Genomic DNA, 143,656 nt, shown 5'->3' with positions numbered 1-143,656 from the left:
TTAAGTATGCACACATGAGTTAGTTTTGAGAGAGAGAGAGAGAGAGAGAGAGAGAGAGAGAGAGAGAGTGTGTGTGTGTGTGTGTCCATGTCTTATTTTTAACTATCCCATCTCTCTCTCTCTCTCTCTCTCTCTCTCTCTCTCTCTCCTTTTCATACAGATATAAATTTTTTAAAAAAATTAGATATACCACTTGATATATTTTAATAGTTGAACATGCATATGCAATATGTACATACTCTAAAAACATCCACAAATGCACATATACCGTAATAAAAGATTTTTTTAAAAAAATTAAACTTACAAAATGTGATAATAATTTTAATGGTTCAAAATCAAGAAATGTATGTGTGTATCATTCTTTCATTTACACACACACACACACACACACACACACAGAGCATAGAAAAAATAAGAAAAAGCAAAAGAAAAACATGTATGTGTGTGTATCATTCATTCATTTACACACACACACACACACACACACACACACACACACACACACACACACAAATGCAATGCATACACATATATAAATATGCATATACTTCACAAATATGAGGTGAAGAAATATGAGACAAGAAAAAGGAGACAAAATAAAAATGATAAGAAAGAGAACACATGTTTTCAATACCATACAAATAGACACACATGTATTACACACACACATTATTTATAATTATTAATATATTAATATTATTGATTATATATTAATAATTAACTATAAATATATTAATTAACGGTTGATAATTAATATAATTTTAATCTATATTTATTAATATATTATTTTTAAAATAATAATATTTATATGAGCGCATGTATAATGATACAAAAATATAATTGATTAGATATTAATAATTAATTATTAATAAAAATATATATAGTTATACTTTGATTAATGTATTATACACATATTTATGCATATATGTTATTAGTTATTAATTATGAGAGAGAGAGAGAGAGAGAGAGAGAGAGAGAGAGAGAGAGAGAGAGAGAGAGAGAGAGAGAGAGGAGGAGGAGGAGGAGGAGGAGGAGGAATAATTGTCAATATAGTTTATGGCTTGTCAAATTTATGTAATATTGTAGGCTTAGTGTTTGAGGATAATATGTATGCCATGATAGGCTTGATGTGAATAGAAATCACTATTAAATATGCTTATATTTGAGAAATAGTCATAAAGATTCTTTAGAGATATACTTTGGCTTGATCTTGTTAATGCTTGTCTTCCTCTTTCTATATATCAATGAGTGCTACATCCTTATATATTGTATATTTATGCATTCAACATTGTATCAGTCTAAGTTGTCAAAGCTTTCAAAATTAACATTATGTTCCTTATATCAACCTTCTATGAACTCTCTTCCCAAATGAAACATGCTTTCGAACATTAGTGGGAATCTAGGCATGGAGCATCTACTAAGTATATTACCATATGACATCCATAAATTTTTGGTGTGGATTGTCCATAGCTCCTCTTTTTCTTTTGATATCTACCCATCTTCTTTTAATATCCAAAATCACTTAGACATTTGGACATCATTGTAAAAAAATGCATGTGAACAATCATCAATTATTATAAAACAATATTGAGAATAAATATCTATCATAATATGAGTATATTAAACTTAGAAACATATATGTGTGAAGTGTAATAGAAAGAGGAATTATATTAATGATAATAAGGTATATATTAGTCTCATAGCATTGCTTGTAAAAGTGGATCAATGCAAATAGTTTGGTCTTCCTATGCTTGCCTAGTAATTAGGCATGGTTGTGCATGCTGGCAATATATAGCTATGCCAATTCAAGTGATGAGCATCATATCCATGCATTTTTTGATCATAGACGTGGATGTATATACATTTTTGGATCATAGACACATAACATTTGTTGTCAAATCCATTTTGCATGGGATCTTTGATATCACGGTGAGCATCAACGTAGCTTGACTAAGGATCCATATTGGAATATGAGCATGAGATTATCGTGCTATTCAGCTTTAGAGTGAGGATTTTTCTTGATGATCCTAGGTTAGACTTACCTAATACTTTAAGGAAACAAGATGACCATGTATAGAGTTCCTTGGAATAGCTAAGTAGATTAATTGATGTAGATAAACATTTCGGTTGATGAGTAGGATTTTATAATTTTTATACCTTGTCTTATAATTGAGATAGAAACTACATGCCCACAATGATCATCATACCACCCCTTTTAATACTTTCAGTATGGACTATATGTTTCTCAATCAATCAACAAATGCAAGATAGATGACCGCATCAATATTACTTAAGCTCTTAACCAACCAATTTTTTGCCCTTAAGCAACAAGACACTCCACACACCTAGAGACTATCTTGAGGTACAAGCTTTAGCTAGCTATTATTCTTTGACATGGTATTATTGCATCATCTTATCCCAAAGCATTTACTTTCATTGCACCTAAAGGCAATGTTTTTGTTGTTCCTAAAGGTGTATTTAGTGCCATACATTCATTCTAGTGATGGAATTCAAAATAATGCAAATAAATGTGCCTTTGATGCTTCTATGTCATTGCATTGGATGTATTTTAGTGTGTCATTGACATTCTTCTTATGATGATAATGGTATGTACAGTTGGGCTAACTCACTCTAGACTTGGAGGGATAGGCTAGCTTGCAACAAGGCATTAGGGGAGTTTTGAGGTCTCGAAAATGCCTTTTAGGATGTGGAGAGAGAGTGCTCTAGACCAATAAGAGCAAAGCCTTCGTAACGAAACTTCTATTTAAAAAAAATTAAAAAATCATTTTACAAAAACATATAAATATAATAATATTATGAATTTGTATTTTTATTATCTATTTTTAGTCTCTTATATTCGTGATTATGACATCTTTTGCATTAATGGCATAGTCTCGGCTACTTTTATTTAATGATGTTTCTAGATTAATGATAATGACTGACATAATCGAAATTCAAATTAGTGAAAAGCATGGCGCTCAGTTTTTTCCCTCCTTTCTTTTATTCCTCTATTGTTTTTCCCTCCGTTATGGTAGCCTAGTCCTCTCTCTCTCTCTCTGTGCATGTCTCTCTCTCTTCTACCATGGATACAGAAATTCGACCTTCAACAAGGCGTCCAAGCTCCCAAATCACATGCTTCATAAGCTTGTTAGCATTCATTAGTTTTAATATCTTGAGTGTTCCTCCCCTTTTACCAGACATGACAAGGGGCTAGAGGGGGAATCAACCTAAGGTTAAAAAAACAAACTTCAATGAAAAAAAACTTATTTGATAGTCGCCATTGTCCACTATCATGCCCACTATCCTGCTCCAATTTGCAACCACCAAATGAGCACTCCATCTCCTCTCTAGTAGTGTTACCTAGTCTCTAGCACCACAAACAAATCCACCCCCTCCCCTTATAGTCCAAACATGTATGACAATGAGAAGGAGAGGTGCTTGAGCCTTTAAATTTAATGATGAGTGAGAGGTAGGGTACTCCATGCCAGCTATATAAAGCCTTAATTCATTGAAAGTTAGCATTGTTGTTTCTAAAGGTCGGGATGCTACTAGAGAGAGAGAGAGAGAGAGAGAGAGAGAGAGAGAGAGAGAGAGAGAGAGAGAGAGAGAGAGAGAGAGAGAGAGAGAGAGAGAGAGAGAGAGAGAGAGAGAGAGAGAGAGAGAGAGAGAGAGAGAGAGAGAAGTTATATTAACGTCTTCTAAAGACCAAAACTGGCCTATGAGACAAACTGTGATACAATTGATGAGGTCCAGCTATCCAAAATAAAAGTGCTGAATGAAAAGCTAAAAATTGGAAATTGAAAATACGGTGCTGTGAGTGTGATAAGTGTCGTGTATGTGTATGTGCGTATGTAGCTTTGGTACTCCAGATAATGGCTACAAAAGGGGAACAAATGTCGGCTGTGATAGGGGAAAAACTGTCGGCTGTGATAAAGTGGTGTGATGTGTATATGTAACAGATGCAGGGAGATATACTATCCTGGGATGTAGTAGCAGTCGTCGAAGTCGCTAATAGCAGGTGATCCCTCCTGGATGCAGGATGTGGTACATCGGCGGTGGAGAAAGAGCAAACTGGAGATCTGAGATCCAATGTGTCGAGTGTCGTCGGATCTCAGTCTGCTGTCGATGTAGATCAAGAATCCTCCGGATCTCCTGTCGGTGTGGCTGTGGGGTCCGAAACCCACGGATCCTCGTGCGGCGTCGGGTATGCTGGTCCTCAGCCTGCTGTAGTGTGAGCCCGGAGGTCTGGCTGGAGGCTGGTACAGTAGCTCTCACTCTGTCTGTCTGAAAGAACTGTGTAATAGTCGTCTGGGTGGGCCCCTCTCTGACTGGGACCCACTGTGTGCTCTGTTCTCTGATGTGACATGCCTCTCCCAAAAAATGGCCAAATGATCTCTGATCCATATCAGTCATACATCCTTGAAGTGAGCTGCTCAATGTGTATCTAGATCTCAACTCTGAGTATGCCGGACATCTGATAACAAAATGCTCCTCACTCTCCACCTCTGATCTGCAAAGGGGGCATATCCTCTCCTCCCGCGGGATGCCACTGGCTCTGCCACTCTCAATCATAAGCTGATGTGATGATACCCTGAGCTGTCCAATAAGAATTCTCAATCGATGTGGCATATAGATCTGCATATATCTCGGAATCTCTATGAATCCCTGCTCTGATATCCTCAAGAACTGTGTATAATAATGTGCCATCTTCGATGGCAGTGCCTGTGCAGGGCTGACCCATGTCCTCTGTATATAAATATGCCATATCTCCTGTCTGATGACTCTGTTCCTCTCAGAGAGAGAGAGGGTGTAAGTGGGAGCCTAAGTATCATATAGAAGAGGTGGGGGTCTATCAATGTCCAGCCCATGTCTGTCAAACCAAGCTCTAGTCTGTGCATACCATGATGTGGTATCCCCCGCTCGAGCCATCTCTTGAGATGTCATATATGCTCTATATGCAATGCGATCTCTGTCCATATCCTGAAATCTGTGTAGGAAGCAGACTGTCTGAAATAATGCATCGACTAGCATGGGCGGTGTGGCAAGCTCTGCTCGCACAATGTCATGTGGGACTGAGGCCTTGCTGCGAATCAATCTAGATATCATGATCATCTGAGGTCTCTCCATCAATGTCCATACATAATCGGCAAGGCCTGGCCCCCATATAGCTGCTCCATACATCAGTGCTGGAGTGACTAGAGTATCAAAGAGCCATCCCTTGGTGCGGGGCTCCTGGAAATGTGCCTGATGACACTGTCGCTCCATAAGAGCCAATGCTGAGTATCCTCTAGTGAGGCGGTCACGAGCTGCCTGTGTCATCGAGAAAGTCCCTGAAGCTGCTGTAAAGGTGACTCCCAAATATACATATGATCCAGTGACCTCAATACTCCCTCCTGCTGCCATGAAAATACTCTGTCTGCGTATCTGAGCTGATGTATGGAATATAAGAACCTTGGTTTTACCAAGGTTCACTGTCATGCCTCTCTGTATGCAAAAATCATCCAATGCTAATAAATGCTGCTGTAATCCCTGAGCTGAGTCTGAGACCAACACAATGTCATCTGCATATAGTAAGATATGAACTGTGGCTCCACTGAGATCTATACCTCCACCGGCTCGCTGTTGAATAAACTCTGCTATCTCATCAATGTATAGCCCAAATAGAGTCGGTGAGAGTGGGCATCCTTGCTTCACACCAATGGTGCTCACAAGGGGATCTGATATACCTCCCGGACATCTGACTCTGCCAGTAACCCGCTCATATAGTGCATAAATACCCCACATCATGTCATCATCCACCCCCAGATCAAGTAGGAGAGAATAGCCATAATCTCTTGTCAAGAGGTCATGGAACCAAGATTGTTCAAAAAGGGTTGTAGAAAAGGAGTTTGTAAGGAGTTGCAGTATAGTGAGAGGGAACTACTATGGCACCCAACATACAAAGCATATTGTTACAACCATGATGTACATTCTACCCACATCTCAAGTTTTCCAAGTTCCTTTTGGTACATCCAAATTTCTTATATTGAAAATATTGTTGATATATAAAAAAAGACATATATCTTGATAGATAGAGAAGGAAAGTGCTTGAAATATTCATAGCAAAAAGGGACTATTTAGATTCCTAAAGTAGGAAAATATTCTTGCAAGGTAATAAGCAAAACTCATATGATAAATGGTTGTTATCCAACGTATCATCTATACAAAGATTTGTAAGAGAATGAAGTTCACCTACTAGTATGCCCCTATCAATTAGGAATAAGAAATGTGACTCCCATGAAAAGTAGATTATACCTTGACAAATGGACTATGCTTAAACATGTACTTGCTAGGTTTATTGACATTTTGGGATACCCAAGGGTATTTTTTGAATTGCATTTTCATCTTGAAGTTATGTTATTCTTTTTAAGGAAAAAAGTTTCTTTAATTAGCTTAAATATATGTTGTTTACCCTAATTTTGGTTGAAATTAGAGAAATTCCTAAGGGGGAGAGTTTACTCATTCTGAGGCTTATTGAATGAGGGATTAAGGCATGAGTGGATCACCTCCATGATTGCACCATGGAAATAGATGTCAGCAAGGTTAAGGAACTTGAAAGGGTACTAGTCGATACATTGGCTAAAGACCAGGTGGTGTGAAGGCCATCGTAGAACATTGATTTGCTCTTATGGCAATTTGCGGGTTAGGAAGGATGTAGACACCCCATGTTGGGCCTACGATGGAGATGGAGATGAAAAACCTCTATGACCTAATGTTCATGGACGTTGGAAGACCCTTTTAGATAAAGGGTTGATTATTGATTGTGTCCATCAGATTTGGACATGGGTATCTAGGTGCTTTGGAGACGGATCCCAATGTAGGGGACGAAATGCCAGATTGGAATTGCACCTTAGAGAAAGTGCAGATAAATATGTTATTTTTTGTATCTTTTAAATGCTATTTGGTCTTGTCTTTGTGTTTGTGCATAAATTATGTGGATGAAACCCATGCTAATAGGCCTAATTAAGGAAGCTATCTTTAGATGTCAAATATAAATATGTTAATTAAATAAGTAAATATGTCTCGGTGAGTTGAGTGTTTTCCTTCAAGGCACTAGAATTAGGATAATCTAGGAAAGAGCTAAATGATGACCTTCCTAGATAATTTTAGATCCTAGCCTTATGTTGTTTTAGGGGACTAGAGTGAGACTATGCCTTATGGGTAGAGGGGTTGACATGCTATACTCCCCATTTTTTCTCACTCTCTATGAACCAAGTGTGATATGAGTCCGCTTCAGTTCAAGTGTTTTGTGCAAATCATGATGCTCGAAGACCGACACTAAAAGAATTGCTAGGAGACTTTAGCTATTTTGTGGACTGGATTTAGATTGATCCTTGTGGAATAACCAGAACCTTCCCCTATGAGGTGGATTGAAGTGAGTCTAGGCAACAAACTCCATGGTATTCCAAGGAGTCCTAGATGGTGTCATTTAGAAGTATATCTCAATGGACCACCAAAATTTGTGCCATTGAGGGCTCTTCAGTTAGGCACATCATGGCGGTCCCATCCATAGCATACCATGAGCCTATATAATGGCATTGGACACATAATTGAACACAAAGCATCTATAGTAACCTATGTGTTCAAGAAATCATTGAACTCCTCTAACATGGTCTAGTGGTGGCAATTCCATGATGACTCAAATATTTGGCATGTTACTTTGCAATCCCATCTTTGACACAACATGCCCTAGAATTATGCCATACTTGACTCAAAACTAGCAGTTCAATGGATTTAGAGATAGTTGATATCAAATAGACCATTGGAAAGTTTCTCTAAGTACTCAACCCATGAGGAAGTGATGTAGAGGTCATCAATAAGCACTTAGAGATACTTGCAAAGCATATTCTTAAAATTTCTACACATGAGGCACTACAAGGTCACATATGCATTCATCAATTTGAAGGGCACGTGAAAATTATGCAAACACCCTCCATTCAATGGTAAAGGTAGTTTCTTGCCAATCATTAGGGTGCACTTCTACTTGATTATATCTTGAAAAACCATAAAAAAATCTATAAGAATCCTTGCTAGCCATGTGCTCTTGATCATGTGTTCAATGTAAGGTGATGGATAGTGGCCTTTCTTAATGGCTGCATTCACCTTCTTGTAGTTAGCATATAATACTTGGGCCTTCCCATTTTTCTTGAGTATTACCATTATGGGAGATATCCAATTTGAATGCTTTATTTCATAAATTAACCCTATCTTGGGAAGCTTGTCTAGTTCTTCTTGAATAAGATCTGCATATCTAGGGTTCATTGGGTACGTTCTTTGTTTGGTGGGTTTGATATTCAGATATGTTGGAATAGTTTAGGGTGGGCATGTGTAGTGCCACTCCCTTAAGATCACTGTAACTCCATGCAAACACATCTTGAAATTTCTTAAAAAGTGTGATGAGTTTTTCTTTACTATTCTCTTTTGCAAGATCAACTTTGTGGGTCCCTCAATCGGTTCATTGGACTTTTCTTCCCATTTTTCTCCCAACAAAACAAATGTGCACCCCTTTTTGAATGGGGTGAAAATTTTTGGGTGATCATGTGACTTTTATTATTATTAGTATTTCTACATTAGAATTCGTGCCATCATCCGACTTTGAATTTTTATTTTTATCCTACACTTTGTCAATCTCGAGTACTTCAGGAGCTAGGATGATGTATGAGGATTGAAATCTTAATTACTTGTGATCAAGCATCTCCAACTATTGTAATCATTATAGCTTTGACTTCAGTCTACTACTAGCCATTCCTACATCTTTGAGGAGTCCATCTATCTCCTGGGATTTAGGATGAATTGCAATTTGTTCTATGGTTCAAGACGACAAAAATTGAGGCGAGCATTTAGGATTTGAGCTATGAGAAATCTAAAAGCTTTAACAAGAATGGTGGTATGCTATCCTAGAAATTGATGATATTGCAGACTTGGCATTTTGCTATGCTGAAAGCTATGAAAGAGTAGATGAACTTCATTGCTCTAGGCCTTATGCATCATATATAGTGTAATTATGATCTATAACACCATGACTGGTACAACTTTCCAAGGATCCCCAATGTCAATGGCACTAAGTGTGAAAAGTTGTACTTGTTTTAACCTCAAGATCGTTGATCCTCATTCTAAAAGTTCCTCAACCACTTTACTAACTACCCTGATAGTACCTTCATCACCATTTGTAATAACCTTTGCCTCTTGGTCAAGCTACTGGAGCAAATCTCAAACCCCTATCAATATGGATAGCCCCACTTATAGATCTTCTTCAAGATCGTTGTTGCTGGCATAGATAGAGTAGCCATGATTTGCTACACCTACATGTTGCACTCTTTCCATCCTATTGCATCACACTACTAGAAGACACAGTGGATAGTCGGTTCACTCTTCGTACCTACCCCTTCTACCTAGAATCCTCCATCAAGCTAGAAGATGGAGAAAGGACTATATGCTTAGCAAGGGATGTCTCAGCCATATCTTGCAACCACTCTTTGAGGAATGAAGCTTATATTTGTATATTAATATAAAACTAAAAGACCAAACAAAGGAGATGAAAGAGTGTGAATGGAAAAAAAGTGATTGTGAGATGTGATGTAGAAGCTATGGAGTGTAACAAGATTGAGAGAGACAAGCACACAAGGGAGCGTAGTGGGTACAATGAATGGTAACCTTATTCATTGATATTTTCACTCATATATGATTGTACAATATGTACTTATACAAGGTGTGTGGCTTGGAAATTGGCCATTGAACTTTAGCCCTATAGTTACAAATAAAATGCTAATCAATGTACTCACAAATAAAACATCAATCAAGGGGTGCCTAGCCTGTTGCTAACCGTTGGTCTTTACCTCAACACTTACAAATAAGACACAATTAATGTACTTACAAAGAATATTTTATTATTTAGAAGTGACTAGAATAACAAGCTCATGATAGCTCTTTAGGCCAGCCACATTCACTACAAGACTAGGATAGGATAGATACAATTTCAATTGATCAATGACATAGTTGTCATTATGTTTCTTAAGTGTCTAATCCCTAGCTTACAAATAGGATAATGGGAATGGTGCAAGGGAAATTAGGCTTTGAAAGATCATCTAAAAGAACTCAAATAGATCTTAGAGACTTGGCTATTGGCCGTACATACTCTAATATGCAAAAAGTCATATAAAAAGGCTTGGTTTAATAAGCATGTTAGACAAAAGGACTTGAAAAAGGTAACTATGTGTTGTTTTACTCACTTAAAGGACACACATAGATGGCAAAGTTCTTGGGATTGGGAACCTTTTATGTCTACTCTATTAGCAAAACAAGTGTTATGCTTGCACATAGCAGTGGGACTCTTCTCTCTTACTTTACTCCCTTCTTTGGATGTAGTTGAGAAGAAGACAAAGAAATGGAAAACAGGACTAGATGCTTCACTCTTGTATGCTATTAATATCTTTTCTAACTCTCAAATGGATATGAAGGCTTCAAGAACACCACATGGTATGCTTGATGGGAAAAGAATAAGAGGAGAAGAAGAATGGAAGCAAGAGAAGTTTCACTTTTTTAGTCCCTCACTCACATAAAACACACAAAGAGTTTGTCCCTTATAAGAAATAGCTTTGGTGGAGGTAAGAAAAATAGAAGAGAAATCTTTGAGCTCAAAATGGCATGCACAAGATTGAGACATCCTACATGGTATTGATGTTGTCATGTGAATAGAAGAAAATCAATGGTGAGATGTGATGTAGAAGGTATGGAGTGTAACAAGATTGGGAGAGAGAAGCAAACACGAGAGTTTAATAGGTACAATGAATGGCATCCTTATTCATTGATATTTTCACTCATATATGACTGTACAATGTTTACTTATGCAAGGGGTGCCTAGTCAGTGATTGGCCATTGGCCTTTACCCAAACAATTACAAATAAAACACCAATCAATGTGCTCACAAATAAAACACCAATCAAGGGGTGCCTACCCTGCTATTATCCATTGGAATTTACCTCAACACTTACAAATAACACACCAATCAGTGTACTCACAAAGACTACTTTAGTCTCTAGAAGTGACTAGAATAACAAGTTCATGATAGCTCTTTATGCCAATCGCATTCACTACAAGACTAGGATAGGATAGATACAATTTGAATTGATCAATGTCGTAGTTGCCATTATGTTTCTTGGGTGTCTAACCCCTAGCTTAAAAATAGGATTATGGGAATATTGGAAGGGAAATTAAGCTTTGCAAAATCATCTGAAAGAACTCAAACATCTCTTAGAGACTTGCCTATTGGCCATGCATACTCTAATATGAAAAAGATCATATAAAAAGGATTGGTTTGATAAGCATGTCAAACAAAAGGACTTGACAAAGGTAACTATGTGTTGCTTTACTCAAACAACACACATAGATGGCAAAGTTCTTGGGATTGTGACCCTTCTATGTCTACTCTATTACTAGAACAAGTGTTCTGCTTGCACATAACAGTGGGACTCTTCACTCTTACTTTACTCGTTTCTCTGAATGTCGTTGAGAAGAAGACAAAGAAATGGAAATTGGACTAGATTCTTCACTCTTTTATGTTATTAATCTATTTTTTGACTCTCAAATGGATATGAAGGCTTCAAGAACACCATATAGTATGCTTGATGGGAAAATAAGAAGAGGAGAAGAAGAATGGAAGCAAGAGAAGTTTCACTTTTTTAGTCCCTCGCTCACATAACACACACATAGAGTTTGTCTATAACAAGAAATAACTTTGGTGGAGGCAAGAAAAATTGAAGAGAAATATTTGAGCTCCAAATGGCACACACAAGGTTGAGACATCCTATTAATTCTATAAACTCTATACATATGATTTTTGAGGTGTAGCCCCAACCCTTGGTTACCCTCTCAAGTCTATGACCTCTCTTTTACATGCATATAGCTCTTTTGATTGATAAATTTGCATGCACATATTCGCCATTTCTTGTTGATATTATTTGCATACATGATTAAATATAAAAAGCAATAATGAAAGATATCAAAATTTCTAATCCAAGGTCTCAGTTCTAATAATATAGATTTAAATATGCTAAAATGCTCATTAGTTGCTTGAAATAAATTTCTTGCTACTTGTACACTTCCATGCTTTAGTTTTTTAAATTTATTATTTCTCAAAAAATATACACTCCTCATCAAATACTCTTTTTAACTTTAGTTGGCCTTGGTTTCTTTTCTCAATGTATTGACTCAAATTTGTGTCTCCTTTGATTGCTTTGACTTTTGAAGTTTCTCAAAAATTTTGTACCATTCTATAGCCTCCTCTATTTAGGGCTCATAATCACCTCTCTCTTTAAATAAGTGTCAGTTCTTTGGTATGTTGGTCTGAGGTAGTTGGTGGCAACAAGCACCAAAGACTTCAACACCAAGGATATAAAAGATGAAGATATAATGGTTTGGACAAGAGCCTTGAGAGTAAAGATGTGGATGTTGATGGTTTGGGGTGTGTCTTTGAGGTATATTTGAAAGAAAACCATGTACTCTTTAGAAGCTTAGTGCCTTAACTACAAGTGTTGGTGGTGTGTTTTTTAATGCAATGTCCACAACTTTAGCATAGAAAATAATGAGAACCACCACTATGAATCATGTTGTCTATTTATTTGTAGAAAAGACCATAGAACTTTGAGCCACAAAAGAATTTGTGTAAAATTGCTATTAACATATTTGGATGGTGATGTATATGAATAGACTTTGTATCACTAGAGCACTTTTCCCCCTCTTTAGGAGTTTTTCCTCCCACCTTGTATCAATGCCTAATATTCACTTTAGGATTTTTCTTTCCTCCAGCCTTGTATATACACTTATTCACTTTAGGGTATACCTAGTCTTGTAAATATTCTCTATTGATATTGAGTTGATATCTCTCAATAAACTTTAGTTGGGCTCTCTTAAGCTTCTTCTTCTCCAAGTTGTATATATACATTCCTACAACCCTAAATCCAACAAGTGGTATCGGAGCAGGATTTAACCTCTTCAATAGAGTTGTCAGCATCCTCTACTTGATTTTCTTAGATTGGGATGAGCCCACAAGTGCTCAATGTTATTGGATTGATCAGCCCACAAGTGCTCAATGTTATTGGATCTTTTATGTGGGTGTGTTTTGGCCTCATTTGCACTACTATTAATATTGCACAGGCTATTTCATCCTTTTGTGCAAAATTTTCAACAGTAGTCACAATTATGTAGGCAAAAACCCTCATAGTCCCTTTTGTAGTGTGCTACACAACACATGTTGGTTTTGTGCATATTTTCCTCTAATAGGAAGCTTCTGAATCAAATAGCGTTAATGACCATGGCTAGCAACAATGATGTTTTTCTTATATTGGCTATTGAGGGCAAGTTGGATGGAACTATCCATTGTGGGCTTATTTGATACATCATGTATTGGTTGCAAAGGGGCTCTGGAATTTTGTGCATGGAATTGAAAAATGACTTGGTGGTGTTTCGGAAGCTATAAGTGCAACTATTGAGAATGTTAGGTTGTTCTAGTTTTTCTCTAGTTAATGCAAGAGTACCACCGCCATTGACTTGTAGATATGAAAAAGGCTCATGTTGTCATTAATTGACTATTAAACATATTATGATCCCCCATGTTCCCTCATGTAAGATAGCTAAAAATACTTCGGATGTACTTACATGTTTGTACTAAGGAAGAAGTGAGGCTTATGTTGCTTATCTACATAAGCAATTGGAGAGTGAACATATGGAAACAAAGATCAAAGATCTTGAGGAGCAATAGATTGTTTCTGCAGATGGGATTTTGCTAGACAATTCTCATTTGTGCAGACTATTCTCTATGGTCTTTTTGATTCTTATCAAAGTTTTACATTTGGCCTTATTTGATGATAACAGACAATCTGAATGCTTTGTCATTTGATGAGTTGACTTTTGCTACAAGAAGAAAAATCTCAGTAAAACAAGTCCATTCTACATGTTACGGATTGAGCTCTTATTGATAGTTAGAAAGGTAAAAGAAAAGCTATATTTTCTACTAGTAAGTAAAAATATACAAATATTATTCAAACAAAGAAAGTTGATAAAGATGGGAAGAATAGTAATAATAAAATCTATTGCAAGTATTCTAAGGTAAAAGATCATGTCATGAAGGATTCTCCTAAATTGACTACAAAAGAGGCTAAGAAGAAAGATGCTAGTATGGCTATTGTAGATGCCTCTCCTTCTAAGTCAGAATCTACAAATGCTATGTAGGATCAAAGTGGTCATTTAGCATGCAATGCAATTATGACTCTTCTTTACATTATTCTTGCATGTCTATTGCAGATTCAAATGTATGGTACTTTGACAATGGTGACACTAAGCATATTATTTTTGTACACAATCTTTTCACTTCTCTCTTGAATCTACCCCTGAGGGTAGTGAAGCATATCTTTCATTACTTGAGTGGTACATCTTGGGTGATTTTATCCCAAGGGAAGGTTATTAACACCAAATTACATGATTTTTGGATTTTGATTGGGATGGTTACTGCAACATATATTTCCATAAGTGGTTTTTGCTTCATGTTGGCAACTTAAGTATATTATGCTTGTGCAAGAAGCATCCCATTGTGGTCCCTTCTATTGGAAGAAAAGTAGAAGGGAACCTTCATAGCTACTATTGAGTGTGTTTAACTCAGATGCCTTTTGGTTGATTTGGGTATCGGACAATCATCTACCACCACCATCTTCATTGACAATAGGAGCACATTGGCAGTTGCATAGAATCCAATATTCCATGCATGTACTAAGTACATTGAGGTGCACTATCATTGTATTACTAAGCTTCAAAGTCTTTGTAGGAGAGATCAATGTGGCCTATGTGCCAACACATGACAACTTGGCAAATATTTTCACAAAGGCTTTGCCTAGTGAGATGTTCCAAGCTTTCCACAAAGATTTTTGAGCTTTCCTTTGTGGATTGATTTAGTCCATCAGGCTTGTCACTTCCCTATACATGAGTACTAGTTCTTGTTTATCACATCACTCCTAGGGGGATTTATTATGAGATTTAGGTAGTGTGCATAAACACACTTAGGATTGCCGTGGTATCTTTTTCCCTCTTTAGGAGGTTTTTGTCCCTTGTCTTGTATATATGCATACTCACATTAGGGCATACTTAGTCTTGTAAATCTTACCTATTGATACTTCTCAATAGACTTTGAGTTGTGCTCTCTCAAGCTTCTTCTTCTCTAAGCTATGTATGTGCATTTATGCAACCCTAAATCTAACAAGTACGCCCCTTAATAAATATTTGCCAATGGAGAGATCCACCTGATTGATGTATTTGTGTATACTTGTTACAAAAGTAAAGGAGAGTTGTTTTATTTGTAAAAAAAAAACACACATTCTAAAAAGGATATTGATTCACATGAACAAGAATAATTCAGAAGATCATGTCAATAGATTGTAAAGATACTTGCTTTTAAGGCTAAGGCATCAAGGATTTGATTGTTTTTTAAAATTAGAAATGAGAAATAGATGTGACCATCCAATTTGGTACTATAAAGGTTTGGCTATCCTGGAAAGGTCATTCTAAAGTTGTTCTCTTGTGTTCTTGGGTCTTATTGTATCTAGCCATCACCCGATACTATTTTTTGAGACTAGATTGTATTTTTAGTGATTTTTCTAGCACTCTTAGGGTTGTTTTCTATAACTAGCTAATTTGTGTCTATCTAACATATTTAGTTCAAGACTAGAATTTAGAAAATAGAAGAAAATTTGTGATGGAAAAATATTACTTCTTAATCTATCTAGACCTTGTTATCTTTATTAGGCCAACCATTGTTTTGTGGAATTACTACTACCTTGGGTGTCAAGAATCGCGTAGTGGGGGGACTTGTTTGAGCTGCTGTGCCAAACACACACTGTATACACAAGAGAAAGCTCACTCAAGAACACAAGAAGGGAGATGGAGGCCAAAATGTTTTCTTGCTAATTTCTTCTTCTTCTTTCACACTCTATACAATGTACACAAAGTATAGATAAGATACAACATAAAGGAAATTGGCCTACTAAGTTAAACAGTGCATAATGGACTACACTAATCGATTGGCGCTATATCTTTTGCTAGTTGTAGGTAGGTGTAACAAAATAAATATAATAAGTGATAAGTCAGTGGTCATGTGAGTATCATAATGACCACCAACGTGCTAAGTGTAGATGTGCGGACCCATTTAGCCAGGTGATCCATCATCAATGTCTGCACGTGTTGGGCTTGCCATCTCAACACTCCCCCTCAAGCTCAACTCTATCTTTGGAACTCCAATTAAGCTTCGAAACTTTTGAGGCTTCTCTGCACCCAATGCCTTTGTGAAAATGTTAGCTATCTAATCATGTGTGGTGACATATACCAAATCAATCTCTCCTACAAGTACCTTCTCTCTCACAAAGTGATAGTGCACCTTAATGTGCTTTGTCTTAGCATGGAACATTGGATTCCTACCTAGCTGTATACTGCTCATGTTGTCACAAGGAATGACAACTGGACCATCTCCCCGCACATCCAAATCACCTAATAACTTTTGCATCCATACCACCTCACATGCTGCCATAGCAGTACCTCTATACTCAACCTCCGTACTCGATAAAGAAACTGTAGGTTGCTTTTTATGCTCCATGTAATTATTGCACTACTAAGGGAAAACATGAATCCACTAGTAGATCTTCTGTCTGACATGCTACCGACTCAATATGCATTTGTGTATCCAAAGACCTATACATCCTTACCTACCTCATAAAAAAGTCCATAATGTAAAGTGGACTTCACATATCTCAATACGTCTAACTGCATCCAGATGAGACTTTCTAGGCATCTGCAAAAACTGCCTGACAAGGCCAACAACATAGCTCAAGTTTGGCCTTGTGATAGTCATGTAAATCAAACTCCCTACTATTCTCCTGAACATAGTTGGGTCTTCTATCTCATCCCCAACGTCGGCACTCAACTTCACATTTTTCTCCAATGCTACTGAAAGAGGCTTACACGTTGTCATACTATACTTGGATAAGATATCCAAGCCATACTGCCTTTGGGGATAGCCATATACCATCATCACATCTGATCACCTCAATACCAGGAAAGTATCTCAGCTCACCCAAATCCTTCATCTCAAACTTCTTCTTCAAGAAGTCCTTAACTTTAGCAATCCCATTGTCAGTGTCACTTGTAATAATCAAGTCATCCACATAAATGACTATGATGACCAAACCTGCATCTCCTCTTCTCACATAAAGTGAGTGATCAACATCAAAAATACAAAATTCAATATTGACAATATACTCTCCAATCTTGTCAAACCATGCTCTAGGTGCTTGCTTCAACCCATAGAGCACCTTCTTTAACCTATACACATATGTGGGATGCTCTAAATCCTCATAACCTATTGGCTACTCCATATACACTTCTTCTTGCAATTCACTATGTAAGAAGGAATTCTTAGCATCCATTTGCTGCAAATTCCAACCTTTGGTTGCTGCCAAGGCAATCACACATCTAACAGTTTCCTACCAAGGCAATCACACATCTAATAGTTGCCTACCAAGGCAATCACACATCTAACAGTTGCCATCCTAGCAATTGGATTGAATGTCTCTTCATAATCTATGCTATACATTTGAGCATAGCCTTTTGCAACCAGCCTAGCCTTATACCTAGTAACAGAACAATTTGCATTATGCTTGAATTTGTAAACCCACTTACAACCAATAGCTTTCTTACCCTTAGGCAAGGGTATCAAATCCCAAGTCTTATTGGCTTCTAATGCAATAATCTCACCATCCATTGCTGCATCCCAATGAGCATAACCAACAACATCCTCAAAACAAGTAGGCTTAACATCCTCAACTAGTTTCACCATATACGCATAATGGTGAGCTACATAACCTTCAAAACCAAAATTTTTAATAGGGTATCTGACCCTACTAGACCTGTGTACCACTAGATCACTCAATGGATCCTTTACATTACTATGAGCTCTCTGTACACCTGGTGTCCTGACTGAAGGAATACCAAGCTCATCATCCAAACTCTCTGAACCACTAGAATCTTCATCAAATCTCAAATGACTAGTAGATGCATCATTACCATCAAGCAGCAAAGAAAGTGCTAGATGGTAATGATGCATCTACTAGTCTCCCAGACCAAGGGCTCATTGTAGGTGTAGTACCAAATGATGTTTCTGGTCCACTAAGACTCTTTGATTCTTGCTTTTCTTTTTGCACATAGCTATCATGATCATTATCATCATCTAATACATCACCAACAGGTGCATACCAACTGTTCATCTCATCAAAAATAACATCCATACTCACTCTAAACTCACCTATGATAGGGTTATAGCAACGATACCCTTTCTGCTCTAAAGAGTATCTAATAAAAATACATTTTCAGCCTTTGGATCAAGCTTCTTCTGTAGCTCATCTGGCATATGAACATATGCAATGCAATCAAATAGTTCAAGTGTGATACATTGGGCTTCTTGCCAGTAAAAAATTCTTCAAAAGTCATCTCATGAACTGCAGGCTGTGGGGGTTTTGTTCATAATATAGACAACAATATGGACAACTTTAGACCAAAAATGTTTTGCATATTCTTTTCAGCCATTAATGCCTGTGCAACTTCTGCAATATGTCTATTTTTCTTTCTACAACCCCATTTTGCTGTGGGGTATACCTGCAAGTAAATTGCCTCTTTATCCCATGAGTCCTCAAGAAGCCAATAAACTCATTAGAGAGGTACTCTCCCCCTCCATCTGATCTCAAGCACTTCACTTTCAAGCATGTTTATGTTTCAATAGCCGCCTTGAAAGATTTGAAGTGCTCAAAAACATCACTCTTTTCCTTCATGAAATATACCCATAGCTTCCTTGAATAGTCATCAATAAATGTGACAAAGTATTTGCTACCACCAAGAGATACATTCTGTATAGGCCCCCAAAACATCTGTATGTACTACATCAAGTATTTTTCTACTCACTTCTCTATCATGCGAGAACGGTTGTCTTGCTTGCTTACCAAACTGGCATACTTCACAGACTTTATGAAATTCTACAACTCTAAAGGAAGGCAACCTTGTAACCAACCCTATTGACTGCATTAATTTCAGTCTTTGCACATTTGCATGTCCAATACGTTTATGCCATATTTCAATGTTTGCAACCACTCCTTTTCCTTCATTTTTCTAAAGATTGTACTTCATATAAATTACTTCATAATTCACACAATTGTCTTAATATTGAGATGTGTAATGGGAACATTATATCATTCTTCTAACTAAAAACTGAGGTTTCCTTATCTCAAGAGAAACTTGTCTTCATTGTAGCACCATTTATCCATGTTATAGCTTCCTTTGGATAGTCTTTCTATTATACAAGATGTTCTCTTAAGATTCCCATCCTTAGAGGCTTCTCCCTAGTGTCAAGGATTTTCTCTAGTTGCATTTCAAGAATTCCTTGTGCAAGCATCACTATTTATTAATAATCTAGGATATGATCAAGATTAGACAATTAGGGCATTACATCAATTATTTCATAGGTTCCACAATAACTTGGGCTAAGATTTTCATAGTGTTCCAAGGATAATGGGCTCTTTTTGGGTCTTACCTTCATGAAAAATATCTCTCCTTTTTGAAAGGTGTGTATTGAGAATTTGAGAGTGGCTTTAATGTTGTGGAAAATTGCTAGAGCTTGTTTCCTTTCTTCAAGAATAGTCTTAGAGCCTTCTATTCTAAGAGTGGGCTCCAAAAATTCAATGGAGTTTGATATTCTTAACAATAAAGAGATTAAAATGGGGACATCTTAATTCTATTGGTAAGTGGAATTGTAGGCAGATTCCATGAGAGGTAGGTACTCCATGCAACTTCTCTCAAATCTCTACCACAATAGCTATAAGATATATTTGATGATGTCATTCACCCTCTTAGTTTGGACATTATTTTGTGAATGATAAGTGCCAGTGAATCAATTTTAGATGAGAGCCTTATATTCTAAGAGTGGGTTCCAAAAATTCAATGGAATTTAACATTCTTGATAATAAAAAGCTTAATGTGGGGACATCTTGATTGTCTATCAATAAGTGGAATTCTAGGTAGATTCCATGAGAGGTAGGTACTCAATGCACTTTCTCAATTATCTACCACAATAGCTCTAGGATATCTTTGATGATGTGGTTCACCCTCTTAGTTTGGCCATCAGTTTTGCAATGATAACTGGTAGTGAAGCAAGGTTTCGATGGCTTGAAACCAGCAAGTCCAGAATTTTGAGGTAAAATTAGAGTCTCTATCATTGATTATTCTTTTTTGCAATCGGTGTACTTGAATATTTACTTCATAAAGGTTCAAGAAATGTTAGAGGATTTGTAGATAGTCTTAATTGTAATCAAATGAGAGACTTTGGTTGATTTTCCTACAATGATCCACTACCATGATAGAATCATATCCATCAACAGTTTGGGTGATTTGAATATAAAGTCCATGTGTATGAACTCCCACTTCATTTATGAAATATCAAGAGGTCAAAGCTCTCCTAGAACCTTGATTTTGTCTACATTTAATCTTTCATAAGTTAGGCATGAGGATACATACTGTAATATCTCCCTTCATTCTTAGGTAACAATAGCTCTTATGAAGAGCATTGAGAGTCATTTCATATCTAGGGTGTCTAACTAGAGATATCATGTGCTTCCCATAAGATCTTATCCATAATATCTTGACTCTTTGGAATGAAAATGTGATTTTGGCAGTAGAGGTGTCCACTAATTATATGATAGTCCTTTATCTTGGCTCACTCCTTGTTTACGTTAAGATCTTGTGGTGCTTTCTTGATGACCAACTCATAGTTGTTGTCATGGTGATGAATAGCTTGTGTACAAGCTTTAGGAGAGGATTCTCTAGAGTGGACATAGATCTAAATTTACACTTTAACTGTGTTGCTAAGGAACACTTTTTGACTCAAGGCATTTGCTATAGCATTATCCCTTTGAATTCTATATTTGAATCTCAAATTCAAACTCTTGCAATGTCTCAATCCATCTTCTTAGTCTCATGTTTAGATCTACAAGGGTGAATATACACTTAATACTTTTGTGGTCTATTACTAGAGTTTACTTTCTTTTCAAGAGACAATGCCTTCATAGCTTCAAGGCATGGATTATTGCAAATAGCTCTAGGTCATGGGTGACATAGTTGGATTCACAGGGCTTCAACTTTCTTGAAGTAAAAGTTACATGTGTTTCTTCTTACACTAAGGCTCCTCTAATTTCAAGTCCATTTTCATCAATTATTACTTTAAATTCTCAATTGAGGATAGGGAACTTCACTATTTGAGTCATCATCACAGATTCCTTAAGTTTATTGAAGCTTTGTTGGTGCTCTATCCATATGATTTAGGTGTTCTTCTTCAAGAGATTAGTTAGGATTGCTACAATAACATAATAATCCTTGATGAAGATTTGATACAATCCCATTATTTTTAAAAATCCACAAACTTTCCTTAAATTAATGGAAACTAGCTAATCTAGAATGTCCTTGACCTTCATAAGGTTGATTAATATTCCTTTAGCAAAGATAATGTATCCCAAGTATTTGATGTGGTCCATATAGAATAACCACATGCTCATTTTGGCATAGAGTTGGTTTTGCACAAGGGTGTGGATCACAACCTTCCTTTACATCTCATTATCCTTTAGGGTTTTGGAATATATCATTATATCATCAAACGATATTAGCACAAAGTTGTCTCGATAGTGGCAAAATGTATCTTGCATCAATTGGTTAAATGTTGCTGGGACATCGATCCATCCAATTGGCATCCCCAAGAACTCATCATGACTGTAGCAAGTGCTTATGGCCATCTTTTGAATATCTTACTCATTGATTTGAGTTTGATAAAATTTTCATCTTCATTCTATCTCAAAGAACACTTTGGCCCCACAAAACTAGTCTAGGAGTTTGTCGATTCTATATGTATGATACTTGTTCTTATAGTTGCCTAGTTTAGTCATTGGAAGCCATTACAGAGCCTAGGACCCATCCTTCTTCTTTCAGAAAAAGACAAGCACACCCTAAGGTGATTTACTTAGGTAAATGAATCCTTGTTCAATTACTTGTCTCAACTATTCCTTGAGTTTGATAGCTTTAAGGTATCAACATTATAAAGGCTTTTTCAATATAGGTTGCAATCCAACTATTGATTCTAACTTCTTTGTTAGGAGATAGGTGTGTTAACTTTGTAGGAAATACATGGTCAAAGTCATTGATCCAAAAAGGTAATGCGCCTTCCTTGGGCTCTTTGGATTTGTTCAACCTAAGTAAAGTAGTTTTCCTTTCCCTAACCTCTTCTAGAGTTAGCTAGCTAGACCCTTGTCCTACTTGCTTTTCCTTGTCTCTTCACAATGTTGTTTTCTAGGTCATGGAAGATAACTTCCCCTTTGGTCCATTATATCTAGCTTGCATTTTGTTTAAGCCAAATTAGAAAAGTCTAAGGCACATGTCTTCCTTCGTGTAGTAAGACTCATGTGATTGTAAGTCCACTTAGTTGGTTCAAGTCGGGGAGTTTCACTACAAAAACTCATTGCATTTATTGAAGCTTCATCAGTGCTCTTCTATCCATATGATTTGGATGTTCTTCTTGAGGAGATTAGTTACGGTCTCTCCTATTAGTCCTAGAATCCATGAACTTCCCAAACTAACTTGGGAATTAATTGATCTAGAATGTCCTTGATCTTAGCATGGTCGATTGTATATTTCTTAGTAGGGTCAATTGTATATTTCTTCAATAGAGAAAATGTATCCCAAGTATTTGATCTGATTAGTGCAAAATACACACATACTCTTTTTGGCATAGAGTTGGTTTTGGCAAAGGGTCTAGAGCACAATCTTCAAATGGATGCCATTATCCCTTAGGAATTTGGAATATCTTAGTATGTCATCAAAGAATACTATGTGAAGTCATCTAGGTAGGAGGTAATAATGTCCTACATTAATTGGTTAAATGTTGCTAGGGTATCAACCAATCCCAATGGCATGACCAAGAAATCATAATGAGCATAGCAAGTGCTAAAGACCATTCTTAGAATGTCTTCCTCCTTGATTCCAATTTGATAATAGTCTAATATTAGGTCTATCTTAGAGAAAACTTTAGCCCCCATGCAATTGATTTATGAATGGACAAATTTTGGATCTAGGATACTTGTAACTAGGAAAATATAACTTGAAAAGGTCCCTTTAGATTATAATTTAATTCACTCTCTAACCAAAAATAATTTGAGCTAGACCAATGAAAGGGAAGTTGGTATGCACATTTTATCCACTTGCATTTCCACTTCTTGCCTAGAAAGGTGGTTTATAAAAAAAATTTGAGTGATTTTGGAATAAAAAAGCATTTAATATTCGATTAAAAATAGGTGATTCCTTTCTAGAATAGCTCTAGCTTGACATGTGGAAAGGTGGTTAGATGGCATTTTAAATTCAAATTTGAATATTTCCTTAGGGGAATCAATTTTGATTAAAAAGTATGAAAACTTGCAAAGCTAAAAGGCTTAAATTTATTACCATACACCGCATTTACCCATGCCTCTTAGCGATATTGTTACATCCCTTTCTTGTTCAATTTGAAAATCTTGCTACAAGTGATAAGGGAACGACCTACCTCCCCTTCATGTCTACTACCCTACTTTTAGGACAATGCACCACTTGTGAAATGCCATCTATTTCTTGCTATGATAAGATGAGATTATGCTTTTCTATCACTCTTTTATAAAAAAAAAGCCATAGTAGTTTGGAAATAAAGCTAGATTTCCCTGCATCATTGCATCTTAGCCACCCTACCATGGTCCAAGTTTAGAAAAAGTAATCCTTTCCTAATCTCTTCCTTGTGAGGCCCTTTCAAAGTCTGTATTTCCCCTAATGTCTTGAAAATTACTTGTTTTAGTCCTTTGAAGTCAATATAGAGACTAAGGGATCTATTGTTCTTCTTCTAGAAAATAGGAGCTGCTCCCCAAGTTGAATTACTTGGGTAGATGAATCCTTGTTTAATCCATTGCCTCAACTATTTCTTGAGTTTTGATAACTTTAGGTACCAACACCTTGTAAGGTCATTTGGGTATAGATTTTTCTGCAAGGATTAATTACGTCTCAAGATCAACTTCTCTCTTAGGAGGTAGGTATGTGAGCTCTTCAAGAAATACACTATCAGCTTTGTTTATTGAGCAAGGTAAAGCAACTTTCTTATGTTTTTTGGCTTTGTTCAATGTGAGTAAACTAGTTGTTCTTTCCTTAAGCCCTTTTAGAGTTAGATGTGCTTTGGCTAGATGGACCCCTGTCCTTCCAACTTTTCCTTGTTTTGTTACAATGTTGCCTTCAAGGTCTTGCAAGGTACGTTGATCTATGGCAGTAGGATCTAAGACTTGCTCTATTTAAGCTAATTTGTGGCCAAAACTCCCTATTTTGCCACAATGGGTAACTAAGCTAGCTACACACATGTTTTGGAGCAACCATACCTTCTTTATTTAAAGAGCAATTAGTCCTTTTGAGTAGGCATATCCTTCTATTAATATACACAATGAGAGTGCAAGAAACCATAAGGAAATTTCATTCCTTCTTAGTCCTAGAAACAAAACCAAAAAAAATCATGCTTACATGAAATAATTGGACTTTGAAAAACTCTGTCCTTTAAGAGTTTCCCCTCTGCTTAAATGGCACAAGATATCTCTTATGTAGAAAACTTGCATTCTAACTCTAAGTAGACTATACTTAGAGCTAGAATACCTCTAGTTAAATGGCACAAGATACCTCTTACATAGACAACTTGTGTTCTAGCTCTAAGTAGACTATACTCCCTCAATTCACTCGCATGAATGGAAGAAAGAAAATAAGGCTTAATATTTGTAGTAGACTCACTAAACCTATCTTTCTTGTTGTAATCTATATGTTGAAATGAGATTGATGATCTCAAGATCAAGATATGCCACCTCAAGTTCTGAAACCATTGATTTGATTGCATGCTAACCTCTGATGATGCCAACCAAGAAACAAAAGAAGAGAAGAATCATCAAGGAGTGTATACATATAGTAAGTCTTCAAGCTCGTAATTGAGAAACCAATGAATCAAGTAGCCACTACAAGTAGATACATAATTGAGATAAAAAACAAATCTCAAAGCTCAACAAGAGGATAACCATACATGTACACCAATGGAAAGCATCCATATATCCATGTAAGATCCCTAGGTAGCATGTAGGCATAAAATACATAAGCACTCAAGTTGTATGCTTGTTGTGCACAAGGTATTAAAGTAATAAAGCATCAAATGGTGGAGCTATATGAGCTCTAACAAATCTAAAACCCTTTTCCAAGTATCAGTGCATTATCTAGGCATTGCAATCTTGCCCCATAAGCATCAATAAAGCAATAAATGATCAAATGGTTGCTATCCAAAACAGTGAACATCAATTCTTCAACAACTTTGAAGCAATGCTTGAGCTATACCTCTTCAAAGAATGTTCAAGACAATGTCCAAGATTTTGCAAAAGATACCTAGTAGGTTGCCAATGGTATGAACAATAGCCAAAGCATGAGGTGTATGAGGTTGAGTTAGGAGTAGATCAACCATGAAATATGCACAAAAATATAGGTTGTTGGGGGTGTTGATGGTAATGCTAGCCTCAATGAGGCAGTTGTCAAGGCTTGATATATAGGCTCAAACAAGCTAAGAAGAAATTGAAGCTCACTTGATCTCAAATGGATTGAAATGGGGCTGCTATGGTGAAGCTCTCTTCGCGAGATGAACTGAATCTTGATGGACCTCCTTAAATGCTTACTCTAATATTGGTTGAAAGGTGGAAAGGGTGTGCAAGAATGAGAGTACAAGTGGAAGCAAGAAGTAAGAGCTATGGAGGTTGGAGCAAGTAGAGAGAGCAAGACTAGATATGGGAACTCCAACAAATCACAATGTGTGACCTACCTTCACTTATGCTATTGTAAAGAATAAAGAATAAATTGAAAGTGATGGGTAGACACCACCTACAGTTTATAGGCGTGTGGGCACTAAATCTAGAGTAAATGTGGGTAGCTAGGCACCTCTAGTGTACATGTGTACATGCACCAAGTACAAAGTAAATGTGGGCAACTAGGCACAAGCAGTCTGTAACCCCCAACATTCCTCCTATGTAAACACACAGTCTCTCTTACTCTCTCAAGACAATGGGAATGAATGTAGAAGATGGAAGCTAGAGCTCAAAGATTGTACAAGTGATAAATGAGAGATTCTACTTGCTTTACATATCCTATACATAGGGTTTCTCGAGTGGGTTGCCTCAACTCTTGGTCTTTCAATCGTGGCATACATTTTTACTTGAGAAACAAACTTGCTTGTGGACTTACAAGATTGCAAGTCTTATATGTATGCTCTATTGATACATGGAAAGATTTAAAAGAAATACAAATCCATGAATTTAAGAGATCCTTTAATTTTCATGAGAGTGAGCCCATCTCTCAAATTTTTAACAAAAAGGTGTATTTGTGGAGAATTATGATGAAATTTATAGATATATATCCTTTCTTGCTTATGTCAAGCTATCATTTTTTGCATGTGAAAATAATCAACTAATCTCCAAAACTTCAAAGGAATTCTGTGAAGTTGGAGCATTCATATATAGTAGATAGTTTCTGCAAATGTATGTTACCATTGCTATGTTGATCCCAAGAAATAGTTGATTTACCTTTCTTGTCGAGCATGAGCATAGCTTGAGGTTCTACTTATGTTTGCTATCTTATCTTGAATTTTATTGGGGTGATTGATTTCCATTTTATTGAGATTCACACACACACACACAACCATTTTTCTTCCATGTGTGTCGACCTGTTTTCTCTATGCAATATCTTGTACCTCATGTATGAATTTCTCGAGGCCTTTGATGCTAGAATTCACATATCTCTTAAGGGATTCAATCTACGAGGGACAAAGTGATATGCAACACATCAATGGCAATAAGGGAACCTATCAATGGAGTCATGAGGGGAAGGAGAGATAGGCCCCAACATGTACATTGTAAAGACAAAAATCTTGTTTGTGTGTGTATGTATAGCATGCACACACACGCACACACACACACATGCGCACACGCACATGCACACAAGTGCACATGCACGCATGCATGCGCGTGCACACACACACACACACACACACACACACACACACACACACACACACACACACACACACACACACACACACACACACACACACACACACACACACACACACACACACACACACACACACACACACACACACACACACACACACACACACACACACACACACACACACACACACACACACACACACACACACACACACACACACACACACACACACACACACACACACACACACACACACACACACACAGAGGCTTTTTGTGTGTGCATTTGTGCACCTTTACAAGTCTGTGTGGTACACATACCATCACAATGCATACATTTATTCACAAAACAATGCATCTTCAATTCGGCGCCTTAGAATTTATGTCACTATTTTATTACACCATCTGTATTATGGCTTGATTAGTGCTTGCATGAGCACTATGGATGATTCTCATACTACGTAAGGTTTCTTACTAGTTAACAAACAACATTTTCAAATGCTTGATGAGATGGACTAAGGTTTGTATCAATTTTCAATCTCATATGCAATGTGTAACAAGAGACTATGATAATTGTATGGTAAATGTACTACATGGGACTAAATAGTCAAGATGTATACAAACCAACTTGATATTGGAACGTCTACACCAAGCAACTAAACATTGAAATTTTCACTCATTGGAGACAAAATGGCCCAAGCAAATACACTAAGGCTACCTGAAAACAATGCAACAAAGCTTTATAAATGGCAACTTCAAGCTCAATGCAAACTTATGGAAGATATGGATTTTCCATCCAGAGGTTTATTTAAGGAGCTATACTATTCAAGCCTCTATAAAAGGAGCCAAAGAAGGTTGATAATAATTGAATAGTTTCACAGAATGACGTGGAGATGCTTTGTTTGCAACACTTCATAAATGCATTTTCTGCTCCTATATATACTATTCAAGAAGCTCCATTGAAGTCCAAAATGCTTTTGAGCCATGTTCACTAAATTATTTATAATTTTGCTACATTTTCCCTTGACAATCCTCTCATCAAAGAGAGCTAGGCAAAATGAAATCTCCAAGATGGTCCAAGATGAGGCTACTTTACAATGTTTTACATAGATTTTTGGGATGACTTGCAAGACATACTATTATGCCAATTGCTTTGATGTTTGTTGCTTACAAAATTGTTATGGAAAAGAGTGCTAAGAGGTTGAAGCGAATTCATTTTGTTCTAGATTTGGCTCAATATACCTTTATTCCCATAAGAGAGATCAATGATGACCTTGCAATCAATATTTTTAAATTGAATATACTAAGGTCACAACTCAATATGCATTGTCATTATAAAATGATTAGGGAAATGATTTTGATTTAGTGCGTTGGGATATCATTTTTCAAATGGGCACCAAATTGGACTTTGGACCAAACTTGTGAAATGTCACACATTGACTCTATCAAGATGACAATGCAGATTATATTCTTGGTTCTAGTTTGATAAATCTTGAACTTTAATTAAATCAACTAGGCAAGGCTATCACTTATTGATTGCTGTCATATATTGGTATTGCATCTTGTGATAAACTTTATGGAGTAAAACTTCCTAATAACTCTAATTTTTTGGCACACGCATATGTGGACGACACTTTTTTTCTACCTAGAAGTGAATAAGAGGATCTTTCTTACATTATGAGAGCCTTAGAAACTCTTGGATTGGTTGTAAATTTTGAGGTTCAATTTCTAAAAAACTAAATTATTTTCTGGAAATGTGAAGGACTGGCATCATTTATTATGACAAGATGCAATATGGATTGAGCCCTATAAGAAAGTCAATGCCAAAATACTCATAGAAAGTTGGGGGTAAAATTTTCACAAATCAAATCTTCTTAACGGTAAAAGAGATCTTTCATGTAAATCCTTGTTCCACATCTAAAACCCTATCAAGTTATAGAAGCTCTTGGTGAGTAGAATCTAAGTTTGTGAACTTCGACAAATTTGGAGTTCATTTATAAAACTACCATACCCCAATTTAGTTGGAAAGTTCTATAGTTTGGCATTCTTAGATATCCCAATTTTAATCCTAAAAATCGCTTAACAAAGTTCATACTTCATATGTGATATCTATAAACTTTGTCTATCATATTTGTTGGAAGGATATTGCATAACCATGAGCCAAATGTGATTATTGAAAGTTACCTACATGACCTTTGCATGTTTTGTTGTATATTTTGCAATAAATCATTATGGCTTACATCCAATTTGTTTTGCATCTCATTATGTGGTCCAAACATGAAAAATAATTCTTTCATGTCAATGCAATGTAGATCTTATGAAAATTTAAGAGAGATAAGAAAAGTGTCAGAATTTTGACTATGAAATATCTTTGGTCCTTGTAAAGTGGCTCGGATGTTTTGAAAATTTATTATCATGTACTAACTTATTTAGCTCTATTGCATAAATTGGCTGAAAAATAATAATCTTAGTAAAATGTTAGTTATATAATGTATCATTTGGTATTTGGATTCATGATGTGGATTGGTTTTTTGAGTGTCTTAAGGGGTTCCCATGTGTCATAATGTTAGCTAGATAGAAATACTCTTGTATTCTAAGTGGACTTACAAATCTAAACTTGAAGATAATTTGTTTTTGTGATGGAAGCATCCACCATTAGATTAATGCTTTTAATCCTCATTTCATTATTCTTGAATTGAGAAAGGCCTAGATTTTCTAATGTGCTTAGTCATCATAAGTTTCTCATGAATTTTCCTTAAGCTCAATGATGCATGTTTTAGGTTATCATTACATGCCTCTTTGGACTCCTTTAAGATATGATCAAACCTTCTCAATTGATCTTCATTCTAAACTCTAAGGATAAATGACAAGATTGGAGCATTCCATACAATGGATATCCTTCACAGACATCATCAATATACTTGAGTCAAATTGCTATATTCAATCAACATTGATTCCTTTAGAGATGTGTATCATTACTTTGGATTCTTTGCTTGCCACCCTAAAGATTGTTTTTGCTACTATATGTATTATTTACATTCTAAAAAGTATGAACATGTGATGGGACCTAAAATGGGTTGGCACTGCCTATGGCACTAGCCAGGCCTCATGCACAAAACAAACAAGCCCACCATACGACCTCGTGGTCCAGGAGTGTATGTAATACATCAATGTACACTAGATAGACTTAATTATGCATTTGTAGCTGATAATATGTAGTCCAACGTTTACCTTCCCTTCTCCTCATAGGAGATCCCATAACATGTAGGCATAGTGCATCGTCACACAAACATCAAGAAGCTCCCCTCGGCTGATTGCCATAGCTCCACTGTGACTCTCCTACACCTTGCGAATTGGCCCCAAGATGCGTCGCTCCAACATATAGGACATAATGCATGAACTCCACTCTTTTCTTGTTTTGCAAGATCCATGAATATATAAATCCTCACCAAACAATCCCAAGGAAAGCGTACAACTGACCTACAGCAAAGGCTCCTTTCCACTCAACGTATAAGTCATGTCCTAGAAGACAATTGCTATGCAATCTAGGATTGATACCATGTCATGCGTCATGCATAGTGCATATGATCCTAGTGCACAAACAATATTTGTCCAATCAGCATTTTGTGATGTGGAAAAACAGTCCTTCCACGATTTTCACTAAATGTATACTTCGATGTATGGAGACTAGTACCAATTTCTCGTGCTATTAGCCCCTTAAATTGAATTATCACAATTGTAAATGGAATGCACAATCAAATTTTTCGAATATTCAAACCCTCTCAGCCCTCTTTATCTCTTAACATCACCCTTTTTCTCTAACGTTTAGGTTATGCTGCGTTGCATACGTGTAGGGTATTATTTTGTATTTATTTTATGCATAAAACAGAAAAACCATGAATTATAACACATAAACAAAGCCGAACTGAAGCCAAAATTCATGCCTCGGTTTTTTTTATAGCCACAACCACGAATCATAATTTTCTAGATTTTTATAACGTGAAAATCCTATTTTTTTTCCATTTTTAGCTATTTTTCTCTATTTATTTGTGCATAAAAATACACTATTTTCCGATTTATGATAGTGTCATGAAAGCTAAAAGATGTTTTGTCTTAAAATTTTATCCCATGTGCATCTCTTTTCCCCACCCGAAACTAATAAAACCTTCATTTTTACACTAAAAATGCTCTTTTCGGGCCATTATTTAATTATTATGACTATTTATCATTACGGGTCTACAATTTTTTTATGCACAACCCTCAATCATAATGCAAAAAAGTTCCAAATAATTTTTTTTTCCATATGAATTCCATTTCAACCATCAAACATAAAAAGGAAGCAAATTTCCTTTGTAAAAATGTGACATACCACTTATTTGCGTGTTGTGGGTTTTGTAATTAATTTTTTCAAGTTGCCAATGGACTGATTAGTAGAAAATCTTCAATGTTGAACATTTCCCCTCAGCCTCCTCTTGATCTTGGAGCAATCCGGTTCATGCTAGGCAAGCATCCTTCAACCGGTTTTCATTCTTCTTCATGGGCATGAACTGCCCCTTAAGGGGAGAGAGTTGGAGGAGTGAGAAAGATTGAATTTGGATCTCCCTATCCAAGCAACCATTTGACGCATGGAGCCAAGTGATAGAGAGCGAAGAGAGAGTGTATCAGGCTGGTAAGATCGGTTAGTATGGGTATATGGAGGTGGGAGATGGCCTATGCCTCCCCTCCACCAAAATCGTCGCCAGGGCATCTTCCTACTGCCCACGCGAAAAAAACGGACCCCCCTCCCCCTACAAAGTCAATTTTTTTAGGGGCCCCCCAAAGGGAGCCCCCAAGGGTCACACCCCCCTTTGGCCCTTTCTAAAGTCCATTTCCACTTGACCTTTGGCCCTTGGCCTCCTAGGCACCCCCATTTCCACGTCCGATGTCCGAATCAAGGTCTGAAAATTTTTGCTCGACCCATCTCAAAGTTCCCCACTATCGGGCATCTCTCGGGATCCAATCCGGTAGTTGGGAAATTTATGAAAATTTCCCAACTGTCGTTCGGTGGGTCTTTAAAGCACTTTTGGGCCTTTGCCACTTAAAATCATACTTATTACAGCTGCCGCCTTCGATGAAGTCTATTTTCCCCTGAAATTCAGATTTTTTGGCTATTTTTAGCTCTTCGTGAGAACTGGTACACATGACATACACCATGAAGAGTGAACGTGCTACCTAAGACAAACTACAACCAACATCAGCAATACCAACTATCTCTAATGCTAGGTCATTACCCAAACAGACAAATGCAGTCATAGTACAATAGGAGTGAACTACTCTCTATGAGGGATCACATGAAAGGAAGCACTTGAATCAATCAACCAACACTGAGTATATCCTAACAAAGCATCAATCAATTGTGAAGCATTAAAAGAAGAAGATGATAATATAAAATCATCATCAAAATCACTCTACACAACATTTATCTCTTCAATCTTGACACCAAAGTTGCTAGGGAAAATGCTACAATCATCATTCTTGTCTTGCACTTTACCCTTGTCCTTTTCCTTGCACTTGTCCTTGCGCATTTTATGGCATTGTGGCCAAATATGGCCTACTTTCCCACAGTAATGAAAATTCAATGAGGACTTATGGCCATGATACTTATTGCGAGATTGTCCTTGCGATTAAAAACAAGGTTGCTAAGAATCTCTCCAAGGGTGGTCATTACCACTCCTACCATTATGGCCTCTAACTATCAAAGCATGAGAGGTGCGGGAAGCATAGATATTCTTTTTGTTAACCTCTTCATTCAAGAGTGCACCCTCCACATCTTGCAACTTTAACCCATCAGTAGGTATGTTTATACACATAGCAATACAAAACGTATCCCATGATTCAAGACAGTGTAACCAACCTGAACAAGGGAGGAAGATTACCCTTGAATTCAATTCCCTGTGAAAAAAAAAGGTTAAGAAGGGAATGAAACTCATTTAATGGGCTAACATGGAAGCGCCCTCCTTCATGAGAATTTCCATGAGTTGCTTCAGCCAATACATCTAAGAAAAGCAGGGTTCTACTTATCATAGACATTGCAAATCTTATCCTATAAGTCCCACGCACACTGCATGTTAGAGATAACATTATAGAAAACTTGCTTGAGAGGGAAAAAATGATTGTGGACTCGCATAGATCATCCAATTCAACCCAATCATTAGAAGTGTTGAGGTACTTTTTTCTCCCTCTTTAGGAGGTCCCTCTCCCTGGCTTGCATATATGCCTATTCATTCTTAGAGCATAGTTCATCTTTTAAATATTCTCTATTGATACCTCTCAATACACTTTGAGTTGTCCTATCTCAAGCTTCTTCTTCTCCAAGTTGTGTACTTGCATTCCTACAATTCTAAATCCAACAAGGAGAATGCTAGCATGCTACATGATATAAAGTTTCTAGTGAAGATGACCTTGTAGCCTTGCAATATGACCTTGTATACCAGAATGCGAATAAAAATTGCAAGCATTCCAAGTGGTAGATTTATGCCAACAACCTTAGAAGTGCAAAGGTTAAAACAACCTTTATGTGTGGTTGCATAGGATACAGAACTTTACGCTTAGAAAACACCCAATTGCAAGGACGTATGATAGATTCCACCACAAACTGCCAAATCTTAGACAAAAGGAACCAAATCTCTTTTGGCATCAAAATGGAGACAAACTTGTGGTGAGAAGTCTATGCACTTGTAGTGTAGAAAAAGAAAATTGCCATTAGAGATGTTTTGTTGAGAAAGAGTTAAAGGGGGCAACCACCCACCACCATTCACCAAAGAAATGATGTGCATTGGAAGGGTGTTTTGTTGACCTAGCCCTTCATTATCATTGTTTTCCATCATCTCGTACTTTTGTGAAGCCACCAAATGGAATTACCCTTACTTGCTAGCTAGTCATGTTCCTTACTAAGAAAATTATAAATCTAATTAATCGAAGCACGTTCCAAATGGAGCTATCTCATAAGTCACCAATCTTGTCAAGGACTATCCAAAAAAAGCTCAGGGAAGGGTTGTCGATCATTCAACGATGATGTATGTGTCCCATAAGTCACAATATCCTCTAGGAACATGAAATATCTATTGGATTGATTGGAAAGAAATCAATAATTTTCATGTTGGCAAAGTCACATTAGTAATTGAAATAAATCCAAGCCATGCCATTCAATTAAACTTTTGTCTCGAACGTTGCTTTTCTTCCCAATAAATAATACTAGAAATAATGAGCAATTCAGCTTACATAGAGTTGGTCTATAAATGATTATCACTTGGATGCCATCTAGATTTCTAAAGCACCACTTTCCATGAGCAAACCAAGTGAGTCAAGAAGATTGAATATTTAACACTAATAGGTTGATCAACATCGAAAACATGCCATTAAGAGCTTTGTATTGTTATGGTTTCATGAGTAGTGTCCCCATCTTCAAGTAAGAAGCATGCAATGGAGACCCAAGCCTAATGACCAAGAACATAGCTTGAAACAAACACCATCTAAGTGCCACCATGTGAGTCCATAGCTAGGATTGCGCCACCCCCATTCTTTTGGGTGTGCAAATGTGATCCCATGAAATCAAGGATATGCTATAATGCATCGAAGCCTCTTTTGAAAGCATAAAACCCATTGAGTAATATCTCTGAAGCTAGTCTTGGACCAAGATAACAACTGTAAATAATAGAAAAGTATGGGTGGCTTAATTGTGTGAGCCACTTTGAGTCGCACATAAAAAGGACATGCTTGCAATTTTCAATAAACAAATTTGACATTCACTCATGTGGAGATTGAATCTTGTAATGCTTATGCAAACATTCACATCCAAAGGATAACCCAAGTGCATCGCAATACTCCCTTTGGGTACAATCTCCCCTTACCAACCCAAGGCTTGTGAATCATGTTCTCTATAACAGATGATGACTGATTTAGTGGTGTTAATGTGTAGCTTCAAAGCTTGAGCAAAGAAGTCCCATATGTTTAAAGTTTTCCAAAGATTATCTAAATTAGCCTTCAACATCAGGGGAGTATCATCAACCAATGTTTGGCCAATAAAATATTGATGTGAAGGAAGAGACAAGACCACCAGCTCCCAATTTGCAACCAAGTATGACAACATGGTTAGAACAGGGTGCATTGCAAGAGTGAAAGATAGAGGACCCAAGGGGTAGTCTTGTCTGTTCGATCAAAATAGAACAAAATGGTTCAGTAATGTTAACATTAAGCATGACTCTAGATGATGAAACCTTGTTAATAGCATATATCAAGTGAGACAATCAAGGCTCAAACCCCAACTTTTTCATAAATTGGGCAAGAAAAGACCACTCTAGGCAATCAAGTACTTTTTGCAAGTCTAGTTGAAGTAATACCACACTAGTTTGTGTGTTGCGGATAGTCAATACCCATTTCCACAATTTTGATATCATGTAAAATGTTTCTCCCCTTGATAAAACCATATTGATCTGGATGCACAATATTAGGAATATGCTCATGCAAATGATTAGCCATGACCTTGGAAAATATCTTATATACATATTTCCCATCAACAAAATGGGTCTCCAATGCTTAAACATGGAGGATGAAGGAACCTTTAGAATCAGCTTAATAGCATCCTCTTTCCACGAGGCGGGCATAATTCCCAATGCCCAAATTTCTTGGCGCACAACAATCAAAGGTGGTGCTAGATTACTAGATAGATATCAGAAAATTCATTCATAAGAACCTCCCAATTGGGACTTCCATCCTTGGGTAAATGTAACAAGACATCCATGAGTTCATCCTCATGAATATCAACCTCCAAAATAGTAGCTTTGTTGAGGGAAACCAGACCACACATTAACTCATAATATAATGATAGAGAATTAGCAATTCTTTTTAAATTGGGATGTTGTTATCCCAAGGACATCCATGAAGTATTCGTAGCAGATCACACAATAGTGTGGGGGTCCATGACCATTCCAATAATGGAATTTTGTAGCTAGCACCACATTCATGCAACTAACTATTATCTTGCAATCCCTCTATCAAAGCCACAAGTTTAGTCTATTTATAAGAGTGTAGCTGAAAGTGCTTGATGAGAGCATCCAATTGCACAGATAGTGAGACCAACAAATCATCTTCGGAGAATCAACTAGAAGAGATCGAATTGATGCCACCACTTCCTTGATAGCAACCACTTTTTGCCTATGAAGGGGAGCATGATGGATTCCATACTCTCTAGTGACTTTCTACATATTATTAATCAACAAGTCCAAGGATGTTATCCCTTTATGAAGGGAGTGATCCCTGAAGTAGAAGCACGGAGTGGAAGCAAGAGCTATGGTGGAAGAAGTAAATAGCAAGAGAGAGAGACACAATATGTGGAAACTCCAACAGTCATAGTTTGTGACTGGCCTTCTCTTTATTCAAATATCACTGAAAGAATAAAGAATGAAGTGACAGTGATGGACGCCCACCACCTGTAGGGTATAGGTATGCGGGTAACTAATACATGTTGCGGGTACTATCAGTGTAACTAATACATGGGTAGCTAGGCATAGGCACCTTTACCCCCAATAACCTTCCACTTAAAGGTGAATGTTCCCCTAGTGAGGAGAGAACAAGAAAAAAGTGACAAAGTACAAGTGTACATAGAGTATAATAGGATGAGGAAAGATGTCATCTCATTCAACACCCATCAGCGTCCTAAGGAAGGCAAAACGCTCTGTTGAGAAACTTTTAGGGAATAGATCTACAAGATTTTGGTCAATTGAGATCTTGACAAGATCAATGGACTTTTCCTTAATTATCTCTCTAATAAAGTGGTAATGCACCTCAAAGTGCTTCGTCTTCACATGAAAGACTAGATTCTTGGCAAACTGAATAGCGCTCATAGAATCTGAATGCAGTGTAGAGACCACATCAGTAATGCCAAGCCAGTCTAACTAGAAAGCCTCCTTGCAAGCCTCAATGGCTACAATATACTCTTCCTCTATAGTAGATATGGACATGTATTTTTACTCCTTGAACATCCAAGAAATAGCACCTCCAGCAAAGATGAAGACATAGCTAGAGGTGGACTTCCTATCGTCTACATGTCCTACATAATCAAAGTCAATGTACCCCATGACTCCTATATCCTAGCCACCATAACAGATGCACATAGTTGTTGTGCCCTTCAGGTACCTCATGATACCCTTGATGGCATCCTAATGCCGTCTTCCAGGTGTAGCCACAACTTTCACTACAAATGCTATGTTAGGATGAGTGGCTATCATACATTAAACTGCATACTACGGATGCATAAGTGATCTTGGCTATCTTGGCCTTCTGCTCATTAGTCTGTGGAAAATTTTCTTAACTAACCTTCACATGAGAAGGTGAAGGACGACTGATAGGCTTAACATCCTACAGATGAAACCGCTCAAGGACCTTTTGGATGTACTCCTTTTGTGAGAAGTAAAGAATCCCCTTAGAGCAATTGCACATAATACACATCCCAAGGATATGTGAGGATTGTTCCATGTCCTTCATCTCAAATCTCTTCTTGATCATTTGACCTTTCAAGGCATCCAGCTCATCATGAGCACTCCTAGCCATCAACATATCATTCACATAGAGTACCAAAATCATAAGGCTACAATCATGAGGCTTCTTCTATATAACACAGATCTGTATCACTACGGGAATATCCCTATGAATGCATAAAAGCATCAAACTTATGGTACCATTCCCTAGGTACCTTCTTAAGGCCATAAAGGCTCTTTCTCAATTTGTACACTAGGTGTTTCCTACCAGGTTCTGCAAAGCCCTTAGGCTACTCCATGTAATCTCATCATGCAAGTCCCCATGAAGAAAAATCATCTTGATATCCATTTGATAAATATCCAAGTCAAGTTGAGCAACCAAAGCCAGTACTACCAAGTGTAGGTTAGTCATCTTCACGACAAGAGAAAAGACTTCATCAAAGTCCATACCTTGCTCTTGTTTGAAACCCTTAGCAACCAATGTGGCCTTGTATGTTGGCATGGGTGTCTAGGGGTACTTTTCAACTTGTACACCCACTTACATGGCAAAGTATGCTTTCCACTAGGCAAAGGAGCCAACTTCCACATATGATTTTTTTTGCAGTGAGTCATACTCTGACGACATGACCCTCTCTCAAGAGTGACTATCACCTCTGTCCATGGCCTCATCATAAGTAAGAGGCTCACCAGCATCTATTACCATAACATAATCCATAGAGGGTGCAAAATGCTTAGGCGATAGTCTATCTCTAGTAGACCACCTCAAAATGGGCTGTGGGGCATGTACATCCTATGGAGTATTAGGGACCTGGGCCACTAGAGCATGAGCCCACTGCTGCTAGCTATCTAGTTGGTTGTATAGTAGTAGGAGGCTCCTCCTAAAATAGAGACCACGTTCTAATCTCCAAAAATCTTAAAAAGCAATAACCTTAAATAAAAGAGCTACTTTTTTTTTCAAAAGTAAAAGCTATACACAAAGGCCACATTCTAATCTCCAAAAAGCTCGAAAAGTAATAACCTTAAATACAAGAGCTAAAGTTTTTTTCAAAAGCAAAAGCTATAGATTTAGCTTCAAGCCCCTTGCTTCCATTCTTTTTTCTCCTTGTGGACAACAAAGAAAACTTTCTTTTTTCAACATTTGGAGTTAGTTTCTCATAGTTAATCAATTCGATGAAGTCGAGGCTTTCTATTAATATGAAATCTAAATTCAAACACATATGAATCAATCTCCTCTCAATTTGCTCATCCTAAACTAATCCATGTGATGTTTCAAAGTGTAAGTTCTTATGCCACTGCTCAACATAGAGTGTGTATGCCTACTCATTTGATTTTGTGGTCTCAAAATAGAACCAAAATATAAGAGTTTTGGCAAGCTCAAAGTTGGATGAAATGCTTATTGCTTAAAGTGCTTTGAACTATGTGACTATAGCTACCTCTCACCTAGCCATTGCGCACCTTCCCAAATGTTGTAGTGAATTGACCAACTTACATATTTGTTTGTAGTCAATCCACAAAGACTTGTTGATGGCTCCATGATTCAAGTGATACTCCTCATGTGTGCTCCACCTCCATAGCTCCAACCTCTCCAAGCTCTTGCTATGAAGAAGAAGAAGAAGAAGAAGAAGAAGAAGAATGAGGAGGCAAAGAGCTCCATAGAGTGGTTCGTCTCCTCCTTCACACTCTCCATCTTTCTCTCCCCACACAAGTAAGAAGATAGAGGCAAGAAGTAAGAGATAGCTCTCCAAGTTTTTAATTGGCCTTCCCAACTTTACGAAGCCAAAGCCCTGTGCCACCAATGTTTCACTCCAAAATTATGATTTGCACAGGAATGAGTCCTACTCCCCAAAAAAAATTATGACATAAAATTCTTCAAAAATTTATCCCAAAATTTGCATTTGAGCCAGAACTTGCCTTTGCATATTTGTGTTTGTGTTTGAATCCATGCCTTGTAATTTTATCTTTCTGACTAAAGAGAAAAAAAAGTTATTTTGCTTTTCTTTTTTGAAAAGAGAATAACAAATAGATGCATCAGAAGGTCATGATTAGGATGAGTTTGCATAATTGGCTTTGATGCATGATCTCTCTCCTTGGCTATGTTTATATGCTCATGGTTATTCTCCCCATTCTGTGCAATATTTGGCAACTTGGAGTTTGTTGGGTCATATGTTTGATACACAATGATACATTCTTATCAAAGATCTTGGAAATGAAGGTGTTACAATAGCATGTACTATTTGTTCATTTTTCATTGGAGTTTGTGATTGTTAGCCGTTGGCCTGACGCACTATGTTTGCCCTTAGCATGGTTTAGAACCTTACTCATAGTAGTTCTATATGTAAAGCAGTCTTAAAATGCCTCATGAAGTGTAGTGTAGGTAGTTGAAAAACATGACCTGAAGAGGTATTGTGTGTCTTTCCCATGTATGGATCATCATTCTTGATTACAACTGGTTGTATAGTGGAGTTTCTTGCTTAGCAATACAATATGATAGTGGGCACCATGATTCATGTCTCTATTTTTGTCTTATTTCGAGCATATACTCTAATTTCTATCTCTCATTTTCCATTATGAGTGTTGTAGAGTGTAGTTCTATGTCACTATGTCATTATTTCTGAGTTTCCTACTAGTTGCTTGATGAGGTATTATGTATTTTCTACACTACCTGATGCAATTCACTCTATTCTTGTATGGGCAGTTCAGTCCTATTATGCATTCATCATAGAGTTGGGGCTAAAACACATTGGTGATCCTGCTATAATTTCTTGAATCTCTGGGGTGGAAGTTTAACAAAAAAACACCTCCAGTTGATGCCAGAAATTTGAAGCTCTGTCAAAAAATGACCCTGTTTTGGGAAAGAAAACCTAATTTCTTATATGTAGTTTGAAAGGTTTTCTGTATATGTAGATTGTATTATTCTTTTATTGATCCTACCATTGTCATCTTGAATCTCTTGTATGAAGCTTTGTGAAAAACAACTTTGTTTTATGGACGAAAAATGAATTTGTTGTATGGAGTTCAAGGGGTTTTCTGTGTGTATGCCCTATAATTGTTTCTTTGTATCTTTGGTTTAAAACACAAAAAATAATGACTTTTTTTAATGGCAAAAATTTAGATTTTCTGTATGAAGCAATGATACATTTCATACAACAAGATGATGCAATTCCATCATTCTTACCTTGCATCACTTATTTCAAACCCTACTTAGAATTTTTTTTTTGTTTTATGCCAAAAATCTGTAATTTTTTTTCATAACTTGAAGTAGTAACAATTGCCTAAAGCACTGATATATTACCTAAAGCAGGATGATACAATTCATAAGGTTAATTTTTTCTTTTTTCTTGTATGACGGACAATTACTCTATTATTTTGTCTAGCCGTAAGTCTCACAAATTGCAAAAACCATAAGCAAAGCAACATCAGTGGGAGTTTCAAAAATTTGAGGAGGAGAAGCATGAAGATTTTCAATCTTGGATGAAAATAGAGATAGGTTGTTCACATAGATATTTCAAAATGTAAGCACTATTGTAGGAATACCCAACGCACTATATTTGCCCTTAGCATGGTTTAGAACCTTAGCCATAGTAGTTCTATTGTAAAGAAGTCTTAAAATGCCTCATGAAGCTGTATGCCTCATGAAGTGCAATTTGTAGGTAGTTGAAAAGTGTGATTTGAAGAGGTATTGTGTGTCTTTCTCATGTAAGGATTATCATTCTTGATCATGACTGGTTGTATAATGGAGTTTCTTACTTAGCAATATACTCTGATTTCTATCGTTGATTTTTGCCATTATGAGTGTTGTAGAGTGTACCTCTATGTCTCTATGTCATTATTTCTGAGTTTCCTACTAGTTGCTTGATGAGGCATTAGATATCTTATGCACTGCCTGATGCGATTTACTTTATTCCTCTATGATGCAATTCACTCCTATTATGCATTCGACATAGATTTGAGACTGAAACAATAATACTCAAATAACCCACTTATACTTTTGCAAATTTTCTAGGTAGGAAACCTTTGTACTTGAATTTTTCCTTTCTAAGACATGAAATATTTGAGAGTTACACAACACAATTACTAGATCAATTTTCCCTTGAGTTCCCATGTAAAATGTTGGGGGTTAAGGTGATGTGCCTAGCCGCCCATATTTTAGTTACATTGATAGTACATGCACCATGTATTAGTTACATGCACACATATACCATATTGGTGGCACGTGCCCATGACTATTACTTGATTCTTTATTCTTGCAGTGACATTTGAATAAGGGGAAGGTTGGTCACACATTGTGACTATTGGAGTTCCCACATCTTGCATCTCTCTCTCTCTTACTCTTGCTCCTTCCACTATATACTCTCTTGATACTCATTGGATACAATTACCTTACCATGGGGGCTGATTTGATCTTTTGTCTTGGACTTGGCACTTATGTCTATCAGAGTGTTGTGAGTGGTATCTATATGCTTCTGGGTTATGTATTGAGCCTTGTCTAGTGGGTTATGCATCAGGTTGTTCTCTTCATTTACCTTGAGACCTATCATGTGCCTGACATCTATGTCCCCTATATGTATGGTTACTGACACACTACAGTTGTGATAGTCTTTAGTACAAGTTGTTCTTGGATTTTATTTTCTTGGTTCCTCATAGTTGAATATTGGTATATTGCTGCAATTTCTTAGAACAACCTATCATTTTAGTTTAATGCATTCTATTTGAGGAAAGTCACTTGGATTTGACAATTTTTTGCCTATAGTTTGTGGACAGCTCATTACTTTGGTAGTACCCCTAGTTCTCAACTTGATTTGGTAGTGATTTTGGGGTTGATTTGCAAGTTATTATACTAGTTGCTTTGCCTTTCTATACACTTTCTTGGTCCCAGTATGCTTGATGGTCCTCATGGTAGTGCTATCTTTAATATTGACAAGTTGGATGGCACCAACTACAACTAAGGCCCAAATCTGGCAAGTTTTAGTGTAGAAAATGTAAATTAAGCCTTTGAAACATGAGGATATCAAGCCTAAATGTATTGATGAGTATATTCGCATATATCATTATCAAAATATAGTAACAAATTCCCCTTGGGAGTGATATGGTGAACAAGCGTGGCACTTATATATAAGGAAGTGACATCCCTAGAGGACTATATCAATCCACAAAGGGGAGGAAGCCCAAGCTTTGCGATAAGCTTCAAACTTCTCAATGACAAAGTCTTATTAAGATCAACAAGGTTGTCTTGTGTTGGTACATATGTTATTTGGCACAAAGTAATACCTCCATCACATTGCTTAAACGAAATGCCCAAATAATGATGTAGTATATCCAAATTGGACATGTCAAAAGCTGAATTCAACTGAACCTTAAATTAAATAATGTGTCTCATTAGACCAATAAGTAGCATGTCATCAATATAAATCCCAATTATCAAACACACATCACCCTCATGTGTAACATATAATGTGCTCTCAATGGACTATTCTGAAAACCATACCTAGTCAAGTATGTGTTTATCTTCTCATACCAAGTGCCAAGATGCTTACTTTAGACCATAAAAAACTTTGCATACTTTGTTTTCTTGCCCCTTTTGTACAAAATCACAAGACTAAAAAATATAGACTTCCTCATGTAAATAAGTATTCAAAGATGCAATTTTAATATGCAACCAATGTATATTCCAACCATTTTGAGCTGCTACTCTACAAATGCTACGAATACTTTTCATACAACAAGTGGGAGCAAATGTCTTAACAAAATAAATGCCCTTTTGTTGAGTGTAACTCTTTGCCACAAGTCTAACTTTGTAGCGATCAACACTATCATCCAGCTCATGCTTTAACTTGTAAACCCACTTAGTATCAATGGCCCACATGCTAGGAGGCAAATCTAATAAAAACCAAGTGTCATTTTTAATAATAACACCATACTCAAATTGCATAGTAACCATTCAATTTTCTAAATTTTGTGCCTCTTTAAAAGCCATAAACTAATCCTTATCACACAAACTAGAAACAACCAATGCATAACAATAGGATGCATAAGAGACAGTATAAGAGCCCAAGCAAGTACAACTAGCCAACGATGCATCCAAGTTAAAGTTATGTAATATTTCCACAGTCATTTTGGCATAGTTCTAAATAGATCAATCTCTGCTCTCTCTAAAAATTTGCATAATTTACATCTACATAAAAAATAAGCTAATATATGTTATCATGAGAAGCTTGGATAGGCCAAGAAATTGCCTCAATTGGCACTACATGTGACTACACACCAATGAAAAGAGGCAATAAAGTATCATAAATATCATGTGAGCATACATCTGTCCCTTTTGCTTATGAAAGTAAAGACTGAACAACATCTTCCACAAAGACAACCAAGATATTATTACTTTATTGATGGTATAACTTACAACCTTTGCTTTCATTATTGTATCCAACAAAAATACATTTTACATCCTTGTAATTCCAATTCTTATATTGTTGCACTAGAAAGCTAAGCAATTAAAAACAATGAGTCAAATATAGTTTCTTACCATGCTAAGCCTCATACGGAGTGATAGACTACAAAGCCTTAGTGGGACACATGTTAAGTACATATTTGCATATAAAATAGCTTCAAACTAGAAACTATGGCAAAGCTTGATTCTTAATCATGTATCATGTCATCTCTATGAGTAATATATTTTTTATCCTAGCTACACCAATTTACTATGGTATATATGACATCGTACATTGGTATTTTATTCCACGTTCAACTAAGTATATACTAAATTCTTCAAATATATACTCTCCCTCTCAATCAAAATGAAGAGTACCCGCTTTACATCTTGAAAATTTTTCAATCATGCTATCAAATTACCTGAAGTATAAAAAATACTTTGGGCTTAGCTGTTAAACCATACACAAATGCATGCTTGGAGCAATCATCAATGAAAGTCACAAAGTATAGGTAGTTGCCAAAAGATATTTGCATTGGATCACAAACATCATTGTGTACAAGCTATGGTTTGCAAATTGCTCTCACTCAACCATCTTTTGGAAATGAAGCATGCCGCGTTTTACACAATATGCAACCTTTACAAATTTATTCTCTAGGTGGCTCAAGACTAAATAATGAAGACACTATGTCAAGTTTCTACAAACATAGTAAACTAATGAAATTTAGATGACCAAAATGCACATACCAAAGTTTTATTTGAAACTGCATACGAGTTTACATTTCACATAGTTATTGAGCTTATACAACCTACGACATAGTGAACTAGATGCAATAATCATATCATCATGAGATATCATGAACTATACATTTATCATGAATAAACTTTATGATCAAGCCAATCTTAGCAAGTATAAAAACTTATGGCAAAATCTTTTTCATCTCTACTACATATAAAGCATCCAAGAAAGTACCGCCATTAACAGCAATCAACACAATTTTAACACATGTCACAATACTACCCTTAAGGACAAGCTCAAAAGAAATGAAAGATTGCATAAAGAAGTAATATACTTTGTGACACCATTGTCAAAATACCATAAATTTGAATTCACACAAGACATGCAAAAATTATGTAAACAAGGATCATAACTATATAGTACACTAACTGCCCATTCTATAATCTCACATAACATTTGCAAATTCTAACTAAAAAAGAGAGGCATCTGGAACAACCACACTAGCTCTGTAACCAATTTAAGACAATCCTTTATGACATGATATTTTGACTTACAAAATTTGCATATCATCTTGCTCTCTCTTTCTTCTTATACTTATTTTTTAAAAGCAACATTTGTAGATTTTCACTTACTAGTTAAAAATTAAATATATTTTTTAAAACCTTTCTAATTAGCCATAAAAGCTTGGTTCGCAACATGCATAATTATTGTTGGTTCCATCCAACTTGTTCACAACAACCAACATATGAAATTTATTATTTTTTCCAACCATAGCCATTAATTGTACTCAATGCGAAAGTTAACTATATAGAGAAAAATATGAATAAACCTATATTTGTTGCACAATATAAAAGAGACTATAAAGACTCTTGCCTATAGAAATGACTGATATTGAAAATTTTACACAAAATGACAAAAATCTGCGCAATAATGATAATAGTGCAAACATAATCAAAATAAATGATGAAAAATCTGACGTCAAGCCCAATTTACCTTCGAACACTTATTAAATATTGTCCTGATCTAAGGAAATCAAACACAAGGTGTTGAAAACTCTACCCAAGACGATTGAAACCTAGTCTAATACCAATTGTTGGATTTAGGGTTGCAAGAATGCAAGTACATAATTTGGAGAATAAGCTTGAGAGAGCATAACTCAAAGCATATTGAGAGGTACCAAAAGAGAAGATTTACAAGACTAAGTATGCCCTAAAAGTAAATATGCATATGTAGAAGACCAAGGGGGGAAAAAACCTCCTGAAGGAAAAAAAAATGACGTGGCAATCCTAAGTGTGTTCACACAAATCACTACCAAAATAAATGACATGCCAATCCTAAGTGTGTTCACACAAATCACTACCAAAATATAGTAACACTCCCGTAATGATGGTCTCATGGCATATGACATTTCTTTGATTCCTCTCCTGTCTTGTTAGTCTAATTTGTGACTTGTACTTCTTTAGTATGGACACACACACACACACACAGAGATGTATCACACACACACACACACACACACACACACAGTTGTACCGTCTTTAAGATAATCCACAAGCATATAGGACAAAGAGATATACGTCAAGGTTTCAGTTACAATCCACAAATATGCACAAAAAATGCTTAAAGATTGTAGCTAAGAAGATTCAAGATACGGCAAAGGTTCTATATAATGCTATTGCACATCTCAAAACAACTTCAATAGGATAAAATTTACACACGATACAAGAACATTGATGCAGCAAAATATTCTGCCTCATTTATTAGTTCAGATTCAATAAGTTTAAGATATACAAAATCGAATAGTGGGTTTCCCATCGTGTCCAATCATGAAAATGAATGTCAAAACTGTCAACAGATGCTTACTAATTGATACAAGATGGTGCCATCTGGCACACTCGTAGTCCATGATCTCCATAGCAGCCAATATTGAAGCCTTACCCGTAGATTGCTTGCCAAAAAATGAAGGTTAACCATGGATCTCTAGTGATTTTCACCTTGTCATCCTCAAAAGCATCCATGACTAACATGCTATGCCAGCCACAGCAGCAACTTTGCTTTTTGTGTATTTTGTGAGCCAATATAGAAATATAAAAAGATTTCACATTAATGAGTCTGCAGCTTATATGAAATTTCGAAGACGAGCATAAAAAATATCAATGTCAATTTTTTGCCGGCCTAAAGAAACTGGCTTGGCATCCCCCACAAATCCAACTTGAGCAGCATCTATCACCATGAGCAGTTTCTTGATTGGTATCTACAACAAACAAATGCCATTAGAATACCACACAGAGTCTCCACAATGTAGTTCTAGTAATATTGATGACTTGGCATACTTGATGTAAGGCAGTCACTGCATTTTCCAAATCAGCTTCTGAAAACACATTGAGATGCTCCAAGACCTGCACATAACTCTAACATTGTAAGAAAGACATAGGTTGCTTTAACATTGATCTAATCATGGCATGGCTTAGTAAAAAGATGGACACAAAGGAATGCATGCATCAAAAAAGTGACATTAGAAAAACATGCTAGAAACCACGCCCCTAACAGTGATGTTTGCAAACACTGATTGCTTTAATATTGTTCTTATCATTACATAGCTTGATAATCAGAAGGGAGTACATTACAAAGAGCCACGTTAGAAAAATGTGCTGGATGTTTGCAAACACTGAAGAAAGCACTAACTTTGGGGTAAAAGGAAAAAAGTAAATACCTTAGCAAGATCTGCAGACCGCAGCTCTGGCACATGAATACTTGTGTTGAAAACATCAATCAGACCCATTTCTCCAAGTACATCAGCAGCACTAGTGGTCCCCACCACAAAAAGCTTCCGTCCCTTTACAAAAAGTGACACAACACATCACCTAACTGCAAAGACAAAGAGCTCTGTCTAAATATAGAGATCTCCACAATACCTTAGGGGGTAATCTTTTCAGTAATACTAGAAGAGTCTGCAAGATGAAGTTTGAAAACCGCGGACCAATATTCACGTACTCAAGAAGCCTGCACACAGTAAAAAGTATATTGTACCATCACTCCTGATGTATAAAACTAAAGCAGCACCAAATGAAGTATCATAAAGCATTGCAATACCGTTCGATGTCATCCAGTATAATAATGCTTAGGGGAGACTTGTATGCATCTTCAAAAACCTTCCAAAGTAGGAATCAGTTAGGTTAGATCTCACAACCAATTGATACAATTAGTGGAGCCTAATTATTTGTGTTAATGCAGTGAACCTGTGTACCTTTGCAATCATCGCACACTTGCTACTCTCACTCATACCAACCATTGTTTCTGCAGAAACCTACATGAATAGGAAAGTCAATGTATTGTTTATCTGGCCGGCACAACACTCATACACTGAATGGTAGCAGTCAATGGAACCATCTTATCTTACAATCTTGATAAAAGGGAATTCGCTGTCAATAGCAACTGTTGCAGCCATAGCAGTCTTACCACTGCAGCAAACACATGAGATTTCATTGACGCAACAGGCAATCACCACAAGAATAATAAAAGGAGAGGAGCTGCCAATAATAGGTTACTGTGCAAAATCTGATAAGAATACAGCTGTTCACCTGCCGTGAGGCCCTTCAAGCAGGCATGTAAGTAACGGATTGTGTTCACTTGCTTTAACTTGTTCCACAAGAGCCATCAACCTTTCTTGGATGTCCCTATGCCTTTCTCCACAATCAAGCATTCCATTCAATCTGTACAGAATAGTAATTCAAATCAAGAAAAGTTTATTACAATTAGTACTAGCTCCCTCTGCATAAAGTCAGGTTGAGGTGATACCTGCACATTTCAAGGCTATTCATTGCAGCACCAAATGCTGGTTTCACCTCCTGAAGTGCATGTAGAAAATCATCCATAGTGACCTTGATGTTATCTTCATCTAGAGGCTTTGATAGATCGTCTAGACTTATCTGTCTGTTCAGTGCAAAGGATACGGCACTCCTGACCAGACCTTCAAGCTCTGCACCACTAAAATTTTTTGTTCGTGCAGCTGCACATCACATAATGTTATTATCAAATGCCTCAGTTGAACACAATCATTGAACACTCGCATTCAGAACCAGCCACACAGCATGCAAGCTTCCAGATACTAAAGTTGCACAGGCAGGGTTGAGCTAAGAAAATATGATAAGCTTAATAGCTAAAAGACCTTTTGAATCTTGAGAAGATTGTGGCAGACACAACTCATTTCCTGCAAATCTTTCTACAGTTTCCCCTGCCCCACCTCACTGCCCTGCTCACCCCTTTTCTGTTCTTCAGCCCTGTCCCTCTTTTCCTCCAGCATGCCGCCTTCTTTCCCCTCCTGCATGTTCTGCCACCCCTCTCTCTTCCTCCATCTTGCTTCCTGTCTTTATCTTCTCCAAGCCTGTCCTGCCTACTTGTGTTGCCATTCCTCACCCCCTTTTTTCAGCTCTGCAATCTACTTCATTCCTTTCAGCTGTCTCACTTTCATCTTTTTGTTCTACCCTGCTGCAACCCGAGACAGTTCAACCAAAGGATTGAGTTGGCATTGCTGCCATTCATCTATTGAAAAGCACACTTGTACAAGCAGACTTGGACAATGACTTCGACATAACTTTCATAATGTGGATCAGCAACCACCATCTATCCCAATCAGGCTCCTGGTTTGGTACTTGCAGCCCTTGGGACGGATTGCCCAATAACTTATACTGAAATATGCCTTCTCCTACTTGGAAAGGAGTTCTTCCAAGTTCCAAAGGTCACTCCAAATTCCATTTAACCCAGAAGTTCTTTCAGTTGACCTTGGACAGTGGCAAAAGACTAGTGTTTCATTCCTGTTGCCTTCTGATTTCCAAGTCTCACCCTGGTTATTTGAGTCCCTTCTCTTACATGGTGCCCCTAGAACATTAGTTCTCCTTGAATTACAGTAGATGAACATGTACAACAAGAGTACAGATGTTCTACAGTGCAAACTGTACAAGGCCTAACACAGGCTGAGGATGCTAGACTGTATGGATGCCAATGTACACTCAAAGCAGAGATAGGGAATCCTAGAATGCTGCATTGGACTGCAGTATACGCAGTGCACAAGCATGGACAAGATGATGAAATGTTGAATAATGCAAGCTATGCAATATTGTGCACACTGCAGACTAGGAGAATCTTAAAAAGAGTGTGGAAAACCACACAACCAACCAACTTCAATATGTGTTTCTTGTTCTTATTGTTTTATGCAGCCAAAGGCCAGAAAAGTTGCAAAAACCTTTAAATTGCATGGCTGATCTCTAAAATAAAGTAAGAAAATTTGCCAATACTTTTTTTAGTACAACGACTGCTTACCTAGCTCTTCAAGATTCACATCAGCTGCAAGAAATGAGTTTTCCTTCATTTTACTTGAATGTATATGAAGAATTTGTACCCTCCCCTTTTCATCCGGCAAACCTATTTCAATTTGCACTTCAAAACGACCTGGCCTGTATGGGAAGTAAAACAGACAACCAAAATGAAAAGTGATTGAGACACTTCTAATTTCTAGCACTAGAATTGGAAAAAAGGATAAGTTTAATTGGAAGAACATTCTAGGAGTCTATGCAAACCTCAATAAAGCTTCATCCAGGAGGTCCTTGCGATTGGTCATTCCTATCAGAAGTATGTTGTGCAAAGCCTCAACACCATCAATCTGTGTTAAGAAGTTCAAAAAGCATTCAATAATGGGCCCTAAAAATGTATTCTCAACAAGTAGTAGCCTGATGATAAAATATTCAAATAGAAACCTTTGTTAACAGTTGATTCACAATGCTGTCATGCACTCCTGTTCCATCTCTTGTTGAGCCTCGACTCTGTTGCAAGCACAGACTAGAGAAATATTAACAGGTAGCAGCTGCAGGCAAACATCCCACCTATTTGTAGGTTCAGCTAAGGATAGGCACAGAAGATTAAAATTTTCAATTTGAGAAATTTAGGAACTATAATACTTGTTTGCAAATAGAATTTTAATTTCTAAAGACCATTAGGCCTGAGGCAACATGAAGTTGCAGTAACACCAAGATCATATTCACTTTGAAAGAGGGAAACTTAAGACACTTAAATAGGTCAATACATGAAGAAGCTCATGATCAGAAACTGATAAAATGATAGATACTAAAATAGCCCAATACATTAAGTATAATCAGAATTTGATGAAGAAACACCATGAAACAAGAATGCTTCACACTTGAAAAGAGGAAAACTTGAGTCATTTGCATAGCCCAATACATGAGGAAGCACAATCTGAAACTGATGAAGAAACCTCACAAAATAATAATGCTTTACAATAGTAAGGTGAGCCATAAGCATCTAAACCCTTCCTCTCCATCCACTCTTTTCAGTCAGAGTGGTAAAGAAACATCTGACACACTAAGACCATTGTTCTTTTCCTTTCTTTGGTTGATTCAAGAAATCAGCTGATCTGCTCCAAAAATAGCAGGCCTACCCTGCATTTGCAGTCTACAGAGGTCGCCTTGCATCCCTTGAGGCTCCTTCAGCGTCCCCTGCAACTGCAGCATCTGTGTTTGCTTCCAGCAGGTCTGATCATTCATTATCACCTGAGTTTTACACTGCTCCTCTTACTGCAGGAGTCACCCACCTCCTTGAAGCTGCCTTCAGCTAAGCTACATCTGCTTGTTGGTACTATAGACCCTGGAAATCACTTGGTCATCACCTACAGCTTCTGAGAACAGCATTTCGATCTGGATTTATGAAAGACGAACTACTGCGAAAGCATTTGCCAAGGATGTTTTCATTAATCAAGAACGAAAGTTGGGGGCTCGAAGACGATCAGATACCGTCCTAGTCTCAACCATAAACGATGCCGACTAGGGATTGGCGGATGTTATTTTGATGACTTCGCCAGCACCTTATGAGAAATCAAAGTTTTTGGGTTCCGGGGGGAGTATGGTCGCAAGGCTGAAACTTAAAGGAATTGACGGAAGGGCACCACCAAGAGTGGAGCCTGCGGCTTAATTTGACTCAACACGGGGAAACTTACCAGGTCCAGACATAGTAAGGATTGACAGATTGAGAGCTCTTTCTTGATTCTATGGGTGGTGGTGCATGGCCGTTCTTAGTGTCCATCATCATCTGTCTCTTCTTCAAGGTCCCCCTGCCAAAAGGACTCTGTTCCACTTGCTTCACAAAGCATTGCACTTCATAGGTGCTGCTGCCTGATCAGCTACATAAGTGCAGTCATCTTTGAGCCTTGTTTGATGTCATCGACTTGTCTCTGGTCACCTCAGTACTGGTCCTCAAGCATTGTGAATGATTCATTACTTCATTTACTTTCTCTGTTGATGAGCTCTGTGTCACAAAGTTTGCCATAGACACTCTGTGTTCCTCCTTGGATTTTCAAGGGGAGCCACTCTTTCCTCATCATTCACTAGCATTTATGCAAGGATCCCCACTTCATATTATTCACTCAGATGGACTCAAGGGTATTGTCACAAATGGGAATTCATTGCTAGTATCATTGCTTGGTCCATTTGGATTACAAGGTGTAGCTATGCTATTGACCTTCACGATGTTTCCACTGCAAAGCCTCTTTCTAGAATTTGGACAAAGATCATCCATACTCTTGGCAAGAAACAAGAGAAGCTGCAAGGTGGTTTTGAATGGATGAAGAGGAGGAGAGATGCTTTCATGAGGACATGGGATTCTGGCAGCTTCTTTCACCTAGCTCCTCATATAGTTTGGAACTATAACCCACCCAATTATTTGTACGATGTGTATTTTATCTTTAGGAGGTGAGGGGTTTCTTGAGGCGCGCGGCGGGGGGGGGGGGGGGGGGGGGGGGGGGGGGCGGGGGGGGATTGTGTCGGCACATAATCACTCTTTAAATAAAGGAAGACTTCATGATTGGTACAATTGAGCAGTGAGTGGAGGGAGGAGTGACTAGACTACACATGCACCACCTACTCCTAAGTTGACGCCTACTATCCGATGCCCGCCTCCTTTCTTTTCTTGCTTGCTAAACCCCTACTCTACCAATCACCCCCTACAAGTATCCACCCTGCCATCCTCTACCTTGTCAATGGACACCTGTCTTGCCCGCTGCCCCCTAACTCGTCCACCTTCCCTTTCCTACCTGCCACTCCTTGTCCTATCAATCGCCCCCTAACTTGGCCACCTTCCTTTTCATGCAGCACCAGCTCTTGGCTTGCCCTTTGCCCATTGCCCTACTCATCACCCCCTATCCTGCCCATTACCTTCCTCACCCAATCTAACATCTTGCCCCCATGCGGCCGTGCCCCCCCTACTCAACAAGTTGCTTTGCCCAACTTCCCTATCAGGTATCCTCCTCCTATTCCCACGACCCTCCCCACTCTTCAAGCTCAACCCATAGCCCTTCCCCCTATCTCTACCCCCACACATTCACCCCTCCAAGCTTTGTTGTACAGGGCGCTCCCTTTCATCCAATTCCAACCATGGACACATCATCAATCTCTTTCTCCACCCTAGAAGCCTTCATTGGGTTCGTTAGCCAAGCTACTTCCATCTCCCCACAAACCCCTTAGATGCCAAAATCACCATAGCAAAGCTTGATAGCAATTGACCAAGTAGCACTAAAACTATAGAGACATGAAGCTAGCAAGTAGCACAAGGTTGCAAGTGGCCGTACACCACCATTAGGGGGATCCAATGCAAGCCCCCCACACATCTACAACTAATGCCTTCCCGGTGACCACCAAAGACAAAGTTTGCAATTAGGGACAAGGTGACACCTCTCAAGGCATCCTCTCTAGCATGCACACTAGTTGGGATTACCCCCATTCACATTCTAAAGGTCTTCCAAATTTCTTTGAGTTTTGTTTCTCAAAGTCAACTTAAGTTGATGCATCATCATTATCATTTCCAACATCATTTCCATCATCATCTAATTTTCAATTTCCTCAAATTTAAGTCTTAAACAGGATTGGTATTTGTATGTAAACACAAGAAGAGGAGAATATAAGAAAGAATCAAGCAATCCACTTCTTCTAGTTTTTCTTTGAGTTTTGTTTCTCAAAGTCAACTTAAGTTGATGCATCATCATTATCATTTCCAACATCATTTCCATCTTCATCTAATTTTCAATTCCCTAAAAATAATGCATCTCTATTCACATTGATTCCATCTATTTCACAATTTCCAACTCCACCCATCTCACCCCTTTTCTTCCACTGCATCTCACTTACCTTCAAACCTACATTCCCATCATCATTCACTACTTCACATGTACAATCTAACACCACTCTGTGGGGCCATTCTTGGAAGGCATGAAACACCTCTGCCATTATTGAGTTAATACAAGGTCTACTTCCCCAATTTCACTCATAGCATCAATATCTTAATCTTGCATCTAAGTGGTGGGAACACTTGACTAACCATTATGCAACTCAAGATAGGATCCATGGTATCAAACTCGACCACGAGCTCCAAGAATTTAAGATTGTAGACTAGGATAACCTTAAGGTCAAGTTGGCTGAATACCAAGGAATGCTCGCACAATTCTCCACTATAAGGGCTCATTAAGTCCCTTGAACAAGTTACATTGTTCCTGAACAAACTCCCAAAGAAATATTTCCCCTTTGTTTAGCAAGTGATTTCATTACCTACTACGCTCATATTCTATGAATTTGAGTGTCAGCTACTACATTACGCTCAATTGTTCAATCAACTTTATAACACTCACTCTTTAAAGGGGGCTCTTGTTACTACCTTTCAAAAGGGACAACAAGGAAAAGACAAGAGGTATTGGATGTAAAGTCCCTTCGTCTCCGTGTAAAGTTTTATGAATGTGAACACGCCCTTATTTGTACCCTAACATATAAATACATTCTTTATTCTTTGTGTATGATCACAATATGGTAAACCCATCTCTACGTTCACTCTCTCTCACTCTCAACACTACTGTTCACACTTCTGTCTCGCACTCCCACTACGCACTCTTCCATTCAAACCGGTATCAGAGTTGCAGCTAAGGTGTACATGCTTCCCAAAGTCCATGCATGTTAGCTCCAACTCATTTGCATGAAGAAATGTCCTATAGAAGAAAAAAGGAAATGGGATTCTAAAGACATACAGGCCCTATCTTTAATTTCTCTATCAATCAAAAGAGCAATAATACCTCATATTCAGTTTTCTAAGACCTCGAAGGCAGCATGGGATACCCTTGAGCAAATGTTTGCAACTAGAAATTAGGCTAGAATCTCTTACTTGAGAAGAGAGTTGGTAAATGCACACACAGATGAGGGTGATGGCATGAAAGATACTCTTATGTACATTAAGGATTTGAGAGAGCAGCTAATGAGCATTGATGGGATGATACCTAATGAGGAAATGGTCAACACCACAATGAACTCTCTTCCAAAGTCTTATCTTGGTTTTCATATTGCATTGAAATTGTCTTTGAGGGGAGCACAACGGCCCCTCACATTCATGGAGCTAACCAACCTCTTGTTGTAGGAGGAACACACTTGGAAGAACATGGCAATGAGACCCAGTGATGTAGATATGCTCTCTAAATATAAGAGGAAGGGCAAATGTAAGCAACAAGTGAAAATTCAGCCTAAGGCTGATGTGGGACAGCCATCTGGCAAGGCTGCCCAAGATACAAGCAAAGGAAAAAAGAAGAGCAGATACCACTACTACAAGAAATATCAGCCATTCTATCTTCACATGGCAATGCTCCAGCCAACTTGGTCAACAAGGATTATGCATTTCTCACTTGCAGTTATGACACGTCTATGGATGATTCAGCATTTAATACTATTAAAATGCAGCATACGTGGTATTTTGATAGTGGAGCATCCAGGCACATCACTTCTCAGAAGTGTTTGTTCACATCCATGCAATCGGCCCCTGTGGAAAAAAGAGTTTCTTGTGCAAACAACTCTGGCTATAATGTTTGTGGCATTGGTACAATTTTGATCGTTGCTATAGGCGGATCAGATTTTCAGCTTATGGATGTATTATTTGTGCCTAGGATTACTAAACGCCTTCTTTCAATTTCAGCTTTCAATAAGCAAGGCTTTCAAGTCATCTTTGAAGATGACAAATGCATTGTCAAAGATAGGGAGCTTGATTATGCTCTTCGGTTGTCAAGTACTTTGTACAAAGGTCTCTTTTTATTGAATACTTATGAGAAAATGTCTCATCAAACTTTGATAGTCAATACACTTACTCCCTTATGCAAACATGGAGCTTTGGCATGCTCACTATGGTCATATGAGCTTTGGTAGTCTGGTAACACTTCAGCGTTGTCAGATGGTGGATGCTTTGCCTCCAATTGATACTCCACCTCCCCATGAATCTGAGGGGTGTATACTTGGGAAAATGCATCTCTTTGCTTTTAAGAAGAATGGTACAATGTGTGCTGTCTAGAAAATGCAGCTCATACACTCTATCAAAGAGACAAGGCTATCCATTAGCCCTATCTAAAACAACGCCCATGAGCTCCTTAAGAGAGAGCATCGTAGACTATTTCTTATCAAGTTTTTGGAGAAGGCTAGATGATAGCTTTACACCTAGGAACATCGCTCTCTTCCAATGGCTATTAGCGCAAAGGAGCTTAGCAGTTTGTACTTGGATAGGACGTGGCAAGGACCCAATGGCATGCACAAGATGTGGTGAGCTAGAGGAGAGACAGAGACACTCCCAATGGAATTGTCCCAAAGCTCAAGGAGTATGGAGGAAAGCCCTCATAATGATATTCCACGACACGCAAACACCGTGATCACAACTAGGGGGTATAGCTTGAGTCACAAACAGAGGCCTAGCATGTGGATATGGGGATGTGCAAGGGAACTTGTCTTTTCTCATCATTGGACAGCATCTAAGCAAGATCCCCACTTCAAATTACTTGCAAACACAATGGACCTAGGAACACTATCATAATTGGGAACTGATTGCTGTTATAGCTCGGTAAATTCGGACCTTGAGGGGTAGACACACTATAAGTCTTTGGGATGTTCCATAGCAAAGACTCTTTTAATACCCACAGGAGATAGGGGAGGATGCAAGGCAGCTCTGAAAGGGATGAGGAGCAGGAGAGAGGCCTTTCTACGAACCATAGTAGCCAAAAGTTTCAGAAACAACAAGGTAGGAAAGGAGTTTCGAACAAGTTTCCTACATTATTAATTTTTAGGAAACATCTAAAACACGTTTTTTACCTATGTAGTAAAAAAATGCAAGTCATAGAATTTATATACACGAAATATTCAAAGAAATAATCCTATTTATCTATTATCTACATGAGCAATCATCAAATTGTACAATATAAGCATGTAAACAATGTCCAAACCTTATAGTATCAAATATCGATTTGGAGCAAGGACATGTCACACATATTATAAAAATGATAAACACGAATAAAGGTAACAATGTGTCAAATAGTCTCAAGCCTCATGGGCCTTGTCAATGTTCAATACATAAATGGAAACTACGAAAAGTCAAACCTAAATCCTAGAGAATGTGTCATGACTCATGCCCAACATGCTGTTCAATGTCTTCATACTCCTCATCATCACTCACACTACTAGAGCTCAAGCTCTCAAGTAGATCCTCATCTTCAGCTATAGCGGTACTTGTGCCAACTATATTACGAGTACAAGCTGCTGAACTTATACCTCAAAAATGACATCATAAGCTCCTCATACAACTTGAAATAAATATCCCTCTCCTCTTGAGGGATAGTAGGAACATCCTTTGTCTTTGTAATGTCAATATTGTCAACATTCACTTGCCTTGGCTCTATTGGATTCCCCTTTTGCTCCATCAACTTCAAGTTTCAATGGCAAAATATAAGCTGCTCCAACGGGCAATCCCAAGGTTATACTGTCACAGGTTGACATTGTACGATCTGTCACAAATCCCAAGGCATGTTTGCAGGAGAGAAAACGCTGCTTTTAGTTGCTTTTAGGAGCAAAAACATCAATTGCATGATACACCATATATTTGGAGGCAGAAACATCACTTTTCAAATACAGATTTTCTTAAATGAATAGAAATGCCCTAAAATGGTAAGAAATGTTTCTAACATGTTTTGTACGTTTCCTACTTTGGAAAACGTGTTGCCATGCCACTATGCTACGGACTTGGACTCTGGCACCTTATTACATCAGATGGTTTGGTAATAAAGTCCACCCAATTGGTGGTTCAACCAACCATTCTATCAATGATGTACTTAGCTACTCTTTAAAGAGTTGCCTGTACTTAGTATTTTACCTCGTGAGGAATTTTTCCGAGGTGTTACTAATAGAATTTCCTTTCTCTTTAAAGAAAAGGAGGAGAAAGTCTCTTCTTGTTAACAAGGTCCATTCAGATCTTTTTCTTTCAATCATTTCCTTTCAACTACTATGGTTAAGGTTTGATTACAACTATTCATACCTGCTGTCACCGTAAGTTTAACGAGTACTGCATAATTTGTAAACTTCCCAAGGTGCAAATATCTGTTACCTAATCTCATTATACACTAGTAGTGCTCTTCAACTTTGATATCTCGTATGCTGCGTTATGCATACGCTCCATATCCACGCCTGTTTGCATATATCCAAACTCAATCCCAACAGGACCCCCATGTAATGAGACTCCTGATAGGGCATGTACATGTCATTTTTATGATACTTTCATAAGATCCCAATGAGATCCCAATGAGCAAGGGAATAATTGGATGCAAAACATGGTCCTAGAGATGTAAGGACCAAAAACCCTCATCTCAGCAACAAATGAAGCGATAGCTTATGGATTTATTCCATTGTGTCAGAGGATATTATGCTTGATATTTTAGTGCACAAGCACATGTGAATAACTGGTCAAATGCTCCACCAAATAGAGTGTCACACAATTTTTTCCGCTTCTTGCCACCACTTCATTTCAGGACAGCCATATCTATCACATTTTGTACAAGTATATTTTCCTCTGTTCCCAAACTCTTTCTTCCTATTCAGGTTGCCACATACAAGTCAAAATTGCCCTTATGCCTCTTTCTGTCAATGATATATTGGTTTGACTTCAGCTTTTGACAATATTTGTTACCAGCTATCAAAGACACTGAAGCACATTTTCCAGCCATCCATTAGACTTATTGTATACCACACATGGCCAACTCTAACTAAGAAAACTTCCAGTTCCTAAAGAAGTCAATGAAGAATTTGACAAACAAAGAAGCTAGCATGATAATCCAACACTGTTCTTGCAGCAAAAACTATGCAATATTGTACCCTCTCTTTCAAGCACATCCATGCATTTTGGAACACAGACTTTTCCATTCTCATCAAGCAAGCCTTGTATTTGCTTTGGTTTGATCTTAGTTAGGTTCACAAAAGCACTCAGTTTTCAGACACCAATATATTGTGACTTTAAGAAACTCAAACAACAAGGCGAAGAAACCATGCTTTACATGATACATTTGGAGGGAGAGACACCTTCAAGTTTAAAGGATAAAGATAAAATTGTCAAGAAAGAGCAAAAGATGATGATACTTGTCATACCTTACAAATGGCATCAATTTCATCAAAGATAATAATGTGCAGGTCACTCTGATCACCTGCCACAAAAAATAAATCATAAGCACAAACAAGTCCTCTGCTGATTAAGTCAGAAGTGTATGGCAGAGGCTCAACATCTTGAAAATCTCACTTCATATCTACAGATAAGAGTACCACCAACCCCTCAAGACCATCTTTGAGACAAACATCTTAAAAACCTCATTTCGTATCCAGAGTCCCCATCACCAACCCCTCAAAACACACTTTTGTCTGATCCTCTTTACATGAGCCGAATTCAAATGTGAAACATAATAGCATTTACAAGTGCCGGGCAACATAAACCAATTCAAGAACAGCTGCACTTATATACGTGTACCCTTCAAAACATGCATAAGCACCAAGCGAATAGTACAATCATCTTCATGTAGAGATTCCATTCAGCCATACACATAAATCAAACAAGCATCTTGGACTTAAAACAGAGGTTTCAAGGACCCAAGCAATAACGACAACAATAACAAGAAAACAGTTCCATAGATGAGTCCTGCCAAAATGACACACTTTGATAGACGATGGAATGTAGGTAAGACTCTAGATAAACTTATTACTAAGCCCCACTTTGTTTGCCTGTTGACATAATGCATGGTTACTGCATTCTCATAAACAAATTGAACATCCATGCATTTGACCATCCTTATGTAACAGATCCCTTATTAGCTATGGCACACACATGAGCATGGAACAACAATTGTTGTCAACCAAAGCCATGCATGTGTCTCCATGTTAGGTTTCATGCACTTGCAAAGAAATCATATTTGCTCCTCTTTCTCCCTTTGCAACACATGGAAGTGTTTGGGTTGATTAGATGTTTCTTTTCTTTATTCTTCCCGTCGTATTCGCCAGTACTTTCAGGTTCCTAGGGGCTACAGCCAGGCCAGATTTGGTCGCCCTTGCAGGAGCAACTTCAGTGGCATACTCTATTGCCTAATTTTCAGCCTTCTCCCCCTTTGCTGGATTGGGTGTTTGTGAAACCAAACAATTTCCCAAAAAGTTCAGCTAATTAGATTTGCCATAAGATGGTTGAGGATAAGAGATGGGTCATTGAGAAAGCCAACAAAGTATGGCATGTTCAAGACAGCAAAGGGAAGTGATGTGATAGATTTCTTGAACTATGGAAGCCCAAGATTCCCTATTAGGGGAAAGTTTTCATATGGAGGCTACTTATTTGGGATCTTGCCACTGAAGATGTGTTGCATGCTCGCAAGATCTCATGTGGCCACTATATCTTTTTTTGTACTATATGTGATGAGACCCCAATCCATTTTTTCATCTACTACCCTATTGTGAGACAAATTTGGAGCTTTATTTCCCATGCATGGACCTCGGTGACACAACAGCAAATGGCTATCCATTCTTGGGTCATGGGCAAGATGCCTTCTTTGAACACTCTGCAGCCAAATCATCCTTGCCTTTTCCATTTTCTAAGATGGACTGCTCTCTGACACATTTGGCACACCCATAATGTCCCTTTTTTTTTTGTGTTGGATATCTATGGTCACACGGCCCGTGTTCAAGGATACTATAACGGCAGATTTCTTCAATGGTTCCAGCTGACCTAGTCCTCGTTGAAGTGGCTGCTCCAAGGCTGCAAATTGTTCAACCCACTCTTGTTGTGCCCCCTACATGATATTTGTGTTCTATGCTTTGGTAGCATTCTATGATTTGATATAATATAAATTACCCCTCACGAGAAAAGAAAGAGGGGGAGAGGCCATGAAACTACCATCTAATCTCACATTATATTGCATGACTGATAATGTTGTGCTTTTTTTGTCTCAACTCTCCATCTCTAGGTGGCATAACTAAGCTAGAGGCTGATGCAGTGCTCATCCTCAAAGTACATGATACTCTAGAGCACCCACAGCCCAAGAGAGGCAATGAAATTGTTCTGTAATCTCACAATATACAAGACATCTGGAAATGTGATGTTCCTTTTGTCTCAACCCTCCAAGGAGGGCTGCTGTCAAATTGGCCAGTTTGGGCCTCAAAGAGTGTATTTGAGAAAGCCAATAGGTAGAAGCCCAAGTAATGTAGGTCCCTTAAGTCCATGATCTTCCAGATCCTCAAAGAGAAAGGCAATGAAACGGCCTTCTAGTTTCATAATAAATTATACATCTAGAAACGTTATGCTCCTTTGTACCAACCCCATCTTTGGGTGATATTGGCGAGTCCCAATCTGCGCCATGCGGGTCCTCCCCCCCCCCCCCAAAAAAAAAAACATCTCTAGCTGTCTCAATTTTTATCTTTAAAATGAAAGGCAAACCTAACCAATGGCCCAATGCACCCCAAAAGATAGATGTGAATATACATACAAAGGGTGTCATTCTAAGTCATCATCAATCAACATAATGAAATGACATTAGCAAAAGTCCCTCTTTGTCCCCTAAGGCTTACTCCAGAGAGCCAAGTAATCTATGTTTATTTTAAATATTCTCTTGGGGGGAACTAACAACCATAGTACAAACTTAACTAAGACCACAATTCAAACCTAAGTGTATGGACAAATATAAGCACAAGGAATAGAAATCTCCCTATATTGCCACTCTCAAGGGTGAATTTCAAGTATAACAATAGTAAAAATCTGGTTTGGTGGCCCATAGTGGCAAACAATGTATGAAGACTTCCTAAATGAAAGGAGGTGCAAAATGCCAACTGTCTAAGAAGGCACCTTGCATCTTTGTATCCTCTAAAACTCTATCTAGTGTTTCCCATTTCCCTCTAAAAGTATCCATGATCTTTGCCTAGACGCCAGTGAGTCTCTCAAGTCCAAGTGTGCTATTGACCAATAGCCTTGATTTCCCTTCCTTTGAGCTTAGTCACACAAAATTGAAGATGGTCATCAAGGACATCGTCAAATTTGATAATTGAGAAAAATGAAACTAGGGATCTGCTAGATGTGGCGAAGCTAATAAGTGTGAAATTATATGATAAGCTAAGGAAGGATTTTACCAATATCGCATAGTTAGGCTAAAGAGTCATGGTTAGACAGCTCAATGTGATGTGACAATATCATCTATGTCCTACACTAGTATCTTAAGCAAGGATGTGGACCAACACATTTTGAGTAGAATGCTCTACGTATCTCTCAAGGTATGTCCAAGCTAGCTTCTTGTGGTGGGTCCACATGTCTATATGAGGTAAGCTTTCCAGTATCCAAGGCTATTTAAGCTTTGAAAACGCCTATAAGCATCCATTGGTCCATATCCCTCAAGTGCCTCTGTAAGGATTGCAAGGAATGCTCTCTACATTGGTGCAACTCCAAAAGGAATAGTCCAAGGCAACATTGCTCTAAAACTCTATCAACTTAGAAAGTGGCCCAAATCCCTCTTACAATATTCAATAGACCATTGAAGCGCCCTATAATCTCACAGTATGTGCCAGATAATCTCATAGCACCCTTTGCACATGAAAATATAGAGCTTCTTAGTCTCTAGCTCAAGCCGGAAAAGGTGGCAAGTCTAGTTCTTATGGGGAAGGAAATCTACTTTGTAGTAGTTTGCCTCTATCCATTACTAGTGTGTGGAGGGTACAACTTGCCAATAACCCATAATAATCCACTGATGTTAATAATCTCCTTTGGCATTCCTCCTGGACTTTGGACCCATTCTATATGACTAATTCATGCAATGCCACCACACCCCATTACTCCTTGTGGAGTTTCATGATGCACAATCCGGTTGTTGCCAAGGGTCTTTGGGATTTTGTGATCAGCGATTCAGCTAGAACAAGAGGGTTTGCACCTCACATGCCTCAAAGAGGGGCCAAATGACAACAAGCTGCCCCTATTGCTGCCCATATTCCTCCTATGGAAGAACAAAGGAAGTGAGAATCTAAAGATGCACAAGCCTTATCTTTGATAGCTCTTTCAACCAAAAGTGAAATACTACCTCATATTCCGTCTTATAAGACCTCAAAGATAGCTTGGGATATCCTTCAGCAAATGTTTGCAACACGAAATGAAGCCAAAATCTCTTACTTGAGAAGAGAGTTGGCAAATAAACACATGGATGAGCGTGATGCTATGACAAATCACCTTACTTACATTCAAGATTTGAGAAAGTGGCTGCTAAATATTGATGAGGTGATGACCGATGAGGAGATGGTCAATATCACCCTAAACTCTCTTCTAGAGTCTTATATTGGTTTTTACACTTCATTGAATTTGTCTTTGAGGGGGGTACAGCAGCCCCTCACATTCATGGAGTTAACCGGCCTCTTGTTGCAATGGCTATGAGATCGATCAAGTGATGTAGCTATGCTCTCGAGGTAAAAAAGCAAGGGCAAAGGCAAACAACAAGTGAAAAATCAGCCTAAGGCTGATGTGGTACCGCCATCTGGAAAGTTTGCCCCAAATTCAAACAACAAATAAAAGAAGGGAAAATGCCACTATTGCATAAAGAGGTTAGCAAAGGAGAAGGACTCTGGCTTGGCTATCCACAGAACATCAGCCACTCAAACTTCAAATAGTGACACTACAACCAGCTTGGTTGAGGAGGACTAAGCATTTCTCACGTGCAATTATAACTTGTCTATGGCTGATTCAGCATTTACTACTGCTGAAACGCAGCATACATGGTATTTTGATAGTGGACCATCTAGGCACATCACTTCACAAAAGTGTTGCAATCTGCCCCTACAGGCAAGAGAGTTTCCTATGCAAACATCTCTAGCTATGATGTTTGTGGCATTGGTACAGTTGTGATCACTGCTACATATGGAACATATTTTCAGCTCATGGATGTATTGTTTATGCCTAGGAACACTAAAAACCTTCTTTCAGTTTCAGCCTTCAATAAGCAAGGCTTTCAGGTCATCTTAGAAGAAATCTCATCATGCTCTAGCAGTTAGTAGATTTACTCCTGCTATCTAGAATGCAGAGCTTTGGCATGCTTGCCATGGTCATATGAGCTTTGGTAGTCTAATGACACTTCAGCATTGTCAGATGGTGGATGCTTTGCCTTTTGTTGATACTCCACCTCCCCGTGCATGTGAGGGGTATATACAAGGGAAACTACATCGTTTTGCTTTTAAGAAGGATTGTGCAATGTTTGATGTCCGGAAAATGCAGCTCATACACTCTGATGTGTATGGTCCTATACGGACAAGAGCACTCAATGATCATTTGTATTTTGTCACATTTATAGATAACTATTCTCATTACACATCGGTATATGGTCTCAAAGCAAAGCCAGATGTATTTATGCACTTCAAACACTTGGTTGCAAAATTGGAAGTAAAAACATGTTTGAAGGTGCGACAAACAGATCGAGGGGGGAAGTATATGCATTATGCATTTGAGACATGTTTGATACTCTCTTTTTTCCTCTTACAGAGAACACACATTGGAGATACCTGCACAACCTTGGATGTACGGTCCCTCGTTGCCAATTTGTTGGCAATTATTCTCCATAATAGCACATTAACCCTATAGGAAGGAGTGGCTCTCCATGCCTTCTTGAGGCGCTTCTTCAAACTTTTCTTTTGAAAATAATGATAATGCGTAGTGTTGTATTATAAAAGTACATATATACATCACTCTCATAGGGGGTAAAAACAGCTATATCAAGGTTCGAAAGAGCCTAGATATAGGCTTTATAGTAGCATCCTTCTTGGCAATTATTTTTGACATCTGATAGACTTCTACAAAAATCTAATCACTAAGGCTAGACACGGTGGCAAAGGGGTGTCTAATATAGCCAAAAACTACATTAGTCCTATGACACCAAATCCAAAACAGGGTGATGCTACGGACTATTCTGCAGACTCTCTTAGAGACTTTGTTGAGATTACCATGATCACCAAATAGAATTTGTTTCCATCCTAGCACTCATAAGGTTTTTGTTAGCAAAGATGGCATTTTTGCTGAAAATGCAGCCTATTCTCAGGATCAATTTGAAATGATGACCACCTATGAGACTAGTGATGTCTTTGAGGGTAAAAATTGTTGTTGCTTCACCTGGCCTAAATCAGTTGATCCTATTTTGCCTCCAGCAATGGACTATGCAATTGAGCAAGAAAAGGCTGCTACCAATGCAGCAAAACAATCCCTAGATGATTGTTACAAACTCTTCAGGAGAGTAAAATTGATACTCCTTGCCTTAATGCACTAGAAAGACTGCTAAAGAGGCTACTCATGATGCAAGGAAGGCACATTTCGTGGAAAATTTGGAAGTAGATGCTCTTCTTGATGAGCATGCACTTATGAACTCACTTTTGGATGAGGATGAGCCTACTTAAGTTGATAATGTACAACAGGATGTACATTGGTTGCAAGCCATGAAAGAGGAGTTGGACCCAATTGCTACTTATGGTACTTGGGATATTGTTGAGTTGCCTCTTGGCAAGAAGGCTATTGGCACTAAATGGGTTTTTAAACTCCAACACAAGGCTAATGGTTATGTTGACAAGTACAAGGCACACTTGGTCGCCAAAGGATATGTAAAATATTACACGGCGCAGCGAACAGAATCTGAGAAAGAGATAGAGAGTACACAACAGATAAGAGGAGAATCAGTAAAATTCTTTAACTCCAAACAACTGATACAAAGATGGCTCTGTCCACCCGTGCGCTTCCACTGTGTGAAGCTTAGATGGCGATCTAGACAGAAGATAGGTGAAGAGCTTAAGGCTAGCTGGAACAACAACTCTGACTGGGTGAAAGATGAGTGTAAGATGGCTGCGAAGGGGTTTAGCTTTTATAGCTCGCGAAGGTCGTTAGGTCGGCCTGCTGACCGACCTACCATATGAGCCTCCACGCAACTCCCTTACCACGCAACTCAATGCAATGTGCCTCGAGTTGCTACCAGCTTAACCACTCCGTCTAACCCAAAGATTAGACCCACAATGGTCACCTTTTTGCCATCCGGTCACATAGACCTCATCTGATATACAAGTCAGGACTCCACCAATGTCCGGGCTCACACTTGGCTTCTCCTCATAATGGGGGCCTTACAACTTTGAGCACCATGGATCATTGGTAGTACCTAATGAGGGTGGGGCATTGATCATATCTAACACCCCCCCTCAATGTCCACCCATAGGTGAACTATCTCCTCGGCCCAATGCCGAGTCTCTGAAGATGAACTTGAAGCAGATCCTTCGTAAGTGCTTTGGTGAAGATATCTGCTCCATTCTCCTCTGTTGGACAGTAGACCAATTCCACTATCCCATCCTCCATCAAATCACGCACATAGTGATACTGGATCTCTATATGTTTGGTGCGTGCATGAAACACTGGATTTTTGGCAATGGCGATGCAACTCTGATTGTCACATCTCAGCACAGTTGGTTCTTCATCCTGCACTCCCATATGCCATAGAATCCTTCTCAACCATACGGCCTCACATGCAGCAAAACAAGCTGCCTTGTACTCTGCTTCGGTAGAAGACAATGCCACTGTTGGTTGCTTCTTACTAATCCAAGAGAAAATTCCTGAACCCAAAGAGAAACAATAACCAGAAACTGACTTCCTGGAATCAATGTCTCCTGCCCAATCTGAGTCACAATTCCCCACAAGAGAAGTTCCGAAACTGTATGTGATACCATAGTCAAGAGTTTTCTTCAAGTATCTGAGCACCCGCATCCCAGCCTTCCAATGACTCTCATGAGGTTTGTTTGAGAACCTGCTCAAAACACCAACAGCAAAACTGATATCTGGTCTGGTGTTACACAAGTAGATTAGACTGCCGACCAACCTCCTATACCTCCCAATGTCTGCTAGTGCTGATGTATCCTCAACGGATAACTTTACATTCACCTCCATAGGTGTAGCTATCTCCTTGCACTCGGTCATACCAAATGCCTTCAAGATCTCCCATGCATACTTCTTCTGAGAGATGAAGATCTTTCCTGGCTCTTGCCAGACTTCAATCCCCAAACAATAGTGCAACAAGCCCAAGTCTGTCATTTCAAACTCAAAACTCAAAGCCTTTCGAGTTTGGTTGATCATATCTTCATAGTCACCTGTAATAAGAAGGTCGTCCACATATAGGACAATCACTACAGACTTTTTACCATCCCTGTAAACATACAAGTTAGCATCTGAGGCACATCTTTTGAAGTTTAGGTTTAAAAAGAACCTATCTATCCGCTGGTACCATGCTCTGGGGGCTTGTTTCAGCCCATACAATGCCTTCTTCAGTTTACACACTTTGTTCTCAGAATGGGGGGCCTCAAACCCTGGTGGCTGAGCCACGTACACCTCCTCCTTGAGGTCACCATTTAAGAACGCTGACTTAACATCCATTTGGTACACTGGCCACTTCTTGTGGGCAGCCACTGCAAGTACCGTGCGAATAGTGGTCATTCTGGCAGTTGGGGCAAATGACTCTTGAAAATCAAACCCTTCAACTTGTGAAAATCCTTGGGCAACCAGTCTAGCTTTGTACTTTTCTAAGGTACCATCAGCCTTGTACTTTACCTTCCAGATCCACTTGGTGCCAATAATCTTCCGCTTTGCTGGCCGATCCACTAGCTCCCAAGTGTCATTCTTCATTATGCTGTCATACTCCGCCTGCATAGCAGCCTTCCATGATGGATCTGCAAGTGCTTCTTCTAAGTCAGTTGGCTCCTTTACTTCTCTCATAATCTCAACCATCAAGGCCATGTTGACTATGTGAGCAGAAGCCCTCCTTTGCTCCTCTATTCTCTGAGACCTCCTTGGTCCGTCTGCCTTCTCCTCAACAGATGCAGGCATAGGATTATTGTGGTCATAGAGCTGCTTCACCCAGCGCGGCAATGGCTTTTCCGGTGGGGTGATGTCAGGTTGGTGAACTTTTTCCTCATCATCTGAAGATGATGCTTCCTCCTCCTTAAGGATAGGGATAGCTCTCGGGACAGGTTCATAGTGGACTACTTCTTCGCTTGATGATAAAGTGGAAGACCTTGCCTTCTCCTCCTCCACTGTATGCGGCTCCTCCTTGAACACCACATCACGGCTCGCGATGATCTTCTTTGCCTCTTGGTCATATAACTTGTAAGCCTTCTGCTCATCACTATAACCCAAGAAGATACATTTTCTGCTTTTTGGTTGTAACTTGTTTCTCTTCTCATCTGGAACATGTGCATAACATTCACATCCAAAAATTCTGAAATGTGAAACAGATGGTTTCTTACCAGTGTAAGCCTCATGAGGTGTTTTTCCCTTGAGAGCCTTTGTGTAGCTCCGATTTAGAATGTAGACTGCAGTATTAACAGCTTCAGCCCAAAAATGGTTAGGCAATCCCTTGCCCTTTAGCATGCATCTTGCCATCTCCACAATGGTACGATTCCTGCGTTCCACAACACCATTCTGCTGAGGTGTGTGAGGCGTCGTCAATTGACGCTTGATCCCTTTGCTCTTGCAAAAGCCTTCAAACTCCTTTGAGTTGAACTCACCACCACCATCTGTTCTAAATTTCTTCACACTTTTCCCTGTTTCATTCTCAACAAGTATTAGCCATTCTTTAAACTTACCAAAAGCTTGAGCCTTATCACGAAGGAAGTACACCCACATCTTCCTACTGTAGTCGTCGACAATCAACATAAAATAAGAAGATCCCCCCAAGGCCTGTGTAGGCATCTTACCACACAAGTCAGCATGCACCAACTCTAGAGGAGCATGTGCTCTATTCTTGCTTTCTTGTGAAAATGCCTTTCTCTGTTGCTTGCCCATCATACAAGCTTCACATGGTTCCTTCAATTCAGTTATTGTAGGTAGGTGAGCAACCATACCTTGCTTTTGCATCTCCTTCAATACTGCAAATCCGATGTGTCCAAACCTTTCATGCCAAAGCTTACTTGTGCCCACTCCAGCGGTGGCTGTAAGAGCACTTAGCTCATACAGGTTGTTCCTCCTTTCTCCTTTGCCAACAATTGTGCCAGCACTATCAATAATTTCTGCACCTGTCTTCTTGAACCTTACTTCATGACCAAGATCAGTTATGGCAGCAACTGATAAGAGATTTCTTCTGATTTCGGGAACATACAACACATTTGAAAGCTTTTTGACTTCACCATTTGCAGCAACAAAAGAAATAGTACCTGTGCCCGCAGCAGGGCATTTAGCATCATTTCCAACCGTCACAGTGATGGATTCTTGTAGAGGCTGCATAGAACTGTATAGACCTTTCTTGTTGGTCATGTGACGGGAGGCCCCACTATCCAACACCCAAGAGTCAGTGGTAGATTCTTCTTGCGCCGAGGAGCACACTTCCTCAATGGTCGCCATGAATAATTCCAACTCTGCTTCAGCCGTATTGGCTGTCTCTTTCCCTTTAGTTTTAAGGGTACCATTCTTTTCATCTGCCTTCTTGACACGACAATCTGCAATTGCATGTCCTTTCTTCTTACAGTAGAAGCACTCTCCTTGAAACTTCTTCTTGCCGCCCTTTTTCTTTTTGTCACCATCATTTTTGGTGGAGGAAACACCTTTGCCTTTTGCATTGGCAGAGAATGCAGCATCTCCATTGTTGCTTCCTTCTCGGGCTTTCAGCCTCAACTCCTCCTCCATTAATAATGCACAAAACTCCTCAAAAGTCAAAGCTTGAGGTCTCACCTGAGTATTAAGGGCAGTTACTAGTCCATCAAACTTTTGTGGACAAATCCGAAGACACCTCCGAGCTAGCTCTTCGCTAGTCTTTTGTATCCCAGCGCCAGCCATCTGGTCGCGCAGATTCTTAATCCGAGTGATGAATGCTTCAACCGTCTCTCCTTCAGCAAACTTCTCCGCTGCTAGTTGATTCTCCAAGTTTTGAATCCTTGTTTGGTTTCGTGTTTCATACTGACTCCTTAGTACATTCCAAGCCTCTGACGCTTTGGTTGTATGCTGAATCAGAGTCAAAACACTGTCAGAACAGCTTGTAACTAAGGCACACAATGCATCTGCATTCCTTCGTTTCCAAGCTCGTAGGAGATCTGCATTCGGAGGAATCATCACACTAGGATTTGATAGGTCGGGGGTAGGCTGTGGTTCTGCGTCAGTCCCCAGCACAGTCTCCAGAAGCTCATAAGAATCAAGGATAGTAGTAATTTTGAACTTCCACAAGGTGTAGTTTGTACCATCTAACTTGCCTTCGCTGAAGGTTGGTGGACGAATCCTCAGTGTTTGAATAGCCGGTACAGCAGCACCACCTCCTGCACCGCTTCCTGATGCGCCAGAACTACTTCCCGGAGTCGACATCGTTTCTCTTTGCTGTTGAAGCCTTTGCCTCTTGCACTCTCTCCGATCTCTAGAGCCCCCTGGGCTCTGATACCATGTAAAATATTACACGGCGCAGCGAACAGAATCTGAGAAAGAGATAGAGAGTACACAACAGATAAGAGGAGAATCAGTAAAATTCTTTAACTCCAAACAACTGATACAAAGATGGCTCTGTCCACCCGTGCGCTTCCACTGTGTGAAGCTTAGATGGCGATCTAGACAGAAGATAGGTGAAGAGCTTAAGGCTAGCTGGAACAACAACTCTGACTGGGTGAAAGATGAGTGTAAGATGGCTGCGAAGGGGTTTAGCTTTTATAGCTCGCGAAGGTCGTTAGGTCGGCCTGCTGACCGACCTACCATATGAGCCTCCACGCAACTCCCTTACCACGCAACTCAATGCAATGTGCCTCGAGTTGCTACCAGCTTAACCACTCCGTCTAACCCAAAGATTAGACCCACAATGGTCACCTTTTTGCCATCCGGTCACATAGACCTCATCTGATATACAAGTCAGGACTCCACCAATGTCCGGGCTCACACTTGGCTTCTCCTCATAATGGGGGCCTTACAACTTTGAGCACCATGGATCATTGGTAGTACCTAATGAGGGTGGGGCATTGATCATATCTAACAGGATATGCTTAAAAAAAGAGCATACATTTTGAGGAAACTTTTGCTCCTATATCCCGCATGAGTACCGTTAGATGTGGTACTACTATGGCTGCCCATCATGGATGGAAAGTGCATCAGTTGGACACATAGTTGTCAAGTACAAAAGGTACGATACAATAAAATACGGTAGTAAATGGTGCCTTATGATTTTATAAGGTACGGTACGATATTAGTACGAAAAAAAATTTAAGATGATTTTTTAAATAACAAAAACCATAAATCATTAAATGAAAGATCATAGAATACATGTTTAAAGTGGAAATAGCCATTTCATTACAGAATAAGATGAATACATGAGGGTGACCATCGCGGTCGCATGGGCTACGCAAAACATGCGATACAACTACAGTCTAGTATATCTGATACAAAAAAGAGAGAGACCTATGAATCTATGATGGGACATCACTATCATCATCATCAGAACCATCTGAGTGCTCATCAAGAGAGTTTGAAGACGACTCGGCATCAGATGATGAGACACTCAAACTCATCCTCACCAATGAGGTTACCATCATCATCAAATGATGGCTCCCTAGGTGGGAACAGTGTAGACAAGGGGGGGATGTCATCATGACACAGGATGTGAGCTACTAGAGCCATGCCTTACATATGTCTGCAAGCCACTCAAACCACCCCTCCTCGATGATGGAGGGTGTCAAATGACCATGCCCCTGCTACCACCTACTCGAACTCCTCGTCCACAAGCATGCTGACTGGGATTGTCATGAGTATCTGCTACTATAAGCTCTCTATAAAGCTCTGCAAAAATCATGTCCTTCTCGTCCACCTCTTGATGTATACCCGGAAGAGTGTCGCCCATCAACTTGAATGTATTAACATTCACCTACACAATGCAATGATACACGTAAGATTGTAAATGCTAAAGTCTAAATTGTAAAGTATAAACTTCAAAGTTTAAAGTTTAAAACAATAAATTTTAAATTTTATGGTTAAGTATTTAAACTTTACATGCTTTGGACTACCCATGCTCATCATAGCCCTCATCATGCATAAGTTAGTGCAGCAATAGACTAGCCGCTCAAACTGTCGTATGCTAAGCCGATTGGGAATCTTTGTGTGAATGAGAAAATAGGCACTCCAATTTCTCTCATATGCATCCGAAGAGCAATCCTAGGCAAGGACCCTCATGGCTAAGGACTGAAGGGTCTCCAATGCGTATCCAAAGTTTTACCACCAAAATAAAGGCTTCACAAGTGACTCTCTCCTTTAAAAAGTGGGAGAAGCAAAAGCCACATGCCCTCGTTGATCTGCATAGCAACCCAGCTCCTCCAACTTTGGATTGTGGCCATCCACAAGGACCACATGAGTCAAATAAGCAAGCTGATCCGAACAGAACTCTCTATCATCCATGACTGCCGGCGACTTGTAGGCCAGATGTACCAATGCGATAAAACCATGGATGGGCTTATGATCCATGCCCATTTTCTCTTTGCTATCTCTAAAACATGTGCACACTGTGTCTCTGTGATCACTGTACAAGCACGTGCCTCCACCAATGCCTCTCCAAAGAAGTGAACAAAAAGGCCCATGGTGGACCCCTCGCAATCACTCATAAGTAACACCCTATAAAAGAGAGCCATGACAATGACAACAGCATGGACTTTTTGCCAAAACTGTTCATTAAGGCATAAGCACAGTATGGCTTTGGCCTCCTCTATCTCATCCTTATCCCACTCATTCCATAGAGTGAACACCACTGTCTGGCACAAGGCGGACCGCGCCTCATAAAGGCGCTCCAGCAATAACCACATGTAAGCAAAGTGAGTTGAAGAAGTCTTCTTTAACCCCAATGTGCTATGCTCACGATACATCGCAAGCACCTTTACCTTTACCGTGCATAAGGTGACAATTTATGTAGCTTTGTTGACCACCCTCTTTACCCACTTGAGCTTCCCAATGTCCTCCATGAGCACATCCAAACAATGACTTGCACATGGAGTCCACACAATCGTGGAAAACTTTGCCTCAAACAAACGGCCCATGTACCGACAATTTGATGCATTGTCGATAACAACTTACACCACATTCAAGGGGCCCACCTACCACCACAATTTACAAATTACAAGTATACTAACAATACTTGGAGATTAGAGAGAGAAAGAGAGAGTTGAGCCTTTCAAATTTCAAATTTCAAGATTCAAGAATGAAGAGAGATGGGGATTGAGGGCCTTGGGACACCGGGGGGAAGAGAGAATCGAGATAGATATTAGAGAGAAATTAGAATAGGGAGATAGATAGTTATGCATAAATCAATTATCATAATGAAAGAAATTGAAACAAATTTAAAAGGCGAAGTATACCTCAATGATAGCTTGTTGAATGTGACAGTAGGTGAATGTGCCTGTCGTTTTCCTCCCCCTCTTGCCGATATCTACGGCCCGCAAGAAGTAAGTGCCAAGTGGACATAAGACGAGTATGTTGATGATGCCCTGTTTCTTATGATCACTCCATCCGTCGGTGAGAATGGAGCAACCATATTTTATCCATGCAGCTTGACTAGGATAAGGGCTCTATCAATCCTCTCCTTCTCTTCATCAATCTTTTTCGTCCTCATGTCGTTATATGTGAGACTGGTCATCCTTCACATGGATCCACATTGGCAATGGCTTTTACCATCTTCTTCCATTGCTCTTGCTTTAGGACATTGCATGCAAGATTGCACTCAATCACCGTACATGCAATTCCACACACATGATCGGGAGCTTGAGAAAGAGAGGATTGTCTCTTCAGCACCACATGAGAGTCCACTCTTTGTCTTTTACCGGAGATGGATGTGGATGTGGAGCCCCCACCATCACCTCTCCTACATCGGTTGAAGATACGCCCACATTCGATGCTTCCTCATTAGTAGGCATAGGAGTTGGTGCCAATAAGCCACTTCCTCGTCCCCTTGTGGATCCCCCTCTCATCTTGGCAAGAATCTTCTCCGCAATGTATTGAAGGATCTCCTTGCGTGAAGCAACTTGCCCCCCTGTCTTGGGAAGATGTTGCAAAAGCTGAGTTGCACCACTTGTATAGCGCTTCCCACAATACTTGCATGTCTAATGGTGGGAGTTGGACTTATTTGTGTCCCTCTCCACATGGATCACGTACAAATTGAAGGCCTCGTGCTTCTCATGAGTCATGGTGCCGATGTCGGATAAAGAGGGTCAACATAGAGAGAGAGAGAGAGAGAGAGAGAGAGAGAGAGAGAGAGAGTGTGTGTGTGTGTGTGTGTGAGTGAGATGCTTGAGTCTCGACTCTTGAAACTTGAGTCTTGAAAGTTGAAAGGGAGGGAGACTCGAGAGGGCCAAGGGTTGGGGTAAAGTTGAAAGAGCAAGAGTGAGAGAGAGGACATGGGAGATGAGAATGAAAAATGCTTTGATAGGGTGCGGGATAGAGGGGATGGGAGATGAGATTTAAGAATGGCAAATGCTTTGATAGGGTGCAGAAAAGGGAGGATGGGAGATGAGAATGACAAATCACAAGTCCATTCAAGATCCAAGAGAGGAAGATGAGAATAGTAAATGCTTCTTGAATTGGTGTGGAAGCATGGAGAAGAGTACCTTTTGTAGATGAGAAAAGGGTCAAAGTTCAAACAGTCAAAGAGAGCTGCGAGGTGGATGGAACCCCAAGAGGGCTTTTTTTTTTGTTTTGGGGGGGGGGGGGGGTATCCAAGGCTTCCCCCCCCCCCCCCCCCAAAAAGTACCACGCAAGCAAGCGGAACGTGGGACTCCGAACACGGAATGCGCAGGTGAGGTGGCCAAAAACAGCCCAAAATAACATACGAATCCGTATGCATCATACGGTACGAACAGTACCATACGTCGTACAGAGACAACTATGGTTGGACATTAAGACAGCATCTCTTAATGGTGACCTACATGAGGTTATTTATGTATCACAACCTCCAGGATTTATGGTTAAAGGCAAAGAGCACTTGGTTTGCAAGCTAAACAACGCTTTATACAGCTAGAAACAAGCTCCTCATGCATCGTATTTGAAGATCGATGCTTATTTGAACAAAGGGCTCAAGAACAGTCCAACTGTTCCTACTCTACATATTAAGAATGAAGAAGAAGGGAGGACTTATTGGTCATCATTCTTTATGTAGATGTTATACTGCTCACTAGACCTAAAGACAGTAAAATTGCAGATTTTAAGGCTGAATAATATGGGCCTCTTACATATTTGGGGATTCAATTCACCCAAAATCAGCATGATATCATCATGTCACAATCACAATATGTGGAAAAGCTTCTATATAGGTTTAATGTGCAGGATTGTAAATCAATGAGTACTCGTATGGAGCCACGACTGAAGCTTTCTATGCATGATGATAGTGACTAATGTTGCAATTTACAGCCAAGTTGTTGGATGCCTTATCTATCTTTGCAACACGCATCCTAACATACAATTTGCAGTATCTCTCTCAGGTGAGTGGGTTTATGCACAGCCCATGTACAATTCAGTGGCAAGTTGTTAACCAAATATTCCATTACTTGCAAGGTACTATGACACATGCCTTGATATTTTCCAAGGGGAAAGACTTGCAGTTACAGATTTACAGCGATTCAAATTAGGCTGGAGACTCCAACACTTGGCAATCTGCTAGTGGATATTGTTTCTTTTTGGGCTATTCATGCATTTCATGGCTTACTAAGAAACAACCTACACTTGCTACCTCGTCTTGTGAGGCTAGCAACCTTCATAGCAATAGTTGAATGTGTATGGCCACACAAATTGCGAGCTGATCTACAAGTTTTGTCGGAGGGTCCTACGCCCATTCTCTCAGACAGAACTCTAGTTAGGGTGTAGAAGTGTGGTTAGGTCAACCTCAGACCTTAATTGTACTCCATACTTTCATCGTGTCATGCAATCTTGAGCTAATACACTCTCTTGAGCTCACACAGTCTATTGTTCATTGTCTCTTGTTTCTCTCTCCTCCATAGCCACCTAATTCTCACACCATGGTCAAATGTCACAAGAGTGAGCAGCTTCTTTGCATGTATGGATTTCACCAAAATGAACTGCAATATCTTTTGTTGCAACTCCCCATGGAAAGACTCTACGTTGGGATGGCTTGTCAAATGGGCTATTTGCTTACATGGAGAATTTAGACACCCCCCTCACTATCGTGTTGATAGTGTAGACAACTAGGCTAATGCTTGCTAAGAAAGCTTAGCACTACTCTGTTTGTTGCCCAAAGTGTTAGCACAATGGAGTTAGAACACTAAAGGCTGATATTTCTCTTTTCCAAAGATAAGAGACGCATTCCCAAACGCCCAACAAGGAGGACCAACCGAGTGTTTAAGTGGGTAAGATCCCATACTTATACAAACACAACATGTGAACATAGGCTGATTCTTTTGTTGGACTCAATAGTTTTACTAAGGTTTGGCAAACAAGTTGCAAAAAAACAATGCATACATTTAGTCATTTATAACAATCCATGCTTATTCACGGAAAAACATATTGTATAATATCCTTAATGTGCAGCTGGAGATTTATCGTGAACAAGGCATCTCAGAAGGAAGTGGTCATGATCCAACTAGACGCAGAAAAATCAGTCTTCTTAAAGGAACTGATGGCTACTTGGAATATAGTCCTTGGGTGAGTAATCTATGAGTCAGTGTGGGGTTGTATGCATTGTGCGTAATGGAGGGGTGTTTGAATTCATTGAATTGCTCTTTCTTGTTCTTTAAGGCAAGGCTGTCCTCTCATCCCTTTATTGTTTGCTTAGTGACTCATCCCTGGTTGAGTCTATTCTTTAACCTTTCCTCATGTGAGATATTGTTGTCTCACCCTTCCTAATGGTGTGAGGATAATTGCTCAGTCATCGCACTGGCGACTCTTTCCAGATTTGCATATCAATGCTCAAAAATCACTTCTTATTACCCACACGGAAAAAGAGTTGGCTGACTTGGGATCGCAAGGCAAGATTTTCCTGGAGGGATGATTGCTAAACATAATGGTTATCTCATTGGGGAAGATTTGGCACCCAAGAATTTATTAGACAGGATGCATAGTCATAAAAGGGACAAATATGTATGTTGGAAATCTCAAGGTTGGCCCTTGCATGTTTGTCTGAAAGTAGGTAAAATGTCATGTTTTTTATTGTCCTGCCATGATTGGCTTGAATGCAGAAAATTTTTGACAGCCTCTTCAATTCATGCTACAAGCAAACCATCCTAAATAACTTGAGTGCCCTCCAAGATTCAAGCCTCTTGGTAGGATGTTATGAATGTTACTCGGAAAATTGAAGTCCTCATTCAATTTGTTTTTTGAGTTTGATTTTCTTCCTAACATAATTTCTTGCCTTTTACTCATTAGCATCTGCTTAAGTCCAGACAAAAATGCTAAATATTCTTGAGATGGTGTTGGTTATCTCCACATTGTTGCGTTGCTAAATAAGGAACTAAAGCAAATGGCAAGGTTGTGCATAAAGGTGGTGGGAGATTCTACCATTCCTTGATAGCCAAGAGTCATTTGTTTCAGCATCCTCAACACTACTTCCATCTACCGAGAAATTGTAGGTTGGTGTGGCCTAGGCTAGAGGAGAAATTTAGGCAGCACATGGCCATACAAAATAGTATGATATGTTATTATCGTTTAAAGAAACCAGGATCCCATATCATTGCAGACTTTTGTCTAGAGAGACCTTAAGGGAGACTCCACTAGTGACATTTTGCAGTGACATGAGATTGCTTGTGGCTGTTGTGTCCTTCATACTATGTATGTGGAGATTGCATCTCATATTTTTTGTTTCTTGCCCAGTGGCTAGACAAGTATGGGAATTCACTTCCACAGTTTGGACTTCAATGGATGGGACTAGTGGTCCAGCATGGGTCTCAGGAAGATTACCTTGGACTAACATACAATAGCCCAAACATTCTTGTTTCTTTCATTTATTGACTTAGAACGAGCTTTGGAACATCTAGAGTACTAGAGATACCTCGATTTTCAACTCGGCTTCCTTGTATTCATGGTCATATTGGTTTGCACTAGAGGCTTACTATTGCAGCAAGAACCTTCTATAATAACAGTGGGTGTTGTATCCTTGGCATGGTTGCTTCATGGCTTCAGGCTATTGGCACAACTTCTGTCATTGTTCTGTGCATGATGATTTATGTTCAGGATCGGGCTTCAACAACCTTAACTTTTCACAATTGGGCATCATTCTGGCCAAATGGCCACTTGTACATGTAATTACTCTTTAGTTCAACAACTATTGAAGCTCCTTGAGCATATCAAACCAAAAGGTCACACATGCAAGCCCTAACATGCCTTAACCAAGAAAATTGAATATTGAACAAACGCCTTACCACGGGCTTTTTGATCACTTTCTGCATCAGCAAACAGTTCGCGGATGTTTTTCTCAGTTTCTCCAACAAACTTGCTGAGCACTTCCGGTCCATTCACAACCTTTGGAAAAAGGAAAATAAAGATAATCAGTGAACAACACTTGCGATATTTTTCAATCACCTTAAGGGAAGTAAAAGGCTGAAAACAGTGGCTAATTTAAAGATGACAATGTTGCAAAAGGATATATATCATGAACTGCAACATAATCGGCAAGTTCTAGTAACAGGCCTATTCTATTAGAGGCCATAACAAACCAAAAAGGAACACTGAAATTATGCAACAGATCAAAACTTTATCTTTTGGCATCACTTTTCAGCATCAATTCACCTCTTTTGTAATTATATCACCTGCCCTCACTCTCTCAATACATCACTTTTTTTTCAAAAAGAGAAAAAGTATATTAATTAGACTCCTTGGAACAAAATATCCGAAGGTAAAATACAAAGGACAAAGCAGTCCTGTAAAGGACTTCCATCACTTAAATGACAAGGTGTACCTTAAAAGGATCACAAAAGCGAAGTAAATGAATTGGAATGTCCAGCTTGTCTTTTCCCATCCACTAGCTTATCAACTTCTTCCATGCATTGTTGCATGCGACATGCATCCAATTGCAGGTAAACGGATCAAACTCTTTAAGAGAATGGAGTCTACAACATATGAGCTAGATACCAGTATTATCCTTGACAGCGTGGAAGAGGGAGAAGAGGATGACATGGATATGGATGAGGAGGACTCTAAATCTGCTGAACAGTAATACTTTGGCACATGTCAGAGGATGTGCAAGTTCGGAGACACAGGTGGACAAAATGGCTATAAGAGACTGCAAGTTTACGTTATCATCTTGGTGGACTGTATCATCTTTTACAAGTATCCACATTGTCTTTAGCTTACAACTCAGCTAGAAACTTCCTATTCACGTATGTACATCAACCTCTATGGACTAGTGATGTGATTCAAAATTGTTATTCTTACATAAGTGGGTTAGTCACAGTATCCTATTCATTTTCCTTCAAACTGTTCTCCCAAGGTTCTGCTCTCAATCACTATGAACCCATCAAGCAGCAAGGAGATACTCTCAATCACTACGAACCCAAGCAGCAAGGAAATGTGCCTGGATCATAAGGACGGGTGTTTCAGGAATGAACATTATACCATTTAGAAATATTCCACAAAGGTCTACAAATAAGACACTGCAGGCCTCAAAGAAGATGTGAAAGATACATGTATCCCACATTTATCCATATATATGAACATACTTCTTTTACAGACCTAATACCTCAAACATCTGAAGAAAAACAAAAGTTTAACTTTGAACATTCAAATATGCAAAAATTGTTAAAACATTTACTGGAGAAAGACTACACTTCCCAGCAGGTCTGAAACATGTTTCATTGCAATTATGATCAGAAAAGAATAACTAAAAGTACTGTCAAGAGAAGTTGCTAAACAAAGTACCCAGACTGCTCAAATTATCATAGCAAGGCAAATGGTGGCACAGTCCTTATAATTACACAAAGAAAATAACAGGCATATCTGTCCTCAAAATTCTACTTAAAAATGCGCTCTCACATTGTTAATATAAGAAGAATTGACGATGAATTTCCTTTAGACTTCTAAAGATATACCTTCGGCTCACGACCATTAAGCATTTTCCCTATCTGTCTTGCAATTAATGTTTTTCCTGTCCCAGGAGGACCCCAAAGAAGCAAGCCCTTGACAGGATTGATTCCCAATCTGCAAGTAAAGGTCTAGTCAGTAACTGAATCATTTCACAACTTATTGTCAGCACCAGAGGGATATTCTTCCCCCAGAACTACCATGTTGAGGAACAAGGGTTATTAAGGTTAGCAACATGTATAAAGAAGAATTTAACAGATTCAACTGTAAAAAAACTCACTTCCTTATCACATGAGGTGGAAAAACCCTAGATGCAAATGCTCTTCTGAAGATATCTTGAAATTCTACATCAAGTCCACCAATGCCGAGCTTTTGAAAGTTAAAATCTTTTTGCTTGAACAAATTGCTGTTGGAGCCTCCACGTTGATTTATAATCTAGCAACAGACCATATTTTTTAAAAAAGTTTTGTTGATGCAAACAATACACAAATCATTTCCAACGACACAACATGGATTTGTTGAAGGCTGCTATTCAGACCTTGATGCCTGATGTGGGAGTTGATTCAAAAAAGTATGATGTCTCATTCAACAACATGCCTCTTTGTATCAAATCTGTTTCGAGTTGTCCTTCAACAACAGTTTGAGTCACTGTGAAAGTGTAGTTTGTTCCATCAAAAGCCAAAAGGAACTGTTGGCCAATTGTGAATACCTGCAATGGATATACACAAACTACTCAGCCAAAGTTTTACACTACATAAGTCACAAAAAGCCAAATGAGGAAGAACTTTGTACATTTGAACAGGGTAAGAAATGTCATCTTTTGAGGATAACATATTTTTACAACTGCATAAGTTCTTATGATTTGGATGTTGACCTTGTTAAAATCAAGGTCTATAGCCCTTGTCTTGCACAAACAAGAAATTGTACACAAAGAAAGGGGACATAACACACATGAGAGCTTCTTCTTCCTTCGCTTCTAACTCCTCTTTTCTTATCTAAATCAATCTTCACTAGCTTATATCTATCAATCTCTCTAGACTCCATTGTTCACCAATCTGCAGTTCAGCTCAATATCCTAGATATACTTCAGATACACATTAGCGAACATTCTTAGTTCAAAGCTCCCCCCTTCCCCCAACCCCCAAAAAAACCCAAGGGGGCCTTAAGATTCTTATTCACTTCATATTTTCAACTCGGATTCCTTCTTGGTCTGGTATTGGACTGTAAAGTACCGTTTAAACTCTAGGCACTCTAACTTTTGCAAGGATGCTCAGATTAACTTCCATCTTCCTTCCTTGCTGTCTTTCTTTATTTTTTCTCCACCCACTTCCTCTACTTCCGTTCAGAAAAACCCTTGCCTCTCCTATGACAATAGACATGTAATCTAATACTCATTTTGATAGAGGCCACTCAACTTCCTCATCAAGCAAGCCTATTGCTTCCATCTTATTTGCCATTGCCTTGACACCATGTCAAGTATGTAATGGTTCTAGATCTCTTTGAATCTTATTCAACCATGTGCACATGTGAAGTGCAAGTCAATTAAGTCACGGTGAGGGCTAAGGACCCCAAGTGTTAGTGGGTGACATTGGGAAAAATATATAAAGTTATGTTGGACAAGTACTTGTGGGTGCCTAGTGTCAGTTTGGGTCTAGGTTATTGATTGGGCCATTGAAATGTCCAATGGTGAGATTGAGGGATTAGTCATTAACTAATATATTAATGCTAGTCCAACGCCAATTAATGTTGGGACAATTAAATGTCCCAAGGGGGTTAGCACATTAATTGTGAGTGGCCACTAGCCAATTCTCAAGCAAGATCAAACCGTTAACTAATTAATTTTAAGAATTACCTTTCTAAAGGTAATACAATTAATTTTGGAAACGAAATTAGAAGGCTACCAAGTGGCAAAATAGACTGCCACTTGTCCCATGCAAACTGGATGAGGACTGTTTGGGAGCTGGCTGATTCCAGCCATTCAAAGGCTTGTGGAGGCTGGAGGGAGAGAAGAGAGTGCTGTTCCTACACTCACCAGCTGTTCTTGGCCATTTCCAGGCATCAAAGGAAGCTCTACAGGCAGGCAACGGGAGGTTATAGCATACTAGGCAGGGCGACAGCCATCTGGAGCCTCTAGGCTGCTGGGCAACAACATTTACTGCCGTTTTACAGTGGGCAGTAGCTGATGGATGCACTTTTCTCACACAAAAATCAGAAATTTCTCTCTCTTCAACTTCCTCTCTCATCTACTGATAGTCCCTCAATGGTTCTGACCTTTTCCAGCTGGGGATGAAAAGCAATTAAAGAAATTGCCACTGAAACCTTAATTTACAGAAAAATTTAGAGTTTCCATAGCCACCTTGGATCCATGCTGAAACTAGCCTTGCTTTTAAGGAAAGGCTGGTAATAACTTGATTGAACACCAATTACAGCAAGCATGAAATTCACATAAGCTGAAATGAAATTGTTATCGATCAATGTTGGACAATGGACACATGATTGGCCCCAAAACTTGGCAACCCTTTGTTAGAATGTGCAATGGTGCAAAGAGATAGCAGGGTTTCTAGAGAGAAACACAAAGTGTGTACGGCACACACTGAGAGAGAAGAAAAATGCAGAACCACAAGAAGAACACAGTGATGATGAACTGAATCATGCTATGAGAAGAAAAGCTGATACAAAGCTCAACAGATAACTGCACTGTCCGGTCTGAATCAGGCAGCAGGGTTTGTAGAGAGAAACACAAAGTGTGTGTGGCAGACACTAAGAGAGAAGACAAATGCAAAACCACAAGAACACGGTGATGATACACTGAATCATGCTATGAGAAGAAAAACTGATACAAAGCTCAACAGATAACTGCACTGTCCGATCTGAATCAGGCTGCAGCACCTATGGGGAATTTGCACAGTGAAGGGAGCAAAACGCAATCCTCCAGAAAGAGGGTTATCAAAGTAATCACTGGAAAGTGAAGGACAGCTGTCAAGGGAGCGAACCGCAATCCTCTGATGCCGTTGGAGATGAGGAAGATGATCACGAACTATCGAGGGAGCGAACTGCAATCCTCATATGCCAGAGATGAGCCAGGCTGCAAATGCAAATGCCATAGGTCAAAATGCTGAAAACACAAACAGTAGAATGCTGACCCTTGTGTGGGGGAAGGTCACCAGATGTGGAGGCGATGCCTGATGATGGCAAATGCAGACTATAAGGGCCTCCTCTATGCAAAACGCAAGGTAGATGATGATGCCAACGGGTGGAGATTGTTGCCAAGTGGAGAAGACCCAAAACGTAAGCAGAATAATGCTACCTCATGGAGAAGAGAAGTCGTCAACTATTAGATGATGATGCCAACAAGGTGAAGCCTTGAAATGCAGTATGAAAGGTAACAGGAACAAGGCGCTTGAAGGAGAAGGGGAAGGGAGACCACGAACTGCAATGTCCTCCAATAGGGGTATGAGAAAAAGTGGAGTGAAGAGGGAAGAGTGTCACAGTGATGGAGGAAGAGGGGTGAAGAATGAATGAAGTGACTGCCTATTTATAGGCATAAGCTACCTAGGGTAGTGCATTACGACAAGGGATGAAGAAACAGGAGCGAAGAGACATATGAAGAAGATGTAGAGAATCCCAAAGATCCAAGATTTCCACCTCAAAGGTAACTTGTAGTAAGGAACTGTAAGTGGGATGAACTGTAGAACCTAACTCCACCTCCGGAGAAAAGCCACTAGCTCTGTAACTCCAGGCTAGAAGGAATTTGAAGGCCTCGTCACCAAGTCGCGGCTAAACCTCGAAGGTCTCGATCTAGGTGGTCTTTGAATATCCTAGGCATCAATAGAAGAAATGACTCCCCGAAGATAACCATCCCCAAAGAGAAAATGGTGGAGAAAAACTTCATGATGAGTAGGTGCCCCCTCAAAGGTTGGAGAAGCAGAGGCCCCCTCAAAAACCGAAGAAGAAGTAGGAGCTCCCGTTGAGCGCAAAGACTACATCCCCCTCTGAGTCCCCCTTTATGAGAGATAGGAAATCTAAAAACTCATGGATCAAGGACTCCAAATCATGTGATGATGAAGTGGCATCAGGCATGTCGAAGAAGGCATCTGGGGTGTCAAAGATGTTGAAGAACTCCCAGAGTTGGCCTCTCAAACCTGAGTAGTCGAGGGTGGGGAAAGGTAAGGCTCATGCGAAGCTAAGTGTAGGCAACAGTCACTGTCTCTCAATGGAGTGGATTGTGGAGCCGAAGTAATGGAAGGTGTTGAGCAACCACCATCTTGCGAAGGAGCGGATTGCCAAGGGGACGGTATCCAACAATCACTCTCTCTCAAAGGAACAGACTGCAGAACCACGGGTCGCCGAGGTGGCATTCTCGAAACCCTAGAAAAAGTAGAAGCAACCTTTGTAGCACAATGCAACGCTTGCAAGGAGACTATGATGCTTGACGATCCTCTGTATGCTTGATAGAACTGAGTGTACATCGGATGCGTCTTATTGCCTTGAGCATAAAAATCTGAAAGCCAGTGCACAATAAACTCAATGGCCCACAAGGGACAGGTGGCATGACAAGTGCTGGGGGTTAGACGCATACTCCAGTGGTGTAGGGAGCAAAGATCCAAGTCAGCAAGCATCAGTGGGAGTTTCCGGTGATGCCAAAAAAGGAGCACCCGGCGATCTATCCATCTACTTGTGGAGAAGTCATAGCACTGGAGTGTCGACCTAGAGAAGGAAGGGTGGGTGGGAGAGAAAGAGAATGGTATCTCTATCTCTTATCGATGCACTGGAAATGAAAGGGAAAATCAGTAGATAATGTCAAATCCGCAACCTGTCTTTGCCTTCTCTAATGAAGGGGATCTTCATGGCTCACTGAGCACCTCTAGCTCTAATACAATGTCAAAATATGTGACGGTACAAAGATACAGTAGTGTTTGCGAGGAGGAAGATGGAGTGTGTATGGCAACACTACAAGAAGAAAAACTCAAAAACACAAGAACACGGTGGTATACACTGAATGATGCTATGAGAAGAAAAGTTGATACAACGGAGTAGAAACTCAAAAGATAAATGCATTATCCTGTCTAAATCAGACGGTAGCACCTATGGAAAATCTGCACAGTGAAGGAAGTAAAACACAGTCCTCCGGACAGTGGGTTATTGAAGCAATCACTAGAAGGTGAAGAACAACTGTTGAGGGAGTGAACCACAATCCTCTGATGACGTTAGAGATGAGGAAAATGATCACCAATTGTCGAGGGAATGAGCCACAGTCCTCAAATGCCATGGAGATGAGCCAGGTTGCAAACGCAAATGTCAAAGCCCAAAATGCTGAAAATGCAAATAGTAGAATGATGACCCCTATGTGGAGGAAGGTTGCTAGATGTGGAAGCGATGCTTGATGATGGAAAACATAGACTATAGGGACCTCCCTATGCAAAACACAAGGTAGATGATGATGCCAACAGGTGGAGACTATAGCCAACTGGGGAAGACCCAAAAAGCAAGTAGACTGATATTGCCTCGTCGAGAAGAGAAGTCGCCAGGTATCAAATGATGATACCAGCAAGGTGAAGCCTTCAAACACAGCCTAAAAGGTAAAAAGAATAGGGTGCCTAAAGGAGAAGGGGAAGGGTGACCACGAATTACGATGTCCTCCGGCAAGAATAAGAATGAATGAAGTGACAACCTATTTATAGGCATAAGCTATCTAGGGTGGCACAGCACTGTGCAGGCACCCACTAAAAAAAATGATCAAAATGTGCACACCAACCCTTTTTGGGGCTGTTAGTGCAAAACCCTAAATGAAGTGTGTAAACTAAAGAAGTGGTTTCTCAACACTTGTGGTATTTCTTTAGCTTGAAGTGAAATTGGTTGAAGTATACTGAGAATGCTCTCCAATCTCCTTCAATTTTCAACGCCCCTTCTCCTAAGCAAACAGCATGTCTTCAATTAAATTTATCCCTTGATTTTGATGGGATGATCTCTAATTCGCTCCTTGGGTGAGAGATTTGGCCCAAATTCAATTATGGCTGGCTGGCCTCTTGGAATTCTCTAAAATTTCCCAAATTCACTGGTTGAGTTCCAAGTCCAATGCCTCAACTCCTGAGCATACTACCTGAAGAGGTTGAGAAACCCTAATTTTTGCTGCAAATTAGGTTTTTGAAGCAGAAATTCTTCAATTTCTTCGGCTTGGGACTAAGAATGGCTGAGATCTTTCGAAAATTGCATGGATTTGGCTAAGCAAATAGAGGGGAAGCTGTAGAGAGAGACAGAGATTTCAGAGATTTCTTGCCAGAAATTAGTAAAATTAAGCTGATATCTCTGTTTTTCCACCCAAATGGATTCACCAGCAACAATTGGAGCATTAGAGGCTGTAATCTCTAGGAGAGAATGCATTACCAGCATGCATCAGCTTCCAAAGTCAAGAATAGGCAGTCAGCTTCACCAAAATGGTTTTGAATGGCTAGGAAACAGCCCCAAGAGAGCAGGCAGCAGCATTCAAAATCCTCTCCCCTCAGCTGTCCACAATTGGATTCAGCTCCCTCCCTCTCTCTCTCTCTCTCTCTCTCTCTCTCTCTCTCTCTCTCTCTCAAGTCAATTACATGGGTAATTTTGACAAGTGGCAGCGCTCCTTTCTTGATTTTTAGTCATTTTCAGTCCTTACTAATTACTTTTCAGAATATCAATTCAAAAAATTGATTAATCTTTAAAAATTGTGCTCAAATGGGAGTGCTTTTGCCAACACCTCTATTCAAGATGAGTGCCCTTTCCACAGTGTGGGCACTTGGGCTTCTTCTCCTTCTTTTCATCCTTCTTGTCCTCCTACTTCTTGTCCTTGGCATGTGCCTTCTTCTTCCCTCCACCTGTACTTGTAATAAATGCCTTGGTAAAGCCAAAACCACTGGCCCCAATCTCTTTGAGTCACTCCTCATGCTTCAAGACAAGTGGTGAAAGCTCCTCCCCTAAGAGTGTCTCATGGGTCCTCCAAGTGATAAGGCTGGTGTAGAAGACATCGAACAAAGGAGATGGTAGCTGAATCGAGAGGATCATAGCCATGTCTTCAAAGGATATCACCCGAGCAAGAGAAACAAGCTCACCACTCATGACCTCCATCTTAGTGATGTGCTCCTTCATAGAGGAGGAGTCATCAAGATTGAGCATCCGCAACTTCTTCTCAAGAGAAATCTTATGGGCAAACATCATGTGCTGATACAAAGACACAAGCTTCTTCCACACTTCCGCCGCGGTATTCAACCTACAAACATGCATAAGTACGGAATCATGCAAACTCATAAAGAGAGGATCTGGCTCGAGAGTTGAGCCGATCCCACAAGGCTGCACGCTCCATAGAAGTCCCATGCGTGGGATTCTCCTTAGGATGGGGGATAGAATCAGAAACAAGAGCCCAAAGATCGAAGGTGTCAAGTATGCACTCCACCTTACACGACCATAACGAACAGTTTGAACCGTCAAGTTTTTCTTCTTTGAGTAAGGAAGGTAAGACAAGCACCTGCGCTAAGGGTATCAAGGATGGCATCTTCACTTTGGAAGGAACCCTCTATGACAGATTAATAGAAGAGGGACAAGTGCAAATGGGAGTCTCCTCCCGCCAACGATAATCGTGTCTCCGCTCAAAGGAGTGTGTGGAAAGAAGCTCCTCCTCTAAGTCATCAAAGCCTGTAAACTAATAAGACATATTCGATCCTGCAATTACCCAGAAAGATGCGTTCGGATGGAAAAGAGTGGAAATAAAAGAGAGCTACAATGTTTGTAGATGTGCCGCCTCTCCATAGAAATCTATTGCCTGCACCAAGGAGCTCTCGCCTACACCAACAAATTTGCAATTTCAGCAAAACGCACGAAGGAAATATTGCCTACTGCCTATAAGCTATCGCTTGGCCCTGGATGATGTTGCCTAGCCTCCAAGGGATGTCACTTGGCTGCCTGGCGGGGCAAAAGACCGTCAATAGGGGGCTGCATTTGCAACAAACACAGGCTGAAAATCGGTGTGGTGATTTGGGCTGCTCCTCCACAAAAAACACCTGCTCCTTTGCAATAGATCTCTAGACTGTGTCCTCACTTAGCAGATGATACCGTATGTAGCGGAACTCTCATTTTCCAGTCGCTCTGTTGTAGGCAGGCACGAGAGCTTATCGATTCACCTCCCAGCCATGCTAAGGAAGATGCAGGACCAGGCCAATAGAACTGTCTTTTAATAAGACTATAAGTCTTATTAACTCCTGGATGTCCCGCACTAGGGGTATCATGACACTCAAAGAGTATCCGGTGCCTTATTTCTTCATCTTTCAAGCCACATACCCTACCCTTGTAGAGTAAATAACCATTATCAATGGTAAAATTCTTCCACTTCAATCCCATTTGAGCAACCCCTGATGCTCCATTTCCTTGTTGAACATCCTCAAATGTTCTTTTCTCAGTGGAGACCCTTTCATTTGGATCCCCATTATCAATTGTCTCCCATTTGTTGGAATATGCCGGATCAACCTGGCATTTCCCTTTTAAGGATTCAAGCAAATCGAAAGAGAATTGAGTAAAACTCAATTTATTTATGATGGGCATTCTGCTAAGCGCATCGACCACAATATTGTACTTTCATTTTCTATACCTTATCTCATAGTCAAACTCTTGGAGGAGTTCGGCCCATCTAGCTTTACACCCTTGTAGATCCAGTTGGTCATTAAGCCATTTAATGCTTTCATGATCCGTCAAGATCAAAAGTTTAGCACCGTACAGATAGTGCCTCCATTTCTTCATTGCATGTACTATTGCATACAGCTCCCTCTCATAAACGGAATAATTCCATTTTGCACGATCGTGTAGAGGGGGTCAACTATATCCTGTTGTACGTTGATGACTTACTCATCACACACTCAGATTTTGCTACCATCGCAGAAATTAAGGCAAAGCTTAGTGCTACCTTTGAGATAACAAACCTTGGTTTATTGTCTTATTTCTTGGGAATGCATGTAGTTCGATCTGGGAGCTGTATTTTTGTGTCACAGTAGAAGTACACACTTCAGCTTGTGGAACAATACACTACAGATCACACACGGCCAATAGCCATGCCTCTTGATCCTACTATCCATTTGTCGAAGAATACCCTAGGTCATCCTTTCGATGCACATACCTATCGGTCTATTGTAGGAAAACTTCTTTAGTTGATTCATACTAGGCCAAATTTAGCTTACTCAGTTAGCATGCTCAGTCAATATTTCACAATACCTAGGATGTCACATTGGATTGCATGTCTTCGTGTGTTGCGTTATTTACAGTGTACTTATTCTTATGGCCTGACATACCGTTCTAGTTTATTTTTGCAAGGCTCCATTGATTCTAATTGGGCAGGAGATCTTGACACCTGGCGTTACCATAGCGGCTACCTCTTTACCTTGGGCACGGCTCCCATTTCTTGGTCTAACCATAAACAGGAGACGGTAGCGTTTCATTTTTCTTGCGACTCTCCCACCGTTGTCTACTGCAACAACCAGAGTGCCACCGCCCTTACAGGCAATTTGATGCCTGATCATCACACCACGGACGCGGCATGTGGGAGTCCACTTCCACTTTTTCAGAGAGCAAGTTGAGCTAGGCACTATCTGTCTAGAGTTTGTATCTTCGTCAGATAATTTTGCGATCAACCGTCCGGTTCTTCAATACCTGCTACCCAAGATCGGCTTGGGTACACCCTCCCCTACTTCTTCAAATTGACAAGGAGAGGGTGCTTCCCCTTGCTTTCCCTTCTAGTTTGAGAGAGGACAACTTCTTCTCTTGATAGTAATGGTGATGATGCTTACAGTTTTTAGACATTCATTTATTCTTTTGTATTGTATTATAGACACTTGTAACTTCATCCACACTCTCACGATAATATGATTGTAAAAGGGCGCTTGGGCAAGTGAACAATTCCCCTGCGAGGGCACTGTCCAAGTGACACCGTTGTATAGCATTTTGCATGAACATGACATCTTACATCTCCCTTTGCATTACCTCATGCGTTGGCATTCTGTTTATGTAAACATGCATCTGTGTGTATTTATCCCTTTTCGGTCTTTTGGAGTGGTGGACTTTGAATCCACCATATTCATGGCATTGCACATGGTAGTCTCCAAGGCAGTTTTTCCCTAGCTTGCTTACTTGCTTCACTTATTTGCTATACCCACACCTTAGTCATTTTCCTTCTTCACCAACACCCAATAATGGTAGGGATAGTATGCTTATTTTGTGACGGTCTTGGGTCCCGGTCTTGGGTCCGGTCTTGGGTCCGACCATCCCTTATCACTCTCCCGTATTGGGGCACAAATACTCAATAGGACGAAAACTGATTTGTAACTCTCATTTAATGCTAAATCTATCAAAAATAAAAAGCCCTAAAAAAAAAGGTCCATAGTTGATTCCATCCGCCTTTGTAGGGCTTGGTAGGCCACTATGCAGCCAACGTGCACCCTTTGTCTGATGCCCTATCCTCTCTGGGGTGATCATTTAGGCTCCCTTAGTAAGATAGCCATCACCTCTGTAGTCTTAGTAGGCCATTGGGTAGTCGACGCACACCCTTTATCCGATGCTCTAGCTGCTTTGGGATGGTATGCCTTGGGGTAAAAGAAAAGAAAAAGGGCTTGGCTGGCCTTCATTCTCGTAGCACCATTGTTGGGCCTGAGAGGGGGTGTTGAGCTAGAAATACATTAGCTTTACTTAAACAACCCCAAAACATGCTTAATTAATGAAGTAACCTTGTTTATTTAAAAGAAATGCATTCCTAGGGAGTGTCTGTATCCCATAAGCACAAACGCACTTGGAAGGGCCCAAACTTTCTATAAGTAGGTATGCTGCCCTCCATTCAGCTCTAGATCTTGTTTTTGTGGGTTTCAGGCATTTTTAGCTTGCTGCCCACACCCCTTTCGCAGAGGATATTGCAATCTCAACTGTCCCTTGCTGTCATCTACAGTCTAACACCTGTTTCCAACCTTCCACCCACAATTTGCAGCTGTTTATATCAGAGCGATTGTTATTGATCACTATTCAGTTGCCGCCTGCTCAGTTTTCTCTCTCCTCCCTGCTGTTGCTGCTGTTTTTCTTTCCTCAACCTATTGCAGCAGATTTTCTCCCTCCACTGCCTGCATTTGCTATTTTCTCTCTCCTGCCGCCTGCGTTTTTAGTCTTTCACTCTCCTACACTGTCGTCTACATCAATTCCAAACTTCTTTGGCTGTGTTTGCTAGTGTTCAGCATCCGAAGGCTGCCTTGCTGCAATTCGGGATCCGTTCGGAGTACGACACACTCTCCATCTCATCACCCATGCCCTGATCCTTGAGATACAGGAGTTCGAGGTTCAATATTCATTCACTGCATAGTGTGTTTGCTGTATGAGCATTGTATATTCAGCAATCATATCACTTCATTTATTTTCTGTGTTCATTGTCTCTGAGTTACCCTAACCCTAACTGTGTTCTTTTATCAGTTTGTGTTTTGTCGTACGGTTTTTGTTTGTGTTTCTGTGTTAGGGTATTTCTTTACAACGATCTGCTGTAAAACCACGTCAATCCCTATGACAGCAACCACATGATCCCCTTTTGGTAAAGAGCTCGCTTTACCCTCATTGGCATGAACATAGTCCGACATAAGATTGTTGGCAGTGGCAAGCATGAACTGGAAAGACACATCAACCTGTGAGCAAGAAACACGAACATCTTGCTGAGGCAAATCCGGAGCACACAAAACTGGTTCATCAACCATCATGTTATGGTGTTTTCCCATCTCATCCCATCCATCAACTGCCCAGAATCCTCAGCCAAAGAGTCACCATCCGACTCCACCAATTCTTTTTCATCCCCATGCCCAATATGCTGGTCAAGAAAAGCCACATCAATTTGACACCTGCATATCAGCCATAATAAAGTCCAACCTTTGTGAAAGCTGCACAGAATCTCTCTCTCTCTCTCTCTCTCTCTCTCTCTCTCTCTCTCTCTCTCTCTCTCTCTCTCTCTCTCTGTGTGTGTTCCTGCATGTAGGGCAGGAGGTACAGGCAGAGTCCTCTGTTTCATGTGTGCTGCAGAGGCCCTGAAGGCAGGCACAAACTGCAAAGGCAGCAATACAGAATCGCTGAGCTTCAGGTCACTGTGATGGCACTCAATTCCAGTCTTTGCAGGGGCAGTAGGACAGTAGCACAGAACGTCAGGTCCAGGTTGCTGTGTTGGCCCTCATTTCTTGACTCTGCGTGCACAACAGGACAGCACAGGCATCAACGTGGCAGCAGAACCAGAGGGCATCTCTCTCTCTCTCTCTCTCTCTCTCTCTCTCTCTCTCTCTCTACAGCAAGAGAGCATGGAAAAAGATGCATGAGAGCCAGCCACCCCTACAAATTACTAGACCGGATGATTGGCATGGATATGCTTGCACACTCTATGATATCCCTGGCCAAGAGCCTATGCCACTCCCCTCAACCTCAAGACCAGCAAATTGCAGATTTTTCACAGAAAAAAAAGTGAGGAATGCCATATGGAAGCTGAAAAATGGAAGAGCCCAAGACCATGAGGGTTTAGTGGCTGAACACTTCACGCATGCCTGTGATATTCTGGCACCAACGCTGGCTCACATCTTTAATAGGGCAGTTTGTGAGGGATTTCCAACCTGTTGGTCAGACCATATTATCGTGCCGCTCTTTAAGAGTGGAAACCCCGCGCTACCTAGTAACTACCGAACTATCATGATTGGACACATGCTGGCCAAGATATATGGCTCTATCGTGGAACAAGCGTTGAGTGAATGGGCCGAGATGCATGGCCTGAGGTCAAAAGGCCAGGCTGGCTTCAGGAGGGGATATACTACTCTAGACCATATCTTTACATTGAGGGCAATCATTGAAGAAGGCAAGGCATTCAAGAAAAAGATCTATTGCTGTTTTGTGGACTTTCGCAAGGCCTTTGACACAATGCCACGTGCTAGACTCATGAAAAGAATGCAAAACATTGATGTGCCCGTAGAGATATAGTGGAGTATCTATGCCCTATATGAGACAGTGACAGGCAGAGTACGAACACCTGAGGGCATCTCAGATACAGTCAATAGCACCATTGGGATGAAACAAGGCTGTCCACTTTCACCGACACTTTTTGGGCTGTATATAGATGAAATTTCAGAATATGTGGATAGGACGGGTGGGGCCGGAGCCAGCCTAGCTGGAGTGCTGATACCATTACTGCTTTATGCCGATGATATTGTACTTATATCTGACTCACCTGAGGGACTAAATAGACACTTGGATGCATTATCAGCTTTTTGCAGAGATAGAGATCTTAAGGTGAACCTTGGGAAAACTAAAGTTATGGTATTTAACACTTCAGCTGCTTGGGTGACAAGAGCTGAGCACCAGTTTACTTTTGACGGAGAGCCAGTGGAGATGGTTAGGCAGTATGTTTATTTGGGGGTCACATTGAAGGGACCACAGTTCTCTTGGAGAGAGACATCAGAGGCTCATTTGGCAAAAGCATATGCAGCCTTAGGGGCATTGGAGAGGCAATGTGCTCACATACAATTTCATGAGCCGTGCACCAAACTGTGGCTTTTTGACACCTTGGTTACACCCACACTCCTATATGGGGCAGCTATTTGGGGTCCGAGTCTGTTTCACACGAGGAGACAGCCTTTGGGAGACCAGGATGGACCAGAGAAGGAATACTATGATGGATGGGAGCATATGGAAAGACCACTGGTCATGATGATCTCACGCATGATACGAGCGAAGAGCTCGACCCCACATGAGATTATCAGAGCTGAGTTGGGGGCATCACCCATGGTGGCTGAGGCCTTGGTTCAAGCAGTGACTTTCATACATAGACTATGGGAGCTCCCCCAAGATAAATACCCACGGCTAGCCCTGGCCTCTTCTAGACAACTAGCAGCAGACGGTGACAGACACTGTTGGTATGCTCAAATGAGTACATGGATGCGTCTACATGGTCTGCAGATTGACAGACTACCCCCCTTTGACTATAGCCTGGATTGCCCTACACTTGACCTAAGCCGATCAGAGCTAAACCATGTGATCAGAGCAGACATACTGAAGTTAGATACGGAGAAGACCTGGATCCGACCCCCCTCGCCCCATGGCACGAGGATGGCACACTACCAGACCCACTTCCTCCAGGTATCTGAGGATGGTTTCATCACCCGACCCAATTACATGGACACACAGCTGCCTCATGGACTACGCACAGTTATTGGTCAGATCCGCACCTCATCCCACCACCTGAGGATTGAGACAGGCAGATGGGAGGGTATACAGACAGAAGAACGCATATGCCCACTATGCGACAGAGAGCTAGAGACAAAGGAACACTACATCTGCCGATGCACTGTATATTACGACATACGAGGTAGATACCACTGTCTGTTTCGAGAGGGTTTTGGACCCCTGAGACGGATCATGCAGTATGAGGATCAGAGATGCTTGGGATTTTTCCTCTTGGAGCTCCAGAGGCGCAGAGCAACAATTCTACGGAGTAGGAGGCCCCCACAGCTTGGCTCACATAGACAGAGAGCAGTCACTGACTTTTTCATGGATACACGACAGAGTATGGCAGATACCACTACTACTGCCACACAGCCTACAGGAGTACATCATCATTGGACCTCATCTTCTGTAGGTGTCCCTTTGGATAGAGCAGTGGCACTTAGCCGGTCTAGGCGCCCACGTCCACCCGGACGAAGGCCTAGACATCCACACCACAGACAAATTAAAGCCATCATTGAGCGCCACAGGAGACAGATGCCAAGACGCCTCAGCTATGCAGAGATACACCTCCCTAGAGAACAGACATATCATTGATGGAGAGTTTTCCTTTCTCTACTCTCACTTTCAGATCACTGACATGTTTCCCTTTTATGGGACACTATTTCATTTCCTTTTCAGTCTTATAGGCATGTTTTTCATATTTTTTCTCGTTCTAGATGAGAAACACACCATCATTGTATGTACTGCTTTGGTCTCATAGGCCACATTGGCCTTGTAGAGACGTTAATATACTCTCTCTCTCTCTCTCTCTCTCTCTCTCTCTCTCTCTCTCTCTCTCTCTCTCTCTCTCTCTCTCTCTCTCTCTCTCGTGAATAAGAGTATATTAATGTATGGAAATATTTACATCAAGCCTTCAGGCCAACCAAACAAAAAGGAAAACAACAGTAATGAAGCCATCAGCCTATCAGAACAACCATTCTACACGAGTACCACTAAGAGATCACACCGAAAGGACAATAGACATAAACGCCAGCTCTCTCTCTCTCTCTCTCTCTTTTTCGTAAATCTCTCTCTCTCTCTCTCTCTCTCTCTCTCTCTCTCTCTCTCTCTCTCTCTCTCTCTCTCTCTCTCTCTCTCTCTCTCATAAAAGGTAATTGTATTAATTCCGGAAAAAAGGTACAAGTTTACATGATTACAAGATACACGAGGGCTCTAAGACAACGTGTGTAAAATCCCAATACGAAGCCACGAAAAAGTTACACAAGTCATGGCAAAGTCCCAGAGAAAATTGCCATATGCCAGGGAAGTAAGTCCTCCCAAGGGAGCAAGTCTGAGTGCCGAATGAGATCTATCTACCAATGCAAGAGACCTTTAAGCCTAGCAATGTGGCTCGGTACATTAGAGGCCGAATCAAAAAGAAAGGCATTCCGAGTGGTCCAATTGTGCCAACATCCCCAGGATCTAAAAAAGTGGAATAAGATCTTCATATGCAACTGTGGCGGTGTGGGGTATTTTGGGCGCACAAAAACCCAACCGAAAGGGGTTAGTGAGGACCCCACCATCGCACGCCAAACCTCTGACAAGAGCGACCAGATATTCTTAGCGAGAGGGCAAAAAATAAATCGATGTCGGGCCGATTCCACAGTAGTGGTGCAGAAGAAACGATTGCCATTCGAGATTCGACGCTTGGAAAGAGCCGAGGCAAGAGGAAGACCACCAATCATCACCCGCCAAAGAAAGACCTTACATTTGAAAGGTGTCTTATTCAACCAGCCCTCCATCACAGTTGCCTTCCACCATGACTGAGATTTCCGCAATCCCCATACAGTATTAACTTTAACACCCAGCCATTGATGATCTTTAATCAGAAGATGATACACCTGATTAGCAGAGGCCTTTTCCAGACTCAACTGGCCTGCAAGGTCCCAGTCCTGCCGAGGACGATCCACAGCAAGGGTAGGAAAGGATTGCCTGCTCTAAAGCACTAACAAAAGTTGTTCCCATAAATCACGGTATCCACGCGGGATTTTGAAAAGTCTCCTGGCAGTACGAAACGATGCGAAGACATTAAGACTGGCAAGGGTGGCATCCGCAACTAAAGTCACACCCAAACGGGCCATGAGGTTAAATTTTGGTCTGAGCTCATGTTTGTCTTCCCATGAAAGTAATCTCAAGACTGCCAACAATTCCAGTTGAAAGGAGTTAGTATGCAAGCGGTCCTCCACTAGATGCCAACGCGCCTTTTGGAGCACCACTTTCCAGGAGCCGACCAAATGCAGTAACAGAGAGGAGGACGGACTGGAAAACAGCCGAAGCCCGCTGTCCTCAAGAAAATAACGGGCTATAATGGCCCACGGGTGATGATCCACACACAGCACGAAAAAGAGACCAACGAAGTGCCAGCATATGAGTTTCGGCATCCAAAATAGCTCCACCACCCATGCGCTTGGGGGTACATGTATGTGACCACGAAATCCACGAAATACCTACGTGCAATGAATCCTTCTTCCATAACATGAAACGAATGGGGCGAGTGAGAGCCTTCAAAGTAGTAGGAGTCCACGGCAGCAATGGCAAGAAATATGTGAGCATTGGCAGCATAATTGTCTGAGCCACTTTGAGGCGGACATGGAAGGGCCACGCTTGCAACTTCCAATACATAAACTTAGCTGCCAGTTTCTGTGAAATCCACTCCAGTAGTTGCTTTGGCCGAACATCAACACCCAACGGGTACCCAAGATGCCTGACAATGGAGCCATGGGGAACAACCTGACCCTGCCAACCCAATGACTATAAATCAAACTCCGTGCAACTGAGAATGGCTGATTTGAAGGCATTGATGCGAAGACCAGAAGCATGACCAAAACGCGTCCAAACATCTAATGCCTTGCAAATGTTGTCCTTGTCCGCATGCAAAATCATAAAGCTATCATCAGCCAAAGATTGGCTGATGAAGTACTGTCCCAAAAGAAGAGACAATCCAGCCAGCTGAGTAGAAGCTACCATTGAAGATAACATTGAAAGAACCGGGTGGATCGCCAGGGCAAAGAAGAGAGGTCAAAGGCTCCAGATCCAATTGAATCAATACCACTTCCTGACTAGAGTGCCTTGCATAGTCAATAGCCATTTGCACATTTAAGATATTATGCAGAATGTTGCAGCCCTTAATGAAACCATATTGAAGAGGATGCACAATAGCTGGAAGGTGCTTGTGGAGCCAATTCGCCAGCACTTTGGAAAAGATTTTATACATCGAACCCATCAAAGAAATTGGTCTCCAATGTTGCAACATTGACGGCGAAGGAACCTTTGGAAGCAGTTTGATAAGGCCTTCTTTCCATGAGGAAGGCATAACCCCTGTTTCCCAAACCTTCTAAAACATAGCCGCCAATGGCTTCACCAGTTGGGTAGCCGAGCTCTCAAAGAATTCATTGGTAAGACCGTCCCAACCAGGGCTTTTATCCTTAGGCACGCGTAACAAAACATCCATAACCTCCTCCTCACAAATATCTGCCTCCAAAGTAGCTTGCATATCAAGTGGAACCTGATGGCGGACCAGATCATAGAAGACTGAGCGTGCATGCGTAACTTGATCAGAAGGCAACGGAGAAGAACCAAGAAGATCCAGAAAATAATTCCTACACATATTGACAATGGTCTGCGAATCAGTGACCATGCGACCTTCTAAATCCTAGAGTCTAGTCATATTTTCTCGAGCAAGAGAAACATACAAGGCGCGAAAGAACTTATGAGTCTGACAAGCACTATCTTGCAAATTGTCAATCAAGTTGTGCAGTTTGGCTTGCTAATAAGATTTCAACTAAAATTCTTTAATAAGATCAGCCAAACGCATCACCAGTGACAGCAGAAATTCATCATCTGGGATGTCCACTAGCAGCGAACGAACCAAAGCCAGTAAGTCCGCTGCGTGTCGACGCCGTTGACAAATAGAGACATGATGGATCCCATACTGCCGAGCAACCCACTGCACATTAGAGAGCAGACGTGCAAAGGAAACCGAGCCCTCAACGGCGAAGTCCAATAAAAACCTCTCAATCAATCGCTGCATATAGCCCTAAAAGATTAGATGCTTCAAATAAGACGAGTTGAAACGTAAAGGGAGTCTATCCAACAACTGCATAAAAGGTGCAAAGGGTTGTGCAAGTATCTCAAGCTGGAGAGGGAAATGGTCCGACAAGGCATATTGCTGCAAGACTTTCATTTCCAGCATCTCAAGAAGAAAATCATCATCCTGCATGATATACATTCGGTCCAACCGCGACCATGTAGTTGCATATTGTGCGGAATGAAAAGTAAACCCTGTAGAAGAAGGGTGGAGCCAAGACCAGAGATCTTGCTTAAGTACCGCAAGAGCAAAGGCATTCCACACCCGACTTTCAGGAGCATCCATCACCGAATGCCCTGAAGTGGACTGAGAAGATTCAACACACATATTGAAATCCCCCATCAAAAAACCCCTTCTGCCAAGTGACATGGAGCTCTGCAAAGTCTTCCAAAGTCTCTCTCTCTCTTTTTTTTTTTCGTAAATACTCTCTCTCTCTCTCTCTCTCTCTCTCTCTCTCTCTCTCTCTCTCTCTCTCTCTCTCTCTCTCTCCCCCAGCCCACTACCTACTCATCCCAAAAATCATAAATGGCTGCTGTTGGTTCCTCCCAAGGCCGAACTCCGCGCAATGCACCTAGAGATTGGTCATGGTGGGATGAAGTGAATGTTGAGCACCCTGCTCATGGTGGAGGAGCACGTCGATGGATGTGCAAGCTATGTCCTTATGGGCGCACAAGCAGGGCTGATAAGGTGCGTGCTCATTTCTTGGGAGAGGAAGGAAAAGAGCTGAGCTTTTGCACACGAATGGCACATGAGAAGAGGCACGTGCAGCAGATCAAGATGCCTTGGCTCAATTGAGGCAACATGTGGCTATTGATCCTGCCACACACATTCCACATGCAGTATCTATTGCACCCCCTCCGATATCGGCTACAGCTAAACCCTCATCCTCCCATGTACAAAGTGTATTGGAGGTTGGGGCATCTAGTTCTGATGCACCTCACATACACCGACAAAGTACCCTCTGCAGATTCCCCAGGTGGCAAAAGGTTAGAGATCTAAACAAGGTACTTACCACCTGTGATAGTGATTTGAATGTGCATCCAACCATTTGGGTGCACCCCAAGTCTAGGGCATATGGCAGCACTGATGTTAACCCCAGAGCTGCCCCGAGTGATCCATCATCTAAACAGGCTGTTGTAACTCTACAAACTGTTTCCATGGATACTACGCCAGCTATTTTGTAGCTTATTGTTCACTCATTACAACCAGGAAATCAGTAGATTTGACCGGCTGCATCTTTCCTGAGCTGCAAGGCCAAAGAGGTGTATGTTTGGCCACTGTTTGCAACTGGTTTTCAGATCTGATAGCATTAGGATTCTGATAAGATTGACATGTGAAGATGAAAACAGTTTCCCCATGTTGACTTTTGCAACACTAGCTGATGATCTTCTTGATAATGTAAATCTGCTCATGATGGTATTGCTTTTTCAGTCTGACACATTTGTATTTCTTTATGGTTAATGTGACTAATGTGTCTTTTCACCCCTCTCAACTTTGTCATAGTAATATAAGTTGTTGCAGAAATGAAAAAAGATAGAAACAAAACATCCTCGTACATAACTTCAAATCGCTCTGATGCTGGTTATTAGTTTCCCAACAAGGCATGCCCCACAACATGTGCAGATTGTGAACAGTTCCACCATTGATGTGTATCATAAGGGATGCCAGGTCCATAACAAGATTCTTGTCTGTAAAAAAGTAATAGGACATGCTGAGATAAACACAATAAATTTATCACATAACCCTTGAAAAAACAAAAATCAACTAATGTTTTGGAAGTCTCAGCAAGGAAAATATCTCAATCAGACCTGGATTGTTTGCTGGTTGTGCATGTAAGAGATTGAGCAGCCCCAAATAATGCAAGCATGATGGAGAATGCATGCAAATCAAAGCCTGACTGCACTGGTTAAGGCACATGGATGCTGGGAACACCTGTATCAGTATTTGACCAATAGGAAGGCTTGAAGCATGAATGGCTGAAATAGTCCAGATCAACTGATGTGCTCATAAATGTCCAGAAGAGGAGAGACAACCTAAAAACAGTACATGATTGATGTGCAGCCTTAACTATGTAGCTGGATTGTAACAAGCCATTTGGACAAAAAGGATGTCACCAAGTGTTGGAGAAGGCTTGAAGGTTAATGGTCTTGAATGAGTAACCAGCCAGATGGTAGTAAGCCATTTGTACAAATAGAACACTCCTGAGTGTGCATAAACCTTGGCGTTAGGTGCCTTAAATGAGCAACCAGGTGCCTTCTTGGCTTAATTTGCACTGTGCACAACCAAGCACAGCACCAACAACTAATTCAGTGTGCAATGACCAGTCCAGGCAGCATTTTAAAGCTTGTCTAAATTCACCTATGAAAGTGAGGCATAGCCCTAATGTAACTTAGCATTGAATCACTAGAAACAGTGATGGCATCTCATAATCCACTGTGGCAGGTAAAATGGTATCTATGTTTTGCTCGCATCATTGACAGATTCATCTACCAGGGTAAAAGCTAGTAGAGTGTGCATTGACAAGATCTGCTTTTCAGCAGCAAGTAGTTGCACTGTGAACAGCATACCTAGCAACAAGGGTAGGAAGAGGGAATCTCAACAGCAAGGCCTATTTTAAGTGCACAATGCACATGGATACCCTACTTACAAAAAAACAGTCTATCAGTCATGGTTCATCAATCACACAGTTTTAAGTATTGTATTTTGTTACTCTTTAAGGAGTAACAAATTTCAGACGTATTAGAAGACTAGCTCTAAAACTGTGCTTATGTGCACTAATTAGGGTCTGCTCAGTTGACTAAAGCAGAAGGAACACTGAGGTTCATTGTAAGAAAGAAAAAAAAGAGAGGATGCCCTCTCAGCATCAGAATTTAATGCATGAATAAGACATGCACCATCTCTGAAAGGTTCACTACTTCTCTTCCAATGAAAGGAAACCTCGCCATTTGTGTGTCAATCTACAGGATACTTCTAGGCCATCAAGTTGGCCTAGTAACACAGCACAGACAGGAGTGCAGACAGTGCAAATTTCTACTATTGAGCAAGTTTAAAGCATAGTGGAACCAAAGATGAGAATTAAACACCTCCAGTTTTCATTTATTTGTACATAAAATCACATGTTATCAAAAGAATCTCAATGAATACAACCATTTCATCATGAAAATATAACACTGGGTTACAAACACAGGTAAGGGGGAGAGGAGTGTGAGCTCAAGAGCGCCTGCTAAGAAGGACATACTATGTGAACTAAGCAGTTCAAAAATGGCCGTGGACAAAAATTAGGAAATTTCTGAGAGTATATACTAAATTAGTCTACTCTGAAAATTGATAAAACTAGATCCTCAGAAGAGGCTAAAACAGGAAAGCTTATGACAATAGGATTTGACCTGATTCCAACCAAATTGTCATCAATAAAGGAACGAAATTGCAATTGCACCTTCAACGCAGGAAAAAAAAAAGTAAACCTTCTTTGCCGTATCTTAAGTTTTTCATGACTCGTTGTAAAATATAAACCATGAGAATCTGAGCAAGATACTTTCAAAAAAGAGATATGAATCAAGAACCTGTCCAGTAAATGTTCGTTGAATCTTCTGACCAAGCTTTACTGCATCAACCTGATATAGAGCACACAAGTAAAGTGCCAAAAATAAACAAACAGATAAAGCAGAAGAGGACAAAAATGTCATTTGTAGACAGTAGAAAAAGGTACATGACTTAGAATCCTGATGAAAAGTCAAAATCCTGCTGCATATTTAAGAGCCGGTTCATTAGAAACACATCTTGATTTTTTGCGCCACAGAAGCAAGTAATTGAATATGCAAGGAATTAAAGACATACAATCTGTTTGGGGATAGCATTAAGTAATTCAAACAGCCTCTCTCAAGTCTAGGCCACAAGCAAGATGTTGCAGGACATCACAACAATCAAAGAAGTCAAGATCCAAAAAAAGAAAGAATTGACAATTGTATGCCAGGCTATGCTAGATTAAAAATGCCCTGTGCCTCTAAAAGCACATGAGCCACCTTTCTATTTATTGTTCACTTATTAGAAAATCGTGTAAGTTTTCCTTCTGAGAAAAAGGGGGCTTACTAGACTGTAAAAGCATCAAGGCTTTTTTATTACATTAAACAAGGAAAGCAAAGGAGGTAATGGAAGAGAGAAAGATGGAACCTGTATGGCTACAAGCAGAATTCCATCTGAACAATGTCTGCGGTTATATGAGCCTTTGCAAAAGAAACAAATAGGCTATAGGTCTGAACAGGCTCGTGCTATAGGCCCATTGAAGAAGATATAACAACTGGTCACATCCTCTCACCTCTAAAGGACACAATACTCAATGCCTGTGAGCCTCAAAGTGCGAAGAGTTGAATCCTCCATGCTAAACTTAGGCTACTAGAAGTGAGCTGTGTAAAATCCACCATAGTCCCAAAGAAATAAAGCTTTGGCCCATAGCATATGGTTCATACCAGAGTCATGCAGTCTTGTTGCTCAACTAAACAACTCTCTAAGAGTGCAAGCTCCTAAAGCATGCCACAAAAGCACAATTATAGGTAAAAGTCATAGTACGTAGACTTACTGCCATGATCAGCTGAAAAGAATCTCTCTCCCCACCGAGGTCCTACCATAGGCCAAAACCAAAAGATGCCTAACCTTGGCATTCTATGGCCCAAATGTCTCAAGAAATCATGAACATAGCAACAAATAGAGCACCTGTCAACAGTACCAACTGTGTGTGTGGGGATGCACTAATCAGCATGGATATGCTCCAAAGAGAAACAGAACTACGGGCTGACCCCCTTGGAAACTCTAATGGGGTGCTACTCACCACAAACGTGGGAAGATAAGCTAGGGTTTGCACTGAGAAAACACATAATGGACAAACATCACTAAAACACGATAACTCAAACAATAACACAGAAACCCTAAATGCAAAACACAATACGCAAAAACACAAACACAATAGAGAGAGAAGAGAACTCTGGAGTGAATGAATCAATTATGTAAATGAAGGAAAGAGTGTACAGAATGCTCAAAGGCAGAGCAATGGATGTAGCACGAGCGTGACATCCACTGAAGATGGATCCCAAGTGTTGTAACCGCTAGTCAGGGCTGAAAGAGGGCTGAATGTGGAAGAGCAATAGGCTGGTCACCAAAACAAGTAGTCTAGAGGCTGAAATCTGGTAAACACAGTAGTGTACCACCCATCGAAGGCTGAAAACTGGTCACCGAAGCTGTAGACAGCAGGGCGACAAGAGTGATGTGTGATGATCGAAAGCGGCCTGCAGAACAGCAAAACACAAGCTGTTGACTGTCTTCTGAATGTTGATATGGCAATACGTCAGGCCTGCAGTGAAATGCAAATGTTTGGGTCCTCCTGACAGTAGGGCAGTAGCAACAAAATGGACGCCAAGTGTTGTTGATGATGTGGTCATAGTCAATGATAATTGGACAGTAGATGGGCAAGGATTGAAGGCTGAGAACTGGGCCCCAATAGCAACAGTGGCAATATGTCAGGCCTGCAGTGAAATGCAGATGTTTGGGTCCTCCTCACAGTAGGGCAGTAGCAACAAAATGAACGCCAAGTGTTGTAGATGATGTGGTCATAGTCAATGATAATTGGACAGTAGATAGGCAAGGGTTGAAGGCTGAGAACTAGGTGCCAATAGCAACAGAGGATGTGTGGACTAATGAGCTTGCAAAAAAAGGATAGGCTGAATGGTGGCCAACCTGTCTATTTATAGATACAGAAGGATCCTCCCAAATTAGGATTTTGCTTCTAGGAAACAAAAACTCTCTAGGACCATGCAATGAAACTTTTGGTAATTTACATGTTTTGGGGCTGTTTTAAAGAGCTAATCAATTTGTAATGCATTTGTAGCTCAACATCCCCTCTCAGGACCAAATTTGAAACCAAGAAGGGATTGGAAGAAAAGCTCAAGCCCATTTGTACCCCCGGGCATTCCATCCCAAAGCAGCTAGGATATCGGACAAAGGGTACACAGTGGCTATCCAATGGCCTACCAAAGCTATAGAGGCAATGGTTATCTTACCAAGGGAGTCAAAGTGATCACCCCAGAGAGGCCAAGGCATCCCTACGAAGGTCAATGGAACCACATTGAACTTTTTTTTTGGTTTTTTGTTAATTTGAAAACATATAGCTTGCAATCTAACTAGTAATTATGCCCCAACAAGAGAAGAAAAAGGGATGGTTAGATCCAACAAATCACAAAACAAACAAGCTATTCCAACCACTCGTGGGTGTCAATGACCAAGTACAAGGGTGAAGAGATATAGAGATGTGGTGGTAAGATGGTGAAAGAACCGTCAATGAAAACAGCTCATGATCCACTCAAGGATGCTCTACACAATGAGATGCAAAGAGTAATGCTACATGATGAGAATGTGTATATAGCAAGTGCCACTTAGACATTGTCCCTCATGGGGAAATTTTCCACTTGTCCAAGCACCCTTTTACAAAGATGGTGATGATCATGCAATGCAAAGGAGAGATACAACAAGAAAGGGAGACCGATGTTGAGGACAATCGCCGAAACTTATAGAATACCAAGAAAGGGAAGGAACCCCCTCTAAACCTAGATGTTGATGCTAAAGGAGGAAGAGGAATTTGATGTTGGTCTTTGAATGGTGCTGAGAACCATAAAGAAAGATGTGGATGAAACACCCCAGTTGGAGGAGCCAAGGGGAAGTTAGTATTGTGATAGCATCAAGAGATGTGCAAGATCCACCTTAGAAGGGGAAGCCTCCATGCTGGTAGAAGAGCAAGTCTCCAAGGAAGATGAAACCACAAAGGAATGATGAACCTCCCATGTCTCCAACCCAAGTAGGACTAGTGCAAATCTGCACGTTAGTCTTAGACTGAAATAAAAAACCCTACAAAAGAGATTAGAATCTACAAAAACAAAGATTAATAGTGAGATGCTTCAAAGCAAAACATAAGCAAAAATAAGGCTAAAAGAAAGGGAACGAATGTGTGATCGAGTGAATGCAGTGGAAGGCAAAGGAAGGAAAGCCCAAGGACAAAGTAACCTATGGGTCCAACTCATTATAAGACTAGTGTAGTGTACCATAAGGGTACTAGCCTAAGTGTGTAGCCACCATCACGCATAGCCATCCCTAAGATGCTTCAAAACAAAACAAAAGCAAAAGTAAAGCTAAAAGAAAAGGAATGAATATGTGATTGAGTGATTGCAGTGGAAGACAAAGGAAGAAACGCCTAAGGACAAAGTAACATATGGAACCAACTCGTTAGCCTAAAGAGCTAAGAGTAATGAAGCTCATGTCAAGGTGGGGGGAATAGTCCTTAGTAGGGGTGCAAGAGGAGACCTCAGAATGAATGCATAAAGTGCTATGGGTGAGGGATTAGCAAACAAGTCACTTAATCCTTCATGAATACTAAAAGACAAGGGCTGCTAAGGTTGTCCACGTACCACATGTTGAGGGGCATAGTTGTGCTAGAAGGAGCAAATGGGGATAGCAACAAGAAGCGTAGCCCCAATCAACTATCCAAGACAAGGTGGAGGTAGTCGCAGTTTGCTATGGTTTCTTAGCTAGGAGACCTTGAGCCTTAGAAGTTAGTACAACACTCCTGATCTACATGGCCCAATCTCTGGCAATGCCTGCAAAATCTATTCTCTTTAGGGAGTTATTGCCAGATGGCTTTTGTTTCTTTGCTTTCTTCAAAGAAAGGAATGCCACCCCTATTTTGTGTTGCCTTCGCACCTTGAGAGTTCTTGCCACCTCCAATTTTCCCTTGCAAAAAAGAGCTAACCAAACCCTCTTTGAATAAGAATGTTACAAGGACTTCTTATGACCTTGATCATGTGGCCTCACATAACACAAGAACTAACATTTAAACATATAGAAGGTCAGCGATCAGGGGCAATGAAATGATTTGCAAGATAAAGTGGAAGTATTTTTCACGGAGCTTATTTAGAAAGAATATAACCTGATCATTTTTTGACTTCAAGAAGCCAGTAGTGGCAAACTCAACGAGTAATCACCTATATTCAACCAACTTGAGTTTCCAGTCATCCTCTTCCTTGATAGAAGACTCTTGAAGCTCAAGATTTAGATTGATACGTCAAGTTCGATCCCTCGCCGCATGGCAATCAAGGAGATAACTCCAACGCTTACATACAAGGGAAAAGTGTTGTAATTGAGAATGGAACTCGCAAAGCAAACCCTACATTAAGTCAACATTTGTTGTGGCATTTCGAGCTATCCATTGACAGATGTGATCAAGGTGAGCCATTTGAAAGTCCGACATAGACTCTAGACCAATGACTAGGTCCCAAAGACCCTGAGATTCAAGCACTTGTTGCATAAAGTTAGACCAAGTGGTAAAATTCAATCCATTAAAACTAGTCTTATCCATGAAGGCATTCTTGGCTGTAGCACTAGAAGTGGTAGTGCTGAATGAGAAACAGATTGGGTAGGGTGGATAGGGTGGGGGAGTGGAGTACACTTGGGGATTAACCCCAAAGTGCAAACCATGCATGTCGGATGTGTGCATAGTGAATCCAAAAGTGGGTATGGTTTGACTAGGTGGGTATGGGTATGGTAGCTATATATGTAGCCCAAGGAGAAAGGATGGAGACACAATAGGCAGCACCAAGTGGTGAAATTCAATCCATTAAAACTAGTCTTATCCATGAAGGCATTCTTGGTTGTAGCACTAGAAGTGGTAGCGCTGAAGGAGGAATAGATTGGGTAGGGTGGATAGGGTGGGGAGTGGAGTACACTTGGGAAGTAACCCCAAAGTGTAAACCATGCATGCAGGATGTGTGCATAGTGGATCCAAAAGTGGCTATGGTTTGACTGGGCAGGCATGGGTATGGTAGCTATATCCGTAGCCCAAGAAGAAGGGATGGAGACACAATAGGCAAAGGATGGAAATCCCTGTGTGGAAGTGACCCATGGAGTGAATGTCCGCGCACCATAAGCAGATGGAAATCCCTACGTCTGAGAGGCCAATAGATAAGGAAGTGAGTGTCTGGGGGAAGTGAGGGAGATACCCATCATCGCCATCCCAAGGTAAATAGATGCACTCACTTGTGGGTGTGGGTAAACACATTGTTAAAGGGTGGCATTCCCACTAACGATGTACTAGCGTGTAGAGTGGCATTCACCTATGGATAGGTAACATCTAGTGTAGTGGCATTCACCTATGGATAGGTAACATCTAGTGTAGAGAAAGAAAAGGAACTAGGAGCAAAGACAAATGATCCCAACCCTAGTGTGCTAGATGCAAATGTGGAGTGCAATCTGAAATTGTCCAAAAAAGAAGAGAGGAGATCTATGTTTCGATTAGAAGATTGAGGGATTGAAGGAGTTTGAGAAAAATGACTACCAACACCGTGCTCAAATGAGACAAAACTGTTAGATATACCTATCGAAGTACGTTTGCTTCAAGAGTCTCCTCAATTTACATTTACTAATGCTACATACCAAAAAGAAAAATATGAAAGGGTTTTGATTCAAATAACTCAAACAGGTTAGACAAACCTAACACTAGGTCTAGCTATGATGACAAAGAAGATGAATTGCCAATCATCCCAAATGCCATATATTCTTCCTCATTAGAGAGGTGGCCAGCCTCACCAACCGATCCAAATGAATTAGGAGCAAGATTTTCATGAGTTGGAGAGTGATAGCTACGACCATACCTAATGTGCAAGTATTCTTGGAACTCCTCATCTGTTATAAATCATGTATTTGGCCAAGATGAAGAAGGTCAAGGTGGAGTGTCATCTACCTCACGGAATCCATGATGCCCTCGGGCCTCCAATGATGGACAAGCCTAGTAAGACATACTCGCATCCCAAGAAGTCTGAGACATTGTGAATCGGTTACAAGTCATCCGTGTGTCTCGCACAAAAACCAAGCTCTCCATGAAAGTAGCCACATGATACTCTTTACAAGAGCACCAGCTCTGATAACATGCAAACATAAGCTAGGGTCTGCATTGATAAAACACAAAACGTATGAACATGATTAAAACACAACAACTCAAACAAGAATGCAGGAACCCTAAACACAAAAATGCAAAATGCAAAATGCAAAAAACACAAACACAAACAAAGAGAAGGGAAGTCTAAATTGAATTTAAAAATGTTGTAAATAACGGAAAGAGCATACAGAATGCTCAAAGGCAGAGCAACGGATCTAGTGGAAGTGTGATGTCCACCGGAGATGGATCCCCGGTGCTGTAACCACCAGTCCGAGCTGAGAGAGTGTTGCATGTGTAAGGGCGGCAGGCTGGTCACCAAAACGCAGCAGTCTAGAGGTTGAAACCTAGTAAATGCAGCAGTGTGACACCCATCAAAGGTTGAAAACTGGTCACCAAAGCTGTAGACAGCAGGGTAACAACAAGAGTGATGTGTGCTGATGCTGGGTGGACTGCAGAACAGCAAAATGCAGGCTATTGAACTGACTCCTGAATGTTGACGTGGTAGTATGGACAGGCCCGCAACAAAATGCCGATGTGTGGGTCCTCTTGGCAGCAGAGCAGCAGCAGCAGAATGGATGCCAAGTGTTGTAGATAATGTAGCTTACAGCAGATGGGCAAGGATTGAAGGCCAAAAACTAGGTGCCAATAGCAACAGCAAGGGTTTTGCTTATGGGACATAGAAACTCTCTAGGACAACTCACCATTCAATGAAACTTTTGGTAATTTACACATTTTGGGGCTCTTTTATAGAGCTAATCAGTTTGTGATGCATTTTTAGCTCAACAAAAGGAAACGCAAAGAAAACCTATGTAATGGCACCAAAATTAGTAACCTGGATGCCATTGACAAATCAACACTTAAGTCTGAATATGACTCTGCTTGCTCCCTCTACCACCATCAACATCATCTTATGGCTTGGTGGACTCCTATAGGTGCATTCAAGATCCATCACAAGTATGGCATAGACTTGGAGCTATTCCCCGCATCTCCAACACCATTCTCAGTTCACATCTGTGCACAATCATGTTTGTCATGCGCTATCATCTTGTGAGCCTCAATCAGAGTCAAACAGGGACATTAGGAGCTCTAACATGCCTGTCATGTGCTTTGACAGAGGAAGCAGCATGCATTTCTTTTCTTAGTCAATTTAGTGTTCATTTTTTGTCTTGCTAGGCATCTGTCAGCTTGTGCAGCCCTTCCAAACTAGGAATTTCCCTATCTGCCCCTGTCAGCATTTTCTACATCCTATGTCGGCATTTCATTTTCTGATGCTGATTGGCCAAATTTAGCAGGCCAACTGCCACACTTAGTGGCTCAGCTGGCTGGTCAGCCAATTTAGAGGCATTTCAACTATTTATAGCCGGGTGCTTCTTTGGGCAGATCATTCTTCTTCCTCTTTTGCAAGTGCACACTTGGAGTTTGGCATTCTTCTCCGTCATTCATAGGGGCTGCTGGCTACACACTCCATCTCCATCATTGTCACCATCTCCATCACCGTCTCCGGTGCTGTCATCACTTTCCAGCTTGATTTGGTGCCCTCACTAATGCTTTGGGCTGCATGCAAAGACTGAGAAGTCCATCATTGTATTCAACATTTTTTCCAAATTCATTGTAGATTTCTCCTTTATTATTGTTGTCTTCTCTCTTCTCTCTTCTCACATGGTATCATTGCCTAAGTGGGGACAGAGGTTTCCTTCAAAGAAAACCCCCCTATTGCTGAAAACGCAAATTTCCAGCCTACTATTTGATGCAAAAAGTGCAACTTTTTGCATTTTTCAAGTGCTTTCAACAAAGACCGGACATCTACAACTATTTTCTTGCAAGTATAGCTGATTTTTCACTCCGTTCACACTCTTCTACAGCCAAACACAGTAGATTTAGTGTGTTTGCAAGTCTAGAGATACGGGTTATCACCGGTTCTAGGCTTTAATGACTCAAATGAGGAGTCTATTCATACTCCATCTAATAGGCAACATGATCATTGCGAAGATCAGAGGTCAAACCCCTTTTCTGAACAACAACCCTCTCTTGCCAAGGCACACAAATCGGAGCAGCCATCTCCTCCCCACTCTCTTCATCTCTCCCATAAGGCCCATCTTTCTAGCCCTAGAATGCCTATGATGGTACCACCAATGCAAGTGCTCGTTCTTCCTTCTTTGCCCAAAGAAGACCGACTGGATGGATCATTTGCTTTGGTCTTGTCAAGTGGAGAGTATTCTTGACACCTTCGATCTTTGAAGTTTGTTACCCACCGTATTCCTCGTCCCATGGAGGATCCCAAAGCGGGATTGACAATAGAATCTGCAGCCCTATAGGATCAATGAAACACTACTTCCATTGTGCACTCTCAAAAATCATCCTTGGTCCTTGAGAAACAGAGGTTTTGAGGCCCGAATGTATCATATTCAGCATATTCATCCTTCAATCATTCATCAAAGCAGTCTTCATCTTGAGTTCCACTGTTTGTAATACCGTTTTTGTTGGGAATAAAGGGTCACCGTGCCTTTTATTGTGTTTGGGTATGAACGCGCCCTTACACTTTGTACTTATATATATTCAAAACCTAAAATGTAGTGCACTAGTCATTGTACCGAACACCATTCTGTCATGCTCACTCTCTCACTCTCTACTGCTCTCAATTTTTTGCATCTGCACTCTCAACTCTCAACTCAGCTCACACACAGACTCGTTGTCTACAAACTAGTATCAGAGCGGGTGACGAGCTTGAGGTAACTGGCGTGAGGTGACACGCCTAAGGTGATAGGCGAACAAACAGGTCGCAAAGGGACGAGACGACAGAGAGTTGGGGCAACAGGCCGCAAACCAGGCAGCAGGTTCGTCAAGTAGTCGACAAGTCGTAGGCTGTAGGAAGAAACATGTTGCAGGCAACCAAGTTGCAAGCGAGGCGACCAGGCACAGGCGACACGAAACGGGCCGCAAGAGAAACGGCACATGGCGGATGAAACGGGCTGCAAGCCACGGCGCACCAGTGGATGGGACAGGCTGCGACCAATCGCTACAAACGGATCACACGACAGGCAACAAGTCAACATTTTTTCTTTTAAAGGAAATATCCTTTTTTTTTCTCTCCTCCATGAGGCATTCACATGCCAAGGCACAAAGTTAAATTTTGCCCAAGAAAATTGGGGCTTTTCTCGGATCTGGGGATTTTAATGCAGAAGTGGACAATCTAACTTAGAAATTGCGAAATTAGTGCACAATTCCCATGAAATTTTGGGGTTTTTTCACATTTTGGCAAAATTTCTTCAATTTTAGTGAAATTTGTGCACACCGTACCCGAAAATTTTGGGGCTTTTGCAGAATTTCATCAATTTGTGCAAGAATTGCATACTATATGCATTTAAGTACTTGAATTGATGCAATTTGAACAGATTACCCTCTAAAAATTTGGGGCTTTTGACCCAACTTGTCAAATTTTGCTCAGGAATGCTTTTGGAGCAAAAATTGCAGTGAAATTTTGGAGATCTCACATGTAACTGGTGGCTTGGTCTCTAATTGTGTCAGAAATTGCTTGAAGAGTGCAGCAAACGGCATTTTTTAATCCTGAAAATTCATTTGCAGATCTGAAAATTTCTGCAATCTTGGGATTTTCATTGCTGGTTGGTACTCTTGTGCATTGTGGTCACTTGTGTCATATTTAGACTTGCCTTTGGTGACTGGTTTGTCAGTTTGGGGCTGCAAATTATGGCTAGAAACAGTGACACCAGTAATCTTTTGCACATTAAGAAGCTTGAGGGTGTCCATAATTTTGCCACCTGGCAAAAATAATGCTACAATGTCTTGGTGCAAAAAAAACATGTAAAGCCCATCAAAACAAAGGGAATCAAACCAAGAGACATGGAACAAGACGAGTGGGATGACTTAGACGAGCTTGCTCGCTCAACCATTGAGCTCTCAGTGTCAGACAACTTGCTTTTCAACATTAAGAGACTGAATTCGGCATATGCAATGTGGCAAAGGCTTAAAGAATTGTATGCTCAAAAAAGTGCAACCAACAAGGTTTATTGGCTGAAAAAACTGATGGATTTTTGCATGAAAGAGGGTACAGCCATGTTTGTACACTTGAATGAGTTTAACTCAATTTTCAGTCAATTGATTGCTTTGGATTTTCATATTGATGAAGAGTTCAAAGCTATCTTCTTGCTATGCACCCTACCTAAAAGTTGGGATACTTTCAGGACAGCTTTGAGTAATTCGAATGCTCAACTGTTATACTCTGATATGGAGAGTTCTTTGTTGATGGAAAAACTCAATAGGCAAAACAACTCAGCAAACAAGTCTTCAAATGCATTACACACTAAAGGCAGTTTTCAGCATAAGAGCAGTTCTGAAAACCGAGCACGCAGTAAGTCTCATGGAAAGAACGTGGAGTGCCATCATTGTGGCAAAAAGGGGTACTACAAAAGGGATTGCTTTTAGCTGAAGAAAGAGAAGGGTAAAAACAAAAACAATGAAACCAACAAGGCTGAAAATAAGGACAGCCAACATGCCAAAAAGAGCAATGTGAAAATAGAAGAGGTTAATGTAGTCACTCATGATAATGATAGTGATAGTGATGTACTTCTAGCTTCTTCTTTGGAGGCACATGCATTGAATGCAGATTCTAAGGATGACATTCACACTTGGATACTTGATTCGGGTGCGTCCTTTCATGTCACACCACATCATGAGTGGCTCTCTGACTACAATGGTGCACTATGTGGTGTTGTCCACTTGGGGGATAACTATGCGTGCAAAATTGTAGGTATTGGCAGTGTGAAACTCGAATTTCAGCATGGCTCCATGTTTGTTTTGCATAATGTGAGACATGTACCTCAGCTCAAAAAGAGCTTGATCAGCACAGGGCAACTAGATGACGAAGGCTATCACACCACCTTTGGGGATAGCAAATGGAAATAATGTAAGGCCTCCCGCATTGTTTCATGGTGTTGCACAGCATATGAATCGGACCATTCAAGACAAGGTCCGTACAATGCTGTCACATGCTGCTTTACCCCATGGTTTTTGGGCACAGGCTGTTATGACAGCCGTACACTTGATTAATCGATCACCAAACAGGTCTTTGGGGAGGGGAGTTCCCCAAGAAGCGTGGTCGGACAAGCCACCTTTGTATGCACACTTGAAAGTGTTTGGCTACGAGGCATTTGTGCACATACGTAAGGAAAAGCACAGCAAACTTGAGCCAAAGTCCTATAAATGTATTTTCCTAGGATATGGTGATGAAGGTAAAATGGGGTATAGATTATGGGATCCCAAGAAAAGAAAAGTAGTACGCAGCAATCATGTCATCTTCTGAGAAGATCACATGCATAAACAGCCGGAAAGAACAGAGAAAGTCAAAAGGGTTATATTCCGAGAGGATGTACCAATAGGATAGCAAAGAATGCCCGTTAGACAGTAGCAAATACCTGCTGAAAATGTCCCTGAAAATGCAAGGAATGATGCTGTAAACGATTAGCAAGATCTTGCCCACGATAGCCCACATTTCAATAAGAACATGCACACCTGGAACAACCTGAACTAGTTATACAGCAAGATGTACCTGCAGAACAGCAAGCTGTTAATGCAGATTTACATGCTAAACAACCAACAAATATTAACCACTGGGTCTGTAGGTCAACCAAAGCGTAAAAATAGCCAAGTAGATTTGTTCTTGGAGTAAACTATGTGGCTGACTATGTCATGTTAACAGATTGTGGTAAACTGTCATGCTTCCAAGAAGCAATGGACAAACAAGATAGTAAGAAATGGCAAAAAGCAATGCTATCAAAGATGAAATCTCTCATGAAGAATGGCACTTGGGATTTGGTACTTTTGCCAAAAGGACAAAAAGTACTACCCTGCAAATGGGTTTACAAAATGGAAGTCACTTCTGATTCTTTGCCCAAGTACAAGGCACGCTTGGTTGCTAAAGGGTACAAGCAAGAACATGGAATTGATTTTGATGAAATATTTTCTCCTGTAGTCAAAATGACTACTTTGCGAACCATCTTGGGCTTGGTTGCATCTAAGGACATGGAACTCATACAAATGGATGTAAAAACCGCCTTCTTACATGGTGATCTGCATGAGGAAATCTATATGCAGCAGCCTGATGGTTTTGTTGCAAAGGGAAAAGAGCACATGATATGTAAACTCAACAAAAGTCTCTATGGGCTGAAGCAAACACCACATGAGTGGTATCATAAATTGGATACATTCATGCAATCTTAGGGATTTCATCATTCTCAAGTTGATCACTGCTTATATACCAAGAAGGCAGCAAATGGCAACCTTATTCTCTTGGTATTGTATGTGGATAACATACTAATTGCAAACAAGGATGTTCATGCCTTGGACTCCTTGAAGTAGAGCCTACACAATAGCTTTGATATGAAAGATCTCAATGAGGCAAATAACATTCTTGGCATGTGTATACTCCAGAGACAGATCAAAGGGTCTTCTTTATCTGTCACAGCAGGAGTATATTACCTAAGTTCTACAACGTTTCAATATGGAGGGGGGGAAGCTATCAGTGTACCATTGCCTCCATATGTGAAACTTAGTGCAGACGACAGCCCTACATCAGATGATGGCAAGGCTAAAATGACCAAAATACCCTATGCTTCAGTTGTTGGTAGCTTGATGTATGCTATGGTTGCTATGCGTCCTAACATTGCATTTGCGGTGGGAGTGGTTAGTAGATACATGGCATATCCTGGCAAAAAGCATTGGGAAGCAATGAAGGATACCACAAGATACCTTAAGGGCACAAAGGATTTATGCATCTGCTTTGGTAAGCAGAAGTCATCTGTTGTTGGTTTCACAAATGCAGACTATGCTGGCCACCCTGACTACAAGAAATATACTTCAAGTTATGTGTTTATGTTCACAGGAGGAGCAATCTCTTGAATATCTAGGCTCTAAAAGTGTGTTGCACTGTCTACTACATAGGCAGAATATGTGGCTGCCACAGAGGCATGCAAAGAGGCTTAATGGCTCTCACGTCTGGTGAGAGAGCTTGGGATTACAAAGGTTCCTATCCTCCACTATGACAGTCGGAGTGCTATCATGCTAGCACGGAATCCTGTCTTTCATGCAAAGACAAAGCACATACAGGTGAAGTATCACTTCATCAAGGATGTACTTGACAGCAAAGGCATTGAGCTTGTCAAGGTACATGCAAATGATAATCCTACAGACCTTCTCGTGAAAGGTCTTCCAGCCGAGCGGCTTGCTCATTGCCGCCAGATGATGGGGGTTGGATAGAATATGTGTCTTTCAGCTTTGTACATACATAGACTTAGCTGATTCTTTCCTCTACCTTCAAGCACGTTGCCTTTAGGTGGGAGGTTGTTGGGAATAAAGGGTAATCGTGCCTTTTATTGTGTTCGGGTGTGAACGCACCCTTACACTTTGTACTATATATATATTCAAAACCTAAAATGTGGTACACTAGTACCAAACACCCAGTGTGTCGTGCTCACTCTCTCACTCTCTACTGCTCTCAACTGTTCGCATCTGCACTCTCAGCTCTCAGCTCAGCTCACGCACAGACTTGTCTACAGTTTTTTCATTTCTTTTCCTATGTTCAAGTATTTCTTCACATCATACTCTAAACTTTCTTCCATGCATCAATAATAGCCTTTTATTTTTGGGTGGTGGAAAACCTAAGTACATGCCCTACTAGCCTAAGAAATAAGGATAGGACCAACTTGGGCCCACACAAAGGATGGCCAATAAGCAAATTTTATCTATAATGTGTTAAATCTCTTTATTAAATTTCTTTAACTAACAAAGCCTTATTTGGCAAAGGAATTTTCCTAGACCAATGCCCTCAGGATGGTGTGACAGTCAAAATTGTCTAAAAAGTTTGGCATTTTGCTTAATTTTGGGCACAGTAAAACACTACAAAGTCAAGAATTTAACCAGAAACTGTTGAAGTATAATTCAAAACTTCTATGTAATACACAGGAGCACTCGCAATTGAGGTCTGGTTCTAAAGACATCTTCATCAAACATCTTAATCTGCAAAGGTCTATCTTGGTAAAATACCCACACCCTGCAATGCTCCATTCTACCTCAGAAGCAACACCCTGTGTCAATGAGTATCTATCCATCAGAGGAAATTTTACTTCTTACAATATGCCCCTTCCTGAAATATTCTAAACCATTGCTAAGCTATCTCATCCACCTGTGCCTGAATAGTCACGCCAAACCTATCCTGACAATACAGATGATAGTAGGAGTGAAATTCTCATTTGCACACAACTCCAAAAGAATGAGTCCCATAACTTGGACACCGAGTGTGCGATAATGTGAATTCTGTGTTTTAACCCCAAACTGGATCAACAAGCTTGAAAATTTTGCATTTTCCCTAGTCTAAACTCGCCTTTGAAAGAAGCAGACAATAGATTTCCTCAGTCAGTCAAATACTTCGCAGAGGAAGAGCTCCATCTTGTTTCTGTATAAAGATTTATTGCTGGTGGTAGTTGAAAAAATCAATGTGAAGAAGGTGCAAAAACTGATGTTGTGGTGCTTGTTTTCATTCGCATGAGAAAGTTAGCAAAACATTCTTAGTTGATCCAAACAACAGACAACTATCAAAAAACAAAATCTCTTAAAGACAGATGTCAGCAACAAAATTGAAACAAGCATTGACTTGCTCAGTTTTCTGCTTTACATAATATACGATGTACCTCCTCATTTTTCCCTCGACTCTTCACAAAATCCACTTCTAATGTAAGTAGAACCAGCTTGAATTTCTCAGTTGGTGGAATGAACCTGCATTTGATGTACACAGGACAACTGACATTTCAGACCTCCTTTAAAATCCTCTACCAACAAACATTTAAATTATACTGGTACATCATCAGCATGTGCCATGAGATATAATTGTTGAATTTCATGGCAGATATAAATGTTGAATTTAGAGATGAAACATTAGTGCCAAATGAGTATTGAATTTAGACAGTAAAAATTGTTATTGAATTTACTGACCAAAGACAGTTATCAAATTTAGTCAACTCTACTAGTTTAGTCCCGAACGAAAATAATGAATTTGAATTATAGGACATAAATCACCGACAAATCTTCAACACTGAACCTGTTTTAAGCTTGCATGCTACCTGGCTACTGAGATTGAGTCCTTCAATGAAGCTTTGATGCATTTCCGTTGCGCCAAATTCAGACCTATGTATCCTTCTTCCACACCCTCAGCTGATGTTAGTAATAGTTAAGGCATAGCAAAAAGACTGAGCGTTTAGCACAAAATATTTAAGCATGTCCTCCTCCCCCTTCCCTCGCTACCTCTCCAACATCCTCCTACCCACCACCCCCCTTCCATCCTCCTCATCTCACCTGACAGCCACCCAGGCCTGGCTTTACTTCTAGATGCCCATTCAGACCTGCTATCCCACCCCCACCCCCCCCCCCCCCCCCGGGAAGTTCCATTAATGATTGTGTTACATCACACTCTAAAAATAGAGTATAGCACACTATGTAACAGATTCTCATGAAAGATTGAGGAATGTAGTTGGCCACACAGCTAGCATATAAGCCCCTCCAATCACTTGCAATAAACCTCATGTCCAGGTCAACGTGTCTATGACCAGCCTATCCAAGCTGTTACCTTGGCCTTTTGTCAATGATGATATCATCCATGACACACACTTGTCACAAGAATATCCCCCAAATAGGATCCTCACTTTTAATGGCATATCTTGATGGCCAGGTTCGAGAGGGCTTAAATGCTAGAACCCCAAGGGGGGGTCAAGGGTGCGTCAAGTACAATGGACAATTTGATGGGGTCACCCTCTTTCCTGCCTAATATCAGTGACTTTACCCTCACTGGCAGGCCTGTTGGTTTAGCAATGCACCATGCATATTTGAGTTTCACAGTGATAAGTGGCTGCCCCAACAAAGTAGCTAGGGGTCCATTACACATAGTATCACAAGCATTGTTGCAAGACTAGACTAGTTGCAATCTCTTAGAAGTGTCAGGCTTCTTAAACCCCAATTTTTCATCATTGTAGCACAATTGATTTTAGTTTTTAGAAACTCTAATAAATTAAAGGGAGATGAATTCTTGAAGCTTTAGGAGGTGAAAATGAATTAGAAGAGCTATCGGCTCTAAAATCTCGATTATAGACTTGAAGCAAGTTTTACTTTTGTAGTGCTTTCTAAGGCCATACACTTAATTCTCATTGTAAATTCTTCTAGTAGGACTGGCAAAGGGAGTTAGCATTCCAAGTTGGCATGACCCATGCATGCCAATCTCCTTTCCACATATGCTTCACCCAAAGGTAGTAGAGGAAGCTAGTGTGGCCTTCCTCTTTCTCGCAGAAGATAAGCCCTTCCAAGCCATAGCCTTCACCTTTGCCAAAGGGTTTAAATCAGAGTCGAAGTCTGAAGATGACAATGACTGATAGAAGGAGTCCTTATCCTTCTTCTCCTTCCTCTTCCGCAATGCCACTAGATCCTTGCATCCTTGCAAAGATGCCCCTTCTGACCACAATGATAACACTGGGCCTTCATCATCATCATCTTCTTCTCACCCCTCTCTCAAGTTGCAAGGGCCTTTTGTTGGCCACCATATCAAGATGAAAGCCTCCTCTATAACTACAAAGATGCCTCATGCTCAAGCAACATGGAGAACATATGATCAAAGCCACGCGGATCGCCAATGTCTGAGCCCATAAAGCATTGGCCACACCATCATACTTGGAGGAAGCTTATAGAGCACAATCCCCATGAGATGAGCCTCTAGAAGGACAAACTCCATGTGCCAAGGCTAATCCTGTATCTGTCACCCAAAGAAGATGTTAGCAATCATGTGTGACTTGCAAAGTCATATTCTACCTATGAACCCAATCTAAGTTAGACGAGGACATTAGGAGCTCTAACACTCGGTCTATCATGCCTTTTGATGGAGAAGGCAGCTCCACCTAGAGCATGCAGTTCTTTCCCAATCAGCTTTTAGGTGTGTTCATACTCGCTGAAATTACCTTCTAGCACCACTACATTTCTTTTTCAGTGGCAAGAGGCTATGTTCACATTGGATAGGGGCGACCAGCATTCCCCGATTGCAATCAGCATTGTGTTGATTAGGTTATTGCAATTGATCAGCCTGCCAGCATTTTTGGCCCCTACAAGCAGCAATCAGACAGTTTTGGCGTATTTTTGCTGTTTATAGCAGTGCCCCACTCGATGCTCATTATCTTCTGCAGGTTTCAGCACTCTTTGGCATTTGGGGGATTCTCCTCCACCTTCTGGTGCTAGCTTCTATCATTAGCCTGATCCAATGCCCTCGCTAACGCCTTGGCCGGCGTGCAGGGACTGATCGGTCCTCTTTGTATTCAGCATTCTTTTGGAATTCAATGCAGATTTTCTTCTTCCATTCTCTTCTATCATTGTGCAGTCTCTCTTCTCCCTTCTCTCCGTGTTTGTGTTCTTCTTCCTTTGCACACTCTGACATGGTATCATGACCAAAGTGAGGAATCAGAGGTTCTAGGCAAACAAGACCACACTGAACTTGTTATTTGGACCAGACCTATCATGAAGAACACACATTTTCATGCCTTCTACAAAGTGTGTGGGGGAATCTACAACTTCTCTTTGTACTGTGTAGCTGATTTTCCCACCATTTGAGAAGCCCAACACCAAAATACAAGATTTTTCTGTGTTTGCAGATCTATTTAAAGAGTTACGGAGCACCCATTTGACATGTTTGATAACTCAGATAAGGAGACCATTCAATCTTCCCTCAATAGGCAGTCCCATCAGTCAAACATTTGCAAAGAGTAATGCAAAGATCACATTCAAAGCCTTGTTCTTACTCAGATAGATTGAGAAGATCAGAGCACCCTTCTCCCCCTACTTCTCCATATGTTTCTCATAGGGCCCGTGCTATAGGCCCTTGTATAGCCGTGATGGCAGCTTCTATTCAAGTACTAGTTCTTCCTTCTCTTCCCAAAGAAGATCAACTTGAGGGTGCAAACTACTCCCTTTGGTCCTGCATAGTGGAGTGTATCCTCAACATCACCTTAGAGAAGAAACTCCAAATGCTCTTAGTTGATGATTTCCCTTCTATGGAAGATCATATCAACAAGATGGAGGATGTGCAAGCTGAGCTTGCATCTCTTGGCAGGATTGGAGGATGTGATGATTCTCATTACTTTGCTCAGTTGCCATCTCCCAAATATAATGTCTTCTACACCAGCTTGCTTATCTCTAGGGTTCAAGAAACTCTTCTATGGAAAGAACTAGCTCCTCTTATGCTGGAGCACGAAGAGCAACTCAAAAGGATTGGTGACAATGAATCTAGCCTTACTAAGGCTTTCACTAAAAGATTGTGAGGGAGTAACAAAAAGGGCAAAAAGGCTAAGAACAACAAGAAGAAGCAAGTAAAACATTCAAAGTCTTCATCCGGCTCTGACACAAACTTAGAGAAATCTAAATGCCCACACTATGGGAAGGGCACTCATCACAAGGAGAAGTGTTGGAAGAAATATCCTCACCTCCATCTGAGAGTGAAGGATGGAGCTAAAACATCTAAGCCTTCCTCTAGTTCTTTACCAGTTGTTATATGAGTCCGTGTTCATTCACATCCATGAGACGAAGGAGCCTTCTTCATCAATTGTCTAGTCTTCAAAGAGGCCTTGGCTCATCGACAATGGTGCTTCAAGTCATATGACTCCTAGAGGAGATTTATTGCAAGATCTTTATCTATTAGAAAATACAGCCACTGTTGGTGACATTCTTCAATGCCTACTAGTGGTGTTGGCACTTTGTCGTTATTACTTTGACCATCCATCGAGCTCCACTTTGGAAGTCCTACATGTTCCAAAATTTAAGCTTTCCTCTCCTCTTAGTTCATGGTCTTACTTGACTCAATACCTAAGTTGTCTTTACTAAGCAGGCCATCTTTATCAAGAATTCTTCTTCAGGAGCCATTTTAGCAACGGGTTGATAGGACAGTAGGCATTACAAGCTCCACTCCCGTTTCATTGTACAAGGTCCTCCGAGGCAGTCTTCCATAAACGCACCCATTCCTACTTATGCACCATCTACCCCACAGGTTCCATTCCACCCCCCACCATCTCCTTTGGTGGTTTTCACACTCCCCATCCCTTTCAAAGGGGGGCGATATCAACAATGTGGCTATGGATTCCCTCGCTCCTTGTATTTTAGAAGGGGATTCCCAAGATCGTGGGGAGCTTCTTCATCAACACACTTCATCACCTTTGCCACTTCTTTTGCAACCCTTGAATCCATCCCATCCTCTTTGGCCTTTAGTTAAATCCAAGATCTGAGAGGGAGAGTCACCAGTCATGCGTGTCTTACACATCATTTCCTACTTGTGAACCTCAATCTGAGTCAAACAAGGATATTAGGAGCTTTGACACTCAATGTGCCATGTGTTTTGACAGAGCAAACAACTCTATTTAGAGCATGCATTTCTTTTCCAATCAATTTTAGGTATGTTCACACTAACTGAGATTATTTTTCACCCAATTAGACAACCAACAAGAGATATATGCACGCAGCATGTCCTCCATGGTTTGATTTGTCCTTTCAATCTATCCATTGGTTTCACGGAGTTTGGAGGACAACATGTACAATCAAGTTTCTAGTTTTTTAAAAACCATTTGCCAAAAATGACCAATGAACTTAGGGTCCCAGTCACTGACTATTTCATCGAACAAACCATAAAGTCTATCAACAAAGAGACCAACTAACTCATGCCCTTTCACGATGATCTTTGTGGAAATGAATCAAGCCATTTTGATCAATCAATCAACCACAACCCAAATTACGTCATGGCCTCCATCATACGAGGTAATCCTCCTATAAAATCCACAGAAATGCTACACCAATTTCTATTAAGACTTTATAAACGATGCAACATCCCCGCCTCTCTATATCATTCAGCTTTATTAAGCTGACACTACGAGCACTCACACAAATAAAACTCAATCATAATTTTAATATACGCCAAGTAAAAGTAGCGAGTGACCAAGGCCTAAGTCCTGTGTATGCTAGGGTGTCTAGCACTTAACACAACGTGGCACTCATTTAAAATTTTATTGCAAATATCCAAATCATCGAGCACACACACTTTGCCTTGTTTAAAAAGTAATCCATTATAAATGGAATACCTTTCTGCCATCTTTCTCTCAATGGCCAACTTTCAGACATCCGAAGTGCCAAAGCTTTTCGAGCTACTTGGTCCCTATTGAACTAGTTGCAAAATCTCACCGAAGTAAAGATCATTATGACAATACCCCTTAAGAAAAAGACAAAAATCAGTTGAGATATTAGAGAAGAATAAGGCACTAACTTCACACTCAACTAAGAGCATCAACAACCATATTAGTTGTGTCCTTTCTATAGCAGAATTCAAAGTCAAACTCTTGCATAATCTCTTTCCATCTCACCTTACAACCACAGAGATCGAGCTAATCACAAAGGTATTTTAGTGAATAGTGGTCCAGCCAAAAAATATACCGAGCACCGTACAAATAATGATACCATACTTTAACCGCATAGATAACTACTGATAAATCCTTCTCTTGGGTGGTATAACGTGTTTGGGTGTCAGTGAGTTTACAACTCTCAAATGCAATAGATTGACCATCCTGATAAAGAACAACACCTAAAGAATAATCACTTATATCCGTATGGACCTCAAAAGGATTATTTGGATCAATAATCTGAATCATCGGTGTAGTGTTGTACGGGATGGAAGCATTCTATTAGTAAGTTTGTTAATAGACTTCGAGCCTAAAAGTAGTCCACAGTGGTTTAAGGTGCAAGGCACCAGACATTTTAAAGCTAAAGGTGGAGAAGAGCAAAAAACCAAGTCTACATGTAGTGGAGAAGTGTCGAGCCATGATATTTGCATAAAATAAGAGCATTCAGATGTCAAATGCATGTAAAATGACCTTAGTTTGACAGGAAAAGGGTGGGGGACCAATATATCATTAATAAGTGGCCAATTTTGAGGGGATACATGTCCAAACATTGTACTTTTTTCTTTGAATACCCTTAAGCAAAAGTATCAAGGGTTCAACAATATGAGCATAGTCATTTATAAACTTTTGAAAAAACTCAGTAAACCCAAAAAAAAAAAAAAACTTGCTTATGGTCCTCGGAATAGGCAAATCAAGTACTACTCGAACCTTTTTGAAATAATTATTAGAGTGCAACGGATGCGAAAGCGTATAGACAAGACTGAAAGAAAATAAACATGAGAAAAAGGGCAAGAAAAGAGACAAAAAAACATAAAAATCTGCAATCAATAAATGCTAAAATAAAGAGGGTAGATATACAAGGACTGTAGACGTATCTCAACCCTCGAAGCTTACTACTCAAAGTTTGTAATCCTACTAAAATATACGCCACCTATGGATATTGCGTAGCAAGTATCCAAGTTTTGCCATGGCCTGAACACTCCTCTAAACCATTGTCTTGAAGTAATGCATCAAAAAGACTTGCAAGATGCATTAGTTCGAGCATGCATTTAATGCAAATCTGTTTACTCCTTTTTTTATTTTTCAAGTGGACAAGCAAGGGGGGCAGAACAATGGGACAAGTCTGTTTTTCGAAATCCTTTCAAAAGAAAGGTTATTAATGTTATTCAATTCTTCTTCCTTCCCAAGAAAAGATTTTCATACATAGCCAAAGAAAATTTGACCATGCTTATCTCACAAATGGCTTGCCTTCCCACATTTTCATGCTAGGAAGGGAATCGACTCTCCTAGTCCACACATGGGAAAGTGCAATGAGCCCCATCAGTCCCATTTGCTGGACACATCCCCTCTGCCAAACAAGTAGACGCTTTGCCCGACCTCTAGCGTGGACTCCGTTTCTCTCTCTCTCTTCGATCGCTCAGCATCTACCAAAAGGCATCACACAACCAATCAACACGCACAATCTCTCCCAAAGACATAATGGTCTCTGTCCTGACTCTCTCTCTCTTCATCTTCATAAACTTTCTCTCTCCACATCTAGTCCTCAATGTTTCTCTCTAGGTGATGGACTATTGAGACGAGTGACGGACTATGAGGACCAGAGATGTCTAGACCTTTTCTAATTCGAGCTCCAACGGTGCAGAGCAACATTGTTACGGGATCGGAGGCAACCCCAATCTCCAGAGAGTAGTTACAAACTTTTTCGGTATAGCTGACCCCCCGGCCACTGCCACCTTAGACACTGCATCTCCTACTAACAGGTGCCATCAAGGGACATCATTAAGTGGCATCATAGTACTCAAAGCTACATCATTATGCATAGCACAATGCCCTAGGGTTCTTGCTCAACAACGCAGGCATGCTCATATGCGACACATTCGCGTCATGATTGCTCGTTACAGATAAAGATTACCATATCGAGTCAAGCAAGGGTAGCTTGCAAAGTCTTGGTGGATTCCGTACACTGAGAGGGAGATATTCTATACTCTTTTCAATTTCTCAATTTTTCATATTCTTTGTTTTCCATATTCTTCATTTTCCATTTCAATTTATCATGTAGACAAGTTGACGCTCTAATACCAATGAAGCATCCTCCTAGGATGATCCAACCTACACACAAGACACAACATAAGGCATATCCTCAATAAAACGGATTGGACATCCAACTATCTCCCAGCCATAGAGCCAAACGGGCTCACCCCCAAGCCTAGGAGCTAGCAGTAGTCCAAGTCACGACTACATCCCAAGGGTTAGCATCCCATACCACTAGCCCACACCATCCCGGTATACAAATGCATCAGTCAACAAGCCAAGAGTTCAAAAGGAGCGATTACACAATGAATGTGCACAATAGGGCCTTGAGTCCTATAAATAGGACTTGGCTGCCCCTAACCCAGAAGAGCCCTGAGTGCATTCTCACTAAGTCACTTCATGACCACTATGACCAATGCTACTAGCATCCATTCAAATGTCCAAGGATGTAACAAGAGCCCTTTTCTTCTAGTGAGGGGGATGTACCTTTATCCAATGAGAGGGAGTCCCTATCCCAAATAGGTGCATTACAAGTACTAGATGCCTCTAGGTCTCCATCACAGCAAGATCAGCCCCTTGCTGTTCCACATTGCTATCGGCAACTTATGCAAGATTCGAGAGTGATTCACTTTCCTAAGACACCAACAAGCCCATGTAGATAAGCCAAGATACAAGCCAGGAAAGATAGTTTACTATGTGTAAACTATGCTCTTATGTCACAAATTTTACACGATCATGAGCCTACCACTATTGATGAGGCCTTTACACAAAATATATGGCGTTGTGCTATAAAGAGGAGCTCAATTCTATCGAGCGTAATCAAACTTGGAAGTTGGTTCCGCATCCAAGAAAATGGAAGGTGATTGGTGCAAAGTGGATTTATAAGACCAAATACTTTGCTGATGGCACCTTGGATAAGGTTGGGCTTGATGTCAAGGGTTTTGCAGAAAGGGCAAGCTTAGACTATTTAGAGATGTTTGCACTGACAGTCCATATGTCTACTATTCGGGCTATCTTGGCGCTTGCCACACATCACCATTGGCGAGTTTACCAAATGGATGTGAAGCATACCTTCTTGAATGGCATATTAGAGGAGGGGATTTATGTTGATTAATCTCCTGGCTTTTGTATGCACAAAAAGGAGAATCATGTCCACAAGTTGCAAAAGGTATCAAAAGTGGATGCAGCAATGGAAGCATGAAAGAATGCTGAAATAGACTGTTGAACACAAGACAAAAGAGAGAGGAAAGAGAAAACACAAGAATGCTGCAAAGGAAGAGAACTCGAAAGAATGTTCGGGAAATGGAATCCATATATCAAATAGTCGCATATAACAATGAGTCACTAGCTGCATGGGCACTAGCACCAGCTCCTCTCTCCAATAAGACCTGCAGGTGATAACTCCACTAGTTGAGAAGAAGAAGCACAAATTATTTAGGCCATAAATATGCCCTAAATAACAACTGGTTGGCCAACATTAAATGTTGGCCGATTTGCATCAAAATGCCATAAATAATGCACAATAAAAATGCCTAAAATATCTGGGAACGAACAAATTCACATGAGCTAGCATACTACTAACACCCTCTCTTAAATCATGGGTGATCTAATACAAAACAATGATACAATGATAATGACTCATCATAGGCCATACAACAAAGAACCACCAAAATAGAACCATGGATACCAAAGTAGTCGGTAATCAAGCCACCACCAAGGTGCCTCGAAGAGAACCCCATGTCGATGTCGATTATACCAACTCCTAAAAATAGAGAAAAACCATAGCAGCTCTCTGTGTCTATCATTAATGTCTCGCTGTAACATACAAGACCATCTTGAACATATGTGACCATGGATTCCCCGCCTTTGGCCAAACCACCAAAGTGTCCCCTCATCTAAGCTTGCTCCTGCTCTCTGTCAAATAAGAGCCCATCACGAACCTGAATGTCAATCCCAGCTCTAAGATTTGAACCTGTCAAAACTTCAGTCGATGCATCAGGGACATCCCTCTCTACAACTTGTGCATTTGTATACCTATATAGATGAGACTCACTTGCCCCACCTCACCATCGTCTCACACTCTCTCACCAGCACTAGAAAGTCCTGAGGGATAACCACATCACCTGCACTAGAAAGCAAGAGAGGCTGCAATCTAAAGAAGATAATCCTTTCTGTGCCTTAGCCTTGGCCAGAGGACCTGGGTTGGAGTCTATGAAAGAGGATGACTAAAGAGAAGAGTTTGGATCCTGCTTCTTCTCCTTCTTCCTTGAAGCCGCTAACTCTTTGCAATCCTTGCGCAAATGTCTCTTCTTACCACAGTGATAACACTTGGTCTTCAACTTCTTCATCCTATCACCCCTCCCCAAAGAAGCTGTAAAGGCCTCACTAAAACCACCAATCTATGATGGAAGCTTCCCCTGTAAACACAAAGACATCTCATGCTCAAGCAGTATCGAGAACATTTGTAGGAAACTGAGTGGTGTTGATGACGTCTAAGCCCGCAAAGCATTGGCCACTCCATTAAACTCTAGAGGAAGCTTGTAGAGCACAATCCCCACAAGATGAGCCTTTGGAAGGGCAAAACTGCATGTGTCAAAGATGATCGTATAATATGTGACACGAAGTAAAAAAAGATTGAATAGTATCCTTCAGCCTGAACTTCATCTACTAGAGCTGTCTATAAAGAGTAACGACACGCATAGGCAAAGGAGCCTCGTACAACATCTAAAGCTTTGCCCAAATTGCAAGAGAAGTCCTACAGACTGTGAGTAACAGAAGAACTTCTTTGGAAATGCAACAAAGAAGGGCATAATATGCGCAGGCATCATCAGTATCCCATGTGAGCACAGTTTCTTCATAGTTGTCCTCGTCAAAATCAGCTATAGAAAAGAGAGTAGAGAGAGCAAGACACTCATAAGCTCCAGAAACAATGTACCATAACTGCTTTTGCACAAACCAAGCTTATATGACAACACTCCATGTGAGATAATCAAGCCCATGTAATTTGGCATCAGTGGAAAAATAAGAAGAAGCCATCTGGAGAGAATATGAGAAGAAAATAAAAGAAAGAAGAGAGAGAGAGAGAGAGAGAGAGAGAGAGAGAGAGAGTATAGTCATGATGAAAAGAGTGCACAATGGAAGTGCGAGACAAAGGTGAAGCAACATTGTTGAGAGTGAGAGTGAGTGAATGCAAAGACGAGTGTATCAAATTCTGATTGTACACAAAGAACAAAGAATGTATTTATATGTTAGGGTACAAATAAGGATGTGTTCACACCCGTATAACTTTACACGGATACGAAGGAACTTTACACCCAACAACCTCCCACTTAGCCCGAAATGTTACCTTTAAGCTAACCAACTACCACTAATCGGATGCAATGCTTATGCTAAGCCTTTGCAAGACTCTTAGTGAGAACATCTACAAGGTTATCTTGGGTTTTGATCTTAGTCAAGGTGGCAAGGCTGTCATCCAAGACCTATCAAATAAAGTCATACCGAACATCTATGTGTTTGGTACGTGCATGGAACATGGCATTCTTAGCCAGACGTACAGCACTCTAGCTATCACATCCAAGCACTGGAGTATGTGAAGAAAGACCAAAATCCTTGAACAAACGCCCACGCCAAATAGCTCCTTAGAAGCTTCTATGGCTAAAATATATTCAGCCTCTATAGTACTCAGTGCCACAATTTTCTACAACCTTGAACACCAAGAGATTGTCCCACCAACCAAAGTAAAAACATACCCACTGGTAGATTTCCTAGTGTCAAAATCTCCTACCATGTCTGAATCACCAAATCCTTGCAACTCTAGTGTACCATATCCATAGCATATACCTTTTGAGTATCTAAAAATACATTTCACTGCTTCCCAATGTGGCTTCCCAAGGTTAGACATGAATCTGCTAACAATTCCCATTGCATGAGCAATGTCAAGGCAAGAGGCAACCATAGCATACATTAAGGATCCACAAGCCGATGCATAAGGTATACCCTTCATAGCATTAGCAACTACATCATCCTTTGGGCAATCAGCTTTGCTAAGCTTTGTATGTGGCAATAAAGGCACACCAAGAGGCTTAGCATCAGCCATATTACACATATCAAGTACTTTGCTAATGTACTTGTCTTGTGAGAGAAACAAGTGCTGCCCTCTATCTCTTTTAATGCGCATGCCCAAAATGTGTTCAGCTGCCCCCAAAACCTTCATTGAGAATGCTGAACTTAGTTACCTTTTAAGAGCATTCAAACTACTCTTATGCTTTCCTACAATCAACATGTCATCCATATATAAGACCCACACAATAAGACTTCCATCATCAGCCGTTAGTGTATAAACAATGATCTGTATAACTACATTCAAATTCATGGTTGAGCATAAAGGTATCAAACTTTTGGTACCATTGTCTAGAAGCATGTTTCAACCCATATAAGCTACGTTTCAACTTACAAACTAAATGCTCTTTCCTTGGAATGGCAAAGCCTTCTGGTTGTTTTGTGTATAGCTCTTCATCCAAATCGCCGTGAAGAAAAGCAATCTTCATATCCATCTGATCCAACTCTAAATCCAAGGATCCAATGAGAATAAACAAAACATGAACCGTAGTCATCTTCACCACTAGTGAAAAGACCTCATGGAAGTCTATACCTTCCTTTTGTGTATAGCCCTTAGCAACCAATCGTGCCTTGTACTTGGACTTCCCATCAATACATTTTACTTTGTAAGCCCATTTATTAGGGATAGCTTTTCTATCCTTGGGCAAAGGTAGAAACTCCCATGTGTTATTTGCATACACAAACTTCATCTCTTCCTACATAGCAAGCTTCCACTTTCTCTTGTTTTCACATGACTGTGCCTCTCTAAATGTTTTAGGCTCACCCTCATTAGTCAACAAAATGCAATCCAAAGATGGCTGAAACCTCTGTGGCTGCTTTCTGACATGTGTAAACCTTCTTACCCAATAATCTGTATTGTCGAAAAATGGATCTACATCCTCAAGTACATGCACATCATTACCAAGTTGCTGATTTTCAGCATTTTCTTGCTGTTGTAACTTGTTTTCAACATGTTCTTCTTGCTGTCCTATTCCATTCTGTGCATCTATTTGCTGTCCATTATCTTATGGCTGTAGCATAATGGGTTGCTGCTCATTTTCAGCATCAAAAGGAACAAAATCTTCAGCCAATGGCTGTGGAATGGCTCACTATTCATGCTGAAATATGACCTTCTTTTTGTCAAGGTCACCTTGTGTAGCATGTTTCAACAACTTTGCCTAATTAAATACTATGTTTGGGCTGCATACTATCTTCCTGCCTTGAGGAAACCAAACTCTATAGCCCATCTCTCCCTCATCTCCATATCCCATGAAGATGCCCTTGATGGATTTCATGTCTAGTTTGGTTCTTTGTTCTACAGGTACATGCACAAAGGCATCACAACCAAAGATACATAAATGTTCATATCAACTCTCTATCTTGCATGGCACGAGTCATTGAACCATAGTTAGTACGAACAAGCTCTGTAGAATGTGCCTAGTTCCTTTGAGATCATCACAGGGCCATCCTTGGGCTGTCACTCCTCGAAATAGTCCCTTAATCCCTACATCACAAAGTGTCTCACGTGTCCAACAAGGAGGAGACTGATACTCCCCCCTCAACCACTCTACCTCAACTGAAGTTTATAGAACCATATCCTTACATTATAGGCCATTATCAAGGAGGGAAAAACACGTGGTTGCAAGTCTTTTGCTGTTCGTGTACCTACCCAAAGCTTTGACACTATCCACATGGCTAGATAGATGTGAAGGCTACAAGACATGGAAGTACCAAAAAGGGGAATGATATGGGGAGTCCTTACTCTATATGAGTCACTCACAAGCAAAGTTGAAGCACCGAGAGGTTCCTCAAAGGCAATATCATAAACCAAAGAAGTGAAGCAAGGCTCCTTTCTATCACCCAATCCTTTATGGAATCTATACTAATGAAGTGTCAAATTACATGGACTAACTAGGAGGGCCAATTGCACCATTGGAAAATGTGTTGATACACAACTTGCTCTATGCAAATGACATTGTCCTTATATCAGCACACCAAAGAGGCTACAATGCCATCTATAATCGTTCAATGAAAACACATCCATGTGAAGGGCAGCTGATCCCTACTTGATGAGAAGGCAAGTTGCCCTAGAAGCACTAGACAAGCCTTGTGCCTCTATTCAATCCCACGAGTTGCAAATGGAATTCTAGCCATTTGAGGTGTTGTTCACAATTGACTCCCACATTTTACATTTTGGATTGTGCATCCATTGGGGACTGAGCTTCATGTGATGGGAAGAAGGTAGAGGGACATGAAGGGAGCTAGCCACCGAGGAAGATGTCTGTCAAGGTGATAAAGTGACCCCTGCTGATGATGATCTACCGTGTGATCCACAATAAGCCATCAACTCCAGTCGATCTTCTATGAGTGGAGCCCCCCCCATGTGATCCACAATAAGCTATCAATTCCACATGAGATTAAATAAATGGAGCCTCTCTCTCTCTCTCTCTCTCTCTCTCTCTCTCTCTCTCTCTCTCTCATTCATATCAATCAAAAAATAGGATCACATAGCTTAGCAATCCAATAGAAACAAGAGTTCCAAATCCAAAAAACTGTAGAATGCGAATGCGGGAGGATATCTGACAGTGAGGACTAAAAAGGATCCGACAAGGGCCAAGCCATAGTCTCGAGTGAAGTAAGCAGCCTCCTTAGGGGAGCAGAAGGCGCAATTTGTGAGGGCCATCTCGGTGGTGGGGGTGTTGCTGACCTTGAGCCTGAAATCTGAAGGAGGGCCTCCACCGCCACTATCTCCGCCGAAGCCATATGAGAACTTCTTCAGGTAGTCGCCACCCGATCTGAAGCCGGCCATCCCTCTCTCCTGAGCTTCCCTTGTTGTTCTCTTGTTCTCTCTCTCTCTCTCTCTCTCTCTCTCTCTCTCTCTCTCTCGATCACAACGCAATCGATCGCGAGAATGGTTCGCTTGCTTGCTGGAAGGGGCGCATTTCAAAGCGCGCTTTCTCTCTCTCTCTCTCTTTTTGAATGGGCAAGTCATCGAGAAAATGCTATGCTTGCGGCAAAAGCAGTCCAGGAAGAAAAAAGAGCGAGCAAAAGAAAAAACTAAGATTAAATCCAAAGAATTATCTCCCCCTATAAAGGTAGAAAAGAAAAGAGAGAGAAACAAAAGAAAAACAAGTGCAACTAGGTCTTTCTTCAATTTATGATGAGATGCCCCTTGCCTCGAAACTACATGGACGGGGTCACACAGGCAATGTACATTTGCAAGCAGCCGGGCAAGTTTACTTGCAAGTGGATGCGCACACCGCACGTGGCGATCAGGGAGGTTTTGCAAGGGGCTCCACATGTGCCACATAGGCCCTCGTAAAACCCCCTATTAATTAGTATAGAAGCTATTTTGTTGAATTGAATGTTTTTTTAACCATATCTGAGCAAAATGAAATATCTCTTTTAAACTAGGCATCAAACGAACAACACTCATAAGTTCTTGAAGCTAATCAAATTTGGTTGAAAACTTGTCATACATTATGAAACGTTGTGTTGATGAAGAGTACTTTTTAAAACATAAAACTAAAAATAAAAAAGTAGTTTGGTCAAAGTTTGAGATGTGGTGACTTTCATATTTTAATAGATTTTTTTTGTTGGGAATCCACACTTTGTAAAAGCATAAAAACTACATAAACATGCTATATAAGTAGCATGTCGAAGAGCTAGCACAAGCCTCTTCATTGTTTCATAATTATGAGGAAAGGTGTCACCCCCCCATCTTTTGAGAAGATATGCACTTTTTTGTCATTTTATTTACTTTTCTTTACTTCATTGTGATAGAGAGCAAAAAAAGTAGATTCTAACCTTGTGAAAGATTACATACATAAAGATCACAATTTTCTTTGCTAAACTCAAGCTTGCAACGATGGGACCGAACCAAAAGAGCAAATTTTATTAATTGTAAGTATAATAATTAATAGTTTCATGTTTAAAAATAATAATTATTTAATGATAAAAAACAAAATAATCATATATATATATATAATACTATACAATAACTAGTTAACTAATTAGTTAATTAATTAGTTAGTTATTAACCACACTATAAACTTACTACACACTCTCTCTGTCTAACTAATGTATTAATTACCTACAACACTAGCCATCATTAGTTTATTACTACATCATCTATATATATATATCACAATACGACACTACAAGGAAAACATAGCAGTGCTTATTTCCAATATAAATTAGTGGCGTCGCAAATTTTTTGTAGCAACGCACATTACAATGCAAATTATGACTTGGATAACGATGGTTAGTGATGTAGATTGCTACTTGGATAGTGATAGCTTGTGACCCAAATTGCGACATAAATAGCAACAGCGTATTGAGGGGGGGGGAACATTGAAAACTTGAGCACAGCATTTTTGCAGTCCAATTGCAAATGAGAATAAAAGAGAGAACAAGAGAGCTCAAAGTGCACATAGGCATGCATACACACACACCACAAAGGGAGGAAGAGGGGGAGGAGGGAGGGAGAGCTTGCCACTGCCACTGCCCACTGCCATCTGCAAAGAAAGAGAGGGGTGCAAAGGAGAAAATGGAGGGAAGTCATGAAGGTGAAGAAGAAGAAGGGAAGTGTGAAGGGTTTTATCTTCGAGCCTTTAAGATAGGCACATTACCTCTCTATTTCTTTGTTTTTTTATTTTCTTCTTTTCTCTATTTATTTTTGTTTATGGAGAGATACATTGAGAGAGAGGGAGAGAGGGAGAGAGAGAGAAAGAGAGGAGGGAGAGAGAGGGGGGGGCTCCATGAAAAACAAAGAGAGGGAAGGAGGGAAAGAGAAAGAGGAGGGAAACAAAGAAGAAGAGAGAGCAAAGAGAGAGAAACAAAGAGATATGGAGGGAGAGAAATATATAGGGAAGGAGGGAGAGGGAGGGAAAAACAAAGAGAGGGACGGAGGGATGGAGAGATAGAGAAATAGAGAGATGGAGGGTGTTAACCTCAGCGCAAGAAGAAAGCAGGAAAAGTGGAAAAGTGCAAAGTTGGGACCTAAAAGAGGTGGTTCAAGAGGAAATCAGCCTCAACAAAAGAGGCAGGAGGGAGAACAACTAAAAGCACAAGGGCGGCCTAAAAAATTAAATCAAAGGCAAGGGCGCTTTTTTAAATGCAAGGCGCCCCTAAAATTGTTGTAAAAGAGTGTCAGGCTCCCTCCTATGCAAATTGTAAAGGTAGATGGGCAGTAGAAAGGAAGCTAGAAAGATAGGAGGAAAATGGGTAAAAGGGCCTAGGTCACGCTTGGCCATGTAAAAAAGGGGATAAGGGGATGACTGCCCAAAAGGGATTTAGGGTTTCGTATATAAAGTTGAAAAGTGAATGAAGAGCTCATTCTTTGGTGTGTGGTAAAAGTGGACTCATTTTCTTCTCAACTTCTATTCTCTTTGCTTGTTTGTGAGTGCTTGAGGGAGGAAGTGTGAGTGAGTGAGGGTGAGGCATCTTAGAGGTGAAGATCTCCATTATCTCCTCTTCTTCTCTTCTCTTCCCTTCTTTTCTCTTGTCTCCCGTGTGGCTATGGAGGATGGAGCTTGGAGGAAGAGGCTTGAGGATGCTTGAGCTTGCATCATGAATCATGGAGCTACCAAAGTGCTTGAGGAAGGAGGCAACTCATTTCGGCATCAAGGTAAGCTCATTACACCTCGGTAGGATCAAAGGTGCATCGGCTAGGTGAGAGATAGCCATTGGTGCTTGCTTGAAACGCTTGAAGGAACAAGCGGTCTATGGGTTTTGGCGATTAGAGCTTGAGTTAGATAGGAGATTTTGGGTTTTTAATCCATGCTACAAGTAAGTATTTTTGGTTTTTAATGATTGATTGAGTGGGAGAAATTGTTTCAGTACTTTTTAGAGCAGGTTAGAATCGAGAAATCGGAGTGGAAAGCTTAGGGTTTGCTATTGTAAAACAGGCCCAAACAGGGCATAAACAGGAAAAAATGGAAAAAATGAGTGGCTACATGTGTTGGAATCGTAAGGGGAGTGATCGGAAAGATTAAGGTTGTGCCCAGCAAGGATTTAAGACCCCAGGAGGCAAGGGAAAGCCTCATTTGCATTCTTAGCACAGAGAGAGAGAGAGAGAGAGAGAGAGAGAGAGAGCTTGCAGGCCACGAGCTTATAGCGGATTGATTGGAGCGGAGTTTCTTGTGAGATTAGGGTATATGAGGCCCTTTCCCTACACTCGTATTTGAATTTTGGAATGTGTTGCAAGAGATCATGACTTGAGTTTGGAGATTTTTATCAAATCATGGTCGAATGTGTGTTTCGGCCAGCGGAATTAGACAGGCTTACTAGTGTCCGATTCTATGAAATCGGACGCTCGGACCTAAGAAATTGTCTGATTTTTAAAATCGGACTACTAAAATCAGACCATATCACGTCATCAATCGGACCACCTTGTTCTATATGATTTCAAGAATCGGACAGGTGAAAATCGAACTCACTACTCAATTGATCGGACGCTCGACTGCATCCCGATCCCCAAAATCGGACACACCCAAATCGGACTAGCCACCCCATCTGATCGACAACCTGTCTGATTTTGACAATTGGACATACCTAAATCGACCAAACCAAATCAAACCACTAGTAAATCGGACGTCCGATTTATGAGAATTGGACCTTGCACAATCGGACACACATAGACTGATAAACTTGGGTAATTTGACACATCTTGGACAACGTGGAGTGTGACCCGCACTAAAAAATTTCACTAAATGCCTTATAGGCAGTTCTAGACCTAGATATTGTAGTCAAATGGTCAGGAATAGTGTTGATGCACTGAGCAGCAATTCAACACACTTAGACCTATCAACGGACCCTAAATGAACTAAATGACTTGGTAGAGACCCTAGCAAGCCACGAGAGAGGTCAGGAACCGAGCTTAGAGCCCCATTAGGCCACGAGCACAAGTGAAAGTGTAGAAGCTGAATGGTTATCTTGTCTTCCACTCGTGCCATTCCCCAGCACTTGAAGTACACTTAAGAAAAGTCGAAAGCGTGATTGCGCACAATGCACGAAAAAGAGTACACACACTCACACACTGAGTGACTGTTGAAAATGGCTTGTAATTAACAAGGAACTCACTCAGAAGTAATAACCCGAAGGAACCCATCAATTGGAGAAGATTTGAAGACATAGCTAGGTGATTGAAACCCCAAGCGTAGGACCCAGCTAAAAAAGCAATAGAGAAGCCAGGCAGCGCAACAAGGATAGACTCCATTGGACAAGTGGATCTACCCGACCTAATCAATCTCATCGACAACCTCATGGAGCACAAGAATGTAGATATGGCAAAGACCAGCTTAGATAGCGAACGCAATGAAGAGCTTGATCTGGCAGGTTTTCTAGAAAAGATCTAGCAAATGGTGAACAAATAGACCACCATGGCAGACTCGTGGAGGCTGTCATAGCATATCTCAAAGAGGAATAAAAGCTAGCACACAAGGCTTTGCAAAGCATAGTGCTATAACCAGGATCAACAGACTAGGAACTTACGCCAGAACATGGAAATGCGAGAGATCCAATGAGTGCTAGCCCTAGCAAGAAAAAATCGGATAGGACCAGATGTAGAGAGAGAAAGAGCACTAGAAGGAGACCTCATGGTGAGCAAGCTTTAGAGCACTAGAAGGAGACCTCATGCTGAGCAAGCTTCTAATGAAGCAATCGCTAGATAATACAGGAGCAAAGCAGAGTGCCATGGCATTAGCAACATCGCTACTTGTAGGACTAGGAGTTAACCAGGGCTCCAAAAGCCAATAAAAAACCCCCGTTGTCGCGAAACAACTGGATACATACTAGCCAAATGATGACTCGTACAACTTTGTGGAGCAATTCAAGCAGGTTTCTAAGGCTAACTGCCTCACCGACCCCACTCAGTGCTCGCAAGCATTTGGTCTATGCTTAGGCGATAAGGGAAGGACTTGGTACACAAGTCTAGATGTTGCTGAGCGAGCCAACTTCAACAGCCTTAAATATCTCTTCATTAAAAGATTCTCCGAGCTAGGCTACTCCGATACTCTACTAGTGCAGCTAATGAACGTCAAGCAGAGGGATAAGGAAGATATATGGGATTACGCAACCTATGTAAGGAGTCTCTTTAAGAGAATCTCAATTGGTGAGTGACCAACCGAGAGAGCGATGTCCATAATATTTATTAATGAAATACGAAGCTAAGAGCTCTACAAGGCCTTGGCGAGCAAATCGAGCTTACAGTGAGACAACTAGCCAGGGTCTTTGAAGAGGCCATTAGAATATACAACCAGATCAAGGAGAGAAACTCCAGGAGCTCGAGTCAAGAGGAAACTATCTCTAGGAATTCCGAGAGAGCTTCGACAACAAGTAAAAAATTAGGCCCAAGTACTCAGGATAAAGGCAAGGGCACTGGCTCAAGCCAGGAGCTAGCTAGATTACAAGAGATGATTAGACAACCAACACGTCCTCACATCCAATGCATGTATTGTGGCAGAAACCACCTGCCAGCTGAGTGTCAGTACCCTCGGTCTTGACCTTGTGCCAATTGTGGTAGGTTCAGCCATGATGCCATGCATTATAGACTGTCGAGGAGACTCCCGTACTCACAACCATATAATCAACCACTTTGGGCACCAATGACGCCAAGCCAACCATTCCTAGGATGGAGATGAGCCCTATGGGCATACCTAGACCACCTGGACTCTACGTGACCTATCCTCTAAGTGATGCTCCGGTCCACTAAGTGGAGGAGCCAAACGACGAAGAGCCTTATGTGCACCCTGTGAAATACGCAGGATCTAGAGCATGGCAGATGCGGAAGCTATGGAGGTTGAAAGAGGAAAAAGAAACTCATGAAGACATTGACCCTGAATAGGACAAATTGTTACACAAGTGAATTAGGTTCCAAGATTGAGACTTGGACTCATAAACAAAATCTTGTGTATTGACAGTGACATGACACTTTATTGGAAAGAAAAGAGTACTATCATTGCATTAGAAAAAGAGTGCAAGTACAATGCTTTATAGGAATTGTGTGGTGATACTTTCTCCTATTGTGCATATGGGATTCTGGTCCTGAGCCCTCATTGCTTCTCACAAAGGGACTAAAGTAGGTGTGATTGCAAATATCTCAACACCCCTCCTCAATCACAACCAAAAGTACAAAGTGTGTAGAGGCTTTAGTGAAAGCAACACCTGCAAAGTGTGGGCACACCATAAACAACACCAGAGGCTGTCACAGAAAAGGCTAAGTGTGGGTACCACAAACATGATGGACATCCAGAGGCTGTAGCAGGGACCTCACAAAGTGTACAGAGGCTGTAGTACAAGGATAACTGAGGAGTTTACAAGTTTATGTTTGAGGCATTAGGGCTAGGAAATACAAAACTAAAAAAGTCTATCTGAGTAGAAGGACTTATGAGATTTGTCCTTCTCCTGGTGGTCTTCTTCTTCTTCCTTTGCTCCATTTTCTTCTTTTCTTTGACTGCAACTAGATAAGCCTTTTGGGACCTCTTTCTGGAGTGGCAGAACTTCTCGGTGTGTCCGGTCATTTTGCAAAAGTCACAGAAGAGCTGATCCTTCTTGCCTTTGTACTTGTTGCCAACATATAATGCATGCTCATCTCTAGAGGTACTTGGTTTTTCCTTAGTTTTTAGCTTCTTTTCCTCCTCTAATAGTGATGCCTGGATATCAACAAGTTCAGGATTTGGCATGTTGATTAAAGTTGTTGATACATTATTATATTCAGGAGGCAAACTCTTAAGTAGAACACTAATGCAAACATCTTCTTCCATTTTTAATGTTGATTCCTGCAAGTTGGGTTAGAAGTCCTTCCATGTAATTTAGATGTGTGGCAAGTGATGTGTTGGACTTCATTTCAAGCCTGAAAAACTCAATTAGGAGACCATACTTTGATGATTTAGACTGTGCACTGAACAAGGTGTCAAGTCTCTTCCATGTATCATGTGAGGTCTCACAGTTATCCACATGGTGGATATAGCTGTTGTCTAGCTCCAGTTTGATAATGGCCTGAGCCTTATCATCTTTCTTTTGCCAAGTGACAGCAAGATCCGCATCACGCGGCTTCTTTTCTTTTCCAGTGGTAATGGCTCAGAGGCCCTTCTTCATTAGGATCAATTTGATACGGGTCTGCCTGGTATGAAACCCGACTCCTTTGAAATGGGCAGTTGGAGAATCTTTGCCCATGTTCGACTTGAGAGACCAATAGAAAATTAGCTTCAAATTACTGAGAATAACCAGGAATGAGTTGATCTTTGTATATGTCAAAAGACACAAGCAATGGCAGTGAAGTATCAAAAGATGCTAGTTTGAAATTTGATATTTGTTGCTTGAGTTTGACTTGATGATCTTCAAAAAATCTTCATAGCTTTTCCTCCTTGTTGTTGATTTGATGGTTGAATACTTGCTGAAAACTTCATATTAGAGTGGCCTTGGCTTGGTTTAAGTGGCAGGAGAGAGAAAATGAAGGAAAATTGAGCTTAAAGATAAGTGGCTATGGTTGTCCTGTCAAAACAGGGACCAGCAAACTGGTAAATGAGCTTCCACGCACTCCACAGGTTGAATCTGCTCAAACCCTTTGAGATTGAGGACCCTCACTAATGGGTCTAACTCCCCCTAAGAGGGTTTGTACTGATTATGCTCCAGTTGAGAGATCTAAGCCTTCAAAGTGGTCGTTGTCAAAACTGCGCCTAGATTTGGGAAAATGCAAATGTCGGGCATGGTGTGCATCAATCTCCTTGATTTTTGTGCCAACAAGTTACGGCTTGACCTGAAGAACAACTTTTGAGAAGAAAGCTCGAAGAGATATGGCCTAGTTGATGAGATATGGCTGCTCCAACATAGGTAGGTAGGTGCTATCCACAGACACAATTATGGCAGCAACTCTGAAAAGAGGCAATGCTGAAGCTATAGTTGGCCAATCTCAATGATTGAGGTGCCAAGAAGGAGCTTTGGAAGTAGAGAAACACTTCTCCAGAAGGAAGTTCAGAGAGATTTGGCCTGTGTAGAGAGATATGAAAGCTTCAAACTGACAGGGTGCTGCTGTCTATGGCTGCCATGGAAGCTTCATTGAAGGTAGGAATGCAAATGAAGTTGGAGATAGGGTCCAGTACTCAAACTGAGCTGAGAAGAGATGGAAAGGAGCTGAGAGGAGTGAAAGGAGAGTTGGGCCATGCTCAACTAAGCTTTGATACCATGTGAAATACGTGGGATCTAGAGCATGGCAGATGCGGAAGCTATGCAGGTTGAAAGAGGAAAAAGAAACTCATGAAGACATTGACCCTGACTAGGACAAATTGTTATACAAGTGAATTAGGTTCCAAGATTGAGACTTGGACTCATAAACACAATCTTGTGTGTTGACAGTGACATGACACTTTACTGGAAAGAAAAGAGTACTATCATTCATTAGAAATAGAGTGCAAGTACAATGCTTTATAGGAATTGAGTGGTGGTACTTTCTCCTACTGTGCATATGGGATTCTGGTCCTAAGCCCTCATTGCTTCTCACAAAGGGACTAAAGTAGGTGTGATTGCAAATATCTCAACACACCCTTATGTCTCATGTGACAAAGAAGGCAATGCAGTCCTTGTGGACTACCGACCAATACCAGTGATGGTGTTAGGTAGAGGAAGAAGTAGAGGCTTAGGAGGGCAGACCCAAGAGCTAATCACATGTTGCATGTTGGACTTGCGGTCACCCAGGGTATATCTCTCGCACTGCCCAGAAACGGAGTAAGCAAATCAAGATAAGGCTGATCAAAGATGTGTTGAATGCAGAATTACACACCTCTTTGTTGATTGCCCTAGACAAAAGCCATTCTCTAACTTGGCAAACGAGCCATCAGTCCCATTGGGGTTGTTCGGTGTCGAGGCACTCAATGGGGAGACCACGCCTATCCCGTTGCATGTCATGACCCGCGCACAAACAAAGCAAGCTGGCATATCATTGCTAGGGCCCAACAACTTAGACACAACCTCAATCAGAAAGAGAAGCCATATGAGAAGGTGAAAGAAATGTGACACAAAGGTCACGCTAAAAACAGAGAGTGCTACAATGACGTTTGTTGTAAAGAAAGTGATAGGCGCAGAAGCAAAAACATCAGACCCAAGGATGGCTAAGAAGGGAAGTGTGAAGGTCGGGGAGTACCCCAATCCAAAGCACCAACTCAAAGGCATTAAAAAAGTGAAGGAGTGGGTGAAAGAATCCCAAGAACACTTCAAAGATGATGGGCCCATATTGGAAGATGAGATCGATGATCTCTCAAGCATAAGCACACCAATGTCACCTCCATAACCAAAATTGAGAGATGTAACTGTACCACAAGCAGTGCCGCTTAGACAATGCCTAAACGCCACGAGCTGGTGAATCAATCAAGGCCATTGGCCAGGAAACATAGGGATATGAGAGCGGCAAGCAACTAGCAACCTCCTCACCACACTGGTAACCACCCTCGTAATGCTAAGCCTAGGATATTTGCTGAGGCAACATCGGCCATTGTGGTAAGAGCTGAAACAGTGGGTTGAAAAATCAATGGGGTAAGGTGCCACTGACTTGCACGAACATGACGCAGATATTGAGTCTGACTTTGCACTAAGTGCCAAAATCCTTACACATCAGTGCTTTCTACGAGGGCACTGAAACACATGCTGTCTTGCTGGTCTTAGCTCTAGGAGATACCACAAGGAATGAATTGTAGACATAGGAGCGAGAGTCAGTGTGCTAAGCCATGCAGTGCTCCAGACCTTGGGCAACCCATTAGTCAAGATGACAAGGTTTAACATCACACTCTAGCTAATGGGATGAAAGTGAAGCCATTTGGCATGTTAACGAATTGGCTAGTAAAAATTGCAAGAGTCCAATTCTCAGTTGATTTTATAATCATGAAAGGAGTGGACTATGACATCCTGCTAGGCCAACCTTGGATGCACAATGCGAGAGTCATAGAAGACTGGGGCAATGGTTTGATCTTCCTAGGCAATCTAACACAAGCTATAAGAGTAGAGATGGACACCTAGAAGACCACACTAGTCAACCTAGATGTCATCTCCGTTGTGTTGAAGGGTGATGGTCAGAATAGGAAATATTACAAGCCATTGACTAAGTATATTCCTTGTCCTGAGGATGAGCGAGACTGGATGCATGTCCTTGCTACAATAGAACTACCATTCTTGGACAACGAAGAATGCAAGCAAGCTGCTAAGGTAGCTGGCAAAACCCGAGAAGAGCCCTCAGTGGCAATTTGCATGATGGCCAAGAGTGCATAGAGAGGACCCAATCTGATCCTATTAAAAGCACAGAACAACAAGCAAGAGCTCCATGAGATCTTAGAGAACTTGATGACTGACAAGTTAGATGGTAACCCATCAACGAACCTTAAACTACTCAAAGATCTCTTGAACGGACCTAAGTGGCAATGGACCAAAGTGCACGACTTAAACTTGATATACAATTGGGCATTAGTTATCGACGAGAGGGATGATACATGTCAAGACCTAGAAGATAATGAGTAGTCAGACAAAGATAGCTCTAACAACGAATATGAGGACTGTTGTTCCTTCAATGACGAGAGTGAAGGGGAAATTGACACAATAGAATACAACATTGAAGGACATGTAATATAGCGAATACGAGTAGACTCCAAACCATGCATTTAGAATCGAAAGAGGAGTCATGCGCATGGATTGCCATCACACCTGGTTGGAGAACATAGGTGCAATAGACTTTGAGAAAGTAGGCATAGCCCAACCAAGTGCAGCACCATTGCTTAGGACAGATTCACCATCGGAGCTACGACCACTGGGAGAGACTCCCTCTTCTAGTGAAGATGAAAAGTTCGAAAGTAAGCTCAGATAGCGATCCTGAATTACCTCAACCTCCTAAGACTAGATGCACCAAAGGGGACTTACCCGTCCACCTTAGGCACCGAAAGTTGGAGGAAAGAAGGAAACAACCTAAGGATGTGCAAGCAGAGGAGCAAAGAACACCGCAAGACCTACCTGGGAGCCAAACACCAGGGGCAAGTAAGCAAGCCAATAGGAGGACCCGCCAAGGTCAAGGAGGTCAATTTAGCCAAGGAGGGGGAGACATCTCAACCTATCTTTATAGCCAATGACCTGACCAAGAAAAAGAAAGCAAGTCTCAGTCCCCTCGTGCAAGAGTATATAGATGTCTTTGCTTGGTCCTTGGAGGAACTCAAAGGGGTAGATTCGAGTCTAATGACTCACAATATACCCATGACACTCAACGCAATGCCGATCAAGCAACGGCAATATCCCATGAATCCAAAGCCTAGTCACGCTGTCAAGGAGGAAATTGATAAGCTAATGAGAGCAAGGTTCATCTACGAGATTGAACACACGGACTCGGTTTTACCCATAGTCATCGTACTAAAGAAAAACAGAAAGATCAGAGTGTGCGTCAACTACAAAAAGGTAAACGATGCTATGAAGGGGAATAGTTACCCATTGTTGTACACTGAGCACATG

At 40.5% G+C, this 143,656-nt stretch overlaps 1 protein-coding gene across 2 annotated transcripts; it reads right to left on the bottom strand.

Moving 5' to 3' along the window:
- Positions 1-46,593: 46,593 nt before the first annotated feature.
- Positions 46,594-132,181, bottom strand: NSF (AAA-type ATPase family protein). 2 transcript variants are annotated; one of them, XM_087690877.1, is made up of 21 exons: positions 131,758-132,181; positions 117,704-117,799; positions 117,275-117,359; positions 102,169-102,219; positions 80,786-80,956; positions 80,528-80,682; positions 80,256-80,364; positions 78,591-78,690; positions 59,358-59,413; positions 50,628-50,693; positions 50,451-50,533; positions 50,194-50,327; positions 48,673-48,883; positions 48,456-48,587; positions 48,275-48,335; positions 48,122-48,181; positions 47,968-48,026; positions 47,790-47,877; positions 47,588-47,710; positions 47,208-47,273; positions 46,594-47,128 (listed from the first exon to the last, which is right to left on the bottom strand). In XM_087690877.1, exons 1-21 carry the CDS (start codon positions 132,168-132,170, stop codon positions 46,994-46,996), a joined length of 2,454 nt encoding a protein of 817 aa, XP_087547003.1. In that variant the 5' UTR covers positions 132,171-132,181; the 3' UTR covers positions 46,594-46,993. The 2 variants fall into 2 exon arrangements, with proteins under 2 accessions (XP_087547003.1, XP_087547004.1); XM_087690878.1 differs by lacking the exon at positions 117,704-117,799 and having other exon boundaries at positions 46,595-47,128; positions 131,886-132,181.
- Positions 132,182-143,656: the final 11,475 nt, after the last annotated feature.

The sequence above is a fragment of the Lygodium microphyllum genome, chromosome 13 (genome assembly GCF_053477565.2).
Source record: "Lygodium microphyllum isolate KBCC chromosome 13, Lygodium_microphyllum_v1.1.10, whole genome shotgun sequence".
NCBI lineage: Eukaryota > Viridiplantae > Streptophyta > Polypodiopsida > Schizaeales > Lygodiaceae > Lygodium > Lygodium microphyllum.
Note: the sequence above shows the minus strand (reverse complement) of the source record. Positions and strands in the feature narration are given on the sequence as shown.

What these genes read in the sequence shown, in the direction of transcription:
- NSF (XM_087690877.1), bottom strand. Translation starts at nt 132,170, where the DNA reads ATGACTTGCCCATTCAAAAAGAGAGAGAGAGAGAGAAAGCGCGCTTTG. An exon ending in AAGTGATCAAAAAGCCCGTG is followed by an intron (nt 59,414 to 78,590) that starts GTAAGGCGTTTG and finishes TTTTTGTGGCAG; the next exon opens with GTGATCAGAGTGACCTGCAC. An exon ending in AGTGTGCGATGATTGCAAAG is followed by an intron (nt 48,027 to 48,121) that starts GTACACAGGTTC and finishes CTACTTTGGAAG; the next exon opens with GTTTTTGAAGATGCATACAA.